The sequence below is a fragment of the Chrysemys picta genome, chromosome 6 (genome assembly GCF_011386835.1).
Source record: "Chrysemys picta bellii isolate R12L10 chromosome 6, ASM1138683v2, whole genome shotgun sequence".
Lineage (NCBI taxonomy): Eukaryota > Metazoa > Chordata > Testudines > Emydidae > Chrysemys > Chrysemys picta.
This window is the reverse complement of record NC_088796.1, coordinates 113,870,526-113,984,677: the sequence shown is the minus strand read 5'-3', so window position 1 is coordinate 113,984,677 and position 114,152 is coordinate 113,870,526. Positions and strand designations below refer to the sequence as shown.

Here is a 114,152-nt window from a genome sequence, read left to right as displayed (position 1 = left end):
AGACAAAAAAAAAAAGAAATTTTTCTATATTCAAAAAACATCTTTTTTTTTTAACTAAATCTTGTAACAGGCAAAGACTGAAAAACACCCTGTGAAAAGGTTCTGTTTACAAATTCTAATGACATCACAAATCAACAGAATGCCATTAATGTAGTTACCATGTCATCAGAATCCTGTTTTGTTTGTGCAGGGTTTGTTGTTTGTACCTCTCCTCATACGCAGGCATAGCTCCATGAGTCAGATCTACATGTCACAGCATTATTCCACGTGTGATAAGTTACCGGCAAAAACCTATCCACCCTACAAAATATATTTCACTGGGAGAAGAGACTCCCATGGGTGCATGTCACTTGTTTGATAAACTAATTTTGAAACAGAATTTATATAGATTCCATACTTACAGACATACAAAACTAGCATACCAAAAAGCCACTCCACGGTGTGCATTAATGTAGCAATAACCCACCACAGAGTGTCTATTAACATAGCAATAAGTCACTTCAAGGTGTGCATTAACATAGCAATAACCCACAAGACAGCGGGCATTAGTAAGCTAACAATGGGCACCGCTGGTGCACTCAGTCAAAGACATTCAACCACCAGTACTCAACTAACATACTCCATAAGGTGACTTATTTCTTCCGGAGTACGGCTTATTCCGTTTATATATTATTCTTTAAAAAATGCTTTTCCCCCCTCTCTAAATAGTTAAGTGGTGTTCATGCAATGTATCCTTCCATTATGAAAAGTAGTTCTGAGTATAGAGAGAAGCTAAATAATAAGGGAAAGGTTACAAATTCTACTCTACACATTTCCCTCTTCTACTTTGAAAACACTTGTTTGTTCATTTGTCCTAAAACAATGCCCCCCCCTTTTTAAGGTTCCCTGGGCTATTTGGCCCCCTTATTCCACCTTCCTGTCCCCAGAGACTCAACTGCCCTTTCAGCAAAAGTTTGCGGCTCAGCAGCCAGTGTTGATTTAGTTTCCTCTATGAAAGTTGCCTGGGATTGTTGAACAGCTCCTTGAAATAGAACTGAAAATGACTGAAAGCGCAGTATGGGTAAGGGTAGTTTGCCCCCATTCTCACAAAGTGGCAATTTAAAGCTATTTTCTCCCTTTAACTTCTCACTCGCCTGTCACCCCCCTTTCATCTTCATATCCACAAGGGTATATTATTATTTTTCCTCCTCCCTTCAGCACTCTGCCTCCTCTCTCCCCAAGTATAGCATAAGTGTGGTGGGAGGGGTAGCATAACATAGAAGGTATGTGTGATTCACTGAAGAGATTTCCTGCTGGTGCACTACTAAGGGAGTTGATGCACAGATAAGACATAATAGTGTCACTCCCTGACATACGCATTATCCCCCTTCAGGCTATACACAGTAAAGTTATCTTCCTTGTCCTTTGCTTTGATCTGGGGACTCGCCCACTCAAACACCTCTTTTTGCTCCCCCAGCTGCTATCATATCCAATCTAAGCTTTGTGTCACCTTTCAAAGCTGTCTCTCCCTGTCCCTATTTATTTCGCTTTATGTTGTCCCTCACTATCTCTGCTCCACCAATGTTTCCATCATAGGCTACCCATCTGTCAGCTTCTCATTCAGTCATCTCTATGTCTTCTTACATGTGGACCCTAGGCATAGTATGGCTGCCTTGAACTCATATGTCAGGCCCCTACACATGTCCACATATCCGTCCTCATAGACCCACTTTTGCCATTGTGCCTACAGGGAATCTAGTTAACTTGTATAAAAATTACCTATTTGTTGTTCTCCTTCCCCTAACCTCTATCTCCTTCTCCGTTATCCTTAGACTGTGAACTGCTTGGACAGGGACTGAAACTTCTTGAACCTCTGGAAAGCACCTAGCACATTGTGGGATACCATAAACAATAATCAACCTCAAAGAGGTTCAAGTGGCCAGTCCGAATGTGTTTTTTTGAAGAATCAGTGTCTGCAGCCAAACTCTAATGCTTCTTGGAAGGGCAATTAACAAGATCATTACGGACATATCTTTGGGTTGTATGGTCAGGGGGTGTTTGCTGTACAGATTGCTGACCTGCCAATACCTCCCAGCTATGGAACAGTGTTCATCATAGCTCTTCTCGTACTCCTTTGCTTTTTCATGTTCTTTTTCTAACTATTTTAGGTCCCAGACCTGCAACCCTCACTCACTTACTGATTTCAGTGCGACAATTCCTGAGTAATGATGACTTATTTAATAAGGGCTATCAGGATCAAGCCTTAATTTTTCCTATGCTGTTATGTTTTTCTCAGTCTTTGTTCTTGCTGTGTCTTTTTATTTCTCATCACTTTTATTTTTCCTTTCCCCAGAAGCACTTGTACTTACTATTTTATTTTAACTAAAGGAAAAATTACTGTTTCCCATCATAGCCATAAGAGGGGGCCCTTTCATTTCCTTACAATGTATTTGTAATACAGTACTGGTCTGTGTATTGTACGTAAAAATATCATTATGATAATGGAGATCAGCGGTTGCAATGTGATAAGCACAGAGGAAAAGCACTACAATCAAATATATCGTCCATTTGTGTTTCCTTTGATCCCTAGGATTCAGTGACACATCCACCACCCTCTAATTTCTCCTTTTTTATCTCTGTTCTCTATCTGTTATACTTCTCACACTCTAGGTTTTCTTCGTCTTTAAGAGGTATTTTAAAATTGAAGAGGATCTACAGTGCTGACCATTAAACAGGCACTTCGGGCCAACAATTATTATACATCGGTATCTGAGATAGCAGTGTTTCACCTTAGAATAAAATAGACCTGTGGTAACAATTGGCCCATGTTGATATTTAATACCCCTTGTATAGAAACATTTTTTTTAACTAAGAGGATCACATTCTGATGGATCAGAGAGTAATAAGTTTGGGTCATCTTTGTTTTCATTCAGATGCTGTGTTTTTTGAACCTGTATCACTATAAAGCATGCAGTCTAGTGAAAAATATTAAATATTTAAATTTGCATTGATTGTAAGATGGGGACACATCTTCTCATGGTCTAAAGAGGTATGAAAATGTGCACTAGCTGCCTGCCCCACAGAGCTTTGTTAAAATAAAAGAAGCTGTAATGTAATTAATCACTGAGGAAACTTTTTCAAAGAAAAGTTTATTTCTTCTTATCTACCCAAAGACCGTTCCATTTCTAACATTAAAAAACAAACATATTATTCAAAGATAAAGTGTCATTTTAAAAATCTCAGAAGTTATCTGTGGTATCTCTTTCCAGAAATTGAGGCATATTCTTCTCTGATTGGTCTGTGCTGGTTCTAAAAGCGATGGTGACATCACAATGATCTACTTTGGAATGTGAAACTGATGACTGTAAGAGGAAACTGTGAGACAGATCCAGGATAATGACTAGAGACGCACAACAGTTTTCCCTATGAATCCCATACTTTTTCTCTTTTTATCTCTGCTTATTTCTGCAGGGACTACCAAAAAGCTAATTTCATCTTCTAAAGGTATGATCTCATCAAAACCTCTATATGGTGAGAATGGTTAAGGAAGTGTATTGTTACTTCTAGGAATAGATTGAATGCATTTTTCCCTTAACCTGTTGGGGGGGAAGGGAGTTGATTGTTTATTGTTTTTGTTTAAACGACTATAGTTTTTTTTCCTCCAGAAATCTTAAGGAATCCGTTCCCCTCGGTGGCACTTTTAGCAGTGTCTGCTTGAAAATATACAACTAAATTCAGCGTAGTCGTCCCTTGGGGTGCTGGAGGGTAGAAAGGAAGTGTGCAGAGCCTCTCCAACATCCCACTTTTGCACCTCGGCAGAACCTAGTCAGAATGCTGCCGCTAAAGCACAGTCATGGGGTAAGGAAGGGCAGACTAGTATGCTCAGCAGACCACAAAGGGTCTGCTGAGTTGATATGTATGGTACAAGGCCTGCCCCTGAACCTCCCTGCTCTCCACTCCAGTACTCTTTTCACGACACAAATGACAGAATTTGGTCCTTAGGAACTTTGGATCTGCCATACTGAATGAGCATCTACCAGTACTCTGCTGGGGTGATGCCAATCCCTGCTGCTTCAGAGGAAGGTGAATGAATTCTTATTGCACAAAGTCTGCCAATAATGCTGTACGCAAGGGAATAATCCCTTCATGACCCTGGCAACAATTATCTCATGCTCTGAAGCATGAGGTTGGATGACTCTTCTCTTACCATGCATAACTATAAGAATTATTTTTGAACATAAAGTTATCCAACTTTTTAAAAATCCAGACACAGTATTTGACCTGATAATCCCCTGGAGCAGTCATTTCCATTGGCTGACTACACACTGCATGAAGTAATATTTTCTTTTGTTCGCTCTATGTTAACTGTAATTTCATTGCATGATCACTTTTCCTGCACTATTGGATGGCAAGGTTGGTGTGATTTTCCCCAACCTGAAAAAATAACTTGTCCCAGAAAAATAAAACAAAACTATGAAATTATCCAAAAATCGGACATATGATATACTAAAGGAAATACCAAACCCATATCATATTATTCACTTCACAAGATGCACACATTGTCCGATCTGAGAAGCATGCAATTCTGTAAGTAAAATATAAGCACAATAATTGAGTCCCTAATCTACTAAATCGTTAGGCCTACAGTAGGCCTTTTGTATCTGCCCTTAGATACTGATATACACCACACCCTCGCTAGAACGCGTGTCTATATAGCACGGATTCGCATATAACGCGGTCGCGGCCATGGATTCCAAATTTAATTACTTTAATTTACTTTTAATTACAATTCATTTTAACGCGGTCCCGCGTATGGATCCCAAATCCCGCATTCTAGCGAGGGACTGGTGTACTTTTACCAACTTCTTTGCTTCTTCGGCACTTAACATTTTGGAGTTTCCACCAAACCAATCAGAATGTGCTAAAACCAAACAGACACTGAGCTGACTGGTCGGGGCTGCAGGTCTTTTAAAAATTGACAAATTTGATAATTCAACTATCTTGACTTCCATGAATTTACTTCCACAATTTCCTACAATTTTGATGTAACAAATTGTTACACGATCTCATTCAAAACCATAGATTTGGGGGTAAAAAATCAGGTTCTTATATTTTAAACCTAAAAGAGAAGGAAGAACCTCAGAATTGCATTCCACCTGTAATTTTCAGATGTTACTTCTTGTTCTGGGCCTAACATATGGAATCAGTCATATTAGGTAAGTCATAGAAAGGTTACATAGCTTCTCTGCATCATTTCTTGATTTTGTCCTTGTGTAGTTCCAGGCTTCTGTTGTTCAAGCTGGGTTTCCACTGACTGTGTCATCCAGCCTGTAATTTGTCAACTGAAACATCCTTCAAATGCTCTTGCAAGTTTAATGTCTCTATGTAGAGTCCCTTGTATGTGTGCTATGTATTGATTCAAGTCCTTCCTGTGCTCAAGGCAAATTTCAACATACTTAGGGTAGCAGGATGCAAATGTTGTGACACAGGTCAGTTCTCTAGTTTGCCCAAATTATGCTCAGCTCATCACCAAAGTGGAGGGAGCAAAAGGTGGCTTTAGGTTACCTTTGCAGCCCTCTGCTACTGGGTTGGCTAGTCTTCCAGTGCAGATCAGAGGGATAGCTCAGTGGTTTGAGCATTGGCCTGCTAAACCCAGGGTTGTGAGTTCAATCCTTGAGGGGGCCATTTAGGGATCTGGGACAAAAATCTGTCTGGGGATTGGTCCTGCTTTGAGCAGGGGGTTGGACTAGATGACCTCCTGAGGTCCCTTCCAACCCTGATATTCTATGATTCTGGCTGTTCTATACTGCGCTAGCTGTCAAGAGTCCCTAAGGACCATTTCAAGCAGCCATGGATTGCTATGGTGCAGGTATGCCTTGGACATGTCCCCTGCTCGAGCAGCTGGAAGGGGGATTTGAGTAGGAACCATGATGACAGCTCTGTACCATTAAATGATTTACCTATGTAAGGGGGGGAGGGGATAAAGTGGAGGCCACAAGTAATATGATTTACAAGCTCTTCTGCGCCTAAATACCATATGGTAAGAAGCCCTTTAGAAATACAGGGACAAGACCAGTTTATACCAGTAAAAATAAATGGCTTCCGGTAGGTAAGAGGATGGGTTGAGAGATTTTCCCCCTATGATCCCTGTCCTCTCCCTGCTGCTTGGAAAGATGGAAAGGGGTACAGATTATTCTGTACTTTCTGTACGGCATTCCTTGTGTCAAGCAGCGTGAAAGCTACTCCTTGACCAAACTGAGAAATGCTCTGAGCAGCATGTTGTGCCCAGAGGAGTTGCTGATGAAGTAGGAAGCTGCACCTGAGTTTCTCTGGATTACAGGATGCAATTTCTAAGTATCAATATTTTACATCCTGGGTGCAGAAAAATACGCAGGATTTAGAAATGTATACAACTTATGTCAATCTTTGCCAAAGAAAGACTGTCAGCATTTTTACAGCCCATGGAATTGTATTGTTTTTAAATCCATTTGTCGCAGCAAATAAAATTCACAGCATGTCTCTGATTCTCAGCAAATATAGTACAAAAAAAATCACAGTTTTGACAACTAATTTGCCTCATTTTTCTAGACTACCATAACTTACCTGTCAATGACTTGGAGGAGGAGGAGGAGGAGGAGGAAGATGATAATGATGGTAATAACTACGTTGTACAAAGTCCTGAGGACCATGAGATCTTTTTAGAAACAGGTGAAGTAAGGTTTTAAGACTCCAAAATATAGATCTAACAGCAGAAATATACCAGCAATGTCAGTACAATCATCTACAAATTGCAGCTTTAAAAATGTTCTCCTATAGTGAAATTCTCCCTTTTCTATATCATATGAATTGTTCCATGTAAATTTATGTTCACAATTAATCAAGAACCCTTTGTTCTCTATAATCCTCTACCATGCAAAAGAACTCACCCTACAGAGTCCTGCTGAACGGGATGCTATATAGGCATAGGAGTCTTCACAGTGGATCCCTTTGCAGATTAGGACTATATAAATATACATATAATATATTATGAGTTATATTCTAGCAACAGAAATCTGTAGTTCCACGGTGATGCAATATTCCTAGTTCTTATGCATAGGATGGAAAGAGAATGTTTGCATCACCATTATAAGAAAGATACATGAAAGAATGCAACACAGTACATCTCAGCCTGAGGTACCAAACATAATCAGTCATGATGTGCGTGAATCATGGCAGGAGAGTGGCCACAACACTTGCCGAAGAGAAGACATGCAGCAAAGCATGGTCGGGGGAAAAACCACCTTTAATCAAAATGATAATGCAAACAGACAACAAACGGCCAACATTTCAATCCAGGAATGAATTGAAGTCGCTTCCAAAGGAACCAAACACATTCCACTATAGGATGCTCATAGACTGTCACTTTCCCTCGGGGAGATCCAGAGAGTCTCTTTCATTTGTCAGGCTTTCAAAGAACTAGTAAATGCCCAACAGAGGGGGAAATAAGCCTTCTACAGCAGTTCTTCGGTCTTTTCCTTATCCCTGGGGTACCTGTCCTACTGCTAGTAAAATTTAAGCACTGACTAAATTAGTACCGTCATGGCTTAGATAAGGTAGCATTGCTCTAACCCTAAAAACATTTTAAATACATGAATTTGTAATGCAGTGGACAAAGAACTGTATAGATTTATATAGATTTATAAAATGGTCGCTAGACATGTATAGATTTCTTTTAAACTAGTTCTTTCTGTAATTTTTTGAAATCATGCAGCACTTAATAGGTCTCTCAGCAAAACTACCGAAATTAAAATATCAGCTATTACATTAATATCTGTACTATAGAATGGAACAAAACAGATTACGAAGGCTAAAGAAGGCTAAGCAAAGAAGGAGAATTATAAATTTTAATCTTTAAAACATATATCTTAATTGTACTGTAAGCTGTTAAAAACAGTAAAAAACAAATTTCTAAAGGAGAATACCATGGCTGCACCCACAAAAATAATACACCCATTGTGCCTCAACAAATGCACGCTTGCATCCATAAATCAGATAGTTGCATGCACAACTTGGTAGCTAGATATACATTAACCAAATTCGCAAGTGGGGGCAGGTGTTTTTCAGAGTTACATGCATTATGCTCTCCTTTGAAAATGTGGCCCTATATGTCAAAAATAAGAATTTAACTGATTTATTTAAAATTTATTTAGACATTTCTACAAATCCGCCTGTGTCCAAAGATGTGTTAATGCTGAAGAACAGTATGCAGAATTTACGGGAGTACTGTAAGTAGCCGAAGTCACCATTTAAGAACCTACATGCAGGGACTTGAATAATTTTGAAGCACTTTAGGAGGGGTTGGGCAGGAGGGAAGATAGAATCATGCAATAAAGAAAAAACAGTGTATTTCCTTTCATGACACTCAGATACCACTGACATGACATGACTGTGATGTAAGTACCTGATAGATGGATAAATGTTAAAACAAGAAATCCTAATGTAGCCTCAAACCATTAACATATTCTTGGGCTGTGTGGATGGAAGGGAAGGAATTCTATTGCCATTCTATTTTTTAGTACAATATTTTGTGTCAACGGCAAGTATCCAGAAATCATTTGTGGTACAGTGTGACGAGGAGAGAAAAGCAAAGGGATCTCACAAGTTTCCCATTCATTTAACTGAGAAGCTCAGAAGATTCCTCTTCCCTGCTAATTTGGAGAGATCAGCGTTGTTGGTGGCTGATGCTTAACAGGAATTTAAATCCAGTACATTTACCATTTGGAATCCACACCCGGATCCATATTTAATTATAGGAATGTAAGATAACTTTGTGGAGCCAGAACATGTTGTTACTTTTACATTGTATTTTTGGGATAAAAAGTTGGAATAGTGCTAGTTTCAAACTAAACTTTATTTCAAACTTTCTTTACTCATTTCTCACAAAACAAACATTGCTGCTAGGAAACTACTCTCTGTTTTATGTTACATTTAATTTTCTCATTTATTTGTACAATAATTTCTTGTCAACACACAAGACAGTATGTGCACATGGACACAAACTCTTTCCAATTTTGATCAAAATTGTTTCTTTAGTACATTCTTTTACAATCCAGTCCTGAACCACTGAAGTTAATGAGAATTTGTGCTGGCCTGTAGTGACATAGCGCTTCTGCAGCCTGAGCTACTTCACACAAAGGGTGATGGACTAGTGCTAACCCATCAGCATCCCCACCAGCTGATACTGGAGAAACATTAAAGATGACCTCAATCAAAAGCCATGTTGTCCCGCCCCCCTGGCCCCTGCCATTCAGACCAGTGGCATGAGTCACACTGTCTTCCGTTATGTGGCTGCTAAAGTACAAATGGGAATACAGAATCAGTAAGAATAGGTTGGCAAAAACCTATATTTAGATGTTGGAATTTTTTCAAGTGTCCATCCCTATAGTAACTTCATACCTTTAAAAGATCCTATTGTACTCAAACCTATTTGTATATTTAATCTTCTAGTGAAATTGCTCTCCATCAAAAAGGCTGAAGAGGAACAACTAGAGAGTTCTGAAGCAGAGCCTTCAGAAGGTAAGAATACACTGGAAGGCGTTATTGTGAGTATTGCTCTTGTAATGATTTACTGTAATATGCTAAAAACGAAAAGAACTTTAAAACACTGCTCTGACATGATTTTCTAGTTGTATTCATTGGTGCCATGACTTGAACTTGAGTCTCCAGCAGCCCAGGAGAAGTGCCCTAACTAGCGGGTTAACAAGTCAGTCTTTCTCTCTGGCCCAATGAATATTTATGTATACAAAGTGAAACAGCTTCAACAGGAGAGACTGAAAGAGTCCCCTTCTTTACCCCAAATACCCAATAGCCTGGTGATTAGGGGACTCTCTTGCGTTCAACTCCATACTCTAAATCATGCAGAGAGGGGATCTTCCCTGGGTCTCCCACATTCTGATTGAGTGCACTGCACTACAGGGCTGCCTTGGCTTACGCACCCAACTCCAGGAGCAGGTTCACCCTGTGACCCCCAGGCTAATAGAGGCACCTCTCTCTTGCCCAAAAGAAGGTAGCATCTAGATCATATGTTGTCGGTTCTGCAAAGGCACACATTTGGAATAGGAGACATCAATTACAGAGTTTAACCAGAATTACATACAAGTATTTTGCACTGAACTGGACAGCAATAAATAGAAAAGGGACCTGAATTAGAGGATTCAAGTCAGTACTTGACTTCAAGAACTCACAGATTCATCTAGCTAAAAACAAAAGAACTGCTGACAAAATGATGGGCAAAGTCATGTCTAATACAAGGACAATAACTTCTCTTTTTACTGTTTGAAGGGCTATGTATATCATTGTACCAGCACAAAGGTCTTGACTTGCAGACAAGGGAATGTAATACATTAAAACTGAAAGTTCTGTTTGACAGTGCTAATTCGTAACTGAATGATTCTTCGATTTTTCTTTCATTAAATATGGGTACTAGTGATACACTGCGCTATCCTGTCAAGAGATATTGGAGTGCTGCTTCAACATTTCCCATTTTGTTATGAATAAGGACAAGCACACCAACTTTTTTTTTTGCTGTTAGTGACCAGGCTGTTCTGAACTGTAAATAGTCTTTGCAACTCTTTTTTCTAGAATCCAAATTTGGACCTCATTATCTCAACATTATCACTCAAGGCCCAGTCGAGGAATCACTTAGTGGAGGTATGGTATGATGAAATCATCAAAACATTTTTTCACAGTTAAAATGGCCAAATTAAAACTTAAAATAATTGTAATCATAAATTACACAAGAAAACAATACTGACTTCTCAAAATATTCTGAATGCAATTGACAAAAGTGAAATTAACAAAGAAAACTGAATTAAAGAGACTGAAATTCTACATCTACATTGACTCCAAAATATCTACATTGACTCTAAGATAGTTGAGAACCATATCCAGATTTTATAAAAATGCTTTGCACTTATGGTAGCCCCTTTTATCCAAGGATTTCAAAGCAGTGTAAAGGGTTAAATAAGCCTCACAACACTCCCAGGAAGTATGCAAGTATTATTTTCCCTATTTTAAAAATGGGGCAACTGTGGTACAAAAAGGTTATGACTTACCCAGCAAGTCAGAGAAAGGAACCGAACCAAGGTTTCCTGATACCCCGTCATGTGCTTTAAACCCTAGAACATGCGCTCACATCAAATTCTTGAAGAATTCTCTAGTCTGTATCTCTGGCATTAATTTTTTTCCTTCTATGAACAACCAAAGATTATTACCATTTTGGAACTGGGCTGGCCACGAAAGAACATATTACCCGCCTTAATCCCAAAGGTCTACGTGGGGATTTCACTGAAGTAAATAAGACTCACTTGTGTATGTAAAGGAATAATTTGGCCTTTTGAGTCATATATTCTTTTTCTGTTTGGGCTCACTTGCAAAGTTCCTAATAATAACATAAGAATTCATGCCTTTGGCAAGGCAAACTACCATGTGTCTAAATTGTCATTTGTTTCTCCTGAATGTTTCTGAAAAATAAGCTTAACTTCCTTTGTTTCCAAGTAAAGAACATCTTAGCAAAAATATTTTTAAAGACCAAATTTAATCCAACTCATAAGGAAAGAAATGGCTCTACAACTTGCTTATTTATTATGAATTTGTATATCAGACCTAAACAGATGAAAATAAATTACTTGCTATTGGTTTTACTGTGCAATGACTGAAGTACTACTGACTGATTCTTGTCATCCTTTTACAGATCTAAGAGCAAAACCTGTGAACATTTACAAGGACCCAATTTTGAAAGACCTATCTGCAGGTAAAAGTCTACAGACAGGGAATTTTTGGCTGATTTATGCAAATAGTTTTGTTGCCCCTTTGAAAACACTTATGGCAGGAAATTAATTGGCTTTTAGAAACTGTGTATGTGCTAAAAGACAATTAAATGTGTGTTAATTTGATTGATATTGCTTATTAGAACATATTGCAATCAAGAAATAAGAGAATCCAGATGCAACTAGGTCTTAAAAAAATCAATGCAAGCAAAAAACAGACTGCACAACAACTAAAGGCCACAGTGAAATTCTGGCCCCATTGAAGTCAATGGCCCAAATCTCCAGCTAATGTAAATCAGCATAGCTCCATTGACTTAAACAAAGTTAAACCAATTTACAACAGCTGAGAATCTGGCCCTAAATTTTTACATACATTTAATTTCACAAAAGGGGGAGGGATAGCTCAGTGGTTTGAGCATTAGCCTGCTAAACCCAGGGTTGTGAGTTCAATCCTTGAGGGGGCCATTTAGAGAACTGGGGTAAAAATCTGGGGATTGGTCCTGCTTTGAGCAGGGGGTTGGACTAGATGACCTCCTGAGGTCCCTTCCAACCCTGATATTCTATGATAACCAAATCAAGATCTATTATAATAGTTGCAATGAAATAATTTATAATATGGTCAACTGCTTGCTGATTACATTACTGTATGCAATGTTGTTGTAGCAATGTTGGTCCCATATTAGAGATACAAGGTGGGTTGGAAGAGCTTTGGGTAAGATTGAAAGCTTGCCTCTCACCAGCAGATGTTGGTTCAATAAAAGATATTATCTCACCCTCCTTGCCTCTTCAGATTACATTGTCTTTGTTTCCATTCTGAAGCAAAAGAATTAACTTCATATGTCAGGGGATAGGGAAACAGGGCACATTACATCACCTGTGTTTTCACTGCATCACAGGTTTTTTTGCTTTCCAGCAGAACTGGATAACCAAACTCCTGAGTTCAATGAGACAGAATATCACCCAAGAAACATGTTTTTTAAACCAGTACCAAGTAAGAACATAGTACAGTACTTACTATAATCTTATTGATTTCCCGGACAATAATCTTCTGGGATCATGGAGATGATAGAGCTCAAGAATATTCAAGAACACAAGGTCATCGGGGGGGGGGGGGTGGAGGGCAGGGAGGAAGTGTTTTGATTAAACTAAAAATGTTCATAGATCTCTGTACTCCATGGGGGCTGTTAAACTTCTACCAGAACGTCCTCTGTCATAGGTACAGGTCTGGGTGTGGCAGTGACTTGAAGATCTTCACTTTAGGCCAAATTGTGGTCATGTATGCAAAGGTCAAATAAACAGCCCTAAAGCATGGGATCTATACAGAGGCATGTCTAGCCTTTTTATCAGTCTGCTCATTTGTTGATGCAGAACCTACTGGTATAATCTTTTTTAAAAAATCATCATTTATATGTACATGGCATTCATTGTTTGAATTTGATTGGTCTGGCTTGTTTTATTTTTCTAGTGTCGGATAAGAGTGATCTTATTCAAAAGAAGGCAGCAAATGTAGGAAGAAAAAAAGATGTAAGGGAAACACTAATGCTTGCTGTATCATCTACAACTCTTATCATTTTAATAATATTTATGATATGCTGTGGTGTGACTCTCAACCAGTTCAGCAAACAAAAAAAGTAAGTCTTCCTATCACATGGAGTCTGAGTCCTGGGAGGAGGCTATGATGAAAATACCTGTTCTGTACTGGCCTCCCCATTGCACCTCTGAGCTCCCATATGGGATAGCTGCGCTTTTCTCTGGTGTAATGCTGGAGACAACATCCAGGTTAAGAGACCTGAGTTATTTCTACTTCCCATAAGACAATGGCTCTTTTGTGTTGCCTCAAGAGCTCAGGATTTTACCCTAGGAAGTATAAGGCAGACTTATGCATAAGCCTATTGTTTCTGATTATCCACGATAGTGTTGCCTAATGCACCATGTATATGGAGCAGGGATATACTGCTAGATCCCAGAATGCCCCCCACACCTGATATGTTTCTGTTAAAGTTAAAATATTCTAATAGAATATTAACTCTTAAAAGAAAACTACTGCTCTTCTCCAGTGCACAGAAGTGGTAAAGCAGTTTAACAATGAAGGGTAATATTCTTATATTGAAGATAATTACATGTTGAAATACATATGCTTTAAGAAAAGATAATTATGTGTTGAAATGCATAAAGGTTTTAAGATGTAAGGTTGCTATTGTTAACATTTAAGTGATACTACAATATTATGTAGAACTGTGCAAAATGTTTAGTAACCAAATAAAAACAAACCCAACTTTTATTTTCTCTCCTGTTTGGGAAAAGGCACACACACATTCAATCACTTGGGTAACATTTTCCCCTTCAGGCGAAAAGCAAGAAAATCACCAAAAAATGCTCAAACAAATGTTGAATCTAGGACGTGTATGTACTACAGCGTTCTTATCAAATACATGAACTTTTCCTGCTTAGTTCACATTTTGAAAAGTGGAAGCTTGGTAATTTATATGCAACTCCAAGAATGTCTCTCTAGGGTATTTGTTCTCCACATAATATTTAATGAGTAAAATGTTTTTTCTTTTTGTGTTTCAGGGGTTCTAGTAATGCCTCCACCACTCATGCTGAGCAACAGAGACTGGCATTTCTATCTTATTTTCAACCTTCTTTTTCTAAGACTGCAGACAGTAGTATATGGGATGAAAAAACACTGTCAGAGATAAGGAGCAATTCACAGTCTAGACATTCAAAGACAAGAACATTATCCAATATAAAGTCAGTAGATGATGTATCATCAATTTCTGATGAATCAACTCGCAGTGGAGCTACTTTGTATAAAGCTTCAAAAACAGGCGAAAATGAGCTATAAACCAATCACCTGAGTGCAGGATTGACAAAACCTTTGAACCCTGATGCTGCCAGTATAAAAAAACAACAACCCTGCAGCTACTTTTATAAAAATAGCATGCATTTGTGATTCATTAAAGTTTACAACTTGCAATTACATGAAGGAGGCAGAGCTAACTTTAAATTCTGATAGAAAAGGGAGACGGGAAAGGGACTTGAAATTAAATCTGGATCACAAATGTTTGCAGGCATACTATACTCTAAGTGCTTCAGAATCCAGGGTGAAAGGAACAGAACAGAATTGGCTTTTAAATACGGTCATCTACACAATGCAAGATGTAGGCAAAAGGAAGACCTAAGAAGTCTTTCCCAGGAACTCTGTTATTGCGATTGACTATTGTGACCTTGTGAAGTAAATTCAAGAGCCCATATAAGCCAATACCAGGGGCATATACAGTACAGGTTTGTAATGATGTACTCTCTGAGCAATAAATCACCTTTTTGAAAGATTTTTTTCCATAATAGCTACCTTGTATCAAAAAGGATATTAAAGATATTAGCATTAAACTATTTTCTGAAATAGACACTGAGAATTCCGGTGAGAATAGCCTTGCGAGTCTGAGAAAGACAAATAAGAATACCTGTGTGACGGGTTTGGTCACAGAGACTCCCCTTGGGACTGTCACCTGTTGTGCTGAGCCTACCTCTGACCCCATTTTCTCTGCCAGTTTGGGACTCCAGAACTCTGTCTTGTTGAGCCAGACACGCAAGCCTGCTGCAACACAGACTCACGGTCTGAACCACGACCCCAAAGCTGAAGACTTAACTAAAAACAGCTTAGCAAGTATTCCTGTCTCCAGCACCCAGACACCCAGTTCCCAGTGGGATCCAAACCCCAAATCAATCCGTTTTACTCTGTATAAAGCTTATACAGGGTAAACTCATAAATTGTCCACCCTCTATGACACTGATAGAGAGATATGCACAGCTGTTTGCTCCCCCAAGTATTAATCACTTACTCTGGAATAATTAATAAACAAAAGTGATTTTATTAAGTATAAAAAATAGGATTAAGTGGTTCCAAGTAATAACAGACAGAACAAAGTAAGTTACCAAGCAAAATAAAACAAAACACACAAGTCTAAGCCTAATACATTAAGAAACTGAGTACAAGTAAATCTCACCCTCAGAGATGTTGCAATAAGCTTCTTTCACAGACTAGATTCCTTCCTAGTCTGGGCCCAATCCTTTCCCCGGTACAAACCTTGTTAGTTCCAGCTCAGCTGGTAACTAGGGGATTTCTTCATGACTGGCCCACACGTATGCAGTGGAGACTTGCAGGTAAACAGAACCATCTACAGTCAATTGTCCTAGACAATGGGAGCCATCAAGATTCTAAACCACCATTAATGGCCCACACTTTGCATAATGACAATAGGACCTCAGAGTTATACTTCATATTTCTAGTTTTAGATACAAGAATGATACATACATACAAATAGAATGAACACACTCTGTAGATCATAAGCTTTGTAATGATACTTCACAAGAGACCTTTTGCATAAAGCATATTCCAGTTACATCATATCCACACTTATAAACATATTTTTATTAAACATATGGAATGCAAGTCACAACCTGGGTTTAATGAATGTTTTTGTAAGTTATGGCTGCATTTCAGCAGAAGTATTCCTGTATGTAGACCCCAACTTGTTGAGTGCGGGTGGTGCTCCACTGGAGTCAGTGGGACTCCATGTAGGTACAGCAGTAAAACACTGTAGGACCATGCAGCTCAAAGGTGTTGTGCTAATATCCGATTCCTTATTGAACAGTCAAGGGTGCAATGCAATTTGATGGTTCTTCTCAATAGAGCAGGGGTGGGCAAACTACGGCCCGCGGGCCAGATCCGGCCCCTCAGGGCTTTGGATCCAGTCCGCGGGATTGCCACCCCTGTGGCGCTGTGGGCCCCGCGCCGCTCCCGGAAGCGGCCAGTACTATGTCCCTGTGGCCCCTGGAGGAGAGGGCTCCGTGTGCTGCAGGGACGTGGTGCCAGCTGCTTCCAGGAGCGGCGCGGGCCCAGGGCAGGCAGGCAGGGAGCCTGCCCTGGCCCCGCTGCCACCCCGAAGCTGCTCCAGGTAAGTGGTGCCAGGCCAAAGCCCACACCTCAAACCCCTCCTGCACCTTGCACCTGAGCCCCCTGCCGCACCCCAATCCCCTGCTCTGAGCCCCCTGCTGCACCCTGCACCTCTCCTGCACCCCAACCCTCTGCCCTGAGCCCTCTGCTGCACCTTGCATCCCAACTCCCCTGCCGCACCCCTCCTACACCCCAACCCCCTGCTGCACCCCGTACCTCTCCTGCACCCCAACCCTGAGCCCCCTCCTGCACTCCTCCCTGCACCCCTGCCCTAAGCCCCCTCCCACACTCCACACACCCCCTGCACCCCAACCCCCTTCCCCACACCCCTCCTTTGCCCCAACCCCTTGCCCTGAGCCCCTTCCTGCATACCGCACCCTCTCCCACTCCCCTGCCCCAGCCCTACATTTATGGCCCGGCATGCAATTTCCCCACCCAGATGTGGCCCTTGGGCCAAAAGGTTTGCCCATCCCTGCAGTAGAGGGAACCACATATATACTTTTAAACACCACATTAATCCTTATTTTAAATGTTTAAATTTATAAGTGCTATAGGTCCTCTCCTTAGAGCCCTCCTCAAACACTGAGTAGTCTGCTTTGAAGGTGGTCTTTAAAGGTACCCAACTTCCACTGAAATCAACAGGAATTAGACACCTAAATCCCTTTGAGGATCTGGACCTAACTCCCTCTATAAGACATGGTTACTACTATTTGAAATAAAGCAGACACTGCAAGGTTGGAGAAAACAAAACATTTACAGATTCTAACAATAATAGACTATGTATATAAATAGAAAAGATTTCAACCAGGCTCCTAAACCTACTTCTTTGTAGGGAATGATCTTGGTCATAAATTCAACAAGGAGTCCAGTGGCACCTTAAAGACTAACAGATTTATTTGGACATAAGCTTTTATGGGTAAAAAAACCTCAGACTCACACGGCTACCCCCTGCTACTTGGTCATAAATTAACATTCAATTTCCTTTCCTTTTTGTTAGTCTACTCCTGCCTCTCTGTCCCATTTGTGTCTTACTTTCCCCTTTTTTCATCTTGTTCCCCATATTATCACTTCTGTGCCCCTACTACTACCAAATAGAAGCATCAGCTTGAAGCGGAGATTGTGTCATTCTGCAGCTGATAGTTCTGACTGCCTGTGGAAGAGGGAGGGGAAGGAAAAGTGTTATAGGCATTATCTTCCTAGGGGGACTGCCTTGAGATTTTTTTTTAAGTGAAGGGTCATTACAAAACGCAGGATTTCCAAACCCACACTGAATTTAACTCCTTGAAGACAACACAAGGATTTAAAATACTGTATACCTGTTTAACCACACTAACAAGGGCCTGATCCAAAGCTGACTGAAGTCTATGGGAATCTTTCCACTTACTTCAATGAGCATTCAGTGCAAAACCACCAGTATTGATTTAAGTGTCCTAAGTACAAAAGGAGTTTGTCTTTGCTTTTATCTTACGCTATCTTCCATATATTAACTTTCTTGGTGACTGACAAAACAAGCTGTTTCTCTCAAGGTTTACGGCTGCCAAGCTAGCAACAATTAAACCAGCATTCGCGGTTTTTGCTATTCTGTTATCTTAATCGTTTACATTTATTTTGAAACTTCTGACTGTCCCAAATCTCCCACTGACACGGGGGAAAGGGGAATTCACGCCTGAAAAGTGCGTACTTTATCAACCCTGTTAACCCAGGGCCAGGTTCTTCCACCTAATTCACTTTGATTAGTACCTTATGCCCAGATCCACTCAGGTATTCAGGCTTCTAACTTCCGCTGAAATCAACTCTGTTCGCACACTGTTTCATCACACTCGCAGTGCCCCGGCTGCCCCTGGCACACCCCCTATGGATCACCCCCGCTGACACACGGCTCTAAGTGACCCCGCCCCCACTTTGCAGGCCCGCGGCTTCCACGCGCAACGGGCAGCCGAACAACCGCGGGCGCGCGAGGCTCGGCGACGTTCGCGGGACCTTCCTTTCCCGGGAGACTCCGCCCCGCTCCGGCGCCCGCTGCTGAACGGGAACTCGGAGCCCCGCCCCCGCGCTCTATAAAGACCGCGGAGGCTGAGCAGCCCCGCCCAGCCGCCGCCGCGGGAAGCGGGAGTAGCTGGGGTGGGGCAGTTACTGCGGGCGCTGGCCTCTTCCCTCCGCGCGCCGGGGCTGGAGCGCGTGGTTCTGGCCGGGCCGCCCCTAACGGCCCGCTCCGCGCGCGGGAGTCTCGCTGGGCCGCGCGCGCGCTGGCTGAGGGCGGGGCGGGGATGCTGCGCTCCGCGGGTTACTTCAGTGGCTTTTCCTGCCCTTTCGATGGCGCCTCGGGCGCCGGCTGCCCGCGGCCCCACTGCCAGTATAGGCACGAGGCGGGGCGGAGCGGGCAGCAGCCGCTGAGCGACGCCCCTGCCATGGGTGAGGACGGGGGCGCTGCCCACGTTGTTAGAGGGCTAAGGGGGTCGGGGACCCCTCTGAGCTCACCCTTCCCCATGGGGGACGCGGGGGTGCCTGGACCCTCCCTCCCCCCCAGTCTGCGCTGACTGCTAGTCATCCTCTAGCTTCGCCCCCTCCCCCAGCCTTTCTGGGACTCTACAGCCTGCTGCTCCCAGCTGTGTGGGGCAGGCCCCCTGGGGCTGTGCCCCCTAACTGTACTGGGACCCGCCAATGGAGCTATGGCGGGGGCTTTCCTTGGGATTGGTACCTGTGTGTTTCTGATTACAACCCCTGTCCCCATGGTGACGGGCAGCCCACGGCACTGGTTCCCCACCAGCACAGTGGCCCCGTGTGGCCACTAGCCGGGCCTTAGGGAGTGGCTGCCACGGCCTCAGTTGCTGCCCTGTGGCCACCCCCAATAGATGCCTGGCTGTTAACTGCAGGTGTCGCTGAGTATATGTACCCCATAAAGCTGTTTACTCAAGGCTTAGGTTAGGGTATGGCTACGCTGCATTGTAAACCGTGGCGTGTGGGACACAGTGTTTCCAAGCCTCCATTTGAGTGTCCACGCTGCATTTTGAGCCTGGGTTTGTACTTGCTGGGCCCATGTATCGCAGCTGTGCTAATGTGTCTGTATTGAGCAGTGCCGCCCTGACTCAGGTCCGTGCTGCAAAACGACAGGGCTTGGATGTGAGTCTCAGTGGAAGTTGTGCTCTGACCCAGCCCATGGTAGGGTCCTAGGCCTAAATCCTGAGTGTTTCTGACCTGTGTCAGACTGATTTGTGTTTGGACAAAAGATGGGAATATGCTCAAACCTGAGTCAGCCTTGGCTTTAACGTGCAGGTTAGGTATAGTAGAGTGTCATCTGGTGGCTTCATAAATGAATTACTGGTGGTAGCATAGCCTCTCTTCTTGCCTCTTTCTCAGAATTTTAAATGTAGCCCCAGCGAGAGTAATAGAAATGTTTCAATTATACTATTTAAAAAATGGAAACTAAAATAAAATGCAGCTCTCTGCAGAGTCTCTGCTGCAATATTGTGGCAGTGGTGAATGAAAGCCAGGGAGTGAATTGCCTAGAAATTAAGTATAAAATGATTAGTGTTTCTAGCATTTATTCTTGCATTTCTCTCAGTTTTGATTAGCAACATAGTGAAAACTAAGGTGTCCTTTACAGAGATAAGAAAATGTGAGGGCTGATTCTCAGCGATGTTGAACCCCTATAACTCCCCGGGGCATAAATAGAAGTTGGAGGTGTTTAGCACTTCCTGGACTCAAAACTTGTTTTTTAAGTGTGGTTTTTTTTTAACCTTGAGCTGTTCCTGTGAGCAATAGCCTTTCTGAGGAAGGGTGGACATGTGTATTGTAAATATTTATAGCTTTTCTGAAGGTGAGCACTGCTTTCCAGGTAGGAGTATGTCAGTTCATGAAGAGCCTAGTAGAACTTCATAGGGAATGTGATGTTCTAGATGGGTTTTATGCCACCTTCATCACTGAAGTATCTGAGTGCCTTTCAGTAGTGCATTAAGCAATGTGACTAACATTTGTCACATCTGGTTTGTTTTTACTCTCACTGATGACTTTTCTGTGAGGGACCTTTGTTTCTCTTATATGAATTGGCATTTTCAGACACTTGTGTGTCAGTTTCTGAGTTGATTGTTGCATGACAAATGGTAGTGTGTAACTTGGTGGGAAATCTGGGCAGGCCCATTGTTAGTACAGTAGTGGGCTAAGTTAATTTAAAGGTGTACAGCAAAACTTTATCTTAACCACTCTAATATCCCAAAATAATAAAAGAATGCTGTAAATGTAGGTTTTAAAAACTTGAATTGCATTTCAGATACTTAAAAAATAAAAATTTAATTTCTTTTTCATTTGATTTACTATTTTTTTTCTTCTGAAATCTATTTCCCTTGAAAGAATTGATAACCTTAATTAGTGATTAAAGCCAATAGGGAGTGTAGCTGGATGTTTCCAGTTTTATTTTAGATGTCTACATTTTTTAAGCATATAGTCTGTTATTAATTTGGGGTTGTAAATGATTGCGCTTCTTACTGATCCTTTGCTGTTTCACCTTTGTAGGACGGTTGTGTTATGTGTGAGAACCATGAGTGACTCTTAGCTCATGAAGTCTTTATCTTGCCTCCATGATGGAAGATTTAACTTCCAGAATAGTGCAACTGGATTTCCATGTTTACAGTTGATTTATGATTAGTGGACTTTGTAGTTTTTCAACCCAGGGGAGTCCAAGTCTCATGGGTGTTACAAAGGGGGCACAGACTAAGCAGCACTTCATCGTAGGGCTGAGAAAAAGAAAAATTAGCAGAATCCAGTTGTCAGTAGCACCCAACGAGAGACAGGGAAGAGAATGAAGGATCAAATCATTCCCTCCGTATCTACTGCTTACTCAATTGCAGTAGAGCACTCCCCTTCTCTGAATACACAGCAGCAGCACCACTGTAAGCAGCTCTCCTTAGAGCTGAGCACTGAGGTTTCAGTGTACTTTGTGCTCCACTGAAATGCGGGGGGAAAAAACAGTATCTGTAATAGTTTAAAAAGATTGATATACCAAATTCTTTTTGGTATACCAAATTATGTTCAAGTACAATGCTGATTGGAGTTTGAAGCCATCTTAGAGCTGATACTGAGCTTATACATGATGATATGCTTATCTTGAAACTTATAAAGGTTATGAATATAACAGCTTAAAAACATCATTTAAGTGACTGAATAACAAAACTGTTGTCTGGACCATAAACCTGTATGTTTGTAGAGCTTTGCCACAGACTGTAATATTTATTACCTAGAAGATATTTTTCAGCTGAACTCTGTGGAATCGTATTTAATACTTGTAGTATTTAAGAGAGAGATCAGTGAATGACATGATTTTCTTCCATCAACAGAGCTAGGTAAAAGTGTACAAGAATTGGAAAGAATCAAAAAAGCAATTGAGTCAGTCAAGACTGAAGTTGAAGAAGGGCAGAAGAAACTCTCGCAGTATAATTTGCAAGATGAAATACCTAAAAACTCTTTGACATCTAAAACAAATGTCAAAGGAAATAAAACTTCCTCAGATGATGATGGTCTGTGTAGCTCTCTTACAAAAGACAAATGTCTTGTAACTCCAGTCTCGAAGTACTCTAGCAAAGGCTGTCATTTGGTATCCAGTAAATATGTCATTGACCATAGTTGTCCAGCAACTGACCTTGAATATGATCCACTGCTAAATTATTCTGCAGGCCTACTCAGCTCTTCCATAATGAAAGAGCAAGAAAATGAGATACAGCAATTTAAGCGGGTGAAAATGCCTCTTGCTGATTTTCACATGGAGTCTCCAAAAATGTCTCCATGTGGAAATCGGCATGGATCCCCAAAGAAGAGATCAAGAAGCTATTCACCTATCAAGCTTGAAATAAAGCTCCAAGAATCTGATGATGATGATATTCTGGTTATTGATGCTCCACCATTGACTGTCACTAAGAAGCCAAGAATAAGTAGGAGCTTTAAAAACTGGAATAGGGAAGAAAACAAACAAGTTGCTGTAACATGTGCAGAAAATCTGCAGAATAGTAACGTAGCAGAAGATGCTCTTAAGTCTATTGAGGAAAAACGAGCAGAAGTAACTGTAATTCTGCAAAAGGATGACAACGCAGATGTAAGCAACCCTGAAAAATCACTGAAAACTCCACCAAAAACTCAAAGTGCATATTTGCCTGATGTGAAAATTAATGCTTTGAAGTCTTTAAATAACCTTTGTGAACAAAGAAAAGTGTTTACTGTCTCTAAGGAAAATAATATATCTTCAATTTCTCATATTAAGGCACAGACACAGAAAGAAACTTTGAAGAAAGAAGATCCAAAGAGTGAAATATCAGTGAAAACCTCTGTTGAAGAATTGAGTACTAATAAATATAAAAACACACCGACTTGCAAGAGCGAGGCCCAAACTAGCCTGTATTTTGAAGCCAGCTCAAAAGACAAAACTGTGCTAACTGCACAAGGGACTTGTAAAAAATTACCTATAAATATAGGGAAAATTCAGATCATACACGAAAATGGAGAAAATGAAGTGTTGGAAAATGCACCCATTCATCCCAGCACTCCCTTGAATTTGGGTGAGAAAATTTGTCATGATGTAGATCTGTTGACTAAAAACCGTAGTGGAGAAAGTAATAGTAATATGAACACTACCATCCAAGAAAGTGAAATAATTATATTAGATTCTTCTTCAGAAGAAGAGATGGAGTATAGTGAAGAGGATACTGAACTTTCTGAATCAGATGACCCTATAGAGGAATGCCGGAGAATTTTCAATGAGTTTGTTGAAAGTGAAGCACAGAAGCAAGAAATTGCTAAGCAGGTGCAGTACATTTTGTTGTACATCTGCACTTCCCTCCTTCATGGGGATGCAGAGAGAGAAGTGTTCCATACATTCTGTAATACTTTTTACTAGTGTTTTCTCTAAACATATAGATCCACATTTTGGAAAATGTCCACTAATATTGCATGCTCAGATTGGGACACGGCCAAGTACTCAGAACTGTTGTGCACAGTCAACCCCAGTTCAAGTAATTGGGAGCTTTCCGTGCTCAGCAAATTTGAAGATCATACACTAAATGTTTGAGATGGGCATCCAAAATTAGTGGGCACTCTTTAAAACATTTTTGGCAATAGTGTTTTCTCTTTTGAAGTGGCCAGATGCGGTGTATGGGAAATCTAAAATGTTAGTCCAAGGGTACGTCTTCACTACCTGCCGTATCGGCGGGTAGCAATAGATTTATCCGGGATCGATATATCGCGTCTCGTTAAGATGCGATATATCGATCCCCGAACGTGCTCACCGTCGACTCTGGAACTCCACCAGAGCGAGCGGCGGTAGTGCAGTCAACGGGGCAGCCGCGGCCGTCGATCCCGCGCCGTGTGGACCCCAGCTAATTTGATCTAAGATACTTCGACTTCAGCTACGCTATTTGCGTAGCTGAAGTTGCGTATCTTAGATCGATCCCTGCCCCCCCCCCAGTATAGACCAGCCCTTAATAAGTTTTGGATTAACTACATAACCTCTTTATTTGATGTTTCTCAAATTTGGTACCTTTACTAAACAGACTAACTTGTAGGAGACTCTGAATTTTGAAAAATCTACTTATGCTATTAAAATTATTTCTAATAATGAAAATATACCATCTTTTTTCATGTGAACATAAAGATGAAGTCCTTGTAGCTTAATCTTGGTGAAGGTATATACTTTAGTTGGTGAAACTTTAGATTGGAAATGTTTGGATTTGTTCCATTAGTTGGAACAGTTGGAAGCCTAACTAGTGAATTATGACATTTAGTCAAAGCCCTGGAACTTCTGAGCAGTTTGTACATTCTGTAGCTAATTAAAGAAAAAACCTGTATTGTCTTTTATTCTTAATGTTAATAGGCTCTTGGAGCTCATGCTGAAGTAGATACATTGGATACCAAGACAAATATGGTTCCTGGGCAGAAGAAAAGAATTGCGCACACTGCAAAATTTGATGTGAGTTTTCTTCTGGGGAGTTTTTGAGAAATATGCCTATATTATATAAACAATTACATAATTAGTATTTTTTACTAATCTTCAACTTAGTTAATTCCTTTTAAGGCTCATCTTAAATGAGGTATGTTAAGCTAAAAGTTGTAGTGAAAACTGTTTACTTGTAAATCCTTTCTTTAACCTCTATAAATTACAATTAACTTTAGCAAACTCCAAGACTACTAGTGACTGAACTGTAGGCCTGCAAATTGAGATGTATATTTTTGCTTCACTGAGCTCTCAAACAGTGAACCTACCACCACAATGAAGATCATGACTGTCAGAAAAAAAATGAAGAAAATATTAAATCTAGGGTGCCCTTGACTTCAATTGTAATTTTGCACACTACTTGTTCTAATTTAGGAAAGGGGTGGCCCATTTTGAGCTGGCAGACACAAACCATTCTACCTAACTGTTGCAGTACAACTATACCTAAATGCTGTGTTCGTAAGTTCCAATTACAGCATCAACTTGGAAACAGCAGCAAAACTGTTTGTTTTTGAACAGCCTAGTTGCAATAATGCAAGCTTTCATGAAAGCTGCTAGAGATCCTGCTATACACCTCTACCCCGATATAACATGTTCCTCGGGAGACAAAAAATCTCACCACGTTATAGGTGAGACGGTGTTATATGGAACTTGCTTTGGCTCCCCCATTCCTTGTTCCCTGACCGCCCCCTCTAGAGGACCCCCCCCATCCCTAATCACCCCCAGAACCCCACCCCCTACCCAACCCCCCAGCTTCCTGTCCCCTGACTGCTCTGACCCCTATCCACACCCCCCGCCCCCTGACAGGCACTCACCAGCAGCAGCAGGAAGCACAGCAACGTGGCCCCAGTCTGCTCCACTTCGCCACCTCCCAGCCGCGGCGCTCCGCTTCCCGCCCCCTGTGAGTGCGGGGAGGTTGGGGAACAGATGCCCTCTGCACTCACCAGCGGTAGGAAGCGGAGTGATGCTGCCCCAGCCCGCTTCGCTTTCCTTGACACGGCTAGGAGCTGGTGGAGTGGAGCGGGTGGGGCCGGGCTGCTCCACATCCGCCACTGCCGGTAAGTGCGGGGGGGATCCCTTCCCCTAAGCCCCCTCCCCCGAGCGACACGGCTGGGGCGAGGGAAGCGGAGCGGGCTGCTCCTGGCCCCCTGCTAATCCGCCGGGTCACTCTGGGACTTCAGGGCCCCCAAAATTGCCTCCTCACAGCTCCTGCCTCCTAGACCCTGGGGGGAGGGAGCCCCTGACTGCCCCCGAGACCCTCTGCCCCTTATCCAACCCCTCGGCCCTGGCCCGGCACCCTTAACACGCTGCTGTGTCAGAGCTTTACCGCGTTGTATGCAAACCCATGTTATATTGGGGTAGAGGTGTATTATGTTGTATATGGACGCTTCTTTGCTCTTTTGAATTGCATTCGAACAATTGCTTAATAATAAACAGTGAGTATAGTTCCACTGAAGGTCATTGGGACTACTCACTTGCTTATTAAACATGTCCTGAGGCGACAGTTGAAAATGCAACACTTAATTATACTTCATTGAGCTCTTTGACTTATGAATGAACCTCCTTCAGCTGAAAGTGTCCTGATGCACAGTGCATGATCTTTTCTAAAAAGATCGCTCGCCCTTGCCACCCCCATTGGCCCGGGACGGCGAACCGCGGCCAGTGGGGGCCGCAATCGGCCGAACCTGTCGCGTCAGCAGGTAAATAAAACTGGCCCGGCCCGCCAGGGTGCTTACCCTGGCGAGCCGCGTGCCGAACGTTGCCGACCCCTGTTCTAGCATATCTTAGTTCTAGAAACAGGAACATTCCAAATAATACAATGTGAATATTTGTCTTAATATTTTGTAGTTAAAAGAACAACAATGTACGGCACTGCTTGCTCATCCTATGTATATAAAATGCAACTTCTTAAAGTGCTTACCCTGGCGAGCTGCGTGCCAAACGTTGCCGACCCCTCTGCTAGAACTCTTCAGTTGAGGCCTGCATTACAAGACTGGAGGATTTATCCTGCTACTGTTGTCATACCCATTATGGGGAACTGCCTTCAGATGTTAATGATATCAGTCACAGGGGAAACAAAGTTCTGAGCTTGGTTCTTAGTATGAAATGTAAAACATAAAGTACAAATTAGTGTGTATGGCAGAGAGTCAACATCTAGTCTTACTGATTTATATTCTTCAATACTATGTACTATACTATACACCTAACTCCACTGATAAATGTAGTCTGATTCAAGGTTATGTGTAAAAGGTTAATTATCCTTATCTTCTAGGGATGAAACATACTCTTTTTCACATTTAATCTGATATTCTGCTTGACATCTGCTATAAGTATCCCAGACCAACTGCGCCATCTCTCTGTATATAATATATACTGGTGTATATAATTTTTTTAAATTGAATAGATTCAAATAAAATCCTGTAACTTAACATTTTTCACTCAGCGTGAGTTTGCATATGGATGACTGCAGGGTCAGGCCTTGTTGGTTTAAGGGTGTCTTGCGAGGATTTTGCCAGTGTGGTGCATGGTGTGTTTTGCTTTCCGTTTGAGTTACTGATCATATGCTCTTCACAGGTCTTTATCTGAAGATCATTGGGAAACATATGCAAACTGTGACTTACTGCTTACTTTCACATAGGAGGCATGTTGTGCCTCTTCTCCAAAAACTGTTATTCAGTTTGTATTTAGATGGCCTATAATATGGTGATTTGAATTTCTAAAGTCCTTTTTGTTGTTCCAGTCCTAGTATCTTAGAGACTGTTCTCCCCCCCACCCCATTCTTTACCCTGGTGTTTGACATCAGCTAGGTTACTTTGCAGTTGCTTGGGTGAGTAATGTGGGATTTAAAAATATATATATAAAGACTACAGGGCCTGATCTTCAGCTGGTGTGAATTAGTTGAGCTCCATTGTCTTCAGTGGAGTTCTGTTGACTTATGCCTGCTGAGAATCTGGCCCTATAGCTTGTCTTGTTGGGGGGGAAAAATTCTTTGAGAAGGAATGTAGAAGAGATGGTGGAAGTATATATTTGGATGCAGTCTTCTCTCATAAAATACATTGTAAATGTATTCTCCTGTGACTTTGTTAGCTTGTGAATTTGAAAGTGTATTTTGACAAATGTGCAATTGGTTGAACATTCTAATTTTCATGCCCATTAGGTACAGACCAACAAAGAAATACTTGTGCCTTTTAAGGCACCTCTTCCACAGCAATCTTGTCCTACCAGAATCCTGCAGGCACAGCAACAGGCAGTGCAGATAACAGCTGCTGTTAAAAGTGGACAGGCTTTTGTTGCTGCAACTTCTGGACAGAAGAAAACTGTACCTGTATTGTCAACTACTCAGATTCAAAACGTAGGACCAATGGGTATGATATCTCAATTCACTGTAGGCTTCACAAAGTGGGATAAACCAGGTTTTTTTAATAAATTTTGGTCTTTGGATTACTTTAAAATACTTTGATCAGTTTGTTTTGTTCCAGATGTGAGCGTTCTTAAAACATTTTGGATGCCTGAGTAAACCCTTAATTTATTTTATTGTTCTAAGTATCCTGGCTGAGTCAACATTTTAATGTCAGTTTACATTAATGCAGTTAGTTTTGTGTTTGGTTTTGGGTGAAGTTCTCTCTAAAATGTTTGGAGGCAGTTTTGAGGGGCTGGAATGAAACAACTTTCAACATATATAATTGTTTCAAGTTACTGTCAAGTATGTAGGGTTTCTCAGAAGCCCTAAAGCATGGCAATTACTCGCTTTCTTTCCTGCCCTTGTGTATTTGCTTTCCTGAAAGCCTTCCTCTAGTTCAGTGGTTCTCAAACTGTGGGTCAGGATCCCATTTTGATGGGGTTGCCAGGGCCAGTCTTAAACTTGCTGGGGCCCAAGCCTAAGCCCTGCCGCTCAGGGCTGACGCCAAAGCCTGAGGGCTTTAGCCTGGGGCAGTGAGGATCAGGGTCCAGACCCCTTTTCTCCCAGATCATGTAGTGATTTTTGTTGTCAGAAAGGGGTCTCAATGCAAAGAAGTTTGAGAACCGCTGCTCTAGTTTGAAAGAAAATACCAATAACGTAATATTTGTTATATCTCTATTCTAATTTTAAAAGTATACCCACTTTAACTCTAATTTAATTTTTAAAAGAATGAGTACTCCCTGCCAGTTGTTGTGCTGTTAAAATGTTTTTTTTTTAACATTCTTTCTTTGCTACGTGAAAGTTTTCCTGCTTTGAGCGTGTCTATGTATTCAATGTTGTCAAATGCCCAAAGTGTATGTGGTTAAAAAAATATATCTATTATATATGTATATATAATTATTTTTCCTCTTAATTTTTCAGCTAATGATTTTAGGTATTTACTAACAAGGCCTTTGGGCAAAAATATTCCCTAGTGTAATTCTTGACATCAGTGGAGTTACTACATGGATTAATTTAGTACTTTATACGTAGCCTGAAGGCTTTTTGGTTGTACAAGCCTGGCTTTTCAGCTCATTAATTTCAAATGAGCACATGTAACAGAATGTAATTGATGAGTGAGTGTTTCTCATGCTGTATAATTGTCTTCTCACTTTCTATTCCCTTCAACCATGTGGTAGAAACTGGTGCCAAGAGGATCTATTTAGCAAACTGGTGGGCAGCCTGTGAGGGTAATCTGCTGGCGGGCCACAACACAGTTTGTTGACATCAACCGTCCACAGGCACGGCCACCCACAGCTCCCAGGGGCTGCGGTTCGCCGTTCCCGGCCAATGGGAGCTGCAGGAAGCGGTGCGGACCGGCTGCTGCTTCCCGCAGCTCCCGTTCGCTGGGAATGGCTAACCGCGACCACTGGGAGCTATGGGTGGCCGTGCCTGTGGACGGTTGATGTCAACAAACTGTGTCGCGGCCCGCCAGCAGATATCCTAATGGGCCGCAGGTTGCCCACCACTGATTTAGTGTAATAGCTATAATCCATACACTGTACCTTGGGCTTGGGGCCTATTTCTAAACTTTGTTAATTATTTACTTTTCTTGTGGTTTGTTCCCCATTTTTGGAGTTAGATTTCACTTACATGCCTCAAAGGTTTGTTCTGGTCTTATATTAGTAAAGCACTTGGAGACCTCAAATGAAAGTTTTATATCAAGTTCTTATAAGTTTACCTGAATAAGTATTTTACTTTACCACCCTGCTGCCCATCACTGTAATATGAGTGCCTTCCACATAAAGTAGATTAGCAAAGTGAAGTTACTGGTGTGCTTTTTGGAATCTCTAGCTATTATCCTAAAGTTCAGCTAACTTTGAATTTGGTTACCAAAATAAAATTGTAAAGAATGTGTGTCCCATGTGGCAGGGGCGGTGAGTTGTATGGGCCCGTGGTACCCTTGCTCCAGGAATATTCAGAGCACAGGGGCCTGGATCCTCCAGTGTTCGGGGCCGGGTCTCTCCCCTGGCACTGCCTGCCACCTAAGCGTGCCTCCCTTGGAGCATCTCCTGGCCCTGCCTGCTGCCCCCGGGCGATTTAAAAGTGCCTGAGGGCCACCACTGGCAGCGCAGCGAGACTAAAGTGACTTCCTGCCTGCCCTCGCTCTGCGCGGCGTGCCACTCTCGGAAGCGGCCGGCATATCCCTGTGGCCCCTTGGGCAGGGGCGGGGAGTGTCTCTGCATGCTGCCCCTGCCCCGAGCACCGACTCTGCCATTGGAACTGTGGCCAATGGGAGCTGCGGGGGCAGTGGCCGTGGGCTGCGGCAAATGGAGACCCCCGCCTAGGAGCTGCTGCCAGAGGGGTGGGAGTCGCCCAAGGTAAGCATCACACCCTTCACCCCCTCCCGCACACCTGCCCTAACCCAGAGTCTGCACCCAAACTGCCTCCCAGAGCCGCGCTCCCTCCTGCATCCAAACTCATTTCCAGAGCCTTAGACGGGGGTGGGGGACTTGGACCTGTTCTGGGCACCACCAAAAATTATACAAACCTGCCGCCCCTGCCATTTGGTGAAAGGAGATTGAGCAGTAAAACTTCATTCTTAATGAATAACTATATGTAATAACTACCTTCTGTTGTTTCAGTATGTTTAAATTTGCTTGAAGTTCAACCTGTTGCAACCAGCAGTGGTCAACTGAATGTATTCCTTCAAGGAAATGCTGTAACAGCAATGCCATGCAGACCTTCTAATATTTCAATAAAAAGGATTGCTCCCATGCCTATTAAGGTACTATAATAGTAGTAAATGTTTGGGCACATGTCCCCAAATACTGCAGTTATCAGGAAAAACTCCTATTGATTTTATACAGAGGCTTGCTTGCTAAGCACTGCAGGATATGCAAATATTAAATGTTAACTTTTTCTGAATATTTCATAATCACATCATACAGTAAGTACTGCTTTCAAGTCCATTTAATAATACTAACAATTGGTGTTATTCTGTGTGGTTACAAGTGGCCAGATTTGAGCAGTATTGTATACTAGCAGAACTGTAGCTCACTCTTCTGCCTTCTCATAACTATCACCCTTCTGCTGAGAAGTTGCAGACATCTGGGCATTGCAGGTGGTTTCTTGTGGGAATAGGTAGCAGCGATTAGGTGTCTGGATATTATTGTTGCATGTTTTACTTACACTACATACAGCAGACCTTTATTAGAGGTGGTCAGACAGCATGTAGGCAATCCTTTCTTTCAGGAATCTCAGCCAGATCACCAGTGGTAGGTTTCAGGGAGCAACTCTGCCCCAAGAATTTACTAGTTAGAGATTAAGGCAGAGAGCAAAATGTCCTGCTGGTAACTGCTCTTCCAAAAAGAGAATCTCACAACTAACAATGCAGCATTTCTTAAAAGGCCGAACAGTGCTTGCACACTAAACTTGTTAAACTGTAATACTATCATCTAACTCCCCTAGATGATCAGGTTTCAGATCAACCTAAAGGTAATTAATGATGGTGTTACTGTGTTCCCTGGCTTAATTTAGTCTAGTCAGGCCAAATAAAATTATTGTAAAATAGTTATCTTATAGTTGTACTGGCTAGAGTTAATAAAGACAAGTGCATCTGAAATTATTTGTACATATGATATTGTGACATAACTAAGCATGATAGCAGGTTTGTTGGCATAGAAATGTTTTATCTTATACAAGATCTGAAGGGGATGGCTTCATTCAATAAAGTATTTTTCCTCTTCTAGAAAGCAGAAGTTGAAAGGTTTCCATAAACTCTTTTAATGTGAGTCCAAGTAGTAGTGCTTGGTTGCAGTAGGTTTATAGTGTGTTAGCACGGAGGTGCTCTGTCATCTTGAGCAACCAGATTCTGTGTAGAGTACCATTGGTCTTGCTTACTTTCAGACAAAGATTCCTCTATCTTGATTTACTGGCAGAAGGCATGAAAGTTTTTGGGATAAAGTTAAAATTCACTTATGGGAGTGTACTTTAAAGCTCTAAGCTTCAGAGTAGGCTAGGTAAATCTACATGTCAAGCAGAACTTCAATAATCAAATTGAGTTTAAATTTAAAAAACCATAACCCAGAGTGAATAAATCAGTACAGTAATAGCATAGTAGCTCAGCATGCCACCACAATAGCATCTTTTGTAGGCTATTAAACACAATTTTCAATTAAAACCGCTTACTAGATTGCTTCTTCAGTGTTGCTGAAGCAGTTTGAAATTGATTAAAACCTTCAAAATGTATGTTTTAAAGACAAAATTCATTTACACTTCAATGATGGTCTCTCCCAAGTACCAGATTGTTTATGGCTGGTTCTCAAACTTGCTTTTTTGATCTCTCTCAAAACTACTGTCTGGAAGGCATTGTGGCTAACATGTTCTCTAGAAAGAGACTGACAAAATTAGAGGGTGATGAGAGTATCCTTATCTTTCTTTCTCTTCCACCAAAACTACTTACTCCTAGATGTTGGTAAATATCATTTAGATGGTGATGATCATTCAGTATCAATACATAAAAGCCAACCAGTCTATGAGAATAAGTGGGACTAAGATTACATGTTATAAGTATACTGCTTGCTTAATAGTAACCCTGTTTGGACAAAATTTTAAAATTGGGCATGTTATCACACCAGGCTTCTGGATTTGACAGGTTTCTCCTCAACTTCTTATTAAACAAAAATTTAAATTCTATTATGGCAAGCCTTGAGGAATCTTACATCTAATACAAACTCTTTTTTTCTAAATGACAAAGCTCTTAGATCGTACCAAATAAATTAACTCCTGCAGTGTGCCTTCAGTCTGTGTTCTGACTGAAAAATATTTAGACACAGGCCAAAAATAGAAACTGTTGACTATTAGATGATAGCTGGAGCTGGTAACTCTTCCTGAGGGTAACACTGTGTTCTATCTAACCCTGCTTTTTGTTTGCTCTTGACTTTTTGAAACTTTTTTAGCTGAAAATTTTTATACTTCATTCTGGACTAAATAATTTTTTTTTTAGTTTGAGTAAAAACTGAATTATTTATATTATTCAGCTCCTTGTTATAACATATGAACTAAATATTGAATGTTCTCTCTAAGGTTTCTAGTCGGAGAAGGCTTTCTATAATTCCAGAATCTGGATCCAAAGTTCCACATGACACAAGACAACGATATGTCAACTTTTTTGTTGAAGAATATTTGAAAGTTTGTAGAACAGTAAATGAAGCTTTTGATAAGGTTTGTATTGGTTATGAAGAAAAGCTTTAAAGATGTATAACACTTAAACTTTTCAAGTAAATGAACACGTTACTTGCTATACATGGTTGTGGAAAAATGTTGAGAAAAGACCCATTAAAATCAAGTATGTGTATAAGCCATTTGAAAATAATCTAGTCATTAGCAGATAAAAACTAGCAATTTACTTCTTCCTTACACCGTTCATTTCTCTCATGTTGTCCAAGTGTAAAATATACTTTATTGAAATGCGTGGAAGCTATCATAAAGTAAAACAGTTCCCTTTAAAATATGTCAGCATTTACATCTTTTATGAGAAATTAATACCTTAGTGCCATTCATGTTTGTAGTTACCTGTTTGGCAACAATCCTCATTCAAAAAGCAGCCACAATGGTCCAGGTCATTGTTTTCCCTGGAGATTCTATTATACTGTCCACCCCACCCCAAGTAAATACAAATTTTCACTTAGTTGTATAATGGGCTCACGGGCACTAGCAGCCTGGGCAACATCTTCAGTGTGATCCAGATTTCTTGATTATTCCAAATTTGAGGGCGTTCTGTGAAGCCGTTCTGCTAGGGTCCCAGGTAAATGTCTGTAATTCCTTGTTTCTGTGCTTCATATTTTCCTAATGTCTTTCCTTTATTCTTAAACTGTTTTATTCTTTCATTTTACTACCCTGAGAGTTGGTCTTCACTACAGGGAGATTGACACTGCTGCAATCTATGCAGCAGGGGTTGATTTAGTTTAGCGGGTCTAATGAAGACCCGCTAAATCAATGGCAGAGCGCTCTCCGGTTGACCCCGATAAGCCACCTCTCTGAGAAGATTAAGGGAAGTTGACTGGAGAGCATCTCCTGTCGACTTACCCCAGTGTCTTCACTGTGCTGCAAGTCGACCTAAGCTGTGTCAATTTAGCTGGTGTAATGTAACTTAGGTCGACTTACCCCAGTAGTGAAGACAAGCCCTTAGTCTCTTACTTATCCCCCTCAATTTGCCACATGTAAAACCAAGGAAAGAAGTAGCTGTTGCCTCTGAGAGACAGGAACAAATTTTTGCTATCAAGTGTTCTCCAAAACAGAAAGCCAGGTTTGCTGCAGCAGGTTCAATCTAGAAACCTATCTCATTAGCTCTTCTTTCCTCTTCAGTCAAATTGCTTCATGTCCTTCAATTTCTTCCACTACACGCTTACAGGAGAAAGCTTGGGGAATTTTTCCTAGCCTTAAAAATGTTATAGGAGCTACTGACTTCTTCTGGTATGCTCTGTGGTATTGCTTATATCTGTCCCCAAGTGTCATAGTACTAAACTGCCTTGAAATGGCACATGCAGAATCTACCAGGCAATAATAAAATAAAAACATAAATTAAAGTAAATAATAAAATAAGACAGATCAGACTACTGCTTAGGACCCCAAAAAATGGGAGTGGAAATAATATCCGCCCTCCAAAAGAAACCTTGACCATTATTTTCTTCAGACTTTAATGTTACACTAACTGTGTTTCACTTAGTTGTATAATGGTGCTCTTTATATCATTCAGTTTCATCTATTTGCAAGACAAGATTCCAGTAATCCCTATCTATAAATTAATATTTAGGATTTATTTAAAATATCACTCTTATTTTCACTCAGAGGTGTGTTTACTTTCAAGGGCCTGACTTCACTATCTAGTTCCTGAAATGGAGTTTTTTCTAAATATTACTTCCAAATATTTGTACAACTTATTAAAATATGATAGTATATGATTAATGTAGCACTTAAGTGTCTAGGACACTTCAGCTTAGAACTGAAGACCTTTTCGACTGCAAAACCTTCTTAGACTCTGACTAACAAAGCTTGTTTAAAGATTTACAATAAGCTATATGCCCTTAAATTTTGGTCTTACTCTTTTAAATGTAGGCATTGGTAGAAGAAAAAGCAATTTATGATCGTTGTGGCAGTAAAAATATGTATCTGAACATAGCTGTGAACACCCTTAAAAAGCTGAGGGATCAAGGTAGTCTCTCTCCAAATGGTAAGAAATTATGTATGGAATTGGGGGGAGAAGAAAGAGGTGATGCTGTCTGACACAGATAAAGATCATTCTATTTTGCGTGATTAATGATGATTTTATTTAAATTATGTTGGTGTAAACATGCTTCTAAAAGGTTACCAATGAGATGCAATGTTTTAATTCTTAAAGACTTTCACTGTAACTGCCACAGGAAGTCTGAAGTTTGGAAGATGCATTTAAAAATCCTTTAAAAGTGTTCTTCTATTTTTAGGGCAGTCTTGTGGTAGCAGATGGACTAATACAACTGGATCTAGAAAATCGGAAGAGAAGAATGGTAAAACAATCTGATAGTTCTTACCTAAAATATGTAACTTCTCCCATTTACATATAAACTGGGGCAACTTTTTTCAACGTGAAATGAATTTTCATTCCTAGTTTCCTGGTCCTATTCCTATTGTTACATTTTAGATAGCCCCAAATGCCACCCATGACCAACATATGACCAACTTCTAAAACAGAATGAGGATGCTATTTTTTCAGATCACTGATATTTCTAAAGACAAGGAAAGAATTGAATTTCTATATGAAGCAAGAATGCTTTTCAGAGTTATGGTTTTGCAACCTTTTGTTAGTGTTAAGTAGTAACTTGTTGAGTCATTTTAATATCTTACTCTATGTAGGGTTTTGTTTTTTGTTAATTTTGTTTGCTGTCAGAGACATGACAGGTATATAATTTTTGAGAGTGATCAGGTAAACAAACTGTAAAATGATTCAGTATAACTGAAGCAAAACCTTACATGTGCATCTAAGATGTCAAATCATGTTTGTTTTGAAATTTATTGTCTTGTCTGCTCTAACCTCTCTTTAAATGCTATTAGATTTTTCAGGGATTGTTCTCTATAGAATTTTAAAAGACTATGTTCTGACTGAGGAACAATTGCATGAGAGTGGCTACCCGCAACCAAATCCTGAAAAACCTGGCAGTGCTATATTGGGTAATGGCATTACAAAAACAGCTGTATCTGATGGTAAGTGAATGAAACCAGAATTTGTAAATGTATATCTATAACAGTTGATATGGAAAAACTAATTTCCCCCCAACACACAACTTCTTTCTCTTAAACTTAACTTTCTTTTGGTATCTGGTATATATTGTATTGAAATTGTGTACAATAGTGTTATGTAACTACTTGGGCCCTGATTGTTGCAAACTGTTACAAAATTCTTTAGGTTTTATTCTCAAATAATTCCATTAATGTTAGTAAAACTATTTGGTGAGTGAAATTCTTGCCCAGAATTGCATATTCTGTCCACAGTGCAGTATTAGTAAACCAAAAAGGTTCGAGAGTCTTTGACTTCAGTAGTTGGATTAATAAAAGATACTTCAAGAATTTAACTTGAGTTTTAAAAAAAAAGTCTTTAAGAATTTTTTTAAATTCTTATAACTGAAGCATATATCAGAATTATGCCACAGGAATTCATATTATTTTAGTGCTAAATTGTTTTTGTCATATAACTTGACCAGCCTTGGAAAACTTGTCATAAAAATGTATTTACTTAGCTAGACAAGTAGTTACTGTGCCTATCACTTCCCTGATAATTGAAAAGGAAGAAGATCTTGTATTGTTTCATTTGTCCAGAATGAGGAAAGGAGGGCAAGTAGAATTTTTTCAAGGCTGAATTTTAATTAGTCATTGAACTATCATACTACTTTCAGCTTCCAAAAGAGTATGTTGTAGATGTGGAGAAATATACACTGTTACTGCTTCAGGAAAGCACATTCGTAAAGAAGAATGCAACTACCATTCTGGTAGAGTACTAAGACAAAAAGGTTAGTATAGTTCGTGTTCACTCTTGATGTAAGCCACTATCAAAAATCATTTAAAAGAACTTTTTAATTACTAATGTTTCATATTACAATCTTGTTTACCACCTTGAAGTGTGCTTGGATTGGGATGCAGATAAAATTAGAAATATCTGCTGTGCCTTGGGGATTGAGGATACCTAGCAACATATCAAATGTCCATGTGTAAGAAGCCTGGGTTCTACTGACCTAGACACACCATCATGGAGTCAAGTACAGATGCATTAAAACATGTCCCTTGCTTGAGGAAAGTAAAACAAGTACTGATTTGTTTCAGTCGTTTGACTGCTTTTTGAATTTTCCTTTAACTTTTATGGCAGTTCCTGGTGGCTTGGAAACACGGTATAGCTGTTGTGAAGGAGTAGTTGGGTCTCCTGGATGCCAGGTTGCAAAGGTAGGAACATGTTACTAGTAGGCTTCTCAGACTTTTTCACAGTGGGGATCACATCTTAAGAAAGTGTCTCAAGACCCACTTCCCTTTCCAATACAATAGCAGGGGCTGTATACTTATGATCACAAAATAGCTCTGTGGCTATTTTCATGAAAATGAAATAGGAAAGTAATTGTATTGCTTCAGCTATTTCTAATATAATTAGCGTTGTTTTTCCAAAAAGAATCGCATCTAATTTTGTTTTTGTGTGTCCTTTTCCTCCATTCATTTCTCCCTTCAGGAAAAACGAGAGCCAGCACCTTGTGACCAGCCAGTTACCCATGGCCCACCAGTTGTCATAGATGTCAAGTTTATGAAGCACTATCTTTACAGAAACTTGGGTTTCTGTATTAAGATTTAGTAGGTTGAGTGGAGAATGTTAAATAAAAGGCTCTCCTGTTTAACTCTAGTTAGTCTATATCAAAGAACTTACACTCTCAGCAATCGAATAACACCTGGTCTACACTTAAAATGTAGGTTGACAGACTTGCGTTGTTCAGAGGTATGAAAAATCTACGCCACTGAATGAAATAGCTATGCTAATCTAACCACCCAGTGTAGATGCAGCTAGGTCAATGGAAAAATGTTTCCCTTGATCTGGCTACATTTGGATGGGGAGATGGTGGCCATACACTGATATTAAAAACCCCTTCCATCAGCATAGACTGTATCTCTATAACTATGGGGTTATGCTGGCATAGCAATAAGACACTTATTAATCACATTTTAATGCTAATGGAAACTTCACAGCTCCATGTCCATGATGGCCGAAAGGAGAACCTGGATGGCTTTGTGAAGACATTTATCAAACTAACTCCTGCTGATGGAAATCATGGTGTGTTTGCACTCGACTGTGAGATGGTACGGTTAACTTTAGGCTTCTTGAAATATTCAGCTCAAACCAAACATTTGTCAGCTACTTTTGAATGTTGCTTCATAGGAAATACTGTGTATAATTTTGTTCTAGGAATAAAAAGTGGTGGAATGGGTTTTCATTAAGATTTAGGCTGAACTGGATGCATTCTATCTATGAAGACTGATACAGAATTGGAGGCTGTTTAGTATTAGCTAAATAAAACGTGACTGCTGTTATCACATCCAGAGACTGCTCCTTAAGGAAAGATCGAGATGTAATCAATATAGAGAAACTTAACGGTTGCGGCAATCTGTGTTGATTTTGGGGCGGGGGGGGGAAGGGAAACAAAACTACTTAAGTGTGGTTGCAGGAAAGGGTAGGTAACACTATTATTTGGACTCCACAGTACCTGTGTGGTTCTTTCATGTTACATATCTTGTATAAAGAGCAAAAGGCACAGAGGTGACATATTCTAAATTCTCATTTAACACTTGTTTTGTTTTTCTTTTAGTGTTACACAACACAAGGTCTGGAACTTACTAGAGTGACAGTGGTTGATTCAAACCTACAGGTTGCCTATGATACACTTGTTAAACCAGATAATGAAATCATAGACTATAATACTAGGTATGCATATCTTTTTTAAAAAAAAACCTGTAACATTTGAAGATGTTAGTGCCTTAATTCACGAACTGTTGATTTTAATTCAATAAAAACTCCGTTCAGAGAAGTTAGTATGTATTTTCTATATTTACTTTTTAAAACTTTCTTCTGCCTATTGGAGGTAAATTTGGATACAAAACAATTGGCTACCCCCTTTAAGTTAAACAAAAAACTCTTTTCTACATTATGTAAATTTTCCCCGTTTCTCCCCAAATGAATAGTTGTATTTTCATGTGACATTACTTACAAATCTAGAGATGTCGGTGTTTGTGATCCCTGTCTGAAGCATCACAACTTTAAATAACAAACTTAAAAACTTACTGGAGTAAGATTTGATGAAATGTGGCTGCTATTAATGTACAGAATCTGCATGTCCTATCTCCCTGTCAGTCAGGCAAGAGGCATCCATCCTGGATGTAAAAGTTTTTTTGGCTTCAACCTCCTCAGGATCCTCATGCATTCCGTTCTGAAGTCTTGATTTCTGCCTTTGCTGAAGTAGCATCAAATGCAAAACTTAAGGCAAGGCAACCTTTTTAGAGGCTTTTGCTTTTTACTTGCTCTGATTCACTATCAAAGAGGAGGAGGAGGAAGAAGCCCAGCAAATGCCAAGTCTGTGGTTTTTGCCTCAATCTGTCAATAGCGGGACCTGTGTCCTTGCAGTCCCCCAAATCCTCCTTCATTCTAGGCTTACGTGGACAATCTGCAGCCAGCTGTCACAGTAGTTTTTCTGAAAGCAGGGCCAAAGCCAGTAACCTCATTATCCTGGCACCTATGCTGGAGAGGAGAATAAAAATTGGTCTACTGTCGGAGTTCAGTGTTCTACGTTTAACTCTACCCGGTATTGGAATTTGAATGCTACAAAAAAGAATCCAGAGACTACCTCTTCCCACTGTTGTTCACTTGCTATATTTCTCACTTACTGAAGCTCTTTTAAATCTATCTTAGATTTTCTGGAGTGACAGAAGAGGACTTGAAGAACACATCATCATCTATTCGGGATGTGCAGGCAATATTGCTAAACTTGTTCAGTGCAGATACTATTTTAATTGGACACAGCTTAGAAAATGATTTATTTGCTCTTAAGGTAAAACATTTAAGCATTGGTTCTGTGAAATTTCTACAAGATTTTTTTGAAACCTGTGCTGTCACTAACTTTAACTTAAAAGTAACTGGTCTTCAGAAGAATATCTTTAGAATAGAACTGAACTTATTGCAGGATATAATGGTGCCCAGTTAAAGTAATGAAATAGGGAATAAAAGTTAAGATTTTGGTAGATTAATTTGTCAGCATGCTGTGGTTCATAATGTATATTATGACATCGATGAAATGAATAGCTTTCATATACTTAGATACAGAATAGAAAAAGGTATCAATACATAGATACAACACAAGCAAGCAAACGTCAATGAAAATTTCACTTTTCCTTTTGATTTTTTGTGTGCTTTTAACTATGCAGTTTTACGTCATCCTTGCTTTATATTTTCCTTGATATTAAATGGGGGGGGGAAGAAATCTGCCACTATTTGCCTTTTTAGCATAAACTCTAATGAATTCGCCAACTGCTTATAATTGCTTTAAAACACTCGGTGCACATTTAAATAGTTGAGCATATATTTGTACTGAATCACTGCTGAAGCAAGCATCGTTAAACACAAAACTTCTGTTGCATGTATTCAGTACTCAGGTTTCTAACAGTCAGAATTTATTGGACTGACACTAGTGAAAGGCACTAGTGCTCAATGGAAGATTTCAGCCAAATGTAAAAAAGAACCAAGCATTTGGCAATCCTAGTAGGGAGTCACTGCCATTGATATTCAGAAGCTACAATTATGAATTTTTTTCATACGACATATGAACGTATCAGGGTGCTTTTCATATAGTTTTCAGGCAAGAATAAAAAGTGGTAAAATATTAGCTTGTGGCCTAAAAATAGTTGATAGTTGTTGACTGTACATCAAATTAACAAACTTCTAGATCGTGGAAGTAATATACATAACACTTTTCAGAACATATAAAGACAGCCCCAGCCCTTAAGAATTTACAATCTAATAAGACCAGATAAAACAGAACAGGAATAGTATGAAGAAATCAAGGGTGAAACCAGTTGAAGGAAGTGGGTTATAAAAAGGGACTTAAAGGTGACAGAGGTAGTGCTTTAACCATGAGATAATTTTTAAGTTTTATTTTATTAAAGGAAAAATGTAATTGGACTTGTGATCATGGATGTACTTAACACAGACCACTGCAATTTTTTTTAACAGCTGATTCATAACACTGTTGTGGACACAGCAGTGGTGTTTCCTCATCGGCTAGGCTTGCCTCATAAAAGAGCACTTAGAAATCTAATGGCTGATTACCTCAGACGAATTATTCAAGATGATGGTAGGCGCTTATTTTAGTTTCTATACAAGCCATTGGTGATTTGCATAATAAAGGAAAAGTACCAAGCAACTGCCAATCTAATAGTATGGTTGTTGCTGTTTAAAAACTTGCTAACTTTGTCTTAGATGAAATTACATCAGTATTGCAGTGTTCATTGTAGTATATACATAAAATACTGCAAGTGTAGATGTGGAAGTATTTAAGGCAAAATTGTCACCCTTTAACTTGCCAACTATCTTTTTGTGTGTGGGAATGATGCTCTTAATTTCACTAATTACGGTATAGAATCTTGTGTAAGATTGCATTTTACATTGGTTGCACTTTAACATTTCTTCACTTTAGAGACTCTCTTCTCCATTTTCTCTCCCATGAGTAAAGTGAGTAATATCTCTCAAAGCGGAATTAACTTTCAAAGTGCAACTTGTGTACCTATGTTTCAGCCATTTTCATTTATGCACATGTCAATTATTTTGGAGGATTACTTTTAGTCCAATTTTCGAATGCAATATTCAGTAATTTTTTAATATTTTTTTTATCTCCTAAAGGCAAAAGTTCTAATTGTGACTTCAGTTTTTTTTAAATAAAATTCTTTATACAAAACCGATGTATGTATCAAATGTATAGAAACATGAACAAGGAAATCATGCTGTCTGCAAGTAGCACTAAAAGGGGGAAAACCAATTTGAGAGAGTCAAAAAAATGTCTGAGAATCAAAATGGAAAACGTAATGGGTTATGGCTGATAAATATTTTATATGCATATTTTAAACACACATTCACACATGCTAGCTAGAGACATGACACACGAGGTTTTTTGTTAGGATACAAAATACCATCCTTAAAATTTCATTGGATTTCAGTTTTAAAATCATAAAAATGAATTGCTCAGTTGGGCTTAAAAGAAAAATCAGTAGAACTACATACACAGTATACATGTACAATTACTTCTATAGACTAAAATGAGACATGCTGTACATTAGTCATCTGATTGAAAGCACTATTTTAATGAGTTCCCAGACACACACTTTTTTGAGCCTTAGGGGGAAAAAATGGAAACTGCCCACAGTACTTCAGATTAGCACTTCTCTATTTAGCTCTTTGTTAACACAGTTCTTCAAATACTGTCTTGATCGACAATCAGTTCTTATTTTCAGAATACTTCTATTTGCTGTATGGCAGTCCAATTGAATGAGACATAAGGATGCTTGGGGAGGAAAAGGGGCAAAAAGGGGATTCCAAGGAAGAGCAGGCACAACCTTTAAGCTGCAACATTGCATGGAAGCTGCACAGCTGGACTGTATTTCAAATGAGTAGAACCATTATGTGCAAGATTTTTGGTGTCATCTGGAGCGAATAGTGTACCTTCTTAAAAATAAATTGTGAAGAATCTCATTTATCTTAACCTGCAGTTTTTCCCCCAGGGTAATTGTTTGACCCTGAATCTTTATTAATCAGCCATAGGAGTTGATAACAGTTGAGGGCAATGAAAATGGATGTCATTAGGGCTACTAAATGTAAGGCTTATGTATACAGTTTTCCTTTTTTAAAATATAATTACACTGAAACACTTTTGGCTAAACTAATTGGGCCAAAAGTTTTGAACCTATACAAGTTTTGAACACAACTTGTATCTGAATGCATTTGCACTCAAACTCCAGGTCTACGAGGCTCCTAATTGGCAACTGTCTATGATCATGTGGTCTAGATGATTAGTTGAAGGCTTCCTTTCAATAAACATTTAGTTTGTGTAAAGGTAAATATTCTCCAAAGACACCCCTTGCTCTGTGATCTTACATTCCTTGGCTTCTAAATTCTATATACTACACAAGTTTAAATTATGAAATTGTTGTTAGGCATAGTTTCCTTGAAACTTAGAATTTCGGTGGTGCCTACAAAATGTGAATCAATACCTAATATTATTAGGCTTTTTAATAATAGCTAATCAAACAGAAAATGTCTGCACATAATTAACCAAAGTAATGGCATGATCTTGTTGCTTTTACTTGACTCCTTCACCTGAATCCCTTCCTACTATTATGTCCACTCTGTCATGCCCAGTGTTGGATTATAAGCACTTCAGGGGCAGGGAACATGTCCGATATGAGGTGCCTAGCATGCTTTTTGATACTGTAAAACAAGTAGTGGTGTCCAGAGCTAATGTGGAAATGTTCAGTCATATCCTGAACTACTTTCTTTGTAGTCAACAATATTTGTCTTCCATTTAATAGTTTTAATCAGTAAAGTCCTTTAAAAAATAAGTATCCTACTTTTGATCTCTCTAAGCAAATATCTGATAGAAGATGACTTGTACCTTTTGAACTTCTGTGTTTGAAACTTTCTTGGCTACTGCTTTGTCTTAGAGCTTTGTAATTACAGAGGTACAGTAGCATCTCTACATTAAGCCTGGATTCAGTTTTTCACTTAAAGCAGAGATTCAGAGAATGCAGAATAGTGTCTCTTCCCCAAACTGGCAGGAAACACTCGGTAGGTGATGTTTCAACTTCTGGGAATTTTCAACTAAATCTGTTAAATTGGATTTAAATCAAACTTTCTAAAAATGGAAACTAAGTGTTTTCTCCAGTGTTTGTTGGGGTGTTTTTGTGCAGAGTGGAGAGGGGAACTCGTTTAGCGAGCAGTTGTGTGATCACCTAAACGCATTACAAACCTTCCTAGAACATACATTTTAAAGAAATGTACGTCTAATTAAGATATATATGAGAATGAGGTCTCAATAAATTAGGTAAGTGATGCCTTTACAAGGGTTCTTCACTTTCAGATCTCGGTCTCCAAGTTTTTAAGTGTATCAACATCCTGGCTAAAGGTAGTTCTGAATGTCTGAGAATTTCAGTAATAGTCAATAAATATGTAATTAAACAGGTAACCAACAATGCAGACTTTTATACCAACAAAGCTAGAAAATGGTCAGAACTAAATTCATGAAGTTAAAGCCTCCTGTTTGCTTTCTGATGGAAGAAGCTTGCCATGTGATGAAGACAACTTTAAATGTTTTTGTGTAGGATACAAAAGGTCTTTGAAAGGCCTCCATATTATCATATAGGAATTTGTGTGGAGATGACACAGTACTTAATGCAACATATTAAGTAATTACAGAACAGGTACTTTGTTGTATTTTATTATCTTAACTTGTGCAAATTATAGTTCTTCCAATGAATCTGGAAAGTACAATATTCAGGATTCAATACCTCTATTGTTGGGCCCTGCTTCTTTTGAGTTAATGGAAATTTTGCCACTTCAGTGAGCTGAGCAGATGCTATGCAAAAAGAAACTAGCTCATGTTCTTAAATGGTATTAACTCCTTTTGTTTGTACTTGTATCACGCTTCCCTATAGATGTAGTTTCTATATGGTATATGTGATGGCACCAAATTCTATTTAAAAAAAAAGTTGTTTAAAGCTTGTTTCTAGCCTTTGAACACTGCTATTTTATATGGTGGCTTATTTTAATAGCTTCTGGGCTAGTTGTTCTGTTGTCTATAAATCTTTCATATCTCATGAAGCAGAACACCAAACAGTTCTGTCTGCTTTGGACACCATCCCCCATCAACCACCTCCCCTCATGCTACCAGATGGAAATGCCCACCATTAGCTCAAAGACAAGGAAAAAGAATGGCTGCCTGCAGGTTCTGAAGGACAAATGGGAAATGAGTTCTGCAGGTTTAAATGCTTCAAGGAAGACTGGAAAAGGAATAGATTTTACAGCCTCCTAAAACTTTCTGAAATCTTATTGCCAGCCACTGGAGATGCATTTTTTTTTGTAAAGGTTAATGACAAAACGGGCATGAACAACTTTTATTTAAGTCAATAGGAGCTGCAAATGTGTAGCTGGAGGGGAAAAATCGTTTCACCCCAGATTATTCCTCTTAAATTTTATAGAACTTCTATTTTTAGATTTGGCTCTAGCTATTGTCGAAGTTCAGTTTTCCCAGCAGGATGTTCTATCAGGTGGTCTCACTCCTAAGGCCAGGTGTTGAACTTCTCATTCTGTGTGGGGCAGAGGCAAATATGTCTAGTTTTACTATAAAAGCAGTGCATTACTATCCTACCTTCCCAGCTGGATGTTTTCATTTTAAAGTAGACTTGCAAAAACATAAATTAACTGAACTGTGCAATGAGACAGTCAGGATATAATAGATGCATGTGGACTGATGAATGCCAGCCTTGATAATTTTTCCTATGTAGGGTACATGCCAAACATTTTCCTGTTCTACTAAAATCATGGATAAGTACACCTGACATTCGGTCAGGGAATGCTAACTTCAATTGCTACTCCATATGAGGTAGTTCTACCATTTCTTAGTGAAATAGCAATAAAAATGAGTATTTATACTTATTACTGCTGAAGTTTGGTACTCCTTATATGTTGCTATGGAAGTACTTTTGCAAATTCCTGTCATATCAGTCTAAATACTGAATTTCAACTTTGTCACCTGTTTCCTGCAAGATATTCAGGTTTAGTACTGATGTTTGATAGGATGTGTGTGAACAACACTGGAGCCATAACAAACTGCATATGGAAAAGTGTTACCTAGTTAGTAATAAACAAACTTATCTTGCAATTTTTTTCAAGGCTGAATACTTAATATCATTGAAAGATCAATTGTCTTTTCTTGTTTCTTTACTTTATCTCACAAATGATGAGCAAATAAGTGTCTGACACAGATCATGCGACTAACCCTCACCCTCCGTTATTGTCCCTCCAGCTTCCCATTCCTGAATTAATTTTACTGCTGTACGCCAGTTATGTTATTCTGCAACACCACCTTTTTTGTGGGATTTTTTTTCTTTACTTCTGTTTTTCTTCCTTCCACTGCATCTCATCCATCCTCTACTTTCTCATGTCACTAAATTAGTTTTAAATGCAATACCTGAATACGCAGAACACTCATAGATGTCCCAGGTTCATGTAAATATTGTTTGGTATGTTGCTGGTTTTCCATCCTATAGTTCACTAGCCAGTAGTGAAGCCGGGCTCTCTGCATCAGTCAGTTCTAGAATAATTGACTTTTCTGAAAGCTATGTTCTTTTCCTCTTTTGTATCTTTTTTTGTGATGGACACTATCTGATGGGAAAATGTTGTTTACTACTTTTTAAATATGAATCTATTTTGTTCCGTCCTAGTTGGTGGCCATGATTCTAGTGAAGATGCTGCTGCTTGTATGGAACTGATGCTTTGGAAAGTAAAGGAGGATACTAAGGGCAGAAAATGGTGATTTTCTTCAAGAACAGCATAATCAACATGAAGCGACTTCCCTTTCCATAATATTTCAGTATTAATCACTTTTAGTGTGTGTTGCAGTCAATGGGGTGCTTCCACAAAAACATTACTAATAGTGCCAGTGTAAAAGTGTATCAACCCCCCTGTAACTACATTGAATATTCAGTGGAGTGTATTTAAACAGTCTGTAAGGATTTTTGTACAAGAATTATTTAACGTTGGATGTTTGCTATTAAGAGTATAATTTTTGTTCAGTGTAAAAATGTGGTTAGTTGGAGGGGTTGGTTCTGTACCTACTACTTAACAGCTTTGCACTGCTGATGATCTAAACAGTAAGAAACAAGAACTTGGTTTTTCTATTTTTAAAACTTGTACCAAATTATCTTACAATACAAAACAAAGAACTAATTTGCCTGACCCCCTTTATAGTGCCACTGCTGCTGTCTGCAAATCACACCTGGAAAGTCAATTTCTCTCCTACTTCTCTTCCATCCTCTCCCTCTTCTCTCCCCCTCCCCCACCAAAGAGTGGTGTAGAAAAACAAATTGGAGAAACACTACAATCTTCTCACCTATGTCAGTTTTCCCCAAGAAATGTACATGTTAAAAAGTAAAATGCATCTAAACCAGAAAGTAGAAGTTCAGATTACAGGTAGCCTAACTCTTGTTTATGGAGAACCTAATGATTTATATCTTTTATTTTGACCTGTTTTTGATAACCTTACTTTGTAAAGATGTTTTGGTAGGGTCACTTTTTTTTTTAAATGAAGCAAAGTTAAAAAGCAATAAGCTGTCAGTTACAATCATCAACCTAAACAAAAAAAAAATCCAAATTAAAGGTGTTACTGTTTACTGCAAAGGACATGTTGGCCACTTATTTCTCACAAAGCTACAATGTTTTTCTTCATAGACCCATATGTACATCTGTAATCTGATCCATAATTTATGCTGTAGCAATAGCTACAGATTTTGGAAGTGGTAATGCGCAAAATATGAAACTTGTGCAATCTATGTGGTGTGATTTCTCTCGTGGTAGAGAGCAGATAGAGTGCATTGAAATCCTTCCAAGATTCTAGCTCAGCCTGGATACCTGTGTCATGTAGAATGCCATTTTACTTACGCACTCTCTTGTTAATGAAATAATGTAAAGGAAAAAATGACACCAAACCAGGAGGTGCTGGTGCAGGGAGGGTGGAGTAAACAACTGTATTCCAAATCAGTAGCAGGTTAAGTACCTGCTAGAAATAACCATGTGGTGGAATGCTATGCAACAGTACACCACGACAAAGGGTGCTTTGCACAAAGTACATTTAGCTAATGAAAACATGGGAGGTTGCCTGTAGAGGAGCCCAATTTCATTATTCCCCTTTCAGGGATGCATTGTTTCCTCACATAGATTGTATTACAAGTTAAGCTTGACCTTCTAAATTAGGAGACCTATACTACTACCAATGTGGAGGTTATTTTTTTTTCCTTTCAAATATCGACTTTGCATGACTTGGAATGGGTGCTTGTCACATCCAAAAGAAACTCGTTACCTCTGAAAAGGCCACAGCTAGCACTAATCAACGTTTTGTTTACAGAATTCACAAATAGCAAAAAGAAGAACAGGAGTACTTATGGCACCTTAGAGACTAAGTACTCCTGTTCTTCTTTTTGCGGATACAGACTAACACAGCTGCTACTCTGAAACAAATAGCAAAGAGACCGGTGCCAAAAATCTTTCTATCACAGCAACGTAGTACAAAACTTTCTCTAAAAATGACCTGAAATAGGGCTGTATCTAAAAACTCTGCTCAGGGGTGTGTTATTGTTTGAGGAGAGGGAGACTGCAGTGAAAGGGGGATGTTTGTTTTGGGTTTTTTTTTAAATTGGTGGTTGTTTGAGCCGGCCAAGGACACACAATGTTTAATCCAAACTTCTCGGCCCCAGGAAGAAGGCTGAATGCAAACATGGTTAAAAAACAATCATTATATGAGTTAATACACACATAGCTCTGAAATTTGTCTTGGACATGTGATTAATTTATAAAACGTGATGGTGTATGTACAGAGCTATGGCTGTATGTTTACCTATAGCTACATAGACTGTTTTAACAGGCACCCTGTGGAATGATGTAGCCATCATACCATCTAATGGGGTAGCTACAAATGCAGGCCCCCTGAGTGTCCCCAGTCTGACTTAAAGTACCTCTTTAGGGTCTTGGGGGCATGCTCACTCCAGCATCAGGCCTGTAGTGCTAGAGTCCTTTGCAGAACTCGGGGGGTGGGGTGAGGGAGGTCTTAACATTTTGATTAATCACATTTTACAATAAAGTGTTAACTTGCATGATTATGGCTTGACCAGGTACTTTCATACACTGATATAAATGTTTAGGGGGGTGTTTGTTTTTTGGGGCGGGGGGAGGAAGAGGGACATGTGGTTCTTTGATCATATCACTTTAAAGTCTCTTCCCCCCAACCAGGTTTCATATAGTTATCCTTGATATATATATGGGAACACGAGAATCGGTCTAGGTTTTGCATTTACAAGGCATTTTGAAAAAGTAAATGGATGCCCCTCCTCCCTCCCAACCAAATGCAAATTTGTGCCCCCAAAATGTGCGATGTAATAGCGTCACACACAGGTGTCTTAACAAGCCAACTGCTGTGCAGAGTGTGACCTTGAGGTAGGGGCATTGGTCTGTTATAATTTGTCTGAACAGCTTTAACATTCTTCAGTAATTATTTTTAAAAATATTACAGCTGTGACATTATATAAACTGATCTGCACTTTAGGCAAACTGTGGCCAGTCTCATTTTTGCTGTCTCACGCACATATATACAGGCACAGAGATGTGTTTTAGATCTATTTTCTTTATGGGTGGTAGAACTTTGTTTTCGTGTAGCAAATGGAAAAGCCTTTACAGCCCCTCCCGCCGCCATGCCATTCCTCCCAGTAGTTTTTCCCTTGAAAGCTTGGCTTCTCTATGCACTACCAGAAACGGCCAATGAACCAAGAGGCATCGGTATACAGAGACCATGGCAATGGGACGGCAAAGAAATAGCTAATGAGATTAGGGTCACAGAGAGATGCTCATGTAGTTAAAGCACTAACATGGGACTCAGGAGCGAGCCATAGATTCAATTTTCAGATCTTGCTCTATGGCCTTTCCCCCTCTATCTGTAAAATGGGCTGATAATTTTTTGGCTCTCTTGTGACATTATCTGGTTAAAATATGACCAGATAGCTCATTGTTCCAACCACTGTTATATATTTAGAGTGAATCTTGTACAAAGGTTGTCAAGTGAGGTGTCTATGATTTGCTGGTTATGATTATGCTATCATTTTGGTATTTGAAGTTGTAAGTATTGCCTCTATATCTGGATTTCAAATGTTTGCTCCTTGGGTAAGGCCCACAAAGTAATTAGCCAGCACATCTTGGAGGGACTATTCAAATTGAGTGATCCAACAAAAGCATATTTAACTGACAATGGACCATGGGAGACGCCCATCTACGCTTAATGGAATTTCCTGCTGTGACTAGGCAAAATGCATGGACATGTGACTCCAAACTCCGTCTTGTTGCTGTAATTTTCCACAGTAAGAACAATGGGATTCCCTCCAAATGGCAAAAGCTATAAAAGGCCCCGGAAACATCTCCATTTTGTCGTCAATCCTGCTTCTTACTTCTGGAGGAACTTTGCTACAAACTGAAGCTCTGAACAAAGGACTGAATGACCCATCCAAGCTGTGGCTATATTCCAGAATCTTGACTTAAGCCAGCAGTTTATTCCAAACTGCTACAATCCTGAACCAAGAACTTTGCAATTACTGTATATAGTTGAGGCCTTTAACCAATTTTAATGCTCACCTTTCTTTCTGTTTATAAATAAACCTTTAGATTTTTAGCTACTAAAGGATTAGCCTCCGTATAGCTCACCCTGTCCCTCTTCACTGTCCTGCCTCTGTGGGGGAAGGATGGTGAAGAGGGGACATGGCGAGAGGTGGGGACGGGGACCTGGGGGGAAGTGGGGGTGGGCGTGAAATGGAGGAAGATTCACTAGGTAGCAGCAGCAGGGAGGGGCCACCACGGCCCAGGTGTCCTATTATATCTGTCACCCAGGGGCTGAGAGCAAATTAAAAATCTTCATCTGACCGCAAGTGTCCGGATTCAGTTGTCAAACACACTAATGTGAAAGCCATTATACTGAAATGTAAAAATATTCCTGCCCTCTTGAAGAGCATGTACAGTAGCTGAATGATGTGTGAGAACCTTTTAATAATGCCACTGAAGGAAAATATTTCAAAGGCTTTTAGTACATTATTTGTTAAAGGCCACACACTAAACTACATGCAGGCACACAAGGAATAGTGTGGTCACAAGCAAGTAAGTGAACCTTGCCTGATTATAATTAACTAATGATCTAGTCAGTGCATTATTAGACTCAAATACAAAATGAAAAAGCTGCACTTGTAGCCAAACTGACTGTTTAGAAATGTGTTTTACAATATGTAATACATTTATGAATGCCCATTCTTCGTGATAAACACCATGTGACTTTCTAAAATAACACCACTCTCTAATATTTATATTATCAAGTTAAACATTGATATTTAATACAAGAAATTGGCTATTAAACAGCAGTTGCTTGTATCGCATAGATGTCAGCTAGTTCAAAAGCTCTAGAAACAAATTATTTTCAGGGCTCGCTTTTACTGCTGATTTCCTAAAGCGGTGTTGTCTGGTACTGCTACAGTATTGTCTGTTCTCTGGAGACATAGCACTGTTTTGGCACGTACACAAAAATGTGTTGTGTTAGAATCACCATAAAATTTAGCTAATGAGATATTCTATGTTATCATTAACTCTTGGAAAATACCTAGGGTAGCAATGCACAATGCATTTCAATAAGTGTTTCTGCAGGGGCTACTTAAAGTAAGTATCACCGCATTTCCCGAAAAAAGATTCTATTGTGTGTGACATGTATCTCAGAATTTATGACATTAGCCCATTCCTACTCAAAACAGTATATACACTCCTACAGTCTATGGAGGCAGAGCTTACTGTAAGACATACACAATGCTATCTGTAGTTCAACAATATTATACAAAAAGCTATACACAGTTCTACACAGCACATCCCATTCTGTCCCCCAGAAGACTGAGTTTTTGGTTTGTTTAATGGTTACTCAATATATGAAGATTTTTTCTGTCTTAAGCAGCTTCTTCAGCAGAGCAGTCGATGCCTGCATAGGTAAACTTCTCATACAGCGTGGTATTCACATATGTCTGAAAAAATAAGAGAGGTTGGTGATGCATTTTTTTTCTCACGTGCACCAAGCTGTGCTCTAATTATTGAGCGGGCTATAGACCTCACTAATTGTGTCACACACATATGCCATGGAAAGATTTAGCCTTTGGACTTCAAGCTAGCACAGCTATTCAGCCTTACCTTTCGTTCCTCTAACATCCTGTTCAGTGACACCAGGATCTGAGCAAATGATGGCCTTTCATATGGTTTCTCCCGCCAACACTGTCTCATCAGGTCATACCTTTAAAAATGAGACACAACCCATGATGACTTGGATGCATGTCACTGAACACAAGGCGTGTAGATTCCATCTTAAAACCATGACAAGCAGCCCCAGTTTAAGGCTGGAATTTTTCAGACAGCCCTCTAAGAGATGCACCAATCAGCCCTGACAGCCACGCTGAGAATTGAATGGCCACACTCCCTTCCCCGCCTCCAGTCCTCCCAGACCACATCCACTGCACCAGAGGTGGGGAAGCGGGAGCCACCTGAGCTGTTATAACAGTGCTTCACCACCTAAGACGCTCATTAGGCACAGGGCCGGCTCCAGGGTTTTGGCCTCCCCAAGCAGCCAAACAAAAAAACCAAAACCAAAAACAAAACAAAAAAGCCGCGATCACAGTCGCGATCTGCGGCAGCAATTCAGCGGGAGGTCCTTCGCTCCCAGCAGGAGTGAGGGACCGTCCGCCGAATTGCCGCAGAACAGCTGGACGTGCCGCCCCTCTCCGAAGTGACCGCCCCAAGCACCTGCTCGGTAAGCTGGTGCCTGGAGCTGGCCCTGATTAGGCATTCCCAGACTCATAGGAATTGGCTTTACTGAGTGGCACATATCCACGTTTATGATCTCTTCCATGGCTTCCACCAGCATAGTGGTAATTAGACTGGTATTGCCCAGGTCTGTTAAGGTAGCAAACCAATTTTAATTCAACCATGCTTTGTTTTCCCCTTCCAACAGCCATATTTGAGCTTAAATTTCCCATGATTGGCCTCCTTGAAGATGATTTTTTTTGTGTAGAACATTGTGGTGGTTTTCAAAAGGACAGCCACCCAGCCTGTACGAAGTATAGCACCTTTGGAGGTGACGTGCCATACTGCAAGTAACAGTGCATTCAGGCTTCATACAGCTATATTATTGAATATCAAAAAATCACACATTTGCTGAGTCATGGCGTCCCCGAAAACAGCTAGTTTCGCAGTAAACAATGAAAATAAAATAATAATTAATGCACTTGTTTGCTTACACCTCATCATCACAATTGAGAGGCTTTTCCAGTCTGTACCCTTGTGGCAATTTCTCATAGAGTTCTGCACATGTCATTCCACAGTATGGTGTCCCACCTAAAACACAAGAGTTTGACATTGGCTTAAGCAAATTTTTCTGGTGCTATCACAAGTAAGGCTAACCGCGCTCAGCACAAGAGCTACAGGATGGCTCAGCAACAAAATATTTGATGAAGGCAGGTAAAGATGAAGGAAGCTTGTACTGAGTAACTGAATTTAATATTAATAATTTTATTCATTATTTATGCTCTGCTAAAACCATGCACAGTGTTTTTATAAAGTAAAAGGCAAACGGGCCAGAGCCTCAGCTGGTGTAAACTGGCATAGTTCCATTGCTAGTGTGTCTTCCCAAAATTCTTACAGTCAGTGGCCCGATTATGATCTCACTTACATACAGCCGTGTAAAGCAGGAATAACACTACTGAAGGCAGTGTCAGAGCAGACTTAGGCCCCATGAGACCAGTGGTAGTAAGTGTTTGCAGGCTCAGGCGCGAAGTTATAGCTGGAGAGTAATCTTAGGGCTAGGTACACAAAGAAACTTAGGCCTGGTGACATTGACTAGCGAGGCCTAGAAAATCACTGTGATTCACAAAGCCTGAGTTTGGCGCCTAGGCTCCCTATACAATGAATGCGGAGAAATCAGCACCTCAGAATAGGATTCACAAAAAGCCAGCATGCTAGGTGGATCCTTGCCTAAGATAGGGTTACCATATTTCAGCAAGCAAAAAAGAGGACGGGAGGAGCCCCGCCCTAGCCCCGCCCCTGTCCTGCCCTAGCCCCGCCCCTGCCCCACCCACTTCCCGCCCCCTCAGAACCCCCAACCCTCCCCCCCCCTGCTCTTTGTCCCCTGACTGCCCCCTCCTGGGACCCCTGCCCCTATCTGCCCCCCCAAGACTTCACCCCCTACCTAAGCCTCCCTGCTCCTTGTCCCCTGACTGCCCCCTCCTGAGACCCTCTCCCCAATCCTAACTAGCCACCTAGGACCCTACCCCCTACCTGTGCCCTGATTGCCCCAACCCTTATCCACACCCCCAGACAGACCCCTGGGACTCCCACACCCCATCCAACCACTCCCCACCCCCTGACAGCCCCCCCCAGAACTCCCAACCCATCTAAACCCCTCTGCTCCCTGTCCCCTGACTGCTCCGATCCCTCTCCCCACCCCTGCCCCCTGACAGCCCCCCCAAAACTCCCAAACACCCACCCCCCGCTCCTTGTCCCCTGACTGCCCCCTCCTGGGACCCCTGCTCCTAACTGCCCTCCAGAACCCCACCCCCTACCTAAGCCTCCCTGTTCCTTGTTCCCTAACTGCCCCCTCCTAAGACCCCCCCCCCAAACTGCCCCCCAGGACCCTACCCCCTACCTGTACCCTGACTGCCCAAAACCTTACCCACACCTCCCAGAAAGCCCCCTCCCGAACTCCCTGCCCCTTCTCCTGCCCCCTGGCCCCCTTGTCGTTGCCCTTTGGTTCACCTAAGGGCTCTCTGGGAGCTTGCTGAGTCTGAGCCGTTCTCCCGGCACGCTGGCCAGCAGCGGGGGAGGAGCTCCAGCCTGCGGGAGGCGAATGCAGGGAGGGAGGGAGGGAGGGAGGGAGCTATGCTGCAGGGGGGAGGAGGGGGAAGTGGAGGAGGGACTCTCTCTCGCTGTCGGAGCCCCATGTAAGTAGCACCATCCGGCTGCCCTGTTAGCCACGCGTGCTCTGCATGGGGGGGAGGGAGGGAAGTCCGGACATTAACAAATTCCCCCCCGGACGCTATTTTTAGTTCAAAAATCCGGACATGTCCGGGGGAATCCGGACGAATGGTAACCCTACCTAAGATAGCCGATGGGAGCTGCTAAGCTGAGGGGGTGTAGGCTCCTCCTCCGCCAGCTGTTTTGCATAAACTCACTTCTAGGGGCCCAATCCAGTAGGCATGCTCTGAGCACGCTTACCAGCTTGGGCCCCAAGGTGACTTAGATGAAAGAACGCCTATCTTCTCTTCGTTTGTGTATGGCTCTGGGGCTTAGGCATCCAGACACCTAGCGTGGCTGCAGTAAGCATGCTCAGAGGCAGAAACATAGGTGCCTACAGGGTTCCGGGGCAGCTGAGCAGCGGTTTTGTGAATCCCAGTGCGGCCTGGGATGTCAGTGCCTAAACTGGCAGTTAAGTGCCTTGGTCCTTTTATGAATCTAGCCTTTGGACTATTCAATATTTAAAAAGTAAACACCTGCTGTAAATGCCTTGTCATGGGATAATGAAAAGAGGCTCTCTCTACCTTTCTCCGGTAATGTGGTACTTAACCTGGACTGAGTTGGAATTGTGACCATTTTTTTAAGGGTATTGTGACCAGTGCAGGATGTAGTTAATAAATCAAAAGAAAACAGCAGACGATGTTTGAAAGCAAGGAATGGCTTAGTGGGCTGAGAGCCCAGAATGCCCAGTAGGGTACTGTACTAGACTATCCCACGCTGGTTTATTTGTGTACCAATAAAAATGGATACTTACCTAAACTAACTATTTCCCATAATAGGACACCATATGACCACCTGCAACAGGGACAAAGAAAAAGCACTCATACCTTAACAGGAACAATGATTAAAAGTGAGCAGGTGTGTTATTCAGCAAGATAATTTGCTAATATACAGAGAACCTAAGTTTCAATTCACTATTTCTGATCAATTTTCTGTTTGGTAATAAGGATCCAGGCTTTAAACCATATAAGGCCAGATCCTCAACAGGTGTAAAAGAGCATTGTACCATTGACTTTGATGGAGCGACACTGATTTATGCCAGCTGAGGATCTGGCCTGTTTCCTCACTGTCTCTGTCTCATTTATTACTCAAAGTGCCAAAAACTCTTCTCAGTTTCACCAGTGTAACCCCAGTCACTGAAGTTAATGAAATTATGCTGGATTTACACTGGTGGAATTCATACCCAAAGAACCTAGCTCCACTTGCATGTCCCAGGGGATCACTTCTTTCCCCCATCACCCTCCACCTTCACTCCATTCTAATTCTAAATTGTTTTGTGTGTGGTCCTTTCTCTCCAAGATGCTCTGTTTGCCCAGGACACAAGCAGAAATTTCCTCATTCCAGGGGAGAAGGAAATTTTTTCTTTCCTGTGAAAGTTCTTGGCAAATCTTGCTTATTGTGTTCATGCAAGTAGGCCCGTGGGACCAAATTCTGCTCTGTTAAGTGGCATAAATCCAGAGTAATTCTACTGACTTTGAGAAAGTACTCCCGGTTTACAGCAGTATACCCCAGGGCAGAATTTAGCCCACTGACTTCAATAGCACTAGTCAAGTGGGCAGAACGTGGCTCTTAAGGGGGTCATCAAGAACATAAGAATAGCCATACTGGGTCAGACCAAAGGTCCATCTAGTCTAGTGTCCTGTCTTCCAACAGTGGCCAATGCCAGGAGCTTCAGAAGGAATGATCAGAACAGGTACTCATCAAATGATCCATCCCTTGTCACCCATTCCCAGCTTCTGTCAAACCTCCTTATGAGGTTTCTTTTTTAACTACGATTATATTCTGCTAGTTTATTTATGGTTTCAGGGTAGCAGCCGTGTTAGACTGTATCCTCAAGAGACTGTCATGCAAAGGAGAATTATGCTGTACCTTCTTTTTGTCTCTTCTCTTAAAGATTTACAGAGACCAAGTTCCATAGAAAATGACCAAATGTCACAGACGTCGCATAGAAATGAACCAACACTATAGTCTATACAGAAAATTTCAGCAAGGCACTTAAGCCCCCCAAGCTTTAATGAGCCAGCTCGAGTGCTTACAGTTATGCACATGCTTAAGTGCTTTGCAAGATCAAGCCCGTAGAGCTTGGCCAGTTCTATCTGGTTTCCTGGCAAGTACTGCTATCACAGATCTGATCTTTTGCTGTTACCCTGGACACTTGCTGCACTTTGCTGGCAGGAACTGGTGTTCGTATGGGCCTTCCAAAGGTGCATTTGAGTTTGAGTTTCAAACTAGAGATGCCCCTGAACTAACCCCATGTCCAAACATCACATGTACTTTGTAGAAACTCAGATCTGGACTCAGACCCAAATTTAGCTTGGTTCAGTTTTTTCAGACTATTCCTTGTAGTCTGCTCAAGCTGTCTGCCCACATGGTGACACATATACCTGTGTTTTCTGAGTTCCGTGAATTAATAGCTGCATGATTAAAAACGCTGGCAAAAAAACTTTTCCCTATGAAGCTTTGATGTTATTAAAGAAAGTCTTATTAAAAACACATTAAAGAACTGTACTTACACGTCGCTGTTTGTGGTGTACACACTGTAATTTAGAGATTCAATTGCCATCCATCGCACTGGGAGCCTTCCCTGGAAGTGATGCCATTAGAATTGCATTACAGGCTATTACATTAATGGTAGTGTTCATAGCTGTTTCAAAACAATCTTATTGAAACCTGCACCACAAACAACCATTACTTACATTAGTGAGCACTTACACAGGTAGCCCCTTCAAGTCAATAGGCCTACTGATGTACATGCTCCCCAACTTGAGCACTGGTTGTACAGTCAGGGCCCAGCTGTACAGCTCCCAATAAAGCAAAGAGAAGTTCTTTCCAAATGAGTGTGGTTCCAGTATGAAATGGAAATAATTCTGCTTGTATGATGCAGCATGATAGCTCACATCCTGTGCACCATTTCTTTCCCATTGACCATAAAGTGTTATTGACTCAGCTGCAGAATCATGGGAATTGGATGAAGAGACGCATTAGACAGTTCACTTCTTCCTCTTTAAGTGATTCCAAGGGTTTAGTGCCTGGGAACTGGTCTTCCTCCCTGAGGATCCTTGCTCGTAGGATTCCATCTCATCACTCCCACCCACTCCACCCACTTTTCAATGGAGCCTCTAGGGGAACTTGCAAGATATTTTGAGCCGATGATTTATCAACATTCAATTTCACTACTTTCTCAGGCCCTGATCGTAACCTTAGGTCACTGGCTTTACACCAGTGCAGATCATGGAGGGATTCACTTTCATATATGAACTTTGTAAATATCAAAGTGGAAAATAAGAATCAGTTATGTGCCTTTACGTTGCTATTTCATTTTTCCTCATTACATTCATGAAATAAATACAAAGGCCAGGGTTGGAGTACAAACTTTCAGTTTGTGCAAACGATTTCTTCTAAATAAGTCTGCCTTTCATTAAAAATAATCAGACAATTCTAGCTAGAGTTATTCCCATCCCTTGCATGACAATGTTATATCCCAGAACTCCTTCTGCACATCTGGACAGTTGCTTGTGGTTGTGACACCCTTTTAAAGTAGTTCACTATTTCAGCTGTGAGACAAAGCTGCCTGTGAATAATTATTTTGTTTTTTTTCTTCTTTTTTTTAATTTAAATTTTTAGTACTCTTAATTGTGACAATAAGACTAATTGTTGTAGTTGTCCTATGTGTGACATGCTATTATTAAAACCACTGAAATCTTACTTAGTAGTAATGTCATACGTACCATTTACTCTGATCCAAATATCTGTATAGAACATTATTGCCATTGCTTTAACACATCTGTTTTGCACAATGGGAACGTAAGCTGACATAGCTCCATCTACGTCAATAGAATTAAGCCATCTGAATACAGATTATAGTTGAAAGGTTTTTTTTTTTTTAAAAGGCTAGTGATGGGCCTCAGCCAAAAGGCTACATCCAAATATCCCTGAACTTTGCATGTGATTTTTGCAACTGGTTCCTTGGACTTTAGGAAGGTTAAAAACCAAACTTTGTCTCTTGGCCCCATCTCTAAGAAAAGACATAGTGATAACCCCTGATGAGGTGTGATTATCTCAAAGAATGATCATGCTGAACACGTTTGTTTCAATCCTTACCATGGTCTTTTTAACATAAACTTCTTGACCTCTAGACAATCCAAAATCTGCTATTTTTGCAACATAGTTTTCTCCAACCAAGATGTTTCTTGCGGCCAAATCGCGATGAATAAACTACAATAAAGAAAACAGAAATTCTCGGGTAACCCAGTGTGGTTAGATGTTCAGCTGTGTGTGTGTGTGTGTGTGTGTGTGTGTGTTCTCCCTGTGTGCTGCCCCAGCTCTGCACAGACAGCTGACATAGAAGACCTCGAGCGACCCGCCCAATGACCACAAGATCTGTTAAGGTATGAAGGTGCCAGGCCAGGTTTATTGTCAACAAAGCACGGTAATAGCACCTAGTAGACTCTACAAGAATACTAAGAAATATATGCCTGAGACAATGGATGCAGCTCAGTGAATGGCAGGACTTTCCATTCCCTCCTCGGCTGGACAAAGATACTCCCTCTGAGATGCATCTTTATATCCTGATACAAACAAGTTAGTACCGCCCCTTTGACATAGTTAATCACTGCCCCATGACGTGGCTAGTTATCACCTTGTTCATGGTGGTTCAATCAAAACATCTCTAGTATGTACTGTCATCCTGGCCTTATCTTTTAGGAGGGGTCAGTGTGGTCCTGTTACCCTTGGGGAATGTTTTTGTACCAGCCTTGATATCGGGGTGTTCTGGTACCACTTGATATCGGGACGTGTTTGCGTGAGTATTCTGTGCTTAGCACTTCTTAGGAATGTGTATTTCTTCACTATCAGCCCTGTTCTTGGCAGATTCTGTGAGCAGGTCCTGCCTTATACCAGGCCTCTGATACAAGGGCTTATGTCTCAGGCTCTCTTCCTACTACACCCATGACCCTTGGGTTTTGCATTATACTGTGTGCTACATTTAAAACTGCCAAATGCAGAAAACATGGCAAAGGAAACAATAAATTGACAGTATATTGAAAATAGTGATTAAAGCTTCTGATATAACAGAGAAAAAGGAAAAGGAAGAAAACAGCGAGAGTATGAACTGCAAATGCCTAAACCCCCATAAATTACCATCCGTGCCAAAATATCTCATGAAGCCACATAAACCCAACAAATCTGGCCTCCATCTGGGCACCTGGAAAGGCTGTAAGAGCAGCCTTAACATGGAGGTCAAAGGCTAACTGCTTCAGTACTTAATTTGTAATGAAAGAAGTGCCAGGGCTCAAGCAATTTTTTACATTCAACAAGCCCAGAGGTGCCAGGGCTATGAAGTGCCAAGCCCAGAAATGCGACAGCTCAGCCCTGGCAAGCCCTAGCACAAATTAAGCACTGGACTGCACACATCCCTGCCACCTAGTGCCAGTGTACTTTTGCCAGTGGCTACAGTAATGTGCCTGGGTTGGAATGCCACCTAATCCTCTCTCCATCCCCCTCTGGAATACCCCTCTGTCACTCTAGCCATGGCTAGAGGGGTCTGGAGAATGGCATGTCCGGGAGTTGCAAGGGGACACAGAAGCAAGCCAGGGAATTTCCACCCCACTGCTCCCCCTCTGGACAGATTTAAGGATGACACCAACATTCAGCCCGTGTTTTAACTTGCGCTAGTAATTTTCTGTCAATTTCAAGGGCCACAATTTAAAATAACAAGAAAGTCACACACTTTTTTAGGCGAGAGAGCACGTTTATAAGGTGGTCTTCTCACTCACTTACAGCTGACACTGGGTGGCGTGGCATCTATCTGTCACTGTCTACCGAGGTATTTATTAGAGGGAGTGGAAAAATGGGAAAACAAATTAATGACAATTTTTGAAATTATTTCCACTTCATAGAGTTTGAAACTGAACCATTTTTTTAATTTGTTCAAAATTTTTGTCATACATTCCCCCTAAAAGTTCAATGTTGAAATGTTAAAATTTGAACTTTCAAAAATTTGAATTTTGGATTCTCTCTGCCTGCTTTCTAGCCTCTGATGTCCAGGGTTTTTTCACTTTTAAAAAAAAAAATCATTTTAATTTTTGCCAGACTTTAACTTTTCAAACCTTCCTCAATTTTGGAAAAGTTACAGTGTGGCAAAAGGAAACATGAAAAAAAAAGAAAAAATTTAAAGAGACAAAAACCTCTCCTGACTCCTCATTCATGCAATAGTAGGGAAAAGGGGGCAGAATGAAGTTTTTTTTTAACATTTTTGCTTTCTACAAAAAAGTGGAAATTTTGAAAAATCTGAACGCTTTTAGCAGAAGTTTTAAGTTTTGAAAAAGAGCATTTTTGTTGAAAAAATATTTTGAATGAAAAACGTTGACCCGTTCTAGTGTTTATACCGCGCTCATTAGCATAGTGTCTAACCACCAAAGGAGTGGATTGCTTAACAATTTCACTGCTGATCTCTGCTGCTTGCTTAAGTGTAGCTTTAACCAGCCATGTTCCACCGGCATGTCACTATTTTAAAAGGTGATATTCCCTGTGCATGAAACAACTTGAAAGTAGTCAAAGCAGCAGTGAAACAGTACATGTATTGTGGTGAGGTCGCCCTTCCATTAGATTACTCTTTCATATTCTAAGCTATGAGATGATACAACCTACAAGACACTCAGAAGAAAAGAAAATAAACCAATTCTATCACGAAGTACTTAAGCTAAAATGCCTTCTTTGGTGATAATCTTGAGTCTCATTCAGATTTATTTTTAAGTGTTGCATGTGTGCTCAGATAATATGGTGACTAGAGCCATATAAATAGGTGAGTGAGTGAGTGATAGGTAGATAGATCCACATTCTAGAAGAAAGAAATCCGAGTTGGAGGAACAAATAACTCACCGAAGAAATGTATAAAATATCAATTCTGGTATAGCACTACCCATACATACTGAATAGGGGTGACAAAAATTAGATCAAGCCGTAAAAAATAAAGTGCTGTGTTTTTAAAAGGCAAGGAGCTCAGAGCTGACCTGTTTTTGGCTTAAGTAGTCCATCCCTCTGGCCACATCTGCTGCAAAATGCAGAAGCTGCTGAGAGGACAGAGTGGAGGCAGTGCTGTTGGCAATAGCAAATGCTGGGTCTGTCTCCAGCACTCTGCTCTTCCTCAGGAAATCGAGTAAATTTCCATGGGGAGCATATTCAATAGCCAGGTAAAGATACCCTAATGTAAAACAGAGAGAGCCGTGTTACATAACAAGCTAAACATGGAGCCCGTGTCAGTGATTATGCATTTCCCCTGATAGGGTCCCACTACTACAGTATAATGCCATACAAGATGCAAACAAACAAACCTTATATCTCTCAGGTGCAGAAGAAGATGGCAATGATGGCCATTTCAGAAGGATTCTTGTGATTTTATAGTTCAAAAAGAGTTCATAACAGAAAGGTTGCAGCCCAGCAGTTCACAATGTGGAATACAGTAGAACAAATACTTCAGGAATGGAGGTTGTTTGTAACTCTGAACAACTATGATTGTTCTTTCAAAAGTTTACAACTGAACTTTGAAACTTTACTGTGCAGAAGAAAAATGCTGCTTTTAACCATCTTTATTTAAATTAACCAAGCACAGAAATAGTTTCTTTACCTCATCAAATCTTTTTTTTAAACTTTTCCTTTATTTTTTTAGTAGTTTACATTTAACACAGGACTCTACTTGCTTTTTTTTTTTTTTTGTATCTGCTGCTGCCTGATTGCATACTTCCAGTTCCAAATGAAGTCTGTGGTTGACTGGTCAGTTCATAACTCTGGTGTTCATAACTCTAAAGTTCTACTGTAGTACGTGGCCAGATCATTAACTGGTGTGGATCTAGTCACGTCAGTGATCCTCCCAGGTAAACGTTGGCTTATGAACAAACCTCCTGTCCAACTACCCCATTGCTTGGTTTTCAAACAGATTAATTCTGCAAATCACCAAAAAGAGCACTGCTGATCACTAGTGATCCTCAGACCACTGTTTAGCTATGTCGTGTTTTCTGTTTACTATGCATCTAAATATTTTATGTAAAATCTGCTTATCCTTTATGTTATGAACAGGGTGCCATCTTTCCCTTTTTTGAGTACAATAATTACTTTAATATAAGGAGAATTTCTGGCCTGGACAAATATGTAGTTTTATATTTTATTTTATTTTATTTTATTGTATAATTTTTAAAGCCAGGTAAACAAAATATCCTACCCCGATGTTCACATGCTCCCAAAAGATTTATGATATTATGATGATGTCCAAGTTTACAAAGAACTTCCAATTCTCCAGCAAAGTCTCTGTGATCATCCTTTGAGGCATACTCTGGAAATCAAAGAAACATTTATTTATGTACTCATCTAAACTGCAGTTAAAACCACACTGTTGCTACTGTTCATTAAGACAAGAACTTGGACTACTGGTTGATGTTGAAAAGGGATAAACTCCATGGTATTCCAGTCTTTATCTAAATAATAACATCATTCTTCAATCAAAAACCTAGAGGCCTCATAATGTCTTCAACAGTCACACCCAATATGTCACTCCTCTTATGGTATTGAGACACAATATGCCTTAGAAGGTTATAGAAATCCATCAGCCTAAAAAAAGAGAGTGAGTAGATCTTGATATTGAAGTCCCCAAATACCAAACGCCTTAAAGCATCCAATTCAAGGATAATAAAAGTAGCCAAGTGAGCTTATTCCAAAATGTATCGATAGGCTAATGTGATCGTACACCTGAAATATTTTTCACCTAGCACACTTTCAATGCAGCACAAAATAAGACTTCTGTGAAGTCTGGTGTAGTAAACCAACTGAACCCATCTGCTGCTTACCTATGATGAAAAGATCTTTTAACATCTAAAAATGAGGATATGATCTGAAACAGTTGTGGAATATGCCTGGTTTTATATATAAACCTTGTCTACAGCTATGATTCATCTTGTCCTTAATTAAGGGTCCAATCTAACCCCACCTGAAGTTAATCAAAAGACCCTACTGGGAGGTGGATTGAGCATAATAATCCCTAAAGAGCAAAATCAACAAAGCTTGGATCTCTCTGATTAAAAGATACATTATAAATATTGGGAGCTTGGCTGGAGCGTTGCCCCTAAACTTATATTTTGATTTACCATATACAAATTTTTCTTGTCCCTGTTTGTACTTATCTAGTGTAGCTGGCATGCTGGCATAGCCAGAGTGGTATTGCCCTTCTGGCCTATCCACACTTAGACCAGTTTTTCATCCATAAAAGATGCACACTGGGTGTGATGAATGACCAGTGAGGTATTAGAGAAGGTTTTGTGCTGGCTTGGTAAATCTAAGTATTGGAATATCCACCAGCTTTGGGGATTGCCTGCCCCATTCTTTGCAGTTCATCCTAATTGAGTGACCTCAGTCGGCTCCCCTGGGAGTCCGGTCACAGTGGCGTAGTCGTGCTTGGACACACATTACCACAGGTTAATTGGGTTTTTGGATCAAAACCACACACTTGTCAAAAATTAATTGTGATATTGGAGAGTTTAAGGGTTACAAATCAGTTACAGTGAGTGACCCAGATCCTCCGAAGATCCTGACAGAAAAAGCCTGGAAGAATTGTACTCACAGAGGGGGGTGGTCTTTTAATAAAAGGCCCCAGAGCAAGAACTGAAAAATCTGTTAATGGCCAGTAATCAGGAAGCAGACTCAGGCCTTGGCTACACTCGGGAATTCACAGCGGCCGCGGCAGAGCTGTGAAGCGCGAGTGTAGTCACGCCACCAGTGCTGCGAGAGAGCTCTCGCAGCGCTGTATGTACTCCACCTCTCCGAGGGGAATAGCTTGCAGCGCTGCGAGTGAACGTGCAGCGCTGCAGGCGCTGATTACACTGGCGCTTTACAGCGCTGCACTCACTGCGCTCGGGGGGGGGGCGTTTTCACACCCCTGAGCACAGCAAGTTGCAGCGCTGTACCACGCCAGTGTAGCCAAGGCTTCAGCGAAAATGCTTTCAGTGAGAAACCAGCAGCAACTTGAACAAAAGCGAATAGATCTTCGATTGCAGGAAAAGCTGATATGGAAAGAGACGCTGCTGAAAGAGAATGCCTATGTTTTGAACATGAACAAAGCATCGCATATATTTGATTGCAGGAATTAGAAGCTAAGGCAAAAATGGACAGACTTTAAGCTCCAACTCAAGAGAATGAAGGAACTGACTGTATCATCCCGAAAAGCCAGCTCCTCCCAGCAGCAAAGATGAGGATAGAATCTATCCAGGTTGTAACAATGTTGGTATGTTGTTTGACTGTAAGCAGTTTTCTGTGTGTAACCAAAATATACCCCAACTCTGCCACCTTTTATGTAAATACTTTTACTGTGAGCTCAGGTGAAGGTAACCCCATAACTTGGGCAGAGAATGTAAAAATCAATGGTAAAAGCTGTTTAGGGCAAATTACAGGTTCTAACATCACTCTTGTTAAAGAGGATCTTGTCAAAGAGGAAGATTACTTACCGGGTGAAAGTGTGAATATTGTATCCTCTATGAGTTTACTGTAAATGGGCCGTTAGCCAGTATCCACCTTGAATGGAATGGCATTAACCATGAAGTTATAGCTGGTGTAAGGAAGTTATTGCCTAAGAATCTTTTCATTGAGCATGATATTAAAGCTTGATATTATGTCAGTCAGGCTAACATAAACCAGTCACAGGAAAGAAATAATCCTAAACCTGTGTCTGTTAGGAATTGCCTATTGAGGAATTCTCCAAATGTTTGTCTGTGGAAATAGCTGTGTGTCTGTGCAGAAAAGCAGTTTCTGAATGTCTGTCTAATATCTCAGAAGTGAATCTGGAATTAGATAAAGCACAGAAAGAACTCATTGGTCATTGAAAATGTTTCCCTAGAGCAGATTAAAGTTGATGATCAAATTAAAAACCCAAACTAAGGAAGAAAGGGTTAAGCATCCTGCAGGGCAAATGATACAAATTCAACCCTTAAAAACATATGGGTAGATAATGTTTGCGTTTTTGTGTATTTACATATATATGGGTAGCGATCAACAATGTAATCAAACAGTCCGTCTATGCTGTATTCTGTTATTTCAGAGATCAAAAGAAATTCTTAACAATTAAATGAACTGTAAACCTAGGATATCACTGTATCCATCTCTCTTCCAAATGTACAGCAAATCATCTGCAAATGGTGGAAAAACAGGCAATTGCGTTATGTGGATCTGTGTGGATGCGAGACATCTGAAGAAGTGAGGTTCTTACCCACGAAAGCTTATGCTCCCAATACTTCTGTTAGTCTCAAAGGTGCCACAGGACCCTCTGTTGCTTTTTACAGATTCAGACTAACACGGCTACCCTTCTGATACTAGGAAATGAGTGACTATTGTTCTCAGAGGGCCTCCGAGCTGTCACAAGAGAACCTGAGACTGTATAAAAAAGGGCTTGGGTCCTGATCCTGTCATCTCAGATCTGCTTGCAGCTTCATGCAGGGGTAGCCTAAGCCACAAGGACTGAGATCCCAGCGCTGACTGGCCTGCCCTGAATACAAACACTGGACTATAACCTATGAACTATTTCTGAAAGAACTCTTTGCCTCTACAAAACTCACCATCTCTGCTATGAATTTGAATCTCAAGCACTGCACTCATGTCTGTGTGTATACTGATCTTCTAACCAATCTTCTCTCCCTTTTCTTTTTTAATACATTTTACTTTAATTAATAAGAATTGGCTGTAGCGTGTATTTGGGTGAGATCTGGAATATTCATTAACCTGGGTGGTAATGTGTCTGATCCTTTGGGATTGGTAGAACCTTTTTATATGAGGAATAAGATTTTCATTGGTTCTCATCATATTTAACTTGGGTGTCTGGGTGAAGGCCTGAGGCTGGGTTACTTTAAGGCAACTGTGTTGTTGGCTTCTGGGTAACCAGCAAGGTATTATAGAAGGCTTTGTGCTGGCTTGGTAAATCTAAGTATTGGAATATCCACCAGCTTTGGGGATTGTCTGCCCAGTTCTTTGCAGTTCATCCTAATTGCGTGACCTCAGTTGGTTCCCTTCGTATTCTGGTCACACTGGGTATCATTAAAAACTCAGCATTCACCATTCCACGCACCAGCAGCAACCATGCTTTGTCTTCATGTTCTTAGAATGGATGATGCAATGGCCACCCTTAAACAACTGCCAATTTCCTTGGATAATGACTTAGAGAGCTGCATAACAACATCTCAGTATCTGCAATATTCCAGGGACGATAGTGGCAGTATTCTAGTATTTTTGGAACTTAGATACCATGCTGATAAGCATCTTAAAAGTACCTTAGATAGAGAAGTGATGCCTGACAATAAGTAGAGGGAAATTTAAATGACCCTGCAAATATACTGCCACCGTATCTATTTATTTAAGGCAACCTTGGCAAGTTTTAAAGGCTCTGTGCCATTATCACTGTGGAGTAGCAAATGATGAGCTTTTCATGTGACCCATCAAACAGACTGAAACTCACATATAAGAGTCAGCACTCAATGATACCGGGTCAAACTATAAAAAACACACAGAGAAAAAAAAGCCATTACCAGGATGCAAACGTTGGCCAGGCAAAAGCAGAAGCTCATTATTTAGTATTTATATTACAGTAGCAGCCAGAGGCCCCAGTCAGAATCAAGGTCCCCTTGTGCCAGGCCCTGTACAAACCCAGATAAACATAGGGTCCTGGCCTCAAAGACTCTACATTCTTTAATGAAAACTGCTGACCTTTCATCCTTTTGATGGCAGCATCCATTCGCAAGCCATCCTTCTTAATTCGTGCTTTAAGGACTTGTCCAAAGTTGCCCTCCCCGATCACATCTTGAAATTTGATGTCATTCCACTCGAGGACTGGATAGATAGTGTGGTCTGGGCTGTTCTTGGCTTTCCTGCTCAGAGTGAGAGTTCCTGAGTTAAACTGGACAGCTGGCTCTTCTCTCTGTGAAAAAAAATAACCAGGTGTTAGTAGTTGTTGTTTGTAACATCTGGAGTAATACCACAGAACTTATTGTCCACTCAATATAAGCATATGGGAACTGAGCCTTCTCTTGCTTATTGTCTTCTGCAGAGTCATTCCTGGTTTATTCTGTCTAAATGAGAGGAGTGTCAGACACTTGCTGACTACTTTTATAATAGTGTAGTGGAGGCTGACAGAAAGTAGGCTACAGGGTTGGATAAGCTTCCCTGGAGGTTCTACTGCCGTGTTGGGGAAGAAAGAAGAGAAAGTGAAACATCTGAGCAAACTATTACATCTAGCAACTAAATCGTCTCCACTCTCTCCCTTGCCTAATCAGGCTGTGGTGCAGCAAATAGTCTGCTGTGTTTGAAGGGTCATCCTCACTTTAATTAATGCATCCCCATAGGATTTGCTTCTGTGGAAGAAAAGCGTGTAGGGAGAGTTTCTGTGGGACCTAACAACTGGTGATCATGGCCCATACTGTCCACTGTATGAAAGAAGCTGGTAGAGGTGTGGTGCTGCCATTGGCTGGCTCCTGGCCTGCTGTGCCCATCTCTAAAAACTGTGGAGGAGCAGTTACTGGGGCTCAGAGTAGCAGCAACTTGAACTGCATTTTACAACCCACGGTGCAGCTTAAGTGGAGACCACGCCACACAGAGTAGTGTGTTCACAAGCCTTTCTCTGGTCTGGCAGCGCATGCCTCCTGTCCTCACACACATCAGATCACAAACTGGTTCTGCAAAGGAGACAGAAGCAGCAAAGCAGAAGGGGAGACATAGTACATAGCTGCCTTCCTCCTCTAGGTGGACCCTCTACTTCATATCCCACAATTGTGACCCCCTGCTCACCTCCGGGTCAGTGGTAGGAAAGCTTGATACTATTAATGCTAACACATGCATTACGGGGCAGCTTTATTTTGAAAGTCAGAAGAGGAGGAGGAGGGAACCATCAGGAAAAGACAACAGATGAGGCTGAGATGAACAACTGCACCGACAAAGCAAAACTGGAAACTCACCACCACGTTTTGGAAGGCTTGAGCCATTCTGCGCTGGAAGTTGGCTCGCTTTAGCTGCAGCATGATGAGAAAGGCCAGCAGGATTGTCAGGCAGGTCATCCCTGCTGAGCCAAGGATAGCAATCAGCAGCATTTTCCCTCCCTTCGATTCATACGGAGCTGTTGAGGGGAAAATGGTACTTAACAGCATCTGGTTAACATTGACAATCCTCTGAGGGAAGTAAATATTAGCGTTCTCATTCTACAGATACACAAATGGAAGCACAGAGAACTTGGGCCTCATCTTCAGTAGTGCTGAGCAGCTGTGGCTCCATTGATTTCAACTGGAGCTGGGGGAGCTCAGCATCTCTGAAAATCAGTCTGTGGGTGGCCAGGCTGGTGACATTCCATGGCCTGTGTTATGCAGGAGGTCAGATTTGATGAGCTAATGGTCCCTTCTGGCTTTAAACTTTAAGCATCTATGAAACATTGGGCCCTCAATAACTGGGGCACTGAAAGTCAGTGGCCACTTTTGGAAATTGTGTGACTTGCCCCAGGCCACACATTGAGCCAATAACAGAGCTGGGATTCAAATTCTAAGGCCTTTGTCTGGATGTGCATTGTGTATATTTATGTTAAAATACAACAACATTCAGAGTAACAAATAAATAAAATCTCAGGTGTTCATAGTCCCCAGCTCTGTTCTCAGCTTGCTAACCCACATGGCCTCCCAGACCATCCAGACATGATTTGGATTGAGTTCAGTACGCTGGAGTAACCAACCTTTTGTTTCCGAGAGAGTCTTCAGTTCAAGAGAAGGGTTTGGGTTGCTCAGTCCAATATTGTTCTGTGCACTCATCTGAACCAGATACACAGTATTCGGCTCGAGGCCCTTGAGATGATACTGCGTGATGGTTGTGTTTTTTATTGTGATGTCAATGTGGTTGTACTCAGCCTTGCCATAAATCTTGTAGCTGATGATGATGGAGGAGATGGACTGTCCTGCAGCAGTTGACCAAGAGATGATGGCAGAGGTGTCCGTGATGTTGAAAAACTTGATGTTGTCAGGTGACGGTGGGATTCCTATCAACAAAAAAAGAACACGTTCCAGTTTACATCCATCCTTGCTCCTTCTTTTAGTGCCAATCCTTTCCCCAATACTCCCACTGGCTTAAACAGAACCAGGATCAGGGTGACAGTAAATGAAACTTGACTATGTTTCTATAAACTTGACATGGTGCATTTCATGCTGGCACCAACTATTGCAGTGCTGAACACTTCCAGCAGATTCCTCGTGGTATTCCCTATCCTTGCTAGGAAAAAGAAGAGACTGCTCCAGGTACTATCCTAGACAAAGGGATTCCTCTTGAATTAGGGCAGCATAATTTTACCTCCCAACTGGATCAGCATCCCCCTGTGGCTCCAGCATCCCTCACTTTTCATTGCTTTAAGGCCTGTTTTCCTTGTCCATCTAACAGCCGTTAGGAAGGGTAGAAGTCAACAGCAAAACTCCCACAGATTTCAATGGGAGCAGGATTGAGCCCCTAGCTGGTGGCTGCAACCACAGCTGGCAAGACAAGTTCTCCTCAGAATAATATACCTATTGTGATATTTCCAGAAGCAGGTCACCACTGTCATGTTTGTAATACATGCAGGGCCCAGCTGTGCAACCTTTACCAGTGTGGGTAAGCATCTATGCGAATGGGATTAGCACTGAGGTTGCAGGCGTGAGCAGTGCAGAGATGTGTCCTTCCCGAGGAGCGTACTAGAAGCACTGTGCCTCAGGCAAGCACAATGACTTCATGAGCCCCAGGGAGTGTGGCTGCGGTGACAGTACTCTGGGGGGCAGGTGAGTCTATGGCCTTACCACATTCTCATCCCTTCCTACCTCCTTTGAGGATTCTAGCACCAACATTACGATAGACTCAACTACTCTCTGCACTCAGTATAGTGCACAAACATTGCACCTTCTCCTCACCGTTCAGTGCTTGGTACAACTCAGCCAGATTTTCCAAATCAATGGAGATCCTGTTGTCTTGGATGGAGCTGTGGGTGCCAGCACTTCTGAGAATCAGGCCCTCAGGGTGGGATTTTCAAGAGCACCTAAGTGATTTAGGAGCACATGTCCCATTGAAAGTCACTGAGACCTGTGCTCCTGAGTCACTTAGGAACTTTTGAAACTCACATCCTTAGTCTCTGACTGGGGGATAAGAATTAGTGCTGACCCTCAGCTATCCCTCTTAACAATAGCTAAAAGCAGCTGTAAATGCGCATTCAGAAGCACTATGCTATCATTGCAGAGGATTGGTGTGACGTTGCACTCCATATGTTTTATGGAAATATGTTTATAAGTGTAAATATAATGTAACTGGAATATGCTTTATACAAAAGGTCTCTCATAAGGTATCATTACAAAGCTTATAATCTACTGAGTGTGTTCATCCTATTTGTATGAATGTATCATTCTTGTATCTGAAGCTAGAAATATGAAGTATTACTCTGAAGTCCTATTGTAACTATGCAAAGGGTGGGCCATTGATGGTGGCTTGGAATCTTGATGGCTCCCATTAACTAGGACAATTGGTTGTGAATGGCTCTGTTTACTCGCAAACCTTCCTGGGTACGTGCAGGCCAGCCCTGAAAGAATGGAGAATGTGATCACGTCACCTGGTACTGGAATCCATCTTAAACCTGGTGCTTTTCCATTTAGAAGGAAGGGTGGGGACCCAGACAGACAAAAGGTTCCTGCCTTGTGCCAAATCTATAAAAGGGGGTGGAATAGAACAAAGGGGGCTGCAGTCATGAGAAAACCCCTAGTTACCACCCGAGCTGGAACTAACTAGAACTGTACTGGGGAAAGGATTGGGCCCAGCCTAAGAAGGAGTCTAGTCTGTGAAAGAAGCTTATTGGAACATCTCTGAGGGTGAGATTTACCTGTATTCAGTTTCTTAAATGTATTAGGCTTAGACTTGCGTATTTTGTTTTATTTTGCTTGATAACTTACTTTGTTCTGTCTGTTATTTCTTGAAACCACTTAAATTCTACTTTTTATACTTAATAAAAATCACTTTTGTTTATTAATTAACCCAGAGTAAGTGATTAATACCTGGGGGAGCAAACAGCTGTGCATATCTCTCTATCAGTGTTATAGAGGGTGGACAATTTAAGAGTTTACCCTATATAAGCTTTATACAGAGTAAAATGGATTTATTTGGGGTTTGGATCCCATTGGGAACTGGGCGTCTGAGTGCTGGAGACAGGAGCACTTGCTGAGCTGTTTTCAGTTAAGTCTGCAGCTTTGGGAGCGTGGTTCAGACCCTGGGTCTGTGCTGCAGAAGGTTTGCGTGTCTGGCTCAACAAGACAGGGTTCTGGAGTCCCAAGCTGGCAGGGAAGACTGGCTCAGAGGTAGTTTCAGCAAATCAGGTGACAGCCCCAAGTGGGTCTCTGTGACCAAACCTGTCAAACAATTACATTTTACAGAGACCTCTAGCAACATCAGAATCCTGCTGGGAGCGGGGAGGGGGGAAGAGGAAGAGAAAGGAATAAATAAAGTAAAGTGAATCCAGTCACTTACTGTCACTGTAGGTCCATGCATACAAATAGTCACTCCACTCTCCTTCAGACCTGGTATTCACACGTACCCTGCACCTATACTGCTGTCTGGGTTCTAAATCATCAATAACCAGAGTGGATATATTTCCTGGCACATGGGTGATATCAGGTCTGTCCTCATCACCACTGTTGTCCTTCACACTCGTCCTTTCCACTTCCACAAGAAGGTCATCTTCTGGTTTCTGTGCTATTGGCTGCCATGACAAAATCAGAGATGTCCTGCTTTTAGGAAGGAGGGTGAGACCTTCTGGTGGAGGAAGACCTTAGAGAATCCACAGAGAGAGAGAGAGAAAAAACTTGATTTTATGTCTTCTGGATACTTGCACACAAAGGCTGGTATTAAAACAATAATCTGGAACTGGCCTTCTGGGTTAGCGGTTAGTGCTCTGCATCGCCAAGTGAGGCCTGAGGGCATCCAGAGTTCAAATGTTGTCCTTCATACCTAGCAGAGGCTAGAATTGCTGTTGAGGTCAAATGCTCAGCCCAAGCCTGGTGTGTTTTGGGTTGCTTCTCAGGGACATGGCATCCTTGCCTGGATCACAATACTGACATTTTTAAATGACTTTAGCATTTTGCAGTGCCCTGATGATGCCACTGGAAAGTGCTGTCAATCTCTGATGCCGCTGGGCCTGCCACAAGTAGCAGGGCGGTGGATTTCAGATCTTCAGTTTCTCTGCAATGCCATTTGCTCCTCAGAAAATCTGGAATTTCTCTAGCCACCTCCTCCAGCCACATTCCCTCCTGGACTGAAGGATTCATGTGGCTTCATTTGCTTTGTTTTTGTGAAAGATTGTTTACCTGATGACTGATTCTCCACTGCCCTGCACTGTGTATAATCATTGATAGTGCTAGAAAGTGCACGTAAAAGGCTAATACAGGGATCAGCAACGTTTGGCCCGCGGCCCGCCAAGGTAAGCCCCCATGGCGGGCCGGGCCGGTTTGTTTACTTGCCGCGTCCGCAGGTTCGGCCGATTGTGGCTCCCACTGGCCATGGTTCGCTGCTCCAGGCCAATGGGGGCTGCGGGAAGCGGCGCCGGACAAGGGAGGTGCTGGCCACATCTTCCCACAGCCCCCATTGGCCTGGAGCGGCAAACCACAGCCAGTGGGAGCCGCAATCGGCCGAACCTGCGGACGCGGCAGGTAAACAAACCGGCCCGGCCTGCCAGAGTGCTTACCTTGGCGGGCCGTGTGCCAAACGTTGCTGATCCCTGGGCTAATATGTCAATTTGGCAGCATTCTACATTCACTTTTATAGCTGTAAATGACTACACATGGGGCAAGGCAATGGAGAATCAGACCCTTTCACTTAGTTCCTGTCCACAGTCACATTCGCTAGAGCAGAATAGCAAAAGTAAACGCCCCTCTCACTACCTACAGTTCTTCGAAGGAGAATGAGGGGGCCTGAATTACTATATTCTGTGTGGTTAAGTAAAACAACAGAGCTATGGGACAATGTGTGGATAGAGATAATAGACTTGGGAATTCAAATGACATTGAAGGAGATGGGGTGGAGGGAAGAAAGCTAATACTCCCCAGCTAGTAGATCCCTGGTTGGTTGCGGGTGTGCACAAGCTCCATATAAAGAACTGCTGACCTTGTGTCCTTCACTGGGATGGAGGAGGGTTGAGAGATTACTGATGCAAAGTGGAAGTTTTTAAACATGAGGAAAGGGCCAGGCCCCTCTCTTTTTATTGCTGGGTCATTTCCATTTTAAGGGTTCAGTAAACAAGAGGTCATTTATTTAGTGCTTAAGTATTTGATTTCTTCCTGTTCCTTGACTCAGTATGAGATTCTGATTTTTAAATAGTCTTTACCTTAAAGAAGTCAACATAGTCTAATGGTTAGAGCCATCACTAGTAACCAGAAGAAGGGGTTCTATCCCCAACATAGCTGAGTACTCTCTGTGCGGCACTAACCTCATTGTGCCTCAGTTTTCCCACCTGTAAAATGGGGAGAATTATATTTAGCCACTTTTGCAATTCTTCCCCCATTTTCCTTTGCTTTGCTTGAGACTCCTCTGAAAGGATCTGAGCCTCCCCTGGCCTCACCGTTTGAGAAATATTGTTTTACAGCTTGGTCCAAAACCCACTGAAATCAATGGAAAGGCTTCCATTGACTTCAGTGGGCTTTGGCATGCATGCAGCTGAATGCGGCTGTGCACATTGCAAAGAAAACGAAGAAGGCTGATTGAAAGCTCCCCATGTGAAAGGCCAAAAGTCCTACGTACCAAGTGCAGCTGTTGTGAAGCTTGCCTGTGGTCCAGGATGCCCTTCTCCACCATCCCCTTGCCGGCTTAGCTGAACACAGAACTGATATTCTGTTTTGGGTTCTAGATTATCTAATTTCTTGCTCTTTCCATTCACTGGGAACGAAAGGAGAAAAAAAGGTCAACCCTCCATTCCATTCTGAAAAATAATAAGGGATTTTCTGAATCCCGCATCACAGCTGGGTCTGCTCTTGAGAGAGGTCAAGGTTATGGGCTCCGCTTTACCCCCATTACTCTAGGGTGAGCTGTTTAGACGTACACGTTAATTACCATTATGACAGTATTGCTTATGACGGGTTAAAGCACCAGCAATGCCCAGCCTTGCTTGAGATACAAAAGGGCAGCTTTTCCAAAGTACTGACGTGCTCAGAGTCCCCAGTGGGAGCTGCTGGGTGCTGAGCACTTCTGAAAATCTGGCCCCAAGTGAGCTGGCCCCGATCCAAAGATCTAACAATCTGATCCTGTAGTCAGATATGGGCAGGCAGACCTCTTCGCTCTTTTGGAGCCTTAATGATGTCATTGGTCTAGCTCAGGGGTCGGCAACCTTTCAGAAGTGGTGCGCCGAGTCTTCATTTATTTATTCTAATTTAAGGTTTCGGGTGCCAGTAATACATTTTAACATTTTTAGAAGCTCTCTTTCTGTAAGTCTATAATATATAACTAAACTATGGTTGCATGCAAAGTAAATAAGGTTTTTAAAATCTTTAAGAAGCTTCATTTACAATTAAATTAAAATGCAGAGCCCCCCAGACCAGTGGCCAGGACCCAGGCAATGTGAGTGCCACTGAAAATCAACTCGCGTGCCACCTTTGGCATGCGTGCCATAGGTTGCCTACCCCTGGTCTAGCTATTAGGAGTTCAGATACCACAATGATGGACATAACATATAAGCTTGGAAAGAACAAATTGGAATCCTGAATACCCGTGAACGTGTTGGTTAAAGGCTCAAGAATCCTCAGTGTTGATGTATCTGTGTTTCATCAAGAGATCCCAGCAAAGAGACTTGGTGTCTACTGAAGACGATGTGTAAAGGGATATAGGTTAGACTCCCATACAATCAGGCATACTCCCTTATAGCTACCTGCATCCAGTTATTGAGATGTAAGGGAAACCAAGCTGGAGTAAATTACACATTGAGGAGTCAGAAGGTGTCAGTTAAAGAGGATGGGGGCTTCTTTAGATTATACCTTCTTACATCCTGCAGTTTATTGTTTTTTTTTAGCTACGCTCCTCGCTTCTGGCCTGTCAGAGGCTGAAATACATTTGTTTACATTCCCTTGCACTCAATAGGTCAAATTTAGAGTGATGTATAAGGTGTGTGTCTGTAAGTTACTCACATACTCACCAACATGTAAGTGAGCCCATGTAAGCCTACGTGAATCTAGAAAAAGTCTACATGGCTTTAATGTACATTGAGGGGACTGGATGAAGTGGTTAAGCTACACCAATTTATCCTCTCCTCTAGGCTACTTAAATTCACTTGACTCAAATCTGAACTTTGCCCTTGGTCTTTAGAAGTCCTAGAAGCCAGTACTTGGGTACCACGGTGATAGGAGCCTCACAGGTCTTCCTCACAGGTCTGTCTCTCCAAAGACCTGCAGATGCTGCCCCTGTGGGAACTGGAAGTTCCTGGACATCACTACAACAACTGCTGTGGCCATATACTTAACTTCAACACAATGGACCACCACCAGTATAACACACAATCTCAGGTTTTATATCTTATAAAAACCTGAGACCATTTGCTTCTGCTGCTGCTTTAATATCTTTTTAGCTTAAAAACTACATAAGAATTGCTCGTCAGGGCCCGCCGTAGGTTCTTTGGAGCCCTGCATAAGTAAAAGTCATTTTTCAGAACAGAATTTTACTTTAGAGCGAACACCACATTCTAATTTTGCTTCAGCTTGATTGCACATGAGGTTTCTGTATGATTGATGGGATGAAAGGACTGACCCTTACCTTCCACTGACATCCAGGGCTGATAACCTTTAGCAGGCTTATACAGGAGCTTGGTTAACACAATCGGTCCGTCGCCAGTATGGGAGTCAGCATTGATAGCGATGATGAGAAAATTATGTCCACTGTCTATCATCCTCGGAGCATACTGAGGCACAGGAGGAACTGAGCAAGAATGTGACTATTAGATCAGATCTTTTATTTGTCTGTATTAATAAAACTGTGGCATCTACCTGGATTCATAGGAATACAGGTATTGCCAGACTGTATCAGAGCATGGTCCGTCTACTCCAGTACCCTGTTTCTGACAGCTGCTTCAACAACATTTCTCTGTGGTAGGGAAAATTTCTTCCTAACTCCCATTAGTTAGAGGTGGGATTATATCCTAAAAAATGAGGGTTTAGATCCCTTTCCAAACGCTTGGATTTTTTTTTTCAATCTTTACCGTCCCATTCATTTGCCAATTCATAAAAATTACAATGCAGGAGGTGGCTGTTCAAGGTAGAACTGTTTTAATATTTTGAATGCAGATGTTTATTTAAACATTTCCCTGTAGTGTTGTCAATAAAAACCATTCCAATCTTGTGCCAGTCCATGAGAACCAGAAAGTGAAACTGATTGGAAACACTGTCCAGGCTGAATGAAATGCCAAGAAAGTAAACAAATGTTATCCTCAATAAAAATACATCAGATTTTAAAAATTCTTTCAGCTTTAATAATCCCAGGTAGGACTATCAAGAGGAAGGAAGACTGTTAAAATATGGGTTTTGATCTAGAGAGTGTCCCCTTATGGTCAATATGCTCCCTACTGTAAGGGTCCTATTTCTATAACTCTTATTCACTTTGAGTAGCACTTACTTACATACCCTGATTTTTAGAGCTGCTGAGGGAGACACAGAGGCCCATTGGTGGTTCACTTCTCTGTGTCAGCAACTCTTGTCAAGCCTGACATACTCACTACACCTAATATACTATTGTCATGATATAGACCCAAAAGGTAGCGTGTAATGTATCACTGGAAAACTGATAACTCACTGATCATTAATATTCTTGCATGAGGTATGGATGGGTGTGTACAAAGAGAAACAGCAGGGAAGGTAGCTATCTACTGTCTCCAAGATAAATTAAGCATTATCAAAGCAATGTAAGCCTAGTTTACATCCAGATCAGCACAGGGATGGAAAATCAACAGGAAGCCTTCCTGCATCTTTAACAGGGTAAATGAACTTTGGGAAAACAGCATGATGTCTACATCCCAGCAGGAGAGAGAAGCTTGGGCTGGCTTACTTTTCAAAGACTACATTTCAAAAGTGTACTGGACTATACAAAGAAAGGGGAGAGAGCCCCATAAAATTCACGGGACCAGAGCCCTTCAAATCACAGGACATTGGAGCCTTCAACCCAGGGGGCTGAAGTTTCTGGGAACTATATATAGGTGAGAAACCTGCTTAGGCAAAGACTGTAACTTGCTGAAATTAAGTTTTAGTCTTAGAAGAGTATTTTTACTTTTGTTTGCTTGTAACCCTTTCTACCTTTACTCCTTTACAGACCTTTGAAATTTTGCTTAACAAACTTATTTTTCTTTTACGAAACGCCAATTCTGTGCAGTGATTGAAGTAAAAGTGTTTGTCAAACCCAAGTTAAATTAATGAATTGGAGTGTATTGTCTCTTTAAAGGAGCAATGAACGAATAACTTCTTGAGCCTTCCAGGAGAGGACTCTGCCGGAAGATGTCTCTGGGGAACTTGGAAGTTGGGGGTCACTGTTTGTTACCTGCAGGACAAGGTTTGGACTGGCAGAGTCCTGAGGAGTTTGCTGGCAAGGCAGACAAGCTGGTGTGTCAGGGAGTTGTGACAGAGCTTAGCAGTATCAAAACTCTCACTTGCTGAGGCAGAGAGGGGTAACGCAGTAACTCTCAATTCTGGGAACATTGTCACACTGGCAGACAGTTTGGGGGAAATTCGGGAGTGAGAGTATTGGGGGTCGCTCTGCAAAAAGTAACTGGGTTGTGGAAGCCAGGGTGTGACCTGCCTGCTTGTATGCTGGCTGTTGGTGTTCGGGCTGTGAGCCATAGCGGCATAGCACTGATGGCATCCAAAGTTGCAGGACAGGCGGCGACACAACCTCTTACTGGTCTGGCTTGAACCCCAAAGCACCATCTGAGCGCCTGTATCTCTGAAGTCTCTGGTTTTCTAGGTGCTCAGTACACATGACAATTGGGCTTCTTTTATTAAGATGAGTGAATATGGATGGCAGTGCCTAATTTACACATCTATGTTTGAAAATACTTGTCCTAGTCGCTAAAGAAGATTTTCCATACTACATTAAATATCAGCAGAGCAGCAAGCTCTGGGCCTGATTCACAGCTCTTTCCAGTCAATGGAAGGACTTCCATTGAGTTTAATAATGTAGGCTTTGGTTCAGGCCCTTTGAGCATAGCTGGAGCATAAATGATGGAGCAGGATAATATACATGGAAAGGGTTAAGTATTTGTATAAACATGACATAAAGAAATGGGCTCATGACTCAACTCAATGCATTATCAGATCTCTGAACAGAAACTGCTAGAAGATAGATAGCATCTCACGAATGTTATGGACATTTAACGGTGTAAGCTTGCCCGGGTTAAAAGGGGGATGCAAGGACATCTAAAAGCGCATGAGTCAGAGACCCTTACCTTTAACTGTAACATGGAAAGGCTCTTCTGCCATCCCTGCTACTGTCTCAACACTGCAAACCCATATTCCTGAGTCAGGGGGCTGGATTCTATTGATATGAAACTTTGCCTCTGAGCGATTGCTAACAAATGAGACGGGCTGAAATGACAAATCATAAGAAGGGTCTGACAAACCTGAACAATGAAAAACCTCCTCCAAGTCACGCCTCCTCCTAATTTAGGGTCTCATCCAAAATCCATTAATGCCAATGGCAAGTCTCCTATTAACCTCAATGGGCTTTGGATCAGGCCCTTAGTATACTGCATGTAGTCATTACATGTAGTATATTACACCTCAGTCAGGAGTTTTCTAGAGCAGACAAAATGGCCCTGGTAACTTCTGATTTTGATCTTACTGTAGCTATGTTATTTCCTGACTACTGCATGTTTTATTCTGCCACCTTCACTTTCCTTTAATGTAGCTTTTAACATGGAACAATAATAAATATAGCTTCCATTTATAATATCGGTCCTCCCAAAAAATCCCAAAGTACTTCAGAGAAAGTCCCGCTTCTATTGGCCTCAGTGACAAAACTTCCATTGATTTCCTGCTCTGCATGTATGAGCCCTCTTCACCCATCTATAAAATGTATCTAACTCTGAAGGAAATTTTACAGCCATTGCACATCAGTGTTATTTACTCAGTTTTGCTGCTACAACTGGTTGAATTAGCAACTACCAGTAAATCATCCAAAGAACTCAGCCCTTTTTCTGTTTTGAGTTTTGCAAGAGCATTAATTATTCAGTCTTTGCTGAATAGTTTGGGTGGTGAATTGTGAGCCTATGTGTTGTTCACAAACAGTTAATTTCAGTCATTTGCTACTTATTATTCACTGTGTTTGGCTAGTCATCCAAGTCACATGATATTTTTCTACTACCTCTTAAACGACACCTCTACCCCGATATAACGCGACCCAAAATAACACAGGTTCGCATACAACATGGTAAAGCAGCGCTCGGGGGGGGCGTGGCTGCGTGCTCCTGCAGGTCAGCATGTCTGGCTCCGACATGCTTTGAGCGGCGTGTTAAGGGTGGGAGGCGGGTGGGCAAGCGGGGTGAGGAGGTGAATTGGGAGGTGAGCGGCAGGCAGGAGAGGGGTGAGAAGGCAGGCAGGCGGATGCGGGGAGGCGCGCCGGACAGACGGTGAGGAGACTAGAGGGGAGGCGAGCAGCGGGCAGGCGAGTGGGTAGGTGGGGTGAGGAGGCGAGCGGCAGCCAGGTGGGTGGGAGTGCTGGGCGGATGGTGAGGAGACTAGCGGGGAGGCTGATTTGTCCCGGGCCCCACACCCCTCTAGGGACGGCTCTGACATGCTGCTCTGATCGGCGTGTTAAGGGTGCCGGGCCGGGGCCGAGGGGTTGGATAAGGGGCAGAGGGTCTCTGGGGGTGGTCAGGGGACAAGAAGCAGGGTGGGGGGGTTGGATGGGTCTGGGGTTCTGAGGGGTCAGTCAGGGGGTGGGAAGTAGGTGGGGATCAGATAGCGGGTGGGGCCAGGCTGTTTGGGGAGGCACAGCCTTTCCTACCCGATATAACGCGGTTTCACTATAATGCGGTAAGATTTTTTGGCTTCCGAGGACTGCGTTATATCGGGGTAGAGGTTTTATTTAAACAGGGAAAAAACAAACAAATGAAGAATGACAAACAGAACAGCAAACACTCTTTTTCACAGACAAATATCAGGGTTTGTATGCAAAGTAGGGGAATTTGTAAGAAGGACAGACATTCCCCCAAACAATAGTGCAAACAGAAGCCTGTTTGCACAAATTGCCATAAACAGTGAATAAAAAGCGGCGCAAACATGGATGAACTTACCAACCAAGGGGAGTTTGAACAAATACTCACACACTTTTTCACCATTATACAGCAAGTTCTGGATCTGATTCAGAAAAGCACTGAAGCACATGCTTAAGTCTGTCCCTAGACAGATGACCATGCGCTAAATGCTTTTGCGGAATAGGGATAGTTTCCTGAATTGGCACCTCTACGAGTCTAGGCAAGTTCATAGAAGCTGGTTGAAAATTTGGCCCTGAAGATCTCGGGGCATTTTCATACCACCAAGGAAGTGTACTTGGTCAAAATGTCTTTAGTGTGCAATAACTAACAAATAAACATAACAATAATAATAAAAATAAGAAACAGTGTAGAAACCAACCAGGGACTTACCTTGAAGACAGTCCCATCTTGTTTCAACAGTTTAAATTCTTCAGTAACAGGAAGTGGCTTGCCAGTGGCTATACAAATAGGCTTAAACTCTGCACCAGAATTGAGTTCCACATGGTCTGGCAAGTGCTTTATCTGAGGTGACACATCAGCTGAACCTGTGTAAGGAACCCAATATTCACAACATGACATCTGCTGATTGCTTTCCCCCCTCAGAGATAAAACTGAGCAAGCTAAGAGGTTAAAAAAAGCAGCTACAATTCAAATCCAGTGCATATGTTGAACAAATTGTAGACCTGAGATATAGTGGGCCTGATTCTCCTCTCACTTACACAGGATTAAATCAGAAATAATTCCACCAAAGTCCGGGGTGTTACACCAGTGTAAAACTAAGTCAGAAAAGATTCAGACCCAAAACATACCAAGCACAAACAATCTAGCTTTTGGAAAATCACACATTGCATTCTCTGAGTTAATGTGCAACACCCCTGCAGCTCATCATTGCCCAGGCCCATAAGAAGACAGCAGTGACATCTGGGTAGTGCTGCAATCTGATCATGATCTCAACCCTCCCCACACTTCTTGAGCTTGAAAGACCTTGTGAGTCAGGAACAATATATGCATGTTCCTTCCTGTCGCCTATCTCCTGAGAATTTGAAGGCTACTGTGGGACTACAATTGGGTGACCAGATAGGAAGTGTGAAAAATCGGGACACTTTTTTTGGGGGGTGGGGGGGAGCAGGGGGAATAGTTCCATGTATCAGACAAAGCCCCTAATATTGGGATGGTCCCGATAATATCGGAACGTCTGGGCACCCTAGTCTAAAACATAGATCCCAATCTTTTGGGGCTATTCTATCAGTTTACCAGGTAAAAGCCAAATTCCATGCTGATTTATACCCTGGACAACTCCACTGAATTCAATGGGGTTGCACAGAGTGTGAATCAGCACAGAGCTTAGCCTCCTGACTCTCCTGTGTCAGCCAGTGCCTACTGTCTCCCATTCAGCTGTGCAAGGCCTAACTCCCCGTGGAGCTAGTGTTGCTTCAAATTCCAGTCTGATGATAAGCTTGGGGTTTAGAGAACACCAAGAGACACTTGGTGCAAGAACATGCCCAGTTGAATGGGACAAAGGAAGTGGCAGTGCCCCATGAGCCAGCCCTGAGAGTCAGCAGTAAGGACTAGATGTGCAACCCTTATTCATGTCAGTAAGTACTTACACAAGTATTCCACTGAAGTTCATGTCAGAGTCAAAGCCTGTGTGAGGAAGGGTTGGATAATCTAGCTCTAATGTAGGGAGAGGTATCCTAGACTAGTACTCATAAACCTGAGGCACCAGACATGGTGGGCCGAACAGAGGCTGGCAGCCATTGCGCTAGAGAAAAGGATTGGAACCGGGTCCTGTGCCCTCCAGAATGAAACGGGGCAGCTGCCATGGGCTATCAACCATAGGTGGAAATGTTACGCCAGCATGAAGATTTGTTTCAATCACACTGGAAGAGGCCATTTACTACAGTGTTACCTTGCTTTACCTTCTTTTTCACATTGTAGACCGCGCCAGCCAAACTGACAGAGGCAGCCCTTAAATCTGTCGCATTTCCCCCGATTGTTGCAATTACACTTGAGTTTACAGTCCGGCCCATAAAAACCAGATTGGCACTCTGCAAGCACAGGTGTTCAGGGTAAGTGTTAACAGCATGGAATGAATAAAAGCAACTTGCTTTGCATGCTACAAATCTTCCATTACTTCAGAATCTTACGCATCAAACTCTGAGGCTGAGTTCAATCCATTTAGTTCAATGGTGGGTGCGGCCCATCAGCATAATCCGCTGGCGGGCCACCAGACCGTTTGTTTACATTTGCACGGCTGCCCGCAGCTCCCAATGGCCGCGGTTCGCCGTTCCCGGCCAATGGGAGCTGCGGGAAGTGTCGTCCAGCATCCAAACAGTCTGGTGTCCCACCAGCGGATTACCCTGATGGGCCACGTGCGGCCCGCGGGCCACAGGTTGCCCACCACTGATCCAGTTGGACTGAGTTTGCGAAGGCTTTTGTGCTTAAAGCATCAATACAGCGTCTCGAGGATCATGACGACAACAAAACAGAGCAAAGCTGTTTCTGTACTTGTCATCCTGCGAAGTTGCAAGCATCTTCAACTCCCAGTGAAGCCATTATTATTTGAGTTGTGCTAGTACCCAAAGGCTCCTATCGGGATTATGGCACCATTGTGCTAGATGCTGCAAAGACAGATAGGAAAACTTGGTCCCTGTCCTCAAGAGATTACAGTCTAATATGTAGTCAATGGAAGCTGAAGATGCTTGGCAGTTTGCAGGAATGGGTACTGACGTAACCCACTTTTATCCTTAGAAATATGACAGGATCCTCAAGGCAGGGGTCAATTTTTATGGGGCGGGGAGGGGGGAATGCTGAGAGCCATTTAACCAAATTATAAACCCCGTATATAAGGGAAACCACTTCAAGCCAGGAGGTGTGGCAGCACCCCCCCCCCCCCCCCGTCCCCAGTTCCAGCACCTATGTACCGAAGGTTATAGAATGTTTTAAATTTCAGTTACAGAATCAGTTAATTTATGGGATACTGGCAATATTTTGCACTTATACAGCACCTTTCATCTGCAAATCTCATATGCTCCTTTGGGGTAGATCTGATTATTATCTCTATTTCATAGATTGGGAAATTGATGGTACGTGGGCTGGGCATAAACAGCCTGGCTCTGTCCCACTGCCATTCCTTTTCTTTTTGTGTTTTACACACACTAAGCAGCAGCAAACTTTCAATGCACCATGTTTGTGACTGTACCTTCATCACATGCCAGGCCCTTCCATCCTGTAGCACAAGAGCAGCCATATGGATCTGGTAGACAGAACATATAATATTTGCAGCCTGAGTTCTCTTTACAGCTTTCTTTACAGGTTCTGCCAAATGTGTTGTCTCCGCAAGCTATAGAAGGGGGGAAAAAATGGCCCAACAGCGTCAAGGCCATGAAAGTGCTAGTTCTTCCAGTGATACATCATTAGGCAACATTAAAGAAATAGAAAAAATGGAAAATAAATATTTTTACCCCCCAATATTGGGTCCATTAAAATCCATAACTATGTCAATCATCAGGCAAGATTCAGGCATGACCTACGCTGCTGCTGCAGTGAAGATAACTTTAAGCAATGAAAACAACCTTGGATTTTCTTTAAGGGGAGGAAATAGAAGAACATCCAGTGCTTTGGATATTCAGGGTCAGATCTTCACCTGGTGCAAATCACTGTAACCCCTTTGAATTTGATGGAGCTATGCTGGCTTACACCAGCTGAGGACCTGACCTAGAACTTTCCTAGAACCAACTTGATTATGGTTGAAATCTTGGACGTTTCCAACCTAGTATGAAATCTTGGGCTCACTGAAATCAATGGTAGTTTTGCCAGAATGAGGGCCAGGATTTAACCTCATGTTTCCAAGGAGAGGTAAGTTTTCTTTCTTTGAGGGTGTTGTTCACAGCAAAGGGTCAAGAAAAACCTCCAGATCTGCCATTGTAATTTAGAATATAACAAAATGCTGAATACCACATCACATGTATGACACATAAGCTTTAGAGTAACCAGCCATGTTATATCCATGAGTGACATTATAGCCATGGAAGTTATAATTAAACAAACAAATACAGTATTGAATGGTCAATGGTCTCTTCCAACACTGTTCTACCAGGGATAACATAATAAATAAGGAGCGTATTTATATATATAGTGGCAAATGGCTGACGCTATTGTGGTGGGTCCCACGCTTTTCCTTGGTGCAGTATGTAACAAAAAAATATCTACATTCGTAAGTTGCACTTTCACGACAAAGAGATTGCAGTACAGTACTTGTATGAGGTAAACTGAAAAATGCTATTTATTTTTTTTATCATTTTACAGTGCAAATATTTATAATAAAAAATAATATACACTTTGATTTCAATTACAACACAGAATACAATATATATGAAATGTAGAAAAACATCCAAAATATGTAATAAATTTCAATTGGTATTCTATTGTTTAACAGTGTGATTAAAACTGTGATTAATCACAATTCATTTTTTTAATCATGATTACTTTTTTTGAGTTTAATTCAATGAATTAACTGCAATTAATCGACAGCCCTAATATATATATATATACTTAATTTCAAGCAGGTGAGTAGTGCCATTGGCCTCAGTGGGACTTCTTACCTGTTTAAAGTTAGGTACATGTGTAAATGTTTGCAAGATGAGGGCCTTAATGGATTTTACTTTCCTGAGATTACAGGACTGAATGTATCTGTTCTATAGTACCACAGCTCAGATGTCAGATCTTACTGTAGTTCAGTTCTGATGTCTGCAGCACCGCACTACAATCAGAATATTAAGGCCTGAACATTCTATCATGCATCCCACATGTTAGAGTAGGCAGCATCAGGCATGTTGACTCAATCATGAACTCTCCTCTCCTGTGACAAGCAGGCCCTTAAAGCCACAGTGGTTGGGGCCGAGGTCCAGTTGTAACTTTTGCCAACATTGCTGTGTAGAAATAAATGATACATCTGAAGAGAGAGTGTGTACTTACCCTTCTCACATGTTTTCCCCATAAAGCCTGGAGGGCAAATGCATTCTCCAGTATCTTCGTGACATATGCCATTGTTCATGCACACCGGGCAGATGGAGCTGCACTTCGGGCCCCACTTCTGAGCTGCACAGCCTTTTATGCAAAAAGTATAATAGTAAATTGTTTCCTTTCTCACACACTCACAAACTATACAAACCACGACGATCTGTCTGATTAAAGCGATAACACTGGCTTTGTATATAGCGCCTCTGATTCATAGGGACCCTAAAGGGCTTTAAAAACTATACACACTATATTAAGTGTCACTTTGTTTGCTACAGAAATAGTCATCTCTCAAGTGGAACAGAGCAGCTGTTTATCAGCGCACTGTAACTCTACACCACGCTTTTAAGAAAGGAAGCAAAGTAGAATTTTGCTATTTGAAACTGAAGGGAGGATTTAATGCAGGAATTGCACTCTCTGGTATTCAGCAGAGTTGCACTGTCTGGGCAAGGATGTTATGTTTAACATTTCTGCTCTGATAAATACCCAGGACTATGACTACAAATACTCAGGAGCTCAGTTACATCTGATCTGAAAGATGTGGTGCTTATAACATGCCAGCAGGTTTAAGCTCAACATTTCTGGCTTTGTGCCTGTGGTTGGCAATCTGAGAAAATTTCTGTCACAGTATTCTTCTTTCAAGGAGACAAAAACATATTAGGGCTAATTCACCCACTATCTTTGCTGGAGTTATACCAGGGATCAGTATGGCACACTGTTATCTCCATAAACTGTTTAAAAACAATCAATAGAAGTGTAAACACAAACTCCTGTCTTGATCATTGTTTACCATTTCCTAGGCTGATAAGCTGCTAAGGGCCGGTTCCTGAACTCTGGAAACCAATAGAAATTTTTTCATTGTCTTCAAGAGGGGCAAAGACCGGGCCCTAAACTCCATTACAAGCACAAACATCATGCTAGACCTGTTCCTGCAAGATGCTGGAGGAACTGCAGGGAGCTCCCAGGGCTCAGCAGTGTTCAGTATGTGACCCTCTCTCAGTAAGTATACTTCCTATGATCTTCTAATGCAAAGCCATGATTGTGAAGGTGATGATGGAAAATTCTTGAGGCAGCTCCAATAACAGAGAAACATGACTAGAGAAATCCAGACTTGGGCTGGAATTTTCAGATTTAAGCTTGCATTTAATGTGTCAACGTGGCATTTGGATGTCAAAAGAGGCCCCAAGTCCTCTAGACATCTAAACAGAATTTTCACTGGCTGGCACCTATTAGGAAATCCTATGGTAAAACCCCAAAGACCAAACTCTGGGTCAGAGTCATGTTGATGGAGCTGCCCAAGACAGCATTTTTGAAAGCTGGGCTCCCACCTTTTCAAAAGCAGCATCAGCATGCACACAGTAGGCAGATAGGGCCAAAATCCCTGCTTCGAGTCAAACGGTCTCAGTTTGCACCAACTGAGAATTTGGCCCCTGTTTTGCTTTTACAAAGGTTGGCTCTCCATTTTATTGTAACAGCACTTCAAAACACAAAAACAAAGACTGATCAACACACAAAAGAGGGAAACTTACGTCTTACTATCAGCCTTGTATAAGCAGTGGTGAAGGTGTTTCCTCCTATGTATCTGGCAGAGTAGACCCCTGCTTCAGAGCAGGTCACTTCTAGCACATTTGGCACTTCATGCCTGGGCACAGAGTGAATGAAAGAACCTGAGAGAAGGGCATAAAAACCATCATAATAGAGCAGAACATCCATTTAACCCTTCACAAGAGGAGCTCAGGTCAGCCAGTGAGGGAAGACATCTCAGATGAAGCAAGCTGTCTACCACGCAAAACAAATCTGTTGACCATTACACGGTTGGGGCATAAAACCTCTTCTTTGCCTCTCCTCCAGCTGCCACTGCATAGGAGTTGAACAACCTGGTAATTAATGTCTGAAGAATGTAGCTGCAGGGATACTCACTGTGCCATCAGTGAACTGCAGAATTCTGCTTGTTTTAGAGGATCAGCTCACCTTGTGCTTCAGCTAGTCAGATGCCAGCTTATTCGTATGGTGTGGTACATGTGTATGTATATTTGCAAATATTTCCTTTTATGAATAAGGTCACTTTGAATGGCCTCTTCTCTATGGTTTCACACTTTCATACATATATAAGTGTTGGCCATTAGTTAGGCCCTGATCATGTAAAGTAGGATTACCATACGTCTGGATTTTCCCGGACATGTCCGGCTTTTTGGTCATCAAATCCCCGTCCGGGGGGAAATTCCAAAAAGCCGGACATGTCCGGGAAAATAGGGAGGGGTTGTGGGGCTTTGATCCGCGCTGGGGCCGGAGCCGCAGCCGCTGGGGCCGGCGGTGCTTGGCCGCTGGCCGGCGGCGGTGCTGGGGCTGGGGCCGGTGCCGGACGGGCCGGTGCCGCTGGGGCCTGATCTGAGCTGGAGTCTCCGGGGCCGGAGCCGCTCGGTTGGGGCCTGTGCCCGTGCCCCAGGGCCCGAGCCGAGCTGGAGCCGCCGGGGCCGGGGCGGGCCGGAGCCGCTCAGCCGGGGCCAGCACACTCGGCCGGAACCAGGGCCGGTGCCCCGGGGCCCGAGCCGAGCTGGGCCAGAGCCACCGGGGCTGGAGCCGGTGCCCGTGTCCCGGTGCCGGTGCCCGTGTCCCGGGGCCCGAGCCAAGCTGGAGCCGCCGGGGCCGGGGCGGGCGCGCTCCGCCGGAACCAGGGCCAGTGCCCCGGGCCTGAGCCGAGGCGGGCCGGAGCCACCGGGGCTGGAGCCGGTGCCCGTGTCCCGGGGCCCGTGTCCTGGGGCCTGAGCCAAGCTGGAGCTGCCGGGGCCGGGGCGGGCTGGAGCCGCCGGGGCCAGAGCCGCTTGGCCGGGACCAGTGCCCTGGGGCCCGAGCCGAGCTGGAACCGCCGGGGCCGCGTCGAGCCGGGGCTGGCGCACTCCGCCAGAATCGGGGCCGGCGCCCCAGGACCCGAGCCAAGTCAGGCCGGAGCCGCTGGGGCCGGAGCCCCTCGGCCAGGGCCAGTGCCCCGGGGCCTGAACCAAGCTGGAACCGCTGGGGCTGGCGCGCTCGCTGGAACTGGGGCTGGTGCCCCAGGGCCCAAGCCAAGCCGGGCCCGAGCCACTCGGCCAGGGGGCCGGACTGGGCCGTGCCTGCTCGTTCCCCCCCGCCCCAGCTTACCTGCTGCCTGCCTCCCTGTTTCAGGCTTCCCGCGAACATTTGATTCGCGGGAAGCAGGGGAGGGGGAGGAGCAGGGGGCGGAGCATTCAGGGGAGGGGTTGAGTTGTGACGGGGACTTTGGGAAAGGGGCGGAGCTGGGGTGGGACCAGTGTGGGGAAGGGGCGGAGTTGGGGTGGGGGCGGGGCCCCTTGGAGTGTCCTCTTTTTGTTATTTTAAAAAATGGTAACCCTATGTAAAGTGATTCACAAACACAGACCCTTACTCCCTTGTGGAATCCTGTTGGTCTCTCCATTCCTTAAGCTTGGGCAGGGGGTAAGCTATGTAGCAATGGGAACCTAAATCATGGAGCAGAGAGTAAATTGAAAAAGAGGAAGTGGGGCAGAAGCACTTAGAGCAGCATAGCACAGGAGATATTGAGGGATGCAAGGCAGAGATACAAGGGCGGGGAGTTATAAGATTAAAAGCAAAGGCACAACAACTGGGGAACTGGAGAGCACAAGGGATTGTGGAGGGGAAGCAAATAATTTGATCAACGCTGTTTCTAGGGTTGGCAATCTGGCTCCTTCTCTGCACTAAATGCACAAGAAATGATGCTTCCTTTAATTGCACAGCAAGAGCATCACCAGTAATTATTTTAATGTAGTGGCACAGGTGCTAGGATATCACAGTGATGGGTGAGGGGAAAATAGAGAGAGAGAGTCGTTACCGTTTTTGTAGATCACTGCATCTTCCTCCATTGCAATCTTTCTGATGAAGGAAATGTTCACATGTTCTCCCTTGTTCACTGTCATAGTTAAGGCCACTGGGAGGAAGGAAGCTAAAATAAAAATGGTCAAAACATGGGATTAATGACTATAAATATTATCAATGACTGTGATTCCCCTAAACTGAAAGCTGGAGGATAATCTACAGCAGAATCATCACTGGTGATTTATATGTTTAGATTTCCTTTGCCATCAGCAGCCCCTGCTCTGTGTTTCAGCAGTGGCATGGGTGGGTGGGCATATAGGGGCTTGAACAATAAGGTGGTGTAACTAGAAGCAAGGAGAGGAAATTAATAATAATGTTAATACTGGCTGGATAACTGGAAACAATTCCTAACCAAGAGAACCAACCAGTTGTAGAATAATTTCCCAAGTCTTTTTAGCCCTAGGGACAATTTTTATAAATAGATTGGGTAAGGTACTGGGTAAATTTACTAGGAAAAGATCTTTCACTGGCAAAGAAAGTTTCCATGATGTAGTGAAATGCAACAATGTCAGGACATCAGTGTCATATAAGGCCTACTGGAAGACAGAAATAGCATAGTGTAGTGCTCAAAATTAGCTCACCACACTTTCCACAAGTACTGAAAGATACCATTCCTTACTGAGGACAACAGAATAAATGTATTCTGAGAAGGGTTGGGCAACATTTTTCAATCAAATTTTTTTCTATCTGAATATATCTTTTCATCAAAATCTAAACGTTGCATGGGAAAATATGCAGTTCAATGCATTTTTTAAAAATTCTTGAATTGGAAAATTCAAAACAAAAAAAATGCACAAAACACAAACCTATTTTCACACACTTTCCTGCTGTTTTCCAATCTTTTCCAGCTGGAAAACAGTAAATAAGTGTGAAAAGTGAGTTTCATTCATTTTCACACCTTTTTTGTCTATTTACCAGTGGAGGAAAGGGAGTAGGGGAGTGAGAAACCTGAAAATCCAGAAACCAATAATGGAAAAAAAAAAAAAAAAAAAAAAAAGACATTTTAAGTCAAAATTACACAAAACTTCAGTTGCAAAAGATTTTGATATGAAATTAAATCAAGTTTGATTTAATTTCATTTTGAAAATTCCTGTGGAAAACTTGGGATTTTTTTGAGGGAAAAATTTTCTGACCTAAATCTGAGATTCCAGGCCAAACTCTTCTTGTGATAATATTTGGGGGGGGGGAGGGAGGGGTGGACATTATAAAAGCTATCCTACTAAATTAGAAAATTCTGATTTTTCAAACTGACCTTTGGGGATATTCAGATCTCAGTCTGGATCTAAACCTCACACTTTAGGCCCATTTTTACTGAGGACAATGAGTACACTCTCAGAGGGATGGGACACTGTGTTTTACTGCTCCCTTCTGTGTCTTCTTATTTTTTCCCAAGGATTTCTAGCTTTTCTTTGGGTAGGTCCCTTCCATACCATGGTTTGCTTCCTTCCACCTTCCAAGGTCTTGCAGTGCAGTCACCCTCCTCATGGCTAAAAGGGCTGAATTTTACCTCCTCCAGAATCTGCTAAAGACAATCTGAGTCTCCACTGGAATAAGTTCTTATGCTCTGGGTCCTATTCTACTGCCGTCCCATTTATAGGATATTTTATTTAGGGTAAAGGATGTGCGGGCTACAGACCAGTATGAATTATGGGGTACATTTTTCAGACACTTTTCCATCCAGTTATGCTCACACTACTTGCCCCCACCCTTTGTGCGAACATTCAAGCAAGCACATTTTGGTTTGTACCAAAGATTGTGGAAAGCAAATTTTGGGCCTGTAGCTGAAATTTGTTTACTGAAGTAATTAAATTCATTTTAGATGGAAGTGGAAGTAGTTTATAAATGCTAGGTCAGAAACAAAAGCCAAAGAACAAAAACAACAACAAAGAATAACATGTGGCTTCTGTCACCATCTATCTGTATTAGGTATTTAGTACATTGGCTGGAGAAACTTAGATGGAATCATTTCCCATCAGAAAATGAATTTCCATTGAAGTAAAAATGCTTTGAGAAATCATATTAATTTTCCCAAAAATGTGTTTAGGAGAAAACCTACAAAAAAGCCCTCACAATGTTAAACCATTCCATTTCGACATTTTCAGAATGAGAAGTTTTGAGTTTTCATTTTGAAATGACTTATTTCCATTTTGAAATGACATATAAAGACACTTTAAATGCTGTATTATATTATATGCAGTGTTGTTTTAGCCATGTTGGTCCCAGGATATTAGAGAGAAAACGTGGGTGAGGTAATATCTTTTATTGGACCAATTTCTGTTGATGAGGAAGACAAGCTTTTGGGCCACACAGAGGTCTAGGTCTTCAGGTCTAGGAAACTAACTCAGAGTGTCACTCCTTGTCTCTCTCACCAACACAAGTTGGCCCAACTATGCAAGTAGTTCTACTCACTTCAATGAAATTACTCATGTGCATAAAATTAAGCACATGCATAAGTGTTTGCAGGTTTGCGGCCTTGCACAGTATTATCTAGGCCAGGGGTTGGCAACCTACGGCATGCGTGCCAAAGGTGGCACGCGAGCTGATTTTGCCTGGCACGCTGCTGCCATCTGGGGTCCCGGCTGCCGGCCCCGCTCAGCCCACTGCCGGCTGAGTGAATGGAACCCCAGGCCGGCAGAAGGCTGAGCGGGGCCGGCGGCCGGGACCCCAGACCGGCCGCAGGCGCGCCCCCCCGGCTCTGCCCTCACCGCGCTCTGGTTCTGCGGCTCCCGGAAGTGTGAGCTGCCGGGGCGCGGGGCCCTGAGCCTGCTCCGGGCGGGGCAGTGGTGGCGGCTCACACTCCCAGGAGCCACAGAGCCCGAGCGCGGCGAGGGGGCAGCCGGGGGGTGCGCAGGGACCGCCACCCACATACATCCGCTGCAGGAGCCACCCCGGGGGGGGGGCACTGGGCCGCAGCCTGGGCAGGCGCCCCCTGGATCCTCCCTCACTGCGCTTGGGTTCTGCGGCTCCCGGAAATGTGAGCCATTGCCGCCGCCCCTCCCAGAGCTCTCCCCCTCCCACTGCCTCAGCACTCTGCGGGGGAGGGGCTGTTCCCGCGGCAGCCCGCAGTGTGTTTTGCCTCCACGTGGAGGCAGCGTCTGACCAGCGTGGGCATGGTAAGGGGAGTCCTGGGGGGGCAGGCAGGGAGCAGGGGGAGGGTTGGAAGGGTCGGGAGTTCTGGGAGGGTCTCTCAGGGGGCGGGGAGTGGTTGGATGGGGCGTGGGAGTCCCGGGGGTCTGTCTGGGGGCGGGGGTGTGGATAAGGGTTGGGGCAGTCAGAGGGTAGGGTCCTAGGAGTAGTTAGGGTGGGGGGGTGTTTCAGGAGGGGGCAGTCAGGGAACAAGGAACAGGGAGGCTTAGGTAGGGGATGGGGTTCTGGAGGGCAGTTAGGGGCAGGGGTCCCAGGAGGGGGAAGTCAGGGGTCAAGGAGCAAAACTGCAATCTATGTGTGAACAGAAAATAAAGCAAAATTTTTAAAAATAAGTTTCTTGCAACAATGATTCAACCAGCTCTACTAAAGTGTTTGATCCCAAGACTACATCCACAGTCGGAGCTGGGGGGTGATTCCCAGCACACGTAGACATACTTGCACCAGCTCTCATTGAACTAGCGAGCTAAGAAGAGCGATGTAGGCATGGCAACACTGGAAGCAGCAAGCAGCGGTATGGGCTCGCCACCCTAAGTATGGCTTGTAGTCAGGGCTGATAGCTCATGTCGCCTCCTGCCACTACCTATGTTACCATGGCTACACTACTTTTTGAGTGCAACTAGCTCACTGAGAGCTAGCCCGAGTATGTCTGTGCTAGCTGGGAACTGCACCCTATCTCCAAGTATTGGGGTGTTCGGTTCGGTGGCTTTTTGTTTTAAATGTAGACAGCTAGTATTAATTGTTGTTTTTCATGAGAAATTCGCTTTGCAGTTCAGCTTTTATTTTTCCTTTCTATTTTCTTTGTGTGAGTTGTTTAGTTTATCCATGGGACCTTTTCTTCACAGCATTGTTGTAATGGAAAGGAACCCACATTCCTTGGTGGGCTCCGTTCCAATGTATTTTTAGCTTATGGTCTGCATTTAATTAATTATTTTACAATATGAGCCCACTCCTTAAAGAGACACAATGAACTGAGGTATAGAAGTGCCCCAGCTCTCTTTGGCTTACATGTCTATAAATCCATAACCATCCCTTCCTCTGTAGAGAGATTCAGTTGTGTTACAATTTTTTCCCCTTCAGTCACTAGGAATAGATTCTATACTATACATACTATATGCCAGGCAAGTCTAGAGTATACAGGATATAGGAGAACTGGCCCTCTACTTTGAAAATGTTATATGTAGATTCATGCAGAAAATGTTCTTCCTTTACATTTTCACATTATAAAGGCCAAGATTGTCAAAAATGAATAGCTTAAGTTAGGCTCTTACGTCCATATATAGGCACATAGGCCCCAATAAAGCATATAAGCATGTACTTAAGCATGTGAGTAATCCCATTAAAGTCAATGGGACTATTCATATACTTAAAGTTAAGCACATGCTTAAGTGGTGTGATGGAGAGGGACCCAAAGCAACTGCTAGATTTTCAAAATTGCCAGTCATTCAACAGCTCCCGTTGTCTTCAGTTGGACACACAGTGCACCTTTCAACTCATCTGATGAGAAGAAACCCTTAGTGTATTCAGAAGCCTTTAAAATTATTCAGACAATAACTGTGGAGAGGAAAAAAATTTGCCAGCTACAGTAGTTTTGCCAAACCCCACAGCCCTTCCCTGACCTCCCTTTCCTCTCCCTGTGGCCTTTAATAGCTTTGAGAATTTCTACCATGTCTCTTTCTAACCCATCCAGAAGCTTACTAGTCAATGCATATAACAGGCTCTCTGATGAGATCCATATCAGCCAAAGCTTTTAGCAAAGATCATCTGAAAAGTAGAAATGCAATAATCAAGACCCCCAAAATGCCCCATCTAAATCCATGTACAGCTGGTAAGAAGAGTATATCTCCTCTGGATATAACAGATTTAGCCTGGGTGATCCACATGTCGGGCTCTCAAGTCAAGTCTCTCTTCCCAGGCACGTAGCCCTTGACCTTAAAGAGCTACAATGGGCTCAGCACCCATCATCTCATCTGCTGAGGAACACAAGAAGTCAAGAGAACATCACCCCAATAACCTGCTATCTACACTGGCTTCCTGTTAGATACAAGGCCAAATGCAAGATTTTGGCCCTCATCTTCAAAGCCTTTCGTAGATTGTTACCTGAGGGTCTGCCTCACCTGCTTGGTCATGAACCCCCTCCTTCCCTCCTCCTCCCGCATTGAACAGAACAATGGAACTGGCAACCTCAAGAGTGAGATGTATGTGAGTACAAGGGACAGAGCTTTCTGGGTGACAGGCCTGAGAATCAGGAGTACACTCTCAGCAGAGGCCAGAACAACCACAAACCTTATCACCTTCAGAGTAAAATGCAAAATCCACCTGGCCTGCTCACACCACATTACAACAAAGAAACTTCAGCCCTGCTCACTGGAGAGAGAGAGCAAGAGAAAGTGATGTTATATGTTCACTCTACAATTCCCATCATCTTGACAGTATTTGTACACAATAACGGATTTGCAGGCTGAGTGGGGGTGTTTGAACTGTTGGTACTACAACATATTGTGCTAAATATTAGTGATGGGTGAACTTCAAAAGGTTTGAATATTTGATGAAGTGCAGAAAATTATCTAAAAGTTCTTATGTTTCTCTGGAGCTTGTGCCAAGCTCTTTGCTTTGGAACTCAGCCTGGAAGTCTCATGAGATCAAGATACATATGAGATTTCTAGTATGAATAGGCCTGGTCTAGGAATCAGAGCATAGCAAGAGCTCCCAGCTTTTAAACTCATCTATCTATCTATCTATCTATCTATCCACATCCACCCCCTCTATCTATCTATCTATCTATCTATCCCCATCCACCCATCTATCTATCCCCATCCACCCCATCTATCTATCTATCTATCTATCTATCTATCTATCTATCTATCTAATACTGTTGCCCACCACATTGATATCAGAGCACCTTCCGCATAAAAGAGATTGGCAATAGTGAAATTCTTGGTGGACTGTGTGGAGTCTCTTGCCTTGTCTACGCAGCATGGCAAAGTGCACTAGAGGAGCCCAGTTTATAAAGCCCTCTGTGCTATACTCTAACTGCTCTGTATAGACTCTGCTGGTGCACTCTAAAAGGTACCTAGTTCCTGATACCTTTTAAAGCATGCCAGTAGGGTCTACACAGGGCAGTTAGAGTGTAACAAGTTAGAGTGAGGTTTGCTGTACTGTGTAGACAAACCCTCTGTTTTTTCTCAGCTTATGGAAATTTCTTGGGGTAGGGGTCACGTTTTTAAAGTGCTTTGAAGATGAAAGGCCCAATGTAAGAGTTACTGTAGTTATTGCTTTGTGGGTTTAATGAGGCCACAATGGTTTTTCTTGCCATATTTTATTGCTTTCATTTTGTGCTGCTGGGTATAAGAGAAAAATACTAACTCAGAACATTAACCAAATGTTTCTGAGCCTCAGAAAAGATTGGTTTGGATTTGGGCCAGATAAGTTTTTAATGAATCCAGGCCACTTTGCTCACTCTGGATCCACTACTATACCAGCTCCTGTTATTTAAGGGTAGCAGCCAAACTGCAAGCAGATGTCCCCTAGTGGGGCTTGCACATCTCTGGTCTGACCAGCATACAGTACCTCCTAGTGGCATCTTCATTGTACGTATCCTTGTCACCTCATCTTTGACTTTCCCTTCACAGTAGTAAGCTCCGATAGTTTCACCAGCTTGTTCCCTTTTCCACACCACTTTTTTGGCTGTTCCTCTCTTCTCGTCTTCAGTAACTTCCAGAGGGTCCTGGTGTTGGCTCATCAAGGCCTCATAGTCTCGCCCTATTGTGACAGACTCGCGGGAACTCCATCTGGCTGCAATGCAGATAAGCGATGTCTCTGAGTTGCTCACTAGAGGGAGTGAATTGATCAACACCAGGTCCAGCGCTGCCTCCACTTTACCTACAAACAAACAACAGGTAAAGGGATTTTTCTGCAGAGTCTGAGTATTGCTTTTAGTTCTGATTGTTCACATAGGGGCTTTTGAAGTAATAATATATGGAGATATACCTATCTCATAGAACTGGAAGTGACCCTGAAAGGTCATCCAGACCAGACCCCTGCCTTTACTAGCAGGCCCAAATACTGATTTTGCCCCAAATGGCCCCCTCAAGGGCTGAAATCACAACCCTGGTTTTAGCAGGCCAATGCTCAAACCACTGAGCTATCCCTGCCCCACACTCAGTGCTTCCCCAGTGCTTACTGAACACTGAACTAAAATAAAATGGCTGCATGTAAATATTCTGTTCTAGTTACTTTGGGAACAAACCCTGAGCCCAGATGGTGCCTTAGGAATGTGTGGAAGGAGAGGACCCTCCACTCATGGCTTTCCCCAGTTTGTGCAGAATGGGAAGTGAGCCACCTCTCTGGCAACACAGACCCTTTCCTCACACCTCTTCATGGTGAGGAGTGATGCAAAGCATCCGACATCCAAACCTATGGAACATGCTTTAAGATCAGCACTAAGAAGTAGGGAGACTGTTGTGTCATCACTGCGGATATAATTGCATGCATGGATCAGTGGCCATGCACTTGCTCCAAGTAGCCGTCGACTGATGTATACAAATAATAGCATCTATTTTATTGTTCATGAGCTTCCTTATCTGGGCCTTCATTTTTATGGGAAGAATTTGTACCAGGAAAAATTGAGACCAGTATCTAAAAATATGCCTCTACGAGCCAATCATACTCCCATATTTCAAATTTCTGAGCTAGCTTCTCCACTGCTTTGTACCTTGTGACTCATGCACATCTGAATGGAAAACATTAGCAAATCAAAATGCCCTCTTTATGCCCACTTTGCCAAGGTGCCAATGGCTAGGCAAAGTGCAGGACAGTGGAGAATCAGATCCCTGTTTGCATCAAAGAAAATCCCCTTTTTCTTACCCTAACATTGCTAATTATATGTTGGCTGTTTTGTGCTCTACAGAATCTAAAATTACTTTAAAACTAAGAACTTAAACTCTCTCCCATTACCCCCTTCTCTCACTGATCTACAGTCTAGTATGGTTATCGCTTTAAAACCCAAATGAGAACAACAAACAACAGAGTTACAGGGGTTCCTTACAGTTTTCAGTGATCAGTGTTTCCAACAGTTAACGACGTGCAATTTAAGAAAGCACTTAAGTTCCAGCACATGCTTACTGGCTTTCCAACAAGTACATATTACTTACATTTTGATAGTCTGGACATGTCACATAGCCATAGGAACTAATAATAATAATAATAATAACAAATATTTTGGACATCTGAGGTGTCTCCCATAGATCTGAAAGTGTTTTTCAACCATTTAACCAACCATTAAGACTCACAACATGGCCAAGATGTAAGTATTTATTATCTCCATTTTACAGACTGGAAAACTGAGGCAAAAAGGAGGTTAAGTGACATTCCGGAGGACATAAGAAGTCTGTGGTAGAGAGATAAATAGAAACCAGACTTTCTAACTCCTAATCTTGTGAGTTTGCCAATAGATAAGGCTCCCTTTAATAAATGTAACTGACTTGAAATACAATGTGATAGGTACTGTTTAAAAATGGCAGATAGATACAGAGAGAGAAAGAGAGAAGGCTAATTACAATGTTTTCTCTTGGAAAGTGTTTTAAGTCTTAGTTGTTGAGGGAGTGAGGTACAGAACCCCTTATGATCAGTGCTTTCGGTTTTGGAAATAAGGGTAAGGAAAGGTAGGGGAATGCTGTCATTTTTCAGCTAAAATGCAAACAATAATTGATTTCTGTTAAGCATCGCCTTTATTTTCCAGCTTTAGATTCAGCTGTATTTTGTGTGTATACCAGCAGGCTCTCTGCAGTCGGTATTTTGTGCCATTCCGTTTGCAAACAGCTTTCAGTTTTGAAACAAGGAGTATAGCCCTAGATAAAGAGGTCAAAGGGGAGCAGTGCTTACTGCAGATTCTGAATGTGTGGGTGTGTATTTTGTGCTTTAGTCCAAGGGAGGAGGTACCTCACGGCATGCAATGCCAGCAGCTTCTCAGGGGGGATGTAGTATCTTAAGACACACTGACACCCATCCCTCCCAGCCAAAGTGCTGCAGTTACCACCCTTTCATGTGCCAACCCAGATAACTTATGTTACATAACAGAGAAATAAAACCTTCTGGAAAGAATGTAGCAGCCATTAAAATAAATGTTGTATAAAGCCAAGGGTCAAAGAAGTCAAGTCATCCTGTAACAGAAATAACTCGTTTGAATACAGCTAAAGTTAAGTAGCTGTACAATGCAATCATGGCCAGTTGGGTGTGTGCATTTTATTCATTTTTTATTTACTGCATATATAGAGTCTAAGCATGCAATCTCTACTCACATGAGCAGTTCTTCCTTGCTCACTCTGGGGCCATGTCTCCTCTTGCTTTTAACCAGGGTAAATCAGAAGCCATTCCACTGAAGTCGATATTTAAGGATGAAGGTTCTACAACAGTTGTCTATGTATGTTTCCTACAGAGCATTGAGCGCTTACTGGAAAGACACATACCTCTATAGAAGTCAAGGGAGCTAGAGCAGCTGAGGAGCCATCCCATATTCTGGCAATTCATAACTAAACTTGGGCCTGAACCAACACTGGATCCTAATTTCCCCAAACTCTGGAGAAGTTCAGATTCAAATCTGGATCCCAACTCCATGACTGGGGGGGATTGTTACGTGTAACATGTTCCCCTGGAGTGGTGGAGCTTGAGGCAAGGTTGCAAATTAGAATGAAAATGCATTGATGTAGCCGAGAGGGAAGGGCTTCCATAGCACCTACATGGACACAAATATCCCCCCCAACCCTGGTCACCTGTGGTGGTGGGATGGGTCAGCATCCCCATGCTGACTTGGTCTGAAGCTGCCACAACAAGTCATTCTCCAGATCTCTAGCCCTTAAAGGGGCACATACCTTTTTGACAAGTCAGACAACTCCCCCCCACACACACCTCCTTTAATGTGCAGTCAGGTAATTTGCTTACACGAACATAGATTTCAAGTCCAAAATATAAAAATAAAGAGAACATCTTTCTCCTGCATTGCAGGAGAATTTTAATACCCCTCAAAAGCAGCAGAATCTTAGTCTGGGGCCTAAGTCTTGTGTAGGCATTGATCCCGGTGCAAAGTGGGTATAGTGAGTAGGCATTGATCCCAGTGCAAAGTGGGTATAATGAGTGTCAAATCAGAATGAAAGCACTTTACACCCAATTTGCCCTCTCTTTGCAGAGGTGAAATGACTAACCACAAGGCACAGAACAATAAAGACTCAGGCCCATAGTTTATCTAAGGCCTGGCCTACACTTAAAAATTAAATCACCTAACTACATTGCTCAGGGCTGTGAGGATTGCTCACCTCCTGAACACCAAAGGTAGGTCAACCTAATCCCTTAGCTAGGTTGATGGAAGATGACTTCTGTCAATCTAGCTTCCGCCCCTGAGCTAGATGGATTAACTATATCAAAGGAAAAACCTCTTCCACTGATGTAAGCTGCATCGACATATAGCTGTGCCAATGTAGCAGCTGTACTGTAGGCATGCCCTTAATATGAGACTATCCCGGTGGAACTGACAGTCTGGCTACCCAAGAGTCATTTATTCCTTGGGGATCAAAGTCTCATAGCTGGAATCCATTTCAGGTGGAGATGAAAATATTGTCCAGGTGCAAATTCTGAGCTAATGAAACGTCCACCTCCAGATAGATGGTCCCAATGAGGGCCTGATCCTGCAAGGTGCTGAGCATTTCCTGGGAGAAGAATAGCTCTCTCAACTCCCACTGGCCTCAGCATCTGTAGGACTGGATTTTTAGGGCTCAAACTAAAAACGATTGAAGTAATAGAAAGACATCTGATATCTCCAAGCGGCAAAGGATTAGACCCTTAGTCCCCTTAGATGTAGGGCTTGTCTATATGAACAGTTAGTGCTCAGTAAACTGGGGTATAAATCTACTTTGCACTAGCTTGCTGCACACGAAGTGTCCGTGTGGCCCCAGCTGTGATGCACGAAATGTTCCATAGTGCGCTTTGAAACTGGAGTAAGTCCCAATGCGCTAGGGAACTTTTCATGCCCAGCAGCAGAATCCACACAGTCCATTAGAACAGTGGGTCTCAACCAGGGGTACGTGTACCCTGGTGGTACGCAGAGGTCTTCCAGGGGGTACATCAGCTCATCTGGACATTTGCCTACTTTTACAAAGAACTAGCAAAGTCAGTACAAACTAAAATGGCATACAGACAATTACTTGTTTATACTGCTCTACATACCATACACTGAAAAGTAAGTACAATATTTATATTCCAATTGATGTATTTTACAATGATATGGTAAAAAGGAGAAAGTCGGCAATTTTTCAGTAATAGTGTGGCTGTGGCACTTTTGTATTTTTATGTCTGATTTCATAAGCAAGTAGTTTTTAAGTGAGGTGTAACTTGGGGTATGCAAGACAAGTCAGACTCCTAAAAGGGATACAGTAGTCTGGAAAGGTTGAGAGCCACTGCGTTAAAGCGCAGCAGGCTAGTGCAAGGTAGATTTACATCCCAGCTTGCTGTGTTCTAATTGACCATCCAGACAAGCCCCTAGGAGAAAGTGCTGATAAAGTAGATTTCTGCTGCAAGCCAACTGCCTACAGCATCCCTGCTTAGCCGCCTCTCATGGCTAAATCCTGCTATTCTTATTCAAGAGGAACTCCCGCTCCTTAGTGTGGCAAAACTCACGCAAAACTAACCCTTGAAGTCAATGGGAGTTTTGCCCAACCTGTGACTGAAGGATTTAGCTCTCTGAGAACGCAATAAACACAGACAGGAAACAGCCTTTCTCTGTATCAGTGAAGATCCCCTGTGCTTCCTTGAAAAAATCCTTTGACTCCTGCCCTTCTCCTTGTAGGACTGACCTCTGCAGGAAGGCGATTTGCTGTGTATGCAAAGGGGGTTTGGGGAAAGGAGGCACCCGCAGGCGGCGAACACTGGAAATGGGAGGTGTAACTTACAGTGAATTCACTGCCAAAAGCCTATTGACACAGAGTTATGGCTGCCCAGCGCTGCCTTGTGCCCTTCCAGAACAGGAAGTGTGGCTAAACTTAATCTTCCGCTAACCAGGAAATACAGAGTTAAAGTAATGTCTGTTCCACTGCACCCCCCCCACACACACACACACTTTACCTCTGTGGAGACAGCAATTGCCCATGTAGATACTCATGCTGCTCAGCACAACTCCACTTGAGCACAACTAATCCAAGGGTTGCACTATCCCTCACTAGACTATGTCTAGCAGGACGGATCCAGGGAATACTGTAAGTGGTTAGCACAGCGCTCACCGTCACTTCCAGTGACTGATAGTCCACGAGGGATGCCAAGGAGAAAATGGGTGGTGGGTCTAAGAGGCCAGGGGAGGCTAAGCCGCCCCAAACAGGATGCAGCGCACCATCCTCTGGAGGCCGAAAGGGTGCCCGGGCCATAGCCCCACCCGGGCTCAGCCCCGAGGCCCCACTCCCGCTTGTTCTCTTCCCTCGTGGCCCGGCCCACGCTGCTCCTCTTTCCATCCCCACTCTGCCTCTTCCCCCCGAGGTCCCCCCTGCCCACTGCTCATGCCTCTCTGCCCTTTCTGGGCGGGGGGGGGGCGCTTCATGGGATGAGGGAAAAGAAGGGAGGGTCTGGGGGGAGGGGGAGAAAGGCAGCAGGCGGAGGGCCTTAGGGAACGGGGGGAAAGGGTAGGGGGGAGCCTTGGAGAAGGGGCAGAGCACGGCCTGGGCTGAAATGGGGGTGGCGAATGAGTGGGGCCTCGGGGGAGAATGCTGAGCAGGGGTGAGGGAGGGGCCATAGTCCAGGTGCCGGTGGCCCCCCCCCACACACTTCTAGGAAACTTCCAGCGCTCACGCCCAGCCTCCCCAAATGCGGGAGTCACGTGCCACCCATGGGAATATAAGAGTACTTTGCACTCTCCTCACAACCCTTTACATATTCTAAGTGTCCATCAAAACTCCTCCTTTGCAATGGCATTCACACACTGCCATGTATCCCGCCAGTCCTCTGTGCCATGCTATTGCTCCAGTTAGTGCTCAGTCAGGAGTAACTGGAAGAGATGGCTCAGAGGAATTCTCTGGCACTCATCCCAGATGCATGCCAATTTGCAGACCTAGAAAGCCTCTCTAATAATTTTTTTAATGTTGCCGCCCAAGACACTAGCAGAGGCTAAAGTTGATCTGGTAATCTGTTTGCGGAGATCAGTGCCATAGTTTGAGCCACAGGTATGTGCAAAAAATATCATAAGAATGGGATAAATGTAATGACAAGTCTTTTATTTCTTGGCAATGGACCTCTGGAACGGAACCCCTTGACTCAATAATCCAAAATTTGCACCCCTAAGCCCCCTGGGCCCTGATAAGGCACGGCGGTTTTTGAGACAATGTGAGTATGCGTGGGGATGTGAGAGCACTTTGAAACATTGCCTGATAACCTTCAAGGATGGCGTCCCTAGCTTTCCTTCATAAGAGCAGTCACTCAGCGTAGCTGTGCCAGCCAGACCAACAGAGAGCTCTGAGGAAACAAAAAACCCAACCACCTATCTGAGAATTGGTTAATGTTTGTACAGTGCATTGAACATGTAAAGTGCTATATAAGTGCATCAACTATTTATTCATTAGCATTATGATGAAGCAATGCGAGAAACGGGGAAGGAAGGCAGCAGCGGAAGGGTGGAAGGAAAAGAGCTTGTTAGGGGAGGAGTCTGAATTTTAGGCTTCATTATTAACAACAATGGTGTAATTAGGAGTTGGGAATGCTCAGCATCAAAAACAGATCCCCTTGGAATTCTGAGCATAGCAGGGAAATAACAAGAGCAACACCAAGAGAGAGGTGGTATGTGAATACCATTCAGGGCCCATCTCGTAGAGGAGTGCACTGGGAAACAAGGCCCAGCGACTTCCCTGGTGCTCTGGGTTACTTTGTTACTGTGCGGCCTATTTCGATCCCATATCCAGGCAGATTTCTTCCAGGAAGCATTCACTGATTCCTTCAATCCCTTCATGGAGCAGTAGGCATTGTCCAGTGTTCCCTGCTCTGTATCACTTTCTGGATGCTTTGTTTTGACCCTATGACTCACACGTGCCCTGTTTTTTCATTCTTTTTCCCTGGTATTAAGTGGATCTGCTTGTTTCTTTTGGCCCTTGTACTCTGTTGAGGTGGAGGTCTTTGTTGTTTTTATAGGGAGAGTTGCCTTGGAGAGCTGTGCTCAGCACATGGGGACCAAGTAGGCTGGATTTCTCCACACTTCAAATACAATTAATTCCTTTCCTCCAAGGAGAAATCGGAGGCAGGAAGTAGTTGCTCAGGAAGCACTGGCAGAGAATTTCCTCTCTGGAAAGGGAAATTGGCCATCTCCCCAAAGAATTTTCCAATGGATTCAGGTAACATGACTGTAGTGCCCAGTACAAAATCCTGCCCCACTGAAATCAGGGGCAAAACTCTCAGTGCCTCCATTGCTGCCAAGATCTCAATCTTAGGCTTGTAGCTGTCAACAACCATTTTTTAAAAAGTTGTGCCCAGGCAACAGCTGGCACTAACTAATGACATGAAACTTTTGAAATATCCTTGAAATATCCTTAAGGACGTGGGCAATGTCTGTGTGTACTTGGGGCCTACACGAACCTGCATTTCCTCCTGCACTGGACAGATAGAAAGAAGCCCCTCCTGAAGTGCCGAGCTGCTCCAGTGAGATGCTCAACACCCTCAGTTGCCACGGAACTTCAATGGGAGTTGAGAGCATTGAACATACTGGCCTCCAGTCTGAATCAGGGAGTGAACAGGGAAAAAATAAACCCACAAAATAAGTTCTACCCTCTTGAGATGACACTCTCAGTGCAGACTAGAAACTTATTATTTTTCTTTCATGAAAGTTTAGATTCTTGCACATAAGATAGCAGCTTGGAACAGATCTCATGATTAAAACACAGACATGGAAGTGTAGAGAGAGCTGGCTTAGATTCCTTGCTTTGCCACAAGCTTCCTGGGCAAGTCACTTAACCTTTCTGTGGCTCAGTTTCCCCATCTGTAAAATGAGATGAGAGTGGGGTGTGGTGAGATTGACTTCATTTGTATGTAAACTAAGTTAAGATCCTGGAGTGGAACTTGCAGAAATGCCAAGTATTATTATAGTGGTAATTTGATTGTTCCAATTACCACCCCCTGCCTTGTAGTGGAGAACCCTTCTATAACCTTTGGGGAGGTGGAAACTTATCCAAGGAATCACTTCAGTACACGCATCAAACCCTTTTATCATCATGGGTAGAAACAGTGTCCTTAAATGGAGACTAAAAAGTTTAGGCTGGATTTATACAGGCCTTTGCTATTGTTGGGAAATTAAATTAGCTTTTCTAGTGACCCACCTGGGGATATGAATATAAGCCAAATAGACACCCTAGCAACAGGATGGCTAGAGTCTGTACTTGGCCTTCATCCTCAGCACAGAGAGCATGACACATGAGCAGTTCAATGTAGGAACTTCTGCTGTGTATTTGTTATATGACATTATGCAACTATGGGTTTAAGACTAATTTAGAGTATACTGAAAACAGACAGCCCAGTTGGCCCAGGCATCAACCTCACATCTCTCAAGCCCCTTTAAAAAAACATTTCTTTCATGAAGCCCACAAAAGTGAGTTTATCATCTAAAATAAACCCCAACCACTAAGTCTCCTGCACCTCTGGATTTCTCAGGGTGTCTATGTTTTAGATTGAAAGCTCTTTGGACTGTCTTTATTTTTGTGTATTGTACAGAAAAGAGTATATTGGCACTTTGGTGCCTCTAAACACATTCATATTAGTAGTAGTACGACTAAATCTATTTAGAAACCCAGAATATATCATTTTGGCAATATTGTTAAAGAAAGTAATCAAACCTGACAGCTCCTCTAACAAATCTTTAAAATGAAATGCAGTATTTTATTTATTATTATAAGTGCAGTACTAAATTAACCAATACTGAAATTTACAGTTATAATTTTGTTAGGCCTCACAAAGAAATGAACCAATTATGGACCTAATCCTGCCACACTTACTTATAAGAATAGAACAATCTTTCCTAATAGAGCTGGTTGAAAAATGGATACAAATTTTCACAAAAAATTTGTAAGAACATAATATAAGAACATAAGAATGGCCATACTGGGTAAGACCAAAGGTCCATCTAGCCCAGTAGCTTGTCTTCCGGCAGTGGCCAATGCCAGATGCCCCAGAGGGAAGGACCAGAACAGGTAATCATTAAGTGATCCATTCCCTGTCGCTCATTCCCAGCTTCTGGCAAACAGAGGTAAGGACACCATCCTGTTATTTTTGGGAGGGAGAGGAGAGTTATTGATAGGTTACACAAATGCCTGTCAGGGATGGTCTGCTTTACTTGTTCCTGCCTCAGCACATGGGGCTGGACTTGATGACTTCGCAAGGTCCCTTCCAGCCCTACATTTCTATGATTCTATGCTTAATGAAATTTGAAATGTTGACTAAAAGTTTTGTCAAAATTTTCAATTTCAAAATTTCAGATCTCCTTAACTAGTGGGAGTGGTTGAAGTGAACTGTAAGAACTTCTGACATGAATAAGGGTTGCAGAATTGGGCCATAAGCACAGGTTCATGATAACCAGTTCTCCCTTCTTTTTTATTTTTAATTTAAAGTATTTGCTGAATATTATGGCTCTGGTGTCCAGAGTCCATCTTATGGAATCCAAAGTCCACTGATGCCATGAAAAATGCCAAACGTTTTTGGTGACTAAAAGATAACAATGACCAGGTACTTTCTCAAACGTAGTCAAATTCTTGCATCTGAGTCCCGTTCATAATAATCATAGAAATGTAGGGCTGGAAGGGACCTCGAGAAATTATCAAATCCAGCCCCCTGTGCTGAGGCAGGACCAAGCAAATGTAGGCCATCCCTGGCAGGAGTTTGTCCAACCTTTTTCTTAAAAGCCTCCAATGATGGGGATTTCACAACCTCCCTTAGAAGACTATTCCCATGCTTAACTACCCTTATAGTTAGAAAGTTTTTCCTACTATCTAACCTAAATCTCCCTTGCTACAGATTAAGCCCATTACTTCTTGTCCTACCTCTAGGCAATAGTGCCTAGCTCTTTTGATCAGATGATCTCAAAGCACTTCCCAAAGGTAAATAAATGTCATCATCTCTATTGCAGAGAGGGGGAAACAAAGGCAAAGTGACTGGTCATCCAGCCAGCCATTGATAGAGCCAGGCTGAGAACGCAGGTCTTCAGAGTCCCTAGCCAGTGCAGTAGCCAGAAGACCAAACTGCCTCCTACCAAACTACCTACCCCCTTGAAAGCTCAGCCTCAGTAGAAAGACAAAGCTGATACATCATTGTAAATACATTATTATTGTTCAAGCCTGTCTCTGCCACTTAACCGCCAGAAATAATAAAATTAACGCTATCACTGATAAATAGCAGTAAGGAACAAAACTTGAAGCCTCTGATTATAGTCAGTGGAAAGAGTCCCATTGATTTAAGAACTTACCATTTAAAATATAGACATCAATTGATTCCCCTGTTCTGCTTTCTTCTTATGCATTCACTGACCCCAAGACAATTATGTGCCTGCTCTGTGTAAAGAATGGATCTCATATACTGCTGATGCCCAGATTCTGTGGGACTGAGTATATCTCACACAACACTGAAGACTTCTTCTTGAAACAGGAGGAGCTTGATGTTATCCTCTGTTGGGTTTTATAAGCTAACATGGTGGTGATGATAAAGATACCCTAGCAGAAGATGAGTTCTTCTACCAATAGTAAGGGAGGGATTTGGGTGGGAGCCTGAACCATTAAACAGTATTTGCTTTGTGGTGAAAAGTGGATCAGCACTTTGCCGTTGCTGACAGTCTCATTTTGAAACCAGCGATGAAGCAAGTTAAGGTGAATGATGTATCACTTGTTCATAGTGGGTCTGATTCTCATCTCATTTGCTCTGGTGTAATTCAGGAGTAGCTCCCATAAAGCTAATCCAGTTATTATCGTGGTATAAAACTGACATAAGAGGAGAATCAATCCCTTGGCTTCCTATATACTTTAGTCTATTTTATTGGTCATCTGTGTAATCTCTTAAACTGATGGAAAAGCTAATCTAATTGATTTTCAAAGAAACACTGGTATAAATTGAGATTCAGGTCCCACATTTCAGTTTTCTAAAAATAAAGGGTGGGAGTACAAAACCTAGAGAGAATACAAATGTTTTCACAATACGAAAAGAGAAAAGCCTAGGAAAACAGTTGTTTCAGATGCAAACACTGTTTTGCATTGTCAGAAAGGCAAACACAATAGCATTGTGCTGGCACATGAGAACCAGAGAGAGACACTTGCTGGAAACTGAAAGTGAAATTGACCCAGTGTAATTTCACCCTGCAGGCTGAATAAAATGCAAAAAGTAAACAAACAGCATAAATGGTGAAAAGGAAAACCCATGCTTGAAATTATTTCAGTTTTAAAAATGTACGGTTTTGTCATTAACTAGAGCTGACTGGATAATGAAAAAACAGATTTGCAAATACGTTGGTGAATTATACAGCCCTTTGCGGTGAGCTGGCTCTTTTCTCTGTATTTGACCCTTATCTTGCAAATGTTAATGTATTTGCTGAGTTTGGGACAGATTTATCAGACTTAACTGGAGGGTGGATATCATACATGTATATTTTAAAAGTTACATGTGTTTTAAAGGCTTCATCACAGATCCTGCACTCCAGCCTGTCACTTTCCAGTGAGCTTCATTGTAATCACAATGAATCACAATGAAATTCTTTTGTGTGTGGTTAGGGCACTGGCCTGGGAGACCCAAATTCAAGTCCCTGTTCTACTTGATTCAGAGCAGAGTTTTTCATCACTATGAATCAGAGGAGGAACTTGAGTATTCCACATCCCAGTCCCAGGCCCTAACCAGGAAGCTATAGTCAGTCTCTCTCTCTCTTTCTTTGGCCCAAAACTTTCCTGATGAAAGTTTCATGGCAACTAATACATCCCTGCAGAACGTTTCAGCTTTGATGAATCAGCATTTTTTTTACCAAAATGTAATTTCAGTGACAGTGTTCTGACTAGCTCTACTCATGACACAATATGTCTATCTCATTCGGATTATTGTGGGATTTCACTTCACTCTTATGAATTTGATGGGTTCAGGCCTGGCCCAAGGCCTCCGTGCTCTAGCTATTCCCAGCTGCTGGAACTCCTCTTATTAGAATAGCCCTACTCTAACTTACGCCAACCGCAGACACATAGCAGCACTGTATAGCTACCAAGGTGACACAGAGCCACCTTTGCAACCCCTTAGGTTGTGCATTACATCACATTTGCAAGGTTTTCTTTGCACACATATACCTAGAAAGTTAATAAAAAACCCAAACCCATAGATTTTACAGCCAGAAGAGACCATTATGATCATCTAGATTGACCTGCTATATAAAATTACTGCTTTCCAGGTGGTCAGAGCATTTCACCCCATGACTTCTGCATTAAGCCCATAACTTCTGGATTAGCTTTGAAAAGAGTTTAAATTTTGCAGACTTTGACAAAGAGTTTAAATTTTGCAGAAACTGCTGGAGCCACTAGAAAAATACCAGGACACTGTGCCACCACCTGCTGTAACTAATCCAAGTGCTGCAGACAGAAAGAATTGTTAGACACCATAACTCACCCACTCCCGGGGAGGAGGGACCAGAAACCCTGGCCCTGTTTCTCCTTTGGCAGATATTCCAGGTTAGAACTTTTTTCAAAATTTAGAGGTGCAACTAAAAAAATGTGATGAGAAAGAGCACTCATTTGTCTTTTCATTTCCTTTAATTTCATTATGCCTCATTCTGAAGAACCTCTGGTACAGTATGGTTTGTAATATAGTTTTGATGTTTTGATTATAGTTGTTTAGCTTTACACACACACACACACACACACACACACACACACACACACACACACACTCTGAATCATAGTTATGCTGTAAAAATGCTTTTGCTGCAAGCCTTTGAAGGTCAGCTTTCACCATATATGGATTGAAATAAAATAAGAAAAAATAACTCTAGTAGTTTTAGGAACCCACTGGGTTCTCCCATCCCTAAGTTTTAGGAACCCTCTGGATTGTCTCATGCTTGGTAGGAAGCAAAACTTCACCAATGTTGCTCATCCTAGTAGTCTGAAAATTCATAAGCTTCCCACCTGCAATAGTTGGCAAAATGTATTAGAACATGTTTTTAATTGCTGTTGACTTTTCCAGGCTCACGGCTGTTAAAGTGAGGCGCGGACACTAACATTGCTGAAGCCCAATGTGAGAGACTATAAATTGGTTCCCAGTCTGGTTCAGAATCCTGCTAACAGGCCAAGGACAAGTTATAATGTTTATTCCTAATAACATCACTGCTTGGGCCTTTAAAGTGAATATGAGAGCACTGAAAACTGTTTCCATTCTGAATGAAACTGAGAGGGGCTCAAGCCATGAAGTTGGGAATTGAATCCAAACTTCCATAAATGTCGGGGAATGGGGCGGGGGCGGAATCCAGGGCTTTGGTTCAGCCCATCATGATGCTAAGGGCCACATGCAAAGTGTAGAACAGAACCTCCACAGACGGTAAGAGTGTTCACATTCCTGGTTTTGTTTCAGGTTTATCACTAGCATTAAACCTGTCCCTTTTGTCAGTACAATGGAGATGTACTTTGGATTGTGTACTGTTGGAGAGAGGCCTTAATTATATTATATCTCACTTCAACAGCATCTTTGGGAATCAAGTCTTTTGGCTGTGGATGATGATGAAGTAAAGGAAATTACAGGGCACTTAATGCAACCAGGAGTCAAGCCCAGAGGGATGGTCCCCACCTTGGAACAAGGGTGGAGTACATTTTTGCCTACCCAGCAGCACGCCCTCAAAAGCCCAAAACTATCTGGGACAAGGTTAAGTCAGTTCACAGTCTGCCAATTGCATTGACTTTAATGTCTCCCCTGCTCAGGGAATGTCAATACTGCTTTCCTGAACTCCGCCTGTTATATCTAGAGGAAAGGGGGTTAGCATTGTCTTCCACCGCTCGCCCCAGGAAACATGATATCACACTTGAACAAAAGCGGGAAAGCTGACAGATCTATTGAGATGGGTGTGACTACAATACACACCTAACTGGTCAAGTCCTGTGGAAAGGGCTGTGACTGGCAGCTCTTCAATGCCGAACTCAAACAAGCACACTGTCTATGTTTATTGCTAATCTGTGAAGTTTGCTTTTGTTTCTCACACATTCAAATGACTTCATGGATTTTACTTGCTTCCTGTAGCAATCAGGTATACACGATGAGCTGGCTTTAAGGAAGCGAGACCCAGGGGAGATTTGACTCTGAGAAAGGGGTGTAGTGTTGTCCCATTCAGTTCAAGTTAACAAAGCTCTCTTTTTTATCTTCTGAATGTAACACTCAGTGCATAGCCTATCTGCCTCTAAAGTGAAAAGTCAGTACTGATCTGAGAGTTAAATAGGATGCATTGCTATACATCTACAACAAGTAAGCAACCCACACCACAAAAGAGGAATACACACTATACAACCTAATGCAGCAATAATTATATAACAATACACACACACTCACCACATTTTATGTAAACTTTTTGGCCTGCATATAGCCACAGACCCTTTCCAGATACTAAAAAAACCCTCAAACCCCCAAGCCTTTTTGTTGACCATTCATCGTACTTCTTAACATTTTTGTGACCCATAAAGATCAAGAGATTGTAGAACAAGTTATACTGCAGTGAAAAATTGTTTTCTTTTGTTACTACCGTCTGTCTCTTACTGTACAGTCTGCAGCTATGTAGCAGATTACATTTTATCTAGAGATGGCCTGGAGCCAGAAAAATTAGATCTGAAGCTACACTTTCAGGGATGAATAAAAATCTGGGGTGCTGGTTGGAGGCCCATCTCTAGGTTTATCAGGTTTATGCTTTGTATTTTACACTGAGGAGATTGCCTAGAAACAGGTCAGATGGAGACACTCGTGGTGTGAGCATATACGTCAATGCTGAGAGAGAACCACATGGAAAGAAGATAATACTCAGAACAATGAGTATTTGAGTAAAGCATCTCTGACCCTTAAGGCTCTTAATGCTATGAAATAAACTTTGCATGAATAAAATCATAAATATACATTTGCCAGTTATGGGAAATCCGTACCTTAGAATGAGTACTATTTAGACAAGCAAATGATGTCTGGTAATAATATTGCTGATTCAGACTTGTTTTTAAACAGTATTTGCAATGAACCAATCTGTTGTATTTAATGCATATTATTCAAGCTTCAATGTCCAATAATTAGTGTCTAGACTCAGCAGCTGAAAGAGACTAGCTAAAAATAAATACTAGATAGAACACATATCAGATTTTTATCGGTTAGCTTGTGTTTCACCTCTGTCTTTGTGAAGTGGACAGTAAGAGTCAACATTCACAACACATTTTACAAAAAAACATGTGGTGATCATTTCCAAACGACTGGCTCAGAGAAAAAGTTAACTGGCTCAGCAGAGAAATCCACACTGTAGCGTTCGTAAGTGTGAACAAACAGCAGCTAGATTAAAAAGGATTTAGCTACAGATCCCAAATGCATTCAGCAAGCCTCTGACAAAGAATCACCCAACGGGAGAGATCCTTATTTATGCAAATAATCCCACTGAAGTCAATGTGAGAATTATGCTAGTAGGGATACCTCAGCGGAGTTTGGATTTTAGGATCAGACCCTTTTATCTGTACACTGCATGAGAAACAGTAAAGCCACGGCACCTCGACAATGCTAGCTCAGTAACTAACGCAAAGTCTTACCTGAAATCATCAGGCTGAATCCACAGAGAATTAAATGTGCTAAAGAGTCCATGCTTTCCAAAATACCTCCATCCAGTTTCCACAGCAGCTCATGGGGTTAGGATTATCCTTTCAATGGGGTAGACCTTGGTTACTCTTCCCTTGCATGGTACGAGGACTCTTGTTTACAAGTCAGAGGCAAGAAATTTCAGTGCTGGAGTGGGCTATAACAGTCTCATTGCTGTCTGAGTACAGGGAGTTTAAGTTCCTTTTTCCTGTTTCCTTTGTAGATTAGGATGGGAAAGGCAGGATCTTAAAGGCATTTTGTATCAACAGGACCATGAGGCACTGCAAACCCTGTTCATCTAGCAATACATCATAACACTTATCTGGGGCTGTTGGAGAGGCAGGGGATTGCTCTCAGAGAACCGGCAACAGGTCATGGTCAGCAATGTCAGGAACAATAGTGGCATCCTCCAATAGGCGGAATAGTGCAAATAACAAGCTCTCCATCTATGTACAGCATGTGGAAATTGTCATCCCATCCTCTGCTCAAACTACAGGTCTGCTAATTGCTCCAGTGGTCACTTTACGCTTCAGCACTTCAGTGAAGGGCTTTCAGGAGGCAATAATCTTTTCATTTATTTATTTAATCCACTCAGAAGGCGCTTACTGCAAGGCATCTACAATACAAACATTAAGGAGAACCCTAACAAAACAACATGTCAAATCCGATAAAGACCAAAGCCTAGAGCTCTCCAGCAAACCACTTCATGTATTTTACTGGAAATTATTATTTTTTCATTCCAAGACTGGAAACAGGCTCAGAAATGTGATGTAATAATAAATCACAACAAGATTTGTTTTGACTTCAGTGGAACCTAAATGCCACAGCACTCGAGGGGCCTGGGAGCAAAGTTAACAGCACAAAAATAAACAAGATAAAAACCTAGAAAGTAAAACCACATGAATAGAGGAAAATTAATCATACAAGTGGAGAGGTAGCACTCAGACAAATCAATATAATT

The 114,152-nt window shown here is 42.2% G+C and overlaps 3 protein-coding genes across 11 annotated transcripts; 2 read left to right on the top strand and 1 right to left on the bottom strand.

The window, feature by feature from the left end:
• The first annotated feature begins 1,811 nt into the window (after nt 1–1,811).
• On the top strand, nt 1,812–15,133 carry LOC112059579 (uncharacterized). Its single transcript, XM_065549675.1, has 10 exons — nt 1,812–2,086; nt 3,249–3,483; nt 6,568–6,687; nt 8,169–8,243; nt 9,466–9,534; nt 10,600–10,668; nt 11,711–11,770; nt 12,703–12,777; nt 13,252–13,417; nt 14,358–15,133. Exons 2-10 carry the CDS (start codon nt 3,405–3,407, stop codon nt 14,629–14,631), a joined length of 987 nt encoding a protein of 328 aa, XP_065405747.1. The 5' UTR covers nt 1,812–2,086; nt 3,249–3,404; the 3' UTR covers nt 14,632–15,133.
• Nucleotides 15,134–18,653: 3,520 nt separating this feature from the next.
• LOC101950306 (RNA exonuclease 1 homolog) lies at nt 18,654–47,595 on the top strand. 2 transcript variants are annotated; one of them, XM_065549673.1, is made up of 16 exons: nt 18,654–18,864; nt 22,074–23,530; nt 24,596–24,691; nt 27,873–28,080; nt 30,740–30,882; nt 33,183–33,320; nt 35,214–35,328; nt 35,579–35,641; nt 36,186–36,335; nt 37,025–37,138; nt 37,492–37,565; nt 38,352–38,462; nt 38,969–39,084; nt 40,066–40,204; nt 41,383–41,503; nt 46,641–47,595. In XM_065549673.1, exons 2-16 carry the CDS (start codon nt 22,430–22,432, stop codon nt 46,730–46,732), a joined length of 2,781 nt encoding a protein of 926 aa, XP_065405745.1. In that variant the 5' UTR covers nt 18,654–18,864; nt 22,074–22,429; the 3' UTR covers nt 46,733–47,595. The 2 variants fall into 2 exon arrangements, with proteins under 2 accessions (XP_065405745.1, XP_005294809.3); XM_005294752.5 differs by having other exon boundaries at nt 18,668–19,155.
• Nucleotides 47,596–50,977: 3,382 nt separating this feature from the next.
• Nucleotides 50,978–113,867, bottom strand: TEK (TEK receptor tyrosine kinase). 8 transcript variants are annotated; one of them, XM_008168739.4, is made up of 23 exons: nt 113,146–113,867; nt 96,938–97,249; nt 90,180–90,290; nt 87,865–88,002; nt 86,294–86,425; nt 84,519–84,659; nt 83,236–83,364; nt 81,707–81,861; nt 79,508–79,646; nt 76,834–76,995; nt 74,836–74,970; nt 72,571–72,870; nt 69,779–70,078; nt 69,018–69,175; nt 67,774–67,984; nt 63,257–63,367; nt 62,052–62,242; nt 59,143–59,256; nt 57,555–57,625; nt 55,796–55,836; nt 53,271–53,367; nt 52,171–52,270; nt 50,978–52,007 (listed from the first exon to the last, which is right to left on the bottom strand). In XM_008168739.4, exons 1-23 carry the CDS (start codon nt 113,195–113,197, stop codon nt 51,933–51,935), a joined length of 3,375 nt encoding a protein of 1,124 aa, XP_008166961.2. In that variant the 5' UTR covers nt 113,198–113,867; the 3' UTR covers nt 50,978–51,932. The 8 variants fall into 8 exon arrangements, with proteins under 8 accessions (XP_008166961.2, XP_008166962.2, XP_042706301.2 ...); XM_008168740.4 differs by lacking the exon at nt 74,836–74,970 and having other exon boundaries at nt 113,146–113,678; XM_042850367.2 differs by lacking the exon at nt 76,834–76,995 and having other exon boundaries at nt 113,146–113,361.
• Nucleotides 113,868–114,152: the final 285 nt, after the last annotated feature.

Excerpts from the sequence above, each read along its gene's own strand:
- TEK (XM_008168739.4), bottom strand. The coding sequence starts at position 113,197 with ATGGACTCTTTAGCACATTTAATTCTCTGTGGATTCAGCCTGATGATT. Across the intron at positions 81,862-83,235 it reads TCTACAATGTGAAAAAGAAG|GTTCAGCTGATGTGTCACCT; the intron begins GTAAAGCAAGGT and ends TTCCTTACACAG. Across the intron at positions 52,008-52,170 it reads GGATGTTAGAGGAACGAAAG|ACATATGTGAATACCACGCT; the intron begins GTAAGGCTGAAT and ends TTATTTTTTCAG.
- LOC112059579 (XM_065549675.1), top strand. The coding sequence starts at position 3,405 with ATGAATCCCATACTTTTTCTCTTTTTATCTCTGCTTATTTCTGCAGGG. Across the intron at positions 3,484-6,567 it reads GCTAATTTCATCTTCTAAAG|ACTACCATAACTTACCTGTC; the intron begins GTATGATCTCAT and ends TCATTTTTCTAG. Across the intron at positions 12,778-13,251 it reads GTTTTTTAAACCAGTACCAA|TGTCGGATAAGAGTGATCTT; the intron begins GTAAGAACATAG and ends TTATTTTTCTAG.
- LOC101950306 (XM_005294752.5), top strand. The coding sequence starts at position 19,011 with ATGCTGCGCTCCGCGGGTTACTTCAGTGGCTTTTCCTGCCCTTTCGAT. Across the intron at positions 39,085-40,065 it reads ATCATAGACTATAATACTAG|ATTTTCTGGAGTGACAGAAG; the intron begins GTATGCATATCT and ends AATCTATCTTAG. Across the intron at positions 40,205-41,382 it reads ATGATTTATTTGCTCTTAAG|CTGATTCATAACACTGTTGT; the intron begins GTAAAACATTTA and ends TTTTTTTAACAG.